The 144,179-nt window shown below is 41.0% G+C and overlaps 6 protein-coding genes across 10 annotated transcripts; 4 read left to right on the plus strand and 2 right to left on the minus strand.

Moving 5' to 3' along the window:
• The first annotated feature begins 7,943 nt into the window (after nt 1–7,943).
• On the plus strand, nt 7,944–33,016 carry mxd4 (MAX dimerization protein 4). The gene is made up of 6 exons (XM_086157225.1): nt 7,944–8,137; nt 8,783–8,882; nt 11,997–12,026; nt 25,033–25,147; nt 26,580–26,742; nt 28,087–33,016. Exons 1-6 carry the CDS (start codon nt 8,074–8,076, stop codon nt 28,245–28,247), a joined length of 633 nt encoding a protein of 210 aa, XP_086013351.1. The 5' UTR covers nt 7,944–8,073; the 3' UTR covers nt 28,248–33,016.
• A 497-nt stretch (nt 33,017–33,513) lies between these two features.
• On the minus strand, nt 33,514–42,018 carry LOC147228909 (PRELI domain-containing protein 1, mitochondrial-like). 4 transcript variants are annotated; one of them, XM_086157228.1, is made up of 7 exons: nt 41,820–42,018; nt 41,172–41,378; nt 39,904–40,129; nt 38,674–38,787; nt 38,053–38,131; nt 36,757–36,778; nt 34,741–34,846 (listed from the first exon to the last, which is right to left on the minus strand). In XM_086157228.1, the coding sequence occupies exons 2-6, from the start codon at nt 41,261–41,263 to the stop codon at nt 36,765–36,767; spliced, it is 525 nt and encodes a 174-aa protein (XP_086013354.1). In that variant the 5' UTR covers nt 41,264–41,378; nt 41,820–42,018; the 3' UTR covers nt 34,741–34,846; nt 36,757–36,764. The 4 variants fall into 4 exon arrangements, with proteins under 4 accessions (XP_086013352.1, XP_086013353.1, XP_086013355.1 ...); XM_086157226.1 differs by lacking the exon at nt 36,757–36,778 and having other exon boundaries at nt 33,514–34,846; XM_086157227.1 differs by lacking the exons at nt 36,757–36,778; nt 41,820–42,018 and adding an exon at nt 41,656–41,708 and having other exon boundaries at nt 33,514–34,846.
• A 1,717-nt stretch (nt 42,019–43,735) lies between these two features.
• ndufb6 (NADH:ubiquinone oxidoreductase subunit B) lies at nt 43,736–46,219 on the plus strand. The gene is made up of 4 exons (XM_086156206.1): nt 43,736–44,011; nt 45,342–45,434; nt 45,873–45,917; nt 46,092–46,219. The coding sequence occupies exons 1-4, from the start codon at nt 43,832–43,834 to the stop codon at nt 46,155–46,157; spliced, it is 384 nt and encodes a 127-aa protein (XP_086012332.1). The 5' UTR covers nt 43,736–43,831; the 3' UTR covers nt 46,158–46,219.
• Nucleotides 46,220–46,904: 685 nt separating this feature from the next.
• toporsa (topoisomerase I binding, arginine/serine-rich a) lies at nt 46,905–51,813 on the plus strand. The gene is made up of 2 exons (XM_086157231.1): nt 46,905–47,049; nt 48,356–51,813. The coding sequence occupies exon 2, from the start codon at nt 48,359–48,361 to the stop codon at nt 50,792–50,794; it is 2,436 nt and encodes an 811-aa protein (XP_086013357.1). The 5' UTR covers nt 46,905–47,049; nt 48,356–48,358; the 3' UTR covers nt 50,795–51,813.
• A 167-nt stretch (nt 51,814–51,980) lies between these two features.
• On the plus strand, nt 51,981–66,557 carry mtap (methylthioadenosine phosphorylase). Of its 2 annotated transcripts, none has more exons than XM_086157232.1 (8): nt 51,981–52,127; nt 53,287–53,373; nt 53,527–53,585; nt 53,769–53,936; nt 61,639–61,741; nt 62,622–62,861; nt 64,873–64,995; nt 65,882–66,557. In XM_086157232.1, the coding sequence occupies exons 1-8, from the start codon at nt 52,092–52,094 to the stop codon at nt 65,918–65,920; spliced, it is 855 nt and encodes a 284-aa protein (XP_086013358.1). In that variant the 5' UTR covers nt 51,981–52,091; the 3' UTR covers nt 65,921–66,557. The 2 variants fall into 2 exon arrangements, with proteins under 2 accessions (XP_086013358.1, XP_086013359.1); XM_086157233.1 differs by having other exon boundaries at nt 52,028–52,115.
• Nucleotides 66,514–69,487, minus strand: cdkn2a/b (cyclin-dependent kinase inhibitor 2A/B (p15, inhibits CDK4)). The gene is made up of 2 exons (XM_086157234.1): nt 69,159–69,487; nt 66,514–68,104 (listed from the first exon to the last, which is right to left on the minus strand). Exons 1-2 carry the CDS (start codon nt 69,279–69,281, stop codon nt 67,838–67,840), a joined length of 390 nt encoding a protein of 129 aa, XP_086013360.1. The 5' UTR covers nt 69,282–69,487; the 3' UTR covers nt 66,514–67,837.
• Nucleotides 69,488–144,179: the final 74,692 nt, after the last annotated feature.

Raw genomic sequence — 144,179 nt, forward strand, 5'->3', positions numbered from 1 at the left:
CTCCGCTCCATTAATGGGAAGTTATACGGAGAATCAGGCGAGGAAACCCGCTCTGATTTTTTTTACCTGCACTTCTAGAATTAGATACAAACCGATGTCATGAGTGTTGTTCATCCATGCGGTCCTCATGATCCATGCGTGCGGCTGCAGAAAAATGTCACATGTTTGTATTGTTGTTTGTTTTTTTTTCCCCTTGCTAACATACATTATCCGAATGTGCTTTTTAAAGTTCTTCACTGAGAACAGCGCTCAAGATTTCTTCGCCTTTCATTTCTTCGAGCCCTTGAAACAACGGGGAATATCTGCGGTTATGTCCATTGTTTTCAAGAGAAAACATTTCTCGGCTGCAGAACACGTTTCCCTCCCTCTGCTCCAGACAGTGACTGAAGCATAGCAGCGAGGAGCTTAAACCGACTCTCAGGTGGTCCCAAAGGTGACACCAATACTAACATGCATGGATTAGTCCTTCCTGCCCCTTCAGACCTGCCCTCATTGCCAGTGCTGCTTGTTATAAACATGTGTACACTGAGCACCTGGGGGCAATTACCTATCAGGACCCATGGGGATGCCACCTGTCAAGGTCTTGGGTGTGTGTATGGGGAGGGGTGTGTAAAACTTCAAATTCAGCGCAATGGAAAATACTGTACACACGTAGCCCCAGCCTGAAGCTTCCACACGGAAAACTTGAAGGGGAGCAGCAGGAAGAGACGGGCTGTGACACTCCAGACCCTTTAAAACCCCTCCCTCCACTGCCAGCTCAGCACCGGATATGAGCCAAACCCTGTATCCTGCAGCTGTGGGCCTAAAATGCCAGATGGGCAAAATAATGCACACAGACAAACACAGACACCCAAACATCCACATTTAGCACATTCACAATGAAAGTAGGTCTGTGAGCCAGAAAAGAGCGTGAACAAAGCTTCACACGCAGCGGACGACAAAAACACTCGGTACTGAATGATCGAGTATGTAAGATGGTAGTAATTACACAGTTATGATGCCTCTGACATTTGTTTCTGTCACACCCTTTGACCGCTTGTCAGCTAACCAGTGAGAGGCCAGACTATTCAGCGTACATACAAGTTGCTCACAACTTCAAAACAACAGCTTACAAACAGACATGTACCCCAGTCTCTAAAATGTAAGGAATGTTTTTCCACTTTGTTTGCACAAACTGTCTCAAATAGAAATGTTTCAAACTAAATTGCCAGCTTAATTAATAAGATAATAACAACAAACAGCGACAAACGCTACATTCTGTAAATTACAATAAACCTCCCTCCAAGAGACAGCAGGAAAAAATGCAAAAAAATGAGCCAGTCTGTCTGTTTGTTCAGGAGGACTGGAAAACAGTTTCATGAAGTGACTTCTTAGCCTCACACACACACACACACACACACACACATTTGCACACTGTATATACATATACAGGACTGTCTAAGAAAATTAGAATATTGTGATAAAGTTCTTTGTCTTCTGTTTAAAAAACCAAAAATTACTTTTTCATGATATTCTAATATTTTGAGATAGGATTTTTGAGTTTTCTTAAGATGTAAGCCATAATCAGCAATAAGAAAGTAATAAAAGGCTTGCAATATTTCAGTTGATTTGTGATGATATTTTGCATAAAATATATATACACGTTAGCGCTAATGTTCTTTTCCTTGTTTCCGGTTCAAGCCCATGAAGAGAATTAACTACTTCTGCTGTTTACGTTGCAATTTTGGCGAAAGAGTTTGGTCGACCTCGCCCTAGTGACTGAATCAAAAGTGAACACTGGTCTTATTCTTTATCAGAAACACCTTTTAAGCCAGCGGGATGGGGGCGGGAATCAAAAGACAGATTTCGGGTGGAGAATCACTTCCTCTGCTTTCATGGAAATGCACAGTAGGTCTCAAAGGTTAAAAGCAATAGAACACCAGGGTTTTTTTAATCCAAACATCCTGACAAGGTTTCTCAGTGGGATCTCCAGATTGAATATAAAAACAGAATGAAGGCTTCAGTTCTGCTTCTCATTTAATTCTGTCATTTCCTAATATTCACGCATTTCCAGAGGAGAATCGCATCCATTGCTGGGTGGTCTGTCACCATCCTTCTCCACTGCCCACCCACAAGAAAAGATAGGCCTGGTTTGCATATTTATGGGGAGGATGTTTGTTGTTAGAGACCCGCTGTTTGAGTGTATGAATTAGCTCAAGTTCACCAGTTGCCATGGTCACGGATATGGTTGTTTTATTTGAGCCCATTCAACCTCATATACACACATCCCTGCCCCCCTTGGCTTCCTTCAGTTTCTGTGGCTGTATGGCTTTTCATATGTTGTTTCAGTCTGCTGGGATTTTTCCTCACAAGTTAACTCACACCAACATAAATAAATACATGAAACCAGAGTGTTTTTTTTCCCGACAAATCTCTTTCAACATCCCAATAACATAGCTGAAAGGAACAGCCTTGTGTTGTTGTTTTTTTTCTTTTCTTTTTTTCAGAGTATTCCATGGCGGACATATGCTTCGGCAACATGTTTGCCATGTGGGTCTGAGCGCAGGTGGAACAGGATCAAGCAACTGTCGCTCCACCAGTGGCACCGAAGCCAAGAAGGAAGAAGACTGCGGGGACGCAAAGGGAGTCCAGGTCAACATTGCCAGTCCAGGTGCTACAACCAGAGAGGCAGAGAAAACGAGGGGAACTGCTACAGTGATATGCTTTAGCCTCTGACTGCGTGAACAGCCGTCGACTCTGTGGGCAGATCCACACCAATAGAGAAAACAAATCAGAAGAGGTGATACAGATGGGAAATCATACGGGTGGCCTAGGAGGACACAGCCTTTTGGACTGTTGATGCAAATGTAGTAGCCCACGAGAGGTCAAAAGATATTACATACACATGTCTCAACACATACATATAATCATGCACAAATGCATGCATGCATGCATGCAAACATACATGTACACATGCATACATGCAAACATACATGTATATAAACTTCTTAAAGGAAGAAAATAAAATTCTTCCTGGTACTGCCGTGAAAAATATATACGTATATACATTTTCATAAATGCTGCAACATATGGCAGAGTGCTATGTGATGTGGCTGAATAGACATATAGAGAGTTTTTAGGCTTAGCCTTTGATTTTGCACTTTTCCTGTTAAATGACCACACTGGGTGAGGAGATGATGTGTTTGGAAAATAATAGGTGTGCATTGATGGCTTTTGGTGTTGGCAAAACATCCTCGAGTTTTTATTGCTTCCTCTTAATGTATTTATTCTTTCACTGATAGCTTATGTCATGTCTTTCCTACATGGGTCACTGTGTCTGTTTGTGTGCTCTATGCTGTTTTTATCCGACAGCAAGACTAATTACTTAATGACCTAATGACTTCAAAACATATTGAATGGTTATCACGCAAGCATTTATAAAGCGCAGCTTGTTTTAGAACCCTACACACAGTCAGACACGACACCCAGGATGTTAAAGCTAATGCATAGCAACAGGTCTATTATAACATTTACTCCTAAAAGAAGACTGAAGACTGTTATTTTGCTGGAAACAAGTGTATTTTGGTGAAGGAGTCGTGAGTATCTTATACAAATAGATGTGTCTGTGTGTGCATGCATGGTCCGCCCTACACGTGTATGATATCTGAAATAATCTACGTAAGCAACGATTTGTTGTCGCTGAAACAGTGGAGTGACATTAACAAGCCTAATCCTGATTGAACGTGGAGCCAGAGTGGTGGAGAGCAGACTCCACTGGGTGACCTTTGGCCTAAAGGATGTAGTGAGGGGTAGGGAGTGAGGACAATTTTGCAAATGGGAGGAAGGTGGTCAACAGTGTCAACAAAATAAACAGCCCCTGACTTGCAAATCCCTAAACTCTCACTATCTCACAGGCACCACATAAGCAAACTGTTTCAGAGCTGCGATTTGACACAAACATGGGTCAAATGACAAAGATCAATTTAAAGGGAAAAGTACAAACCTCTGCAAGACAAGAAGTAGATGTTGTTTATCCTCAACCTGGCTGAAAACGAAATAGGGTCTTCATTAATTTTCTTATGAACTTTGGCCTGAGAAAAAAAACATGTTACCCAAAGATTTGAATCTGTTATCTATCTGTGGGTGGAGTGAGTGAATTCAGAGCACAAGTCCCCATGAGCAAGGCACCTAAGCCCCAACTGCTCCTTGGGGAAGTTATGTTCATACAAATGGTGATTGTGAGTACATTTGTACATTTCTTATGCTTCTGCACATTCACTGTGCATACTGGCATGGCCTCATTAGGATGGGACTAAAGAAGCCGAATATTTCTGTTAAAATACATGAAAGGCTTCCTCCTTCTCCTCGGTGGCAGAAGAAGAAACAATGGCAAAAAGAAGAAACAAGAAGTTAGATCTTTTTGAAGAGAATGAAACAAGGCAACTAAAGGTGTGTTGATACATTAAAAGATTAAAAAAAAATCTTGTTTATTGTGGATATTTTCTTCCCAGAGAATGTAATCAAACAGTGAAAACCTCTTCAAGTCGGAACATTGTTAACACATCCAGTGTTTGTTTATTCCAGATTTTCGTAGAATTCTTCTGAATGTTTGCAGACACTCTGCACTTGATGCATGGAGATCTAATGGGATGATCTAAATTCCTAAATGGGAAATATTAATCCTACTCACAGGGCATGCTTGGTCACAGATGATCTGGGTTAAAAAACAGGTTCTGGATGAGGGGGCCGGTTGAGGACTGGTTGGTTTGACTGGATAGAAATGTTTAGGTAAGATGGAATGATAGGAGGAAAACAAAGAAAATGTGGGAGAGAGTAGTCATTTGGCTGCCAGGCCCAAGGCAGTGAGCAATGAAAGGCCTGAGCCACTATGATCAGAGTGCATGTAGATGATAAGTCTATAAATAGCTATGTGCAGCAGGAGGGACAGAGGCTATTTCCTTTCAAATTATGCATAAGGTTGGTCAGAATTCTTGGTCCGTAATAAGCTTTGTAAAAACATGCCATGTTTTTAATTGTGTTCACACGTTTTGATTTAAACAACACATAATTTCTTTATCAGCAGTGGTTGCGCTAGAACAAAACAATATGAAAAAAAATGCATGCGTGCATGCTGCAAACGCCATATCATTAAAATAGCTATCAGGCAGTGATCAGATTTCCTGGGCTCATGAAACAACTTTTGATAATCAAAACGAATGTTCGCAACTTCCCAAATGATCCCCAGACGCTCTTTGACAGAATGCATTTTTTTAAAGCTATTGTATTTTGCAGAAATTCATGAAGATGTACATTGCATGTGCATTTGATAAAAAAACAGACACTATTGTGCAAGTTTTGCCCCTCTGATTGAACAGTAGGCTTGTTTTAGTCCTCCGTGTCTGCCTGGTCAGCCCTCATTAACCACATAAACCTCCTAAAAGTTGTTCTTGGCTGATTCCGTTGCCATAAACAAGATGATTGTCAAACCATGCCACACAATCATTTGAACCACTTGTCATGTCAAATACAGCTTCTAAAACTCTGCTGAGAAAGTAAACGTTTGAAAAAAATGCAGGGTGTTGACAAATGCTCAAGTGCATAAAATATTCAGGGAGGTCAAGGTCACATTTCTTATAGGTATTCACTCAATTACAGCGACTTCGGGTTAAACCCATGCTCTCGCAAAAAATAAAGAACCCTGTTAAGTCAAACACACTATGTGACTCCATAAACCCGTGGCCTCCTGCGATCTAAAATGAACTCCAGATGCACAGCGGCAGCGGTGAGCTGACACTGCTGCATATGTTAGTGGGGGATAAGAGGTCTGCAAGTTGCATAAGCTCTTTTTAATTACTCCTGGAATAGTCATGAGGTGGAGCCTGAACGCATCTTCAAGTTTGACCAGAGAAAATGCAACAGTTTCACATGCTCACATTATGACTGTGCATTGCTTCAAACAAGACTGTTCTGTTGCAAACTTGATCTCATGTTTTCTGTGTCTTAGACATGCAAGGCTGCATAATTATGTTGCCCAAGCTATCTTACCTTTCATATTAATTAATCATCATACTCCATTAAGCCGAAGGAGCGGCGCAAAAAGGCAAATATCTCTGCTATTTTTGGGTCTATTAAATAAACCTGTACTGCAGGCAAAGTAATTAATCATCTCGCAAGCATAACTAACTAACTCAAAACATAAACTATCCACATCATTGACGCACTGTATCATGGAAATATTAAATGTGCATCGCCACAGGATTCAAAGATGGCATTAGAATGAAGTCATGCAAAACGACACTGGAAAACACAGGAAAGCTTTTCGTGCTAAAGTAGATATTCTAAGGCTGACCCAGCATTACCTCGCCTGTTAAATGAGTATAAGACTTACTAAATGATTAATTTATAGGCTTTCAGTTTCATAAACCAAGAAAAAAAGAATGAGTCCAAACACACTGTTTTGTTTTTGTTAGGTTTTCAAATTAGCAATAAGGGGATATGACTGATGAGGACTGATATAGTCTAGTTTGAAGATAAGATGTCCAATCAACTCCAATGACAGTGTTAACAGATTGTGATTTCAAACCAAAAATAAACAAACCAACAAAATGAACCCAGAATATTTGTACTCAAGAGCTTGTCCTCCCTTAATGACACCAAAAGTCATCTATCATCATCTGGCAGCTTGAGAGTTAAAATGCCTGCCATAAAGAGTTGCATTTATCAAGGGCACACTTGTTGAGATATTCCTACTCCTCCACTGCTTTCGCAAATGTGGCACCTTACTTACTCCCACCATTCATCGGTATGCATATAATAAAGCCTAGGGTTTGTAATGAAACAGCAACATTGTCCTCTTAGGATAAATACCAGCGTTGATTTTCAGCCCAGTGGCTTCTACTGGAGTCACATGGGTGGACTTGCATTTGGAGCTGAGTCCATAACTTTTAATTTTCAAAAGCTTTTGCTTTGGCGCAAGTCATTTGAAGCACAACTGCAGAAAGTACACTTTTCAGTTAAATTGTGTTAAAATACAGCAAGAAAACACTTGCATTAATGTGAGTGATGATGAAATAAAAAACAAACAGCAACACTGAGCAATTGTAAACTGTTTGTTGAGAATTGGCCTGCATGGCTACCTGATAATTTTGCCGCAGGATGAGTGATGACTTAAACTGATTTTTAAAAATAACTTTGTATTTAGATAGTCTGCACACAGGGGTGTGAACAAAAACATAATTGCCTGGAAAGAATTACTATGAATAAAAACAATACTAATGCGAAATGACACCGATGTCTCAAGTGAATGCAACCCACCGGCAGCTGCTTTAAATGACACATTTCAAAAAGACATAATTCAGATCTTTAAATGCATGTCTTAAATCCGCCGGAATAAAATAGACTGCGTCTTTTTTTTGCAGCTCTCGATGCTCGCAGGGGTATTTCAGTTGCTTCATACAAAACTTTCAGAATGACTCAGGCAGGAAGTGAACAAAACACATAATTCCTGTTTGTGATTCCACTGTGGCGCACACTAGGAGGAATAATCGACTAGACTGATAAGACTTTGACGACTAAATGTCCTTAGACTGCATGTTGGAATTCGGGGTCCAAAATCAAACATACTTTTTGAGGAGTTATCAAAATTGGCATCCAAAACAACAGATCAAGTTCAACTGTGAAACGCCCAATATCGTCCATCCAATTAAACGCAGCTCCCCTCCGCGTGTGACCAATCAGATAAGGAGAGGGCGGGTCATCTGCGCTGTTGCTGGGGTATGTCCCAGAGGACCCGACCAACGTAAGGCCAATAGAAATGCGCGTCAAAACTTCCAGCCTGCTTAATGGTGGGACGAACGACGAAAGCCCGCCCAAAATCATTTCTCATTGGACGTCGAAGCGATCATTCACTCCAATTAGTTTTAGTTAGCTGCTGTTAGTAACGTTACTGTAGTTTTGGAGTCCGTAAGACTCAGAACTGAGCACGGCAGCCCATACAGAGAGCCCTCAACAGTTTTTAAAATTACCATTCCAACGTTTTATGACTTGTACATTAGTGTAAATAGACTATTTCTATTCCTTGAACCTGACAGCAAGATGGAACTTAATTCTCTTTTAATTCTGCTGGAGGCTGCAGAGTACTTGGAGAGAAGAGACAGAGGTATTGAAGCTCAGATGACAGGATGGCAAGAGTTTGGGTTTTACTTATGTATTTTCATCTATTTTTTTAATTTTTGATTTTTACAGTTAATCATTTTAATGTCAGTGGGGTTAGTCTATCATATGTGAAGTTTGTTCTGGCAATGCCATGGCGCAGGTATGATGTCACTTTATAGACAATAGGATAAGGACCAAACGATGCGCGCAAACTGCACCATTGCCTATCAGCTATAAAAGGAGAGCTGACATGTCATACGGAAAGAAATGTTATTTCGTCCAGTGATCCGTTTCTTTCGCCATATTTCAAACCCATGGCTATGTTTATATTCGCAGTGCTTTGTTGTTGTTGTTTTCAGTGACACCGTAAAAGGGAAAATGTATGTTTATGAATGATAAATGCTCCTGTGGCAGTGCCCCAGTCACCGCTCCCCCGCTCAACACTTTCTGTATTGATATATTGGAAACGATCACGCCGATGACCGGTCACGTTTTACCCCACTCGAGATAACATTCAGCCAGAGTGATGTTTGTTTTCTTTCGTTTTTTTGTCATTATCATCGCTTTACCAGTTTCTATTTGTCTCTCCGACCAGACACTAATTTAAAATGTTGTTGTTGCTGTTGTTGTTGTTGTTGTTTCTCAATAGAGGCAGAACACGGTTATGCGTCTGTATTACCGTACAGTAGCGACTTCTCCAGGAAGAAAACGAAAGCCTCGCCAATTTCCAGAAAAACTCAGAACAATAGGTAAACACGATCATTTGTTTTTGTTCTTATTTTTGTTGTTGTTTGTGTCAATGCTAGCCGAGCGCAGAGCCGATTCCACGCACACTGCCATCTTTCTGCTGCTCTGGGCTGGGCTCTCTCTGTTTTGGTCTTTCCAATAAACACTGCCACGCGTACACTGTCAACTCTGCTGCTCCCACTCTCTGGCTCTGTTACACGCACACACACACACACACACACACACACACACACACACACACACACACACACACACACACACACACACACACACACACACACACACCATGCTGGGAGAAAAACGCAAACCTACATGTATGTAACCCTCTTAGTGTCTGGGCCCAGACTCACTCCCTAAATAGCTTTGAGATGCCTTTTCATGTGGTTCCTGTGTTTTTGTGTGTGTGTTAAATTAGACCAAGTGTCCTTGAAAAGGGGGGTCCCGTGTGAGGAACCACAGTCCAACCGCTTGTCAGGCTCATCGCACAATACACTCACACACACACAAACACACTTGCATACACATGCACTCACAAACAGTTCTTGGGGTTGTGTAGGCTGAAATCAAGGCAGACATAAATCCGAATTTCAGCATTTGATCTTGTTCTCGTGCAGGTGGGGAGGATGCTGCAAGCTGGCTGTCTTTTTCCTTTTTAGAAGAGCCGTCATATGTACATTAAAACCGGTAATTGAAATGTATATACTTCAAATTAAAGGCTTGCTGACTTGACTGGCTCAAAAAAGATTAAATAAATCTTGGGTAGGCTGTTAACGCCCTGTAAATAATTAGTTATTTTTCAAAATGTTCCCTTAGCATTGATTTGGTTTTGTACAAAAAAATTGCATTATGAAAATTACAATAATCTTCAAGCAAATACTTGTGGAAGGCAGTTGTCACAGTTGCAATTTCACAAGTTATGTTATTGCGTGCATAGCACGTGTTTAAACAGCATCAGAAATATGATCACAATGTCGTTCCTCTTTTTAAGTGTTGTTTTATCAATTTGAAACTGATTCTTCGGTGTCCACTTGCTTCGTCACAAATGAAAATGTAGTCCCTACCACATTCCTCTGATACTGTCAGCACTACTATCTGTCTGTGTGTGTGCGTGTTTGTAGCTAAGGGGTGTGTATGGGGGCAGGTGGGTGTGGTGGCTGAAACAGACACCTACACACTGACACCGACATAAGCCCTTTCCGCTTCATGCTCTAGACCTTCTTTTTCCTTGTAAATTCACCACTTCTGTGAAGCAAGTTCAAATCCCCTGATTTCCTTTATCCTACCCTACCACACTGTGCTGACCCGACAAGACACTGGGGAGTAGTGAAGTAGAACATGTTTCATGTTTGACTATATTCTCTATCAACAAAAGCTGGTTGTTAGTTCTAAAGCACAGCACTTTGCTTTGTACCGTCACACAGTTGTGTGATCACATGCCCGATGGCTTGATCACATCTACACATAAAAAGGTACAATACTTTGAGCATGTGGAAAAAAAAGAGTTTTAAATCTATTCAAAGAGGAAACCCTGATGGAGTGCCCTTGTTTACTGGTAGGTTATTGCTAAATCATTCAGCTTCTAAAAAGCATTTCAAAATGCTATGGGTGAGAATTTCCCGCTCACCTTCGTTGCACATGTGATATAGAATTGACTGTAAATAACACATGACAAATCACGATCTGTTTCACTTTTGCTTGCTTCTTCAAATCTTGCGTGTCAAATTGGAAATATGACACCAGACTGTAGGTAAATTTGATATCAGATTAATTTAGCGGTCTTTGATTGTGTTAACTTTATGACATCAGGTGTCTGATTCTTTTGCATGTGCACCATTGTTGCAGATATGTTTAAAGGTCCATGTTTAGCTGCTCTTATCACAGTTACATAAGCTCTCTGTACCTCTACCATCAGATTTCCTCTAGCAGATTTCCTTGTCATATCATATGCTTTGGGTGGGATTTCCCTCATATTTGTGCAAGTTTGAACAACACAATTTCCTTTGTGATGAGTAAATTTCTTTTGAAATTGGAGTTGCCTGTTTGGAACAGCTCAGTAGCAGAAATGCAACATCCTGTACTGCTTCTGGGATGATTTGACATAGACGCCACGTAATCCAAGTTACACAGTCAACTGTAACCCCTTTGGTGCAGTATTGCCATTCAGATGCCCCTCGCCTTGGCAGTACAGCTGTGGGAACCGCTGCCTCGCAAGCACAAGGGCTCTTAAACAGCCGGAAAATCTGAAAAGGCTTGTTGTCAGTCTGGCCTTTTGTTGTTGCTGTTTTTGTTGTTATTGCCATGGTATCCATGACAGTCTCATGAACAGAGGGCCTGTTTGAGATGGACTGTTGTGCCCTCGCTGTTCCCAGCTGCACATCATATCGGGGGCTCTCCTCGGAATAGCCCACACGCTGAGGAATTCAGCAGCGTCTAGGCCTCCAGACGTCTGAGTGTGTTTTTATCCATGTCTACATTGCTGTTCGGCCAGCATGCAGCAACAGCAGCAGTGTGTTCCTGCTGTTTGTATGTGTGTGGGAGCAAGCGGAGAGTGGGGATGCTGTGCAGTGTCAGATATTGCTCTCTCTCACTCTCTCTCTCTCTCTCTCTCTCTCTCTCTCTCTCTCTCTCTCTCTCTCTCTCTCTCTCTCTCTTTCTCTCAGACACATGAAATGGATTAGAAAAGAGATTAATTTTTTGCACAGTTGTGCATACTTGCAATCTCAATGTCTGTGTAAATCACAATAAACAAATAAGTCCTGGCTTAGACATGGTAAACTATGGCAAGTCTTGTACACTTGATCTAATGTTAAAAAATGTAGAGTTGCAAGGCGGCAGAATAAATTGAGTGTATGTGTGTTGTGGGGGTGCTAGAAAAAAGAGACTAGGCCTGTTTTAGATCTCTCGGCACAGTCCTGGCCAGATGTCTTTCAGATCTGTTACTTTTCTCTTTGAGTTCACCTGTCTTGAATTTATACCCCAACAATCAATACTTGAAGCATGACACTACACCCAGACCTCACGTCATGTAATGTAAAGTTTGTGTAGTGTTATGAGTGTCGTAACTGCTTTGCGCCCCGAAGCTAATATACATGTTTTTTTTCTGTTCCCCCTCATAGATCATCACACAATGAGCTCGAGAAACACAGGTAAGGTGACATCTTCGGGTGTCTGAGCACCTTTACCCACCTGCCATGTACGCATGTCTTCACCCTTAGGTCTTAACACAATAAGTGAGGATATACAAGCTGCAAGGGAATTTCAGGTTCTGTCCTCTCTGTCCAAAGAAAAGTACTTGCAGATCACATCAGAGGTTAGTTACAAAGAGCTGTACATTCAATAAATTTTATTCCTGATTTCTGAAACAGATAAGTTGATTTCAAAGAGTACCCTCATGTTGATTAGATCTTTCTCCATTTCACGGTTGAAACGGTTGCCTTATATGGAAAGGGAATCCTGTCAGTAATGCGCTAATCTTGCCCAGACTGACGTTAGGAATGGAGGCGGGTCACTTTGGACCGAGACTGTCATTTCTAAGAGCTGAGGAGCCCCCAGATGGCACACGCGCACGCATGCGTGCATGCATGCACACGCATGCATGCATGCATTTGCACACATGCGCACACACACACACAAAGTCCATGGTTCATCTCTCCTCCTCGCATGTATCTCACTGTAGCATGAACTGTTTTTCTTTCTATTCCTTCCTTTAGGCTACAGCGCTCAGCTAGTGGTGATGTGATATGCCTGCTCATTAAAGGCAGAAAAGCCTGCTTTCTGTTTGGACTTGACAAACAGGGGGAGTGACTTTGGAGCTCTTTGGGGCTCTCCAGTTCAAAAACAAAACTCTCCTTTGATTAGCCAAAGAAAAATGCTTAGAGGAAGTAGTCAAACAGTTATAATTACTCCATTTGTATCTTTGAATCTGCACTTGAGCTGCCCTCAACAACTTTTTTTTTAAAGGCCTGACTGAGAGGATTTAGGAAACAGCTGATGTGACTATCAGCATGTGAGCAAAGGCAGAAATGCGTGCGCTGGGTTGTGTGTGCGTGACACAGTGTCATCCACACTGAGGCGTTTGGGTTCGCCAGTCACATGTCTGGGAGTGAGTAATATGCCTCTGTGTGTGTGTGTGCGTGTGTGTGTGTGTGTGTGTGTGTGAGTGAGTGTTTTTTCTGTGGGTCTGTGTGGTGCAATGAGAAACATGTACGGGCATATTCCTCTACGAAATGACAAACGGAGAAGGACGAGGCTGATTTCGCTGCAGGTGTTGAGACATGGTTACCTCATGTCCGATGACGGGTACAGTTCCTTAAGTTGCAATGAACTGATTTACAGTCACAGTGACAAAATTCAAGTGCCAGTAAGGGGTATCATTACCAGTAAACTCATTTCCTTTATCTCCATGAGGTTCTAAAAAGTCTAATTTTAGCATCCAGTATATGACTCTAACCATAAATACCTATCTTTTGCTTTCATAAATGAATTCAGGAAAATAATATTCACATTCATTTTCAATTTCTCTGGACTGGCAGTTTTAAAGAATATCAATATTACTAACATGAAAGTTGATGACAATCAAAATAATGTTGGAATTCTGCTTTGGAAGTGAAACTAACATTTATAATGGCAAAAGATATCACATCATGTTACTAGAAACAACCAAAAGTTTGGAAAATGCTTGATTTTGATAAGTTAATAAAACACGCATTAATAAAATAATAGAATAGACAAAATAATGTTTCGGGTACTCAAATTTAATGATTTGCACTCTACATTATTTCAAATATGGGTTTTCAATTCATGCTCTGTACAAAACATTTAACTTTTGGAAAGATTACATTTTCTCACATTTCACTGGAATTTTTTTATTCTTGTATCTATATCTTAATGTAGTATAATAAAAGTACTGGCTCAATATGGACGGGTGATTTTTGTCAGTTTTGCTTTGACTCACCAGTTCACAACTCTCCTGTTCAACCGGTTTAATAAGTGTTTGGCCAGTTGGGAAGGTCCATCTTGTGCTGAATCTACACTGTACACATCATCAATTCTAAAAAGTCCACATACCTTACTCCCTTCGACGTCACTTCATGGAGGTGCTGCTATTTGAGTCCTGACTCACTATCTTTGTTTGGTCATGTGCAACGTGTTTGGCTTAAACCGATACAAATAGAGGCATCCTTGTACCTAATATTCTCGTGGTAGGTACAGTGACCGACGGAGGCCTGTACTAAAGTAAGAGCTTGTGTTATGGAAATATATATAGACGAACCAGATAGACCACCTGCACTGGTGTTTGGGGTGTACTAGTGGGTTACAAGTGTTTATTTTAGCCAAGGGATACATTCTGAGCTCAGCTAGCTTGCAAAGACAACTTACCTATCAAATGATATCTTGTTGGGCTGGGGCTATTTTGAATTAGCATCAAGCAGCTATATATATATATAGCTGCTATATATATATATATATATATATATATATATATATATATATATATATATATATATAAGCAGCATCAAGCTTAAATGCTATATATAAATATATGTATAAAAAAGCACTAAAAAGACCAGACAATACAGTATCAAAGTGTCAAAGAAAGACTACTAATCCCCATGGACATTCATCAATGACGACTTCTGATCTTGGATGAACAATTTGATTTTTTTTTTCGTGAGAAAAGGCCACACCCCAAGGTACTTGCAAGTCTTTCCAATGCAACATGGTGCTAGTTTCTATGAGGACAGCTGTTTTTTTTTGTAGACAACAGTTCTGTTTGATCCAGTGACTAATGTAATGCATGCTAGCTATCTGCCATGAATTTGCCTCAGCCGTTGGTAAGGGAGCATTCTGCATGCATATGTGTGCTGTTATCAGAGTGAGATATCTGGGTCGGTGCCAGCAGCGTGACACATGGTTGTGTGTCCCGATGCAACCTGCTTATCTACTGCAGCATGGGTGAAACTGTGACAGCTCTGTGTAGTGTGTCTCCGGGATGACTCTGCTGGCTTTGCTTTTTAGCCCTGTCACTGCTCGGGAAATGACCAAAACCTACCATGTTGCTGCGTCGCCACTGCTTGCTTCACAATTTTGACCTCAACTGTTCTGTATTACAAAATATGACGACTTCTCTGCACCACAAGTTTCTTTTTTCTACTGACGTGAAGACACTGTGAAACTGCCAAAGTGTTGTTTCCCATACATCACCTGTTTACAGGAAACCTGAGTCCATTTTTGTGAGGCCAAGTCTCTGGTATGTGTGTGTTGCTTTCCTCAATTGAAAAAAGGATTTGCGACACTATTTTTATCTCTCCTGACACCGCCCACAGATGATGAAGTTCTCTCGGTTTCATTTCTGAACCGGCACGGATTGATTTCTAAAGTTGTTCAGTTGTTTGAGCAAACAGTATTCATATAGAGTATCAATCCCTTTTGTAACAACGGTGTAAAATTTGTTGAACTTAACTTTAAACTTAAAAACACTTCAACGAAACAGGAGCACACACTCGTTTTGTCAGTCTAATCTTCTCTCTAATTAAATTTACTCTCCCAGTGTCTTCCACTCCCAGCTGTGATGAATGACTTATTTGGCTACAGCAGCTCTTTCCTCTCAAGTGAAGCCGGCCAGTGTGTGTGTGTGTGTGTGTGTGTGTGTGTGTGTGTGTGTGTGTCTGTGTGTGTCTGTTTGTGTGTTGAGTTATGGCAGTGTTCCGTGGGAGTTAAAACATCCACTAACCTTCTCCTTCACCTCCTTGTCCTCTTTTCTTTTTTTTGTCTCCAGAGACCACATCTGTTTTTTCTGCTATCTGTTTTTTCATCTCCTAATTCTGGCTCTCCTTTTCACCCCCTAAAAGGGTCTTAGTCAGCAGAAACCTGAGTCTGTCAGGAGGAGAGCAGAGCTCCCCTCTCAAAGAGAGCCTTTATCACTCTTTCTGGTCTGTCTGCCAAATCTCATTTGTGCCAGGTTCTCCTCTTTTGAGGTATAAATCTTCTTTTGTGGTGTTGTGGAAGCAGGCAGGCGCTGGTCAGCCTGTTAATCCCGTTAATCTGTATTGCAATATTTTTAACTACAAAATCATCCTGCATTCAGCTAAGGTTAAAGTCAAAATGTCTTCATCCTGTCATGTGACAGCTCTGTAACATACAAAAGTAAATGTGACAAGTCTGGATTACCTCTGCAGTTTTCGCTGGCATTTGACACACTTTATACTTTATACTTTATACTTTATACTTTATACTTTATACCTCCTCAAATCAGATACATCAAATTACTGTGTGTGTTGTTGGCCGGATAAGAAAGCAGATTGACAAATGATTTATTTGCAAGTATACAACCTCATCTAGGCTACTTTCAAAACATAACACTATATCCTCAACATTCCTCTCCCAGTGTTACATTTGAGAAGCTCAGTAAAAAGGCCATTTATTTTAATGGATACATATATATTTAGAAAAAAAAAGCAACTGACACTGATCTTAATTACCTCCTTTTTTCGTCTTTGTATTTTCACATACTATTTATAAAATGCCATAAAGTGTGTACAATGGTTATCTTGGAATAATTCACCAATGAAATGGTTGCAAAAGATCATACAATGAAATACACCACTGTACACAGTAACTACAATATATTCCTGGTATTTACAATGAAGGTATTTTTCCAGAGACGTAATTACATTCATTGTCTGCATAAAGACTTGACCATGCACTTGTGCAGATTTGAAAGACAGGCTACAACAACACCTTTTTTTTTCTTTAGGCTGTTTCCTTTAGGGGTTGACGCAGCTATTCATCTGCCTCCATCTAACCCTATCCTCTGCATCCTCTTCTCTCACACCAACTAACTTCATGCCCTCTTTCACGGCATCCACAAATCTCTTGTTTTTCTTTAGGCCTCTAGGCAATAATAACTGACATTCAATCGTTTTACATCATTATTTTGACTATTACTTTGTAATTACATATTTAATGAATTGATTTGATGTGTTTTGAACAAAAAACATCAAACATTTTATGTACCCGAGGCCGCAGGGCTCACATAGTCAGAGCAGTCATATCATTTGATTGTTGAAGATGTGTTTTCCTGCGAGAGCCAACGACTGTGCTGCATGCTTGCCTGATGGATTTCTGGCTTTCGGGCACGCTGAAGGTTTTGCAGGTATCGCCTCAGGACAGTCCAGGTCGCGATAATGATGCTGAAAAAGCAGAGGTCTATTTATGTCAATGAAGAATAAGAAACAGGCTGCAGCTGGAGGTTAGCACAAGAGGTCACATGTGGAATTTCATCGCCCCAAGGTCACTGGGTGTTGAAATGCTCAAATGCCTGGCCACAGTCACACTGTGGCTACTAATGTGCAAACTGTGGAAAGTTTGAGTAAAAGTCGAAGCTGATACCTATTCTTTTTGCAGGCTCACTGAGATGTTTTGGTATGTCAACAGAGTCTCTATAGACCATCATTTAGGTGAGAGGGTTTCTGCTGCATGTTTCTGTGTCAATAAACTTGGTTCACTGCCGTAGAGCAGCTGATGCTCATAAAACAAATGTGTAGAATGCACTCTAACAAGGTGCAGGCATCGCTTTGGGGTTTTTAAAGAGCTAGTGGAGGAAAAAAAAAATTAAAGAAAGTAGCGAAATAGGGGTTAACAGGGCGGGAGGCTTGTTGACTGAACCATTTAGTTATTGGTCTTACTGTGCATCTAGGGAGGAGGAGTCGAAGGCATTCTTAAGCATTGCTGAAAGAAGGGACGGGCGGCAACGTCAGACATGGCCTGTGTGTTTGGAGCAGGCAGCCTGAAATTCAGGTCAGCACAGTGTGCAGACATACACTGGAATGCAGAATTAAGTAAGAGGGGCTGTTAAAGGGAGAGTTTGAGGATGGGTTCACAAAACTAGCAGGCCAAGAATTACTAGAATGCTCCGCGTCCACATTTGTTACCGCCTGTCTTTTTGAGTCGCGGCCAGTCATGACCAAATGTTTTTTGATTATGTACTCATGTGAAGGCATTCCAATATTTGGAATTTTTGTTGTTGCTTCTTCATGTGGTACAACAGTAAACATTAAACTATTTATGTCTTTGACCTACATAACTTGTCAGGGGGTGCTTGAGGTCACGGGTTGTAATACTGAAAAATACAGATTGTTATCTGAGTTTCTTTGGACTGTCATCAAGCACTTAAAAAGGAAAAAGGAGAGTTTTTTTTTAAAGGTGTAATTTGACGTAGTTAAAAAAAAACACTTTCTCTTTGTTATCTTTTGAGTCCCGAGATTTATCTTGTAGCTACAGCCCCCCAAGTTTGACCCCGTTCCACTGTTCTGTAACCCCTTCCACAGTCAACATGTCCTTTGTGTTAATCATTGACAGAGATTCATTATAAAACCAGAGCTCCCTGTGTCAGGGGAATGTGTTTATTGAGCTCACTGAACTTGTCTCTGCTAGTCCATCCAACATTTGCAGATGTACTTCTCAATGCACGCAGCGGAAGGCAATTATTGTCCAAGTCTGTCATTTGACATTGTGCTGAAATGATTCAGTAACACACGGGGAAACCTTTCTTTAGCCTACCCTCTTCGTGTGCTTGTACACAACCTCATCTTTAAATTGTATTTGACATCTGTTTTTCTGTTCACACTAGCATAAGCCGCTTGTGCTGAGGAAGGGATTTTGTAATGATCTGTTCTAACCCGGGATTGTTTCAGTATCCAAAAAAAAAAAAAAATCAAATGATTCTAATTAGAGGGCATTCCCAAGCATGCGCACTGGAAAATCCAGTTTCCTTTTTGTCATTTTGACATTGAGTGAACAAAAAAGTGCCTGTTTCCTGATTCTTAATCACCAGTGATATATGCAGAGGCTTTTCTCTAAGTTTAATTCTATTAGCATTGGTGTAATTAGGGCCGTCCCTTTGTTTGCACTGCTGTCATTGTGTATTCAGGGTCTTCTCGCTGCTTGCGTGTCACAGCGGAGTCATGTGAGTGAAAGCTTCATGTTCCTGCTGTCAGGAGAATGTGTTTACAGGGACTCATGTCCGTCTGTCTCGTCTTGCAGTTGTAACTGCACACAGTGGAATGGGTGTGGCATTCTCAGTGACAAAAAAGGCAAAACAGCTCATCAAAAAAAAAATTGATGACATTCTATATCAGCGTCTTTTTGTCTCATACGCGTGGGCAGTGTGGCAAACCACTCAGCCAGTTTCACATGAGCAGCTATAGCAAGTGCTGTCTCTTTATCTTTCAGAAATGGCGCATCAGATCTCAGTTAAACATAAACATATTCAGGAGAGGGCTGAGGGGGTGACAGTGAGACTGATGAAGGGCTGCTGAAAGACCCTGTGTCTGCATGTTTGTTTGTTGGCTAGCCCCGGTTTGGGTCCCTCGCCACCTCGAGCCTCCTCCCATCTGTCTTTTTGCTCCCCGAGAACCTGCCAGCCAGATGTGGAACCACTACACTGACAACCTCAAATTCCACCAGTGCACCATAGTGATCCTCACTCACGCAATGCAGGCCGAGCTTCTACTTCGCATGACATATGTGTAAACATGGGCCAGATGCGGAAAGTTTTTTTGTCCCGTTAAAAGAGTAATGCATACATGAAATAAAATTTGGGGGATTTTCTTTACCAGCAAAATGATTTGTTTAGTAAGTATAACGACATCAGATCAATGAAGAAACTCGTGTTAATTCTGATATAGTGCAACTTGGAGTGCACTTTCCTTTAAATTAATTGTGATTATATTGTACTCCAAATGGGATACAGATCTGCTGTAACTTTGCCACCGCAAAGTGACTTTGTACTGTCAATCGGACACGTTGTAAACAAGCCCAGCTAGATTATTTAAACACACTGAAGTGGCAGCAATAAGTCAGGAACAATGTGTGGGCATATTGTATCTTCCACCAAGTATGGCCATTGATGCCTCAATCAGTGTACCATTTTTAACCTTCAAAGAAGAGTTTTAATCTTGTGTCATCGTCTGGCAGTTTTCCCTGTCTGACTCCTTTTTTTAGAAACAACCTAATGAACATATATGCAACTTTGGCTTGTGATTAGTTTAAGATGTTTTTTTCTTTAACATTATAGAGTACTAAAGTACTATTATGATTATGAAGTATACAGGTTAAAGTTGTGAGAAATAAATTCCTACCGAGAAAACGATGTGTTAATATGTTAGAATATCATTATCATCTTTCGCTAGGTGACTCCAAATGACAATATGATGGCCATGCACCTTAAAGACTATGTAGCCTGATCTATAGTTATAATCCCTTACTCAGCAAGTTTATCCAATGTTAAGAGTGTTACTCAGCATATATAAATGATCCATACATAAAAATATAAAATATGTTAATACATAACACACATCCGGGCTCAAAGTGGTTGCCCTTGGAGCCAATAAACCAGCATTTGAACCTTACTTAATACACTGTCAGCAGTTTGCACCTTCTAACAACCCATCTAACATGGTTCACACATACAGTTTTACTGCCACTGTACCTCCACTGTGACCCAGGGTCGATACAGTAGATAAAGCCATCAACTCCTCACACATCTCGGCCTGCCATTTCAGAGTAAATAAAGCCAATCATACTTTAAGTACTGACATGTCACTTACAGCTGCTTTGACTTAACAGAGCACGAGATGTTTTGTTGGCAGAGCCATGGCATTGCATTTTCGCCCACCCAACCAAGACTAACTGAATCTGCTCTAGCAAAGAAAGGAAACATTGAAGTGGTGTTTCTGATGACCCTTGACCTTAGTTTAGTGCATTTGGCCCAGTGCCAGCCAAGCTACCCTGTGCTGTATGTATGGGTGGAGGAATTTTCTGGGCTGTAGCAAGCTCATTAAACACTGTAGTGAGTGAGGGGTGAAGGCCTGTTGTTCGCACTGACTCGCCTTCTCTGGCCGTGCAGCGCTTTGTGTGCAGATAGATCCCCGATCCCAAAGTGCTGGACAGTTCTGGGACATGCTGTTGTCTCCAAGAGAATGTTAGCTAGAACCATTGTGTGTGTGTGTGTGTGTGTGTTTCTGCGTGTGGACGCCGATGGTTGTGAATTTGTCTGTCACATCTCTTGTCCAAAAGTGCCTCATATACAGTATCCTTCGGTGTTCATCAGTTCGACATACACAGGCTACTGCAGATACACAACTTGCCCATGACTTGACCAGCAAAGCAAGATATGTCACGGTTGTTTTCCCTCCAAGGCCCATAGCGTGATCGGATCAGGAAAAAATGTCCTGGTCTATACCCTGTAACCTTGGAGCGCAAGTCAGAGTTTAAATAGCTTGTTCCAGTTATGGCAGCGTGCAGCTTTCTGAGCAAAACTCCCAACCTCCCCTGCTTCCCCTACCCCCCCGCCTTTGCTTTGTTATGGCACTGAGCCCCTGATGAAGAGAGAAGTGAAGAGGGGGTGAGGGTGGGGGGAGGGAAGGCCAGAGATCAGACACAAATCATCCCGTGGTGTTCTGCACGTGAGAGCAGTCAGGTGGTTGTCTCCCAGCAGACGTGACTCCACAGCAAATCTAATAGCAGATTTACAGACAAACGTGCAAAAACAGAGAGGTTACATGGCAGTTTTGTTTTTTTTGCAGTTGTTGCAGTATTCATTTTTACACAGTCACGGAAATGAATCCGTGTTGAAACACTCGATCAAATGTTAAGATATTCGCCGCGTTTGATCTCTTTGCCTTTAACTCACTTAAATGCTTGAACAGCCACTGAGTGCTTTGTATATCGGACAATGGAACCTTGACTTTTGCTTGAACTACTCGAAAACACATGCCAGAAGTCTGCCTTAATTACATGTCACGTGACACGCAGCTACAGGATGACACTTTTCAGGACAGGAATATCAAAGGGTTTCCTATTTTTGAACTCAGACAAGTTGGAAATTGTGATGTGATTCCAAACTGTGCAGACCAGGCAGTACAAACTGTCTGCTACTTCATGGACTGGTGCCACACTTTGCATGGCTGTTTGAGGCAATCTGATAAACATAGCGTGACCAGGGCTTGGCTTTTGGAATAACAAACGTGAGAGAGGGCGGGTCCAGTCCCTCTCCAAATCAGCCGTGCACTCTTGAAGAAAAATAGTGAGTGTGTCTCTCGGCAGGGAAACACGTGCTGTTGGGGAGGAAGCTGTCGGGGGCAACCTGCCAACTTTAACCAGGTCCCGGCCGAGTGATATGCATCAGACGGACGAAGCTTTTCTTCGACAGAGTCACAATAAGGACAGATTGAATAACAAATTTAGTGCTCAAGCAAGGATGAGACAGACTGTGCCTGGACCTGATAAACCTCAAAACACGCTGAAATTCAATATCAGCGTTATCAACATGGAGTAGAGTAGAGAAAAACAACTCGGATTCAAAGCTGCAGCTCATGTGTCGTGCGAGTAATGCATCACTAGATTGTTTTGATACTTTAAAGAAGAACTGCAATTTCAAGCTACGATAATGGTGCTTATTTGAAGGCTCCCTTATTTTTTTTGTCAAAATAGAATGTTCAGTCTTGAACACTTATCACATACACACTAACTGAGCTAATGGAATCTCTGAGCCAATGTGGATAAAAAGCCCTAATAGTGCTTCCAGGAAAACTTGGCAAACCTTTAGCATAGATCATATGATACGATCAAAGAGCTGATTTGTAAACAAAATATTATTCTTTTAGTCTGGCATATTTGTATCTTCCTGCCAGACATTTTCCACGTTCCTGATAAAGAACCCAGTTTTGTGCGCCATGTCAAAGATTTTGCTATTTTTTTGGTAAAGCAATTTGATGTGACCCATCTTATTGTTTTATTGACATGTGTAAGCGATCGAACACCTTAGTGTGACAAATTACGTATATCACATCATGTGATTTATGATAGCATCACAGACGCTTTCATGCTTCAGCACCTTAAAAGATGAGATTGATCCGTGTTACTTCACAGCCTCCTAACACAGTTATTCTTTGGCTTTCGCCTGCTCATGAAAAGAGTTGTTGTATCTGAAGGCACGAATACCAAACAGTGCTGACAGCAGTTTTCTTTTTGTGTTTTGTGTTCAAAGTGATGATGAACGTGCATCTGTGCACATTTCCACCCTTTGCGGACCAGATCAAATATGTGGTGAGCACACAGGTGGAGCCTGTGATGAATAAGTCCATAAAAATGCCAGAGTTTTCCTGTGGGGTAGGGGATGGGGGGTTAGCCAGGCAGAGTATTCGGGGAACGCCTTGTTTTTGTTTTTCATTGCAAGAGAGGGAGAGAGGGGGGGAGTGGGGTATGAGATGGTTGCCCCTTGGCTCAAGTTACCCTTTGGATGATGTGTATGGAGTGCTGCCTAGTGCAGCTGAGCACACTGCACTCACTGAGCTCTTTTTTCAAACCAAGAGAAAGTCATCCACTAGCTAAGACCCCAGTCCTTCCAAAAAAACACCCCCTCCTGCTGCAGACCCCTAGCTCTTTCCTGCCTGCTTCCCCTGGCCAGTGTCCAAGTGCTTCTTGTGGCTGTGACTGGGGCAGGTTGGAGGTGGACCCCCGCCCCTGTCCTCAGAAGACACTTGTTTTCTAGTGGGATGAGGGTGTGTTGGTGTTGGCAGTGTAGAGCAGAGAGGTGGAGGGGGTTCAGCGGGATGGGGGATTGGAAGTGCCCCTTGGGACAAGAGGAAATAAAAGAACCGGAGCACTTTCACACGCCCTTTTTTGGGAACGCCTTCATGCACCTGTAGAGAGGTGGAGATGGTTTGAAGGCCATTTTTGCTAATCTTTTTTAATTAGTATTTCAAAAGCCTTTTGCAAAATGAAAATCCACTCGTTATTTGAGAGTTAAGTCTCTGAGAGTCACTTGTTAACCTCTGACTGTCTCTGTCTAACCTCACAGTGAAACTGATTTGTCTACTTCGAGGGTCTTTACTTACGTGTAACTCATAGGCGACGCCCTTCCTGAAAAATAAATATGGAACGACTTTGTTTGCGTGTTCAAAGAGTGTGTATGTCTGTGCCGTTGTTGTGCGCCCACTCCACAGCAAGTGTCTAAGAAAGCTTAATTTCTCTGATTAGGTTTATTGTCGTTGTGGCAATGGCCATTGGAGACCTCCCATTGTTGTAGTTTGTTTACCGTTCAGAGTTAGCCAAAGGAATGAGGGAAAGGGGGGAAGGCTCACTCAGAACAAAGACATGGTTCATGGACTAGCTTGACTAATGGAGGATTGAAAGGCTCTTATGAACAAATTTGAATGGGCCAAGGACAGAGAGGGGAGGTAATCTGCTGATAAAAATGTTGTGAATAAATCGGTCCTTTGACATAATATACAATATCCATAAAACTCTGAATTAAATATCCGCATGCAGCATCTTGGGAGCTCTTTATTTGTCAATCCAGGGTTGTTGGCCTGTGGGGTTTTTGGCAGGGAGGCAGGGTTTTCTGGGTCCACAGTTTGTATCTCAAATTTATCCAAGAGAGGGACCAGAACAAATGAGAAGTTTCTTAGAGTTGTCTTTTTGGTAATTTTTTTTTCCTCCCCAGCGTTTGGTTTTAGGGACTTATCTTCAGCAGAGTTGTATGCATTAATCAGATTGAACAAACAGCCAAGAAAGACAGGGAAGTCAGCAGGTCATCTAATAGATCTGTAAATGCATTTATCAGCATATGTCGGAGAGTTTGTATCCTGCAAAAAATGGCAGCTGATAAACCAGAAAGGCCTGGAGAATTGTTAGCTTTAAAAAAAAAAAATCCAATTGCCTCTACACTGAAAGCATGTGTGCTGCTTTTAATGTGTCACATATATTCAGAATTGATGATCAAAAAGTTCAATTTGAACTGATTGTTTGGTTGAATATGTGGTAAGATGTCAGTGACTGATGCAGTTGTTCATTTCTAACTGCACAGGGGACGTGCATCCCCTCCCATACCCGGGGGTTCTCTGGAAAAACATGTTGCAAAGTCAAACGCAAAATTCCAACTGCAATCCGATGCTTAAGAAATCAGCTCTGATTGTGTTCTGATCGGTCACCGTTCTCTCCATTTAGCTTCCACTGTAGAATGGCTTCTGTTTGTTACTGCCCTTTAGGGTCATTTGGATAAAATCTTGACTGTCTGTTTGTAGATGCCGTCTCACTTTTCTGCTGGTGGAGGATTCGCTGACTCACCCCGTGCTTATGTGTTCGCAGACGTGCCAAACTGCGGCTGTACTTGGAGCAGTTGAAGGAGCTGGTGCCTTTGGGTCCAGACAGCACAAGACACACCACACTGAGCTTGCTGAAGAGGGCCAAAATGCACATCAAGGTACAAACAGATGAACCCTCACGAACAAAAGCCACATAATGAATTTACTGCATTTAATTTTTTCGGTTAGTTAGTCGATCAACATGGGCAAACAAAGTGAAATCGTCAAAAACTGAAGTTTTCTTAAATTGCCACCTGAAGTTTCCCAAAGTGGTGCATTTAAAATCCTATTTTGACATAAAGTTAATCGCAATTGAGGGTTTAACATGTAAGAGGCTGCTGGGGATGCCCTCACAGTTACCCCCTAACTTCCACCAGCATTTTCATGACCTCCGGTCTATTTCACTACTTCACTTTTTCTCCTTTCGCTCCTTTTTTCGCTGTTATGTTTCCGCGGCTGTCGATCACGGTGGCTCACAGTCAGAAATAGACTATGAAAATAGAAATAAAAATAGATTCTCCCAAGACTGAACGACCGAAACAAACACTGATTCAAAACAACAAAATACGAAACACATCTGGTCGCTTGCCTTGTGAAACAACATCACTTGATGTTAAGTTTGTATAACTCATCCTGTGTAGCTTTCACACACAAAGCGATACATGAGAAACTTTTCTGTCACGGGATCACTGACACTAATATGACTTTAAACAGTGTTAATAATGGTAGAATATCATTCAATATCATGAGACAATATCATTAGAGTCATAAACTTTCAGGGCAGAGGATGAACAGCATGCAATGTAATATAAGGACACGCTGTGCTGATCAAGCTGTTTATTAGAAGCAACAGCAGTGCAATGTGGTTGGTGGAAAATCCAGACATGGCAAGTTTTAACCCTTCATTTCCTGTTTATTGTGCTTGTCATCTTTGCTCAAATGATATGCATTTTTTTTCACAATGCTGCCCTGTGTCTTCCAGTTCCATGTCACTGACTATAATTCCTCATTGAAAATGTACTTGCACTCTCACATTAAGTCAAATGTTGACAGCAGTTTATGTTTTTCCTACTTAGAAACCTCACACTGTCATTTTACCACTGCCCTCTTGATTTTGACATTTTGTTGTTGTTGGTGGCAGCAGGAGATGACAAAAAACAAGAAGGTTAAGATTACGGTCCAGTTTTATCTAGCAACCGCTCACAGGGTGCAGATATTGTGTCAATCCAAGTTCAAACAAAGGTAACTCTGAAGAAACATATATGACATGTGGCATCTGTATGCCATAGATAAAATAGAGGTAACTTCCACATAAAGTATTCATTGTTTTTCAGCAACTTCCTTTTTATTTAAATGTGACTGGAACAAATACAAGTAGAACAGCTCCCCACTGTGAGGTCTAATGTCCATTAAATTTGCCTAGTTTCACAAAAATAAAATAAAAAAATGACAGAAAAAAGAAACAAAGAACAGTCTAACGACTTTCGGGAGGCATAACGAGGAAATGTTAAGCAAACATTAACTCTGAGGCCTTTCTCTGTGTGTCTGCAGAAGCTGGAGGAACAAGACAGGAAGGCCTTAAACATGAAGGAGCAGCTGCAGCGAGAGCACCGCTACCTCAAACGCCGCCTGGAGCAGCTCTCCGTGTCAGGACCCGTGGAGCGCATTCGCACTGATAGCATGGGCTCCACCATCTCCACTGACTCTGAGCAAGGTACAACGGCTTCACGCAGCAAACGTTAACACCGCGTTAATCGGTACATATGTCAACATACCTTTAGTAAAGTGTTTGTAATGCATGTTTTTGAAAAACTCCACTGCCGATCTCAGAAACCTGGACCGCACAGTGGAAAGCCACTTGATGGTTATCATGCACCCTGTTTGCAGATGATGCCTTATGAAAAAGGTTAAAAATACACTCTCCAGATCAAATTAATCTGGCCTACCAGTGAAGCTCCTGGCTGCAGTGTTGTTCTATGTGCTAGTGCGGGTTCTAAGACCTTCCTCATAATTCAGTGCTTTCAAAAATTAATTAGCGCTTAGTTTTCTTATCTCAAAGGTATCTGTGTTGCCGTGATCCCTCCTGTGCTTGACCGCTGCACGTCATGAGTTGACTTACATTTCTGACAGTACGGCAGAGAAAACTGAATAAGAAAAAGAAAATCTAGGTTAATGTTAACCCATAATGGATTATGAATTATGTCCACAAAAACAAAGTAAGGATCAGCACCGTCAGTGCTGCTGCAGGTGCTGTGTGTGTGCGCGCGTGTGTGTGTGTGTGTGTGTGTGTGTGTGTGTGTGTGTGTGTGTGTGTGGGACTGACTTGGAAAAGAGAATAACACATGTACAAGGTGGAAGGTCATCACTGTAACTTGTCCTACCAATACCACTTCATTATTGAAAAGGCAAAAGAGAGTCATTTAAGTGCTTTGTCAATGCTAGCCCTAATAAAAAAGGATAACAGAAGATCAGGTTATAACTTCTTCAACTTGCCTAGAAGCATATTTTGTCTCCAAATAACCCAAACATTTTCTTTTTACAATTCCAAATAAACCTTGCATATTGTTAAAAATGTCAAAGGCATAATGGGAAGTACCCTTTAAGACAGCCAAGGTTGCATTACAGTGGTTATAAAACAACGAGTAACACAATTATAGATTGAAAAAAGCAGCGTAGGGATTAGGGTGAGTATTCCAGTTTCAAGTTGTGGGTTTATGTGGGATTTGAAAGAGGTAATGGATTCGTGTAGCTGAAACCTCCTTTGCCAAATCATGCTGAGGCAGAAGGAGGAGAAGGTCAGGAGTCCAGGTGAGAGTGGGAGGTGGTCTTCCTGGAAGAAATGAGGTAGATCGGTGGTGGCCAGGTCCTAGAAGGCTTTGAATGTGAGCATTTTCTTTTCCTGAGCTGAACCAGAAGGCAGGTGTGGTGGAATGAGAATAGAGGTTTAACTCTAGAATTTGTGCAATTAAGTTGTGGTCCTATAAGAGGGAGTTTTCTAAATTTCCAAATATTGAACATAAATATAACTTTTTGTATTTCCTCGACTTTTTATGTGCAGAGGTGGACATTGAGGGTATGGAGTTCACCCCTGTCGAGGCAGACAGCGTGGACAGCATCAGCGACGGCGAGGAGGAGGACCACTACAGCCTCCAGAGCAGCTCCAGTGACACCAGCTACACGGCCACACATTCCCACAGACTGCAGCCGCATCACTGTTAGACCCTGGTGGCCATCAGCTGATCCTGCTTCTTGACCCCACCCTGCCCCACACCCCCACCCTATTTTCCCTGACTTCTTACAGTCTGCAATGGCACCCTCTACCTATATCAGACCGGTCCAGAAAAGGCGGTACCCTCTGAACCTGCTTCTTCTATCCTGGCTCTGGCTCTCCAGGAAGCACATGGGGCTGCAATGCCACTCATGGCTTCCTAGCAACCCTCCTCCTTCCACCCACCACTGACCCACCTGACCTCACTCTATCCTGCCTGAAACTGCCCCCCTCTGACATGCCCTGCCCTCCCACTGCCCCCTCCCCCTCCTCGAAACTCTGATCTAGTGTTGCCGCTGGCTCAGAGAGAGCAAAGTAGAGTTTGTTGTTTTTATCTGGGACTTCCGTGGTGAGATGGACAGCTTTGAATTGATAATCAGGATATGGGAATGTTGCTGTGTGTGTGTGTGTGTGTGTGTGTGTGTGTGTGTGTGTGTGTGTGTTTGTGTGTGTGTGTGTGTACATCGTGTGAGTGTCAGTGCTAGAGAGAGTGAGCAGCAAAAAAAAGAAGCTCCACGTGGCACTTGTACCCCCCCTTCCCCCGCCCTCCCAGCCACCTCCTAAAAAAGGCTCCTCAGTTTGTTCTACAATGAATTCAGGAAGCAGCGTGATGGTAGTTACATCACACTGTATGTTCCCTTCACGTCGGCTCACTTCGAAAACAAGCAACCCGGGTTTTTAAGTTCCTAATATCTGGCTGCTGAAAGCAATAGTGTGACTCTTCTTTCTGATTTACATGAAATGATTAAGATCAGTCACATATCAGTACAGTCAGCGCTTATCAGGAACCAGGAAATGTTTTACTGTGCATGGTCATAGGCTGGGAAAGAAAGATGACCTATTCCCTGACTCTGTTCAAAATTAGAAGACAATAAACTACAAGTAATATCATTGGTGAAGTCTGGACACAAACCAAAGTGCACAAATGATTGTTTAAGGGGAGTCTTACAGGTACCACTGGGATTTTTTTTCATGACCAGGAGCAATGACTAACACATTATCTCCCTCTGAAACCCTTGACTTGCAGACATCGCACTTTGGTTTTGGTTTTGGTCAGACTAAATCTGAAATCAGATTATCGATTCTAGTTTTGAGCAGAGCCCGGCTGTTGCCTGTTTACCCGAAGCCTAGCCGAATGTTCCAACAGTGAGGCGAACCACCGTCGCTCTATCCGTCGGTTAGAGCGAAGAAAGTTTGGACCCATTAACCTGCTGGCAAAGGACAGCAGATGCTGCTGCGGGGGCGGAATCCAAAATAGAAATCTTGTTTACCAAAATGCGGCCAACCCCTTTTTTTTCCTGGCCAAAGACAAACTGAAAGAGACACAGAGCTGTGTCGGAAAAAATCCCAATGTATATAGATGTACAGTTACTGTTGAAACCCTCGCGTCTCCCTCTGGTTGGGTTGCCTAACCACTACTCCACACTACTGACCACTACACTATACCACCCTATGGTGTGGATGGACTACTATGTCGAATAAAAAACAAAAAAAAAAAAAAAAGAGTTGCCGTTCAACTAAAAACTCTACTCCTTAAAGATTGCTCCAAGTCTTGTTTCTTTCTCAGTAGCGAATTGATGTAGCAATAAATACGAGGGGACTGTGCTTCCTCTGAGTGTTTATGATGATTCTGGTGGACCATGCGGTGTTACAGGAGACCTTCCTTTCTCAGATGGCGTGCTGGCGAATGCAAAGAGCAGACTGACAAAAAAGACTGTCGGTTTGAGTTCTGCGCTCTTGCCCGCATCGATCTGGGATTTGTATTTCTGTACAGCTCTGTTGCTTTTTACGTGTGTGTGTGTGTGTTTGTGTGTGTGTGTGTGTGTGTGTGTGTGTGTGTGTGGGCTTGTTTCGATTTCAACTGATTAACAAATCAAAGCTGTAAATGTGGAATATATATGTACCTGTGGGGCCAGCTCTAAGGATTCCTTCTCTTTAGAGGCATTCATTTTAAGGTAACTTTAGTGCGACTAATTTTGTTTTGTAACTAACAGTCTGATTTCTTCTTGCATTACTTCTTTCCTGAGCTTCTACACACCGCTGAAGATGAACTTGTCCGCGAGGCTATGTACAATAGACGGAGGAGACGCTTTTAACGCTCTCTGACCAATTAATAATCACGAGGCCTCACTTTCCTGGCAGTCTTTTAGAGCTTGGCATCCCAGCACTTCACAAAAAAAGTAGGGCCAGTTGCCACCAGTCTGACCAAATAAAAAAATCACCCAAAAAAAATTCAAACTAACAGAAAAAAAGGTTAACAAAAACTATAAAAGAACACAAAAACTTGCATACAAAAGAAGCTACCTGTCTCTAAAAAGTTATATTAGCCAGTGTAGTCTATATTTCTTGTACTAAATTTTGTATTTTATTTTCATAAATGTTCTCTGGTATTGAAAAGACAAAAAAGAGCAAGTATATCTATCTATCTATCTATATAAATCTATATAAGAGACAGACAGGAAGCCAGGCTTGTTGAAGGGAGAGTGGGGGCGGGGGAACTGATACACTGGCCCCTCTCCCTCGGGTGACACTCCTGCTGTCATTCTGTGCCTTGGTGAGCCTTCCTCTTTCTCCTCCTCCTCCTCTTCCTCTTCCTCCTCCTCACCCCCTCACCCTCCATCCCTACTCAGGTCGTCGTCCCTCCAACGTGCCCCCCCGATTCTTAATCCCACGCCCTCCCTCTCCTCCGGCCGGGCTGAGAGCTTTGTCGTCAAGCCTTACCATGCCAAAACAGTTGACACTTCCATGAGCAAGGGGCATGAGAAGACCTCATCACAGATGAATATATATTAAAAAAAAAGCCCTTTTGGTCTCTACTGAGAAGCCACTGTTGTCCACCCTGCCCAGGCAACCCCGCCCCCCCAAACCCCACCCCGGTGTCGACGCCCGCCTGTCTGCCAGTGAAGCTTCTGTCATGGAAAAATGAAAAAGAAAAAAAAAAAAAGTAAAAAAAAAAAAAAAAGAACCCACACACTGGTAAAACTCCCATGGCAGCTTCTAGTCGCCCCACACGGCCACCTATGGGGTTCAAAACCTTTGGGTTTGAAGCATGTTTATTTTTTTCTTTTAGTCATTTGACTATCATTGTATGTTGACTATGTGTTTTTTTCAGTGGGAATCACTGGGAGAGGAGCGATAAAAGAATAATCCAATCGATGGCAGCTTAAGGTGTTATCCTCTGGGCTCCCGGTGGTCAGTCCCAGCATAGTGTTACCCATTGATCTTGAGACACAGCAATATTACCATCTTGTGCTTTCTGAGGGAGGGGGGCGGGCAGGGTTTTTAGACAAACAGGTGGTTTTGCTTTTGACTCTGTGGTGCATTTATTGGTGACCAACTCTTTTATTGACTTTTTATTTTTATTTTTTTTACCTCCTATCTGCACTCTCTTCAAACACTGCAGGAGGGCAAAGAAAAACAAACAAAAAAAAGCTAGAGATAAAAAATGTTTTTTTAAGCTGTTTTTTTCTCGTTTATTTTGTCATTGACAGTTTACATTCATGGCAATGATTTGTACATGACTGTTGGTTGTGAAAATGTCCCTTTTCAGTCCGTTGGTCCGATGAACAATTGAGCGAACCATTTTTTTTTTTAATGGCATACGGTGATTCTCTTGCACAGAACCTTCCTGTGAGAAACGCGACAGGGTGAATGGGAACAGTCGAGGGCCAGATATGAGATTATCAGTTTCAGCTGCATCATTGAGAACAGAACATAAACACTCATAGAGAATAGTCGGATGTGGTAACATTTTCCCCGAATGTCAAAAGGATAGTGGTTATGGGAAATTTTGAATGGTGTGCCTTGGAAACTTTTTATTTTTAAGCATGGAATGTACCTATTATCAGAGACATATTCTTAAAATGGTTCCCCCAGAGGGGCAACGCCAAATGGGTTCTTCTGATACATAACTAGTAATATAATCGGTGATGCAAGAGTCATCTGAGACACAGGCTTAGTTTTTCCACCTCACAGACAAGGTGTGATATTCCCTTTTCTACGACTGTTGCTAAGAGATTTAACTACAGTGTGCTGGTTCCCTCAGAGCCCAAGTGCACCAAGATGATTCCAGGAGGAGGGAGTAACCAAGTTTAGAAAAAAACGAAATAATAATTTGCAGTCACAGATTCATTCAGAAATAGAAGGGCCCTTCCTGTCCAGGAGCTGCTGCGCTACGGTGCTTAAAAATACCAACTCAGTGACTTCCATAAATGTTATTCCTGCCAAACGAACAGTCACCTTTAAACCTTCCATTCTGAATAATTAGTGAGTACCTTTTTTTGTCTTAGCGACTTTCTGATAGCTTTAACTACATGCAGGACTTTAGGCCAACAGCCCCCTTTCTTCATGTCAACATCCCACACCCCTTTTCTTTCTCTAAAAGCGAAATTTACTCTAGAGTAAACGCGGCAAGACACTGCTCTCCGGCGTCGTATGTCGGCCGGAAGCAGGGGAGAGTTGAGAGGACGATGGCGAGGAGTTGTAAGGGCTGACAAACTGTGCAGAGGAGGGAGAGTTCTGTGCCAGAGACCTGTGAATATGTTCCTTTTAGCAGATGTGTAATATGCATTCAGAAGATGTTATATAAGTTCCTTTATTTGTTTTGTTTTGTGTGTGCGAGTGTGTGTACATGAGTACCTGGTGCTGGCTACGTTTTAGCAAACACTTGAAGGTATTGTGTATTCTCATTGTAATATAATTAAAATTTTTTATACATAAATTTGCAGCAGGCTCATTCACTGAAAGTCTTCCCATGATATTTGGGCTTGGAAATATTTTGCCATGTAAGAATAGACGTAGTGACTTCATTATGCTGCAAACATTTCTCTCAGGAAATTTATTTGATTTACATTTAATTGTGAGAAAATGCTACTTAAGTGAAAAAAGCTAAACAAATATGGCTTACAACCCACAAAAGTATCATAACAGGGATAAAATTGATAGTTAAATTGAATTAATGAATGAATTTATTTCAAGTATGGTAGGATTTAATCATTGCTTATCATGCGCCCCCTGCCCCCCAAACACACACACACACACACACACACACACACACACACACACACACACACACACACACACACACACACACACACACACACACCAAATCACCCTACCCTCACCAGTGTACACAGAAATCTCTTAATTGAATCACGACTCTCATATTTCGGTTTGAAGCTCTATTTCAGGGGAGAATATGAAAATCAATGCAGACAATTTTTAATCAACAACTTTTCAAATTTTATTAGAGATCAAAGTTCCAAAGAAAGAACCAAAAAAACAAACTAATAAAAGTTTACTTCTATGAGTAATCATCAATCTCAACTGTGCTTTCTACACAAATGACACAACCACTATTAATTGTATTCAAAATACATCACAAGCATTATTATATATATATATATATATATATATAAAAACATTTTTTTACTGTTCAAGTCTTATTGCAGACATCTTACAGAATTCAATCTTTAAAGCAATACAATCTTTGACACGGTTACAAGGTGCACTCACAGGCAGATTGCAAGGGAATATTCTTCCGTAAACACCCAAGTGCAATTTTTAAAAATAAAAAAAATTGAGTAGATAGGCTGAGCATGAGGGTTGGAATATTTTTCTCTTTTTTTTACCACCTCGCCGGTGGCATTTACCCGTACACATCATTTTTATGTGAAATATGACACCGGCTCCAGAGACACACTGTGTGCTGATGAGTCTGAAAGCTTATTCATTGACCCATCGAAGTTATTTAAAACGCTATAAATGTCCACACACCATCATGTTTTCTGCTCATCTGCATGATGATGCAGCTTTTATTTCTACCATCCATCACCATTTTTTTTTTTTGCTGTTACTTACTTGCACATACTCGTGCACACACACACTCACACACAGATAAACGCATGTAGGTTTAATTATCGATGAACCCAGCTCAAGTACAACTAAAAACGTGCTCAAAAAGGAAATCTAATAATTTCAATCACATTAAACCCTACTCCTTTTGGTTTTTAAATCAAAATCAAAAAGTCAAATGATGTATTTGGTCTTGTGATCACTTAAAAACTCAATCAACAACAAAGCAGAAGTGCGTCGGACAACCAAGTGAAATCCTGCATATCGGTTTCAATGACGAATGTTTCATTTAGCATAAAAATATGTTTCATTTTATTTGCACCAAAAAATAAAAGGTTTGCCTTCGGCCAGAGTCTAAAAGCTCACAGGAAACACAGAATGTTTCATTCAAAGGCCAAAGCCCTGAGATCTGAAGAGTGGGGTGGGAGGTAGAGGGTAAACTAATCTTTGGATTAGTTCGTGAGATGGAGAGTCGAGAGACTGTCAGGTTACAACAGAGGACGAAGCAGGTTCTCGGCAAAGCTTCGGCTGAGTCGACCAAGATATCCAGAAGGAATGGCTCGCATCGCCTGCCAGGGTCAGACGTACTGCTGGGGTTTCTGCGGGGCAGCAGCCGAGGCCAGGCTCTTGGCGGCTACCTTGGCCTTCTCTGATGCGTCTTTCACTGTGTCCCTTAGCGGCCTGTGGGGCGTCTCGCCTTCGGGGGTCCGCATTTAGAATCCGGAGAGAAACACAGATTTAAACATGGTGAGCGGAATTCTCTTTTTCGGGTTAAAAAAAAAAAAAAAGCTGGAGCCAACCTGAACGATTACACAGGACCGACTTTAACCATATTTGTAACTGAAAATAAAGATGTTACTTTGTAAACAATGAAATAACAATTCGTAAGAAATAGCCAAAATGAGCAAGAATTTGCCTCGCAGGTCGTAGAAATTAACATGTCCCCTAAAGAGCAGAAAGAAAATGCATAACGAGCTGTAAAAAAAAAAAGATATATCAGAAATACATGAATGATTTGTTTACTTCAACCAAGTGATATAGTGACGTGTGTTGTGACATTGGAAGTTTGAGAAAAACCTCAAGTTGAGATGAGATGATTCTGTATGTATTAGAGAGAAGGGAAAATTAAAGGATAAAATTGGAAAAAAAAAGCAACATCTGTATGGAGTTTAGGTGGTGCACAACCTTTAGGTAGTGCACGTGAAAACATTGATTACCATGTGAGTTGCCGAGCAGTTTCCTTGCCGTGTGAATGAGATCCGGTGTTAGGTTTTACTGGAATTCTGCTGACAATGGCTCTTGTCAGGGGGGCCTTGCTCATAGCGGCACAAAACTACACGCAGGTTTTAGGGAAATGACAATTCATGGGAAGTGACAATAGAACGCTACTGATTTACCGCTTATGTAGCTTATATCTGTCATCAATGAAAAGCAAATAGGATACCAGTGGAAGTGGACTGTAATGGGTCAAATATTCTGTCAAACCTGAATGTTTTATAAATTCTGAATTATGCACAGCAAGCTGTGTCTGTAGATTCTGATCACATTTTTTCTTATTTAAAAACAACAAATTACTCTGAATGTATCAAACTGAGTCCTATATATCATATCTATGGCGCAAACCTCTGATGTTACTGAATCAACAGAATTTGCTCGAAGTGTTATACGTTGCCATAGCGTCACTGTGCTGAGGGACATTCCATGATGCACTTCTCTAGTTTCTCCCACTCTTCCTGTCCTGTCTACACTCATGTCCCTTGGTTCTGCATAATGGCAACCTCACACCTTCTCCTGAGATCTGGGTTCTCTCATTTCGCCGGTCCCCAAGCAGTGTAGCTTAATCTACTACAGCAGTCTCGCCAGGTGTCCACCATTTTTATGTATTTCATGTCACCTAGAACCATGTAAGTCTTTTCCTCTACACTGTCGCCATGTGCTTGCTCATGGAAAAAATGGAGGGTTTCTGTAAATAATTTCAAAGATCCAGAGCAGTCGGGTCCTGAGCTGAAGAATTACAGAAAATGATGTGTCTAATCTATCTACTGCAATGCAAAATGCAGGTTAAATAAAAACAACAACACGTGATTTACAAAACATAAAATCCGAACTCGTGGCTGCAGTTCTGCTCAAGTTCAATGAGATACTCCGGCTTCCGCTAGTTTGGGACTAATACACAATTATTAGTCATGGGTGCGGTGGGTGGTAATAACAGTGGACTGTGTTGTGGTGAAATTTGCCTGGACTTGGCCAATTACTAAATACTAATAATTCTAATAACGGGGCCTGTTATTTTTCCCTTGAATTGAGAGGGAAATTAAATATAATGTAACAAAAGACACACATCGGGATGCACTACCAATACACAACGTTGTGCTTCTATGCCTACACGAGTGAAACGTTTAATTTTATAAATAAAGGGTTTCTCTATTTTCCTTTTCAACAAACATTCCTCCAAACACAACACACACACACACACACATACTCGGGGGAGAGAACGACTACCCCTGCTAGGCGCACTACTCTGCAAGGCCTCTACGCAGCATCATGTGACATTCCCTGGGCGAGGCCAGGGATGGCAGATGGATGCTCCGCTGCTGACATACTCACCACGGCGCTCAGATGCCAATTTCTGCGGCGCCATCGACAAAGAGGCAGCGGAACAGAATCACAACAATGACTTTAACTTCTGCTGGTTTTGTCAGACTACGATCTCCTTATGATTGAGTCACAAAGGTGTGAAGGAATCAGGTACAAATTGGCACCCCGACGGATTTATATTTTGCTTATTTATATGCAAACATTCATTACTTTAACCCTGTTTGATCCACTTTGCGCCATGATGTACAATACATTGAAAAAGGTTAATTCCTTAATACATAGTCCCGCAATACAGATATTGCATGGATTCCTAATGTCTGTTTCTACAAAATTATATTTTTGACACACTTACTACCCCAAATTGTTTCTGCACGCCGCCAAGTGGTCACCTTGATTTCATATCCCCTTTTGGCAATTTAAAATCGACCAGGTTTAAAGGTCGTTTTTTAAAATCAGGGGTTTTGTGAGATGCACATAAATCACCACTTCCAGAAAATGCTGAGATTATTTTACTTGCATGAATAAGCATTTCTGACAAAAATCCTGGAGCAAAACCACAGAGTGAACTTCCCTGTCCCTACTTCAGTTGATGTTACATTTCTATTGGGTATTGACGGCAGCCTAAGACCAAACACTGCTGCGGAGTTAACTGAGGGGGGGAGGCAGGGACCAACAGGCATAACAACCAAACAGTCACTGAACGCATCACGGAACGGTTATTGTGAGTAAGGGAATGCACGACATCCTGCTGTAAACAGACAACATGCTGCTACCATATGCTATCAGAAACCACCGGAAACACACTATCTTGGGTGAAATATGTAAATGTACGTTATTCAGAACGCAAAAACTGTCCTGGTTTCTCGATCAACATTGATCATGGCGGCCAATTTTGCTCTGAAAAAGCCAGGCGGGGCCCAAGCTTTTCCAAGGGCATGTTTAGAGGGAATCTCTGTAACAGAGATGGTCCATACACTGATATAAGGCGAGAAAATCCAGTCTAGCCATCTGACTGAAAAGTACTTTTGTGAGGACCAATAATAACAATTATAACAATCGAATAAAGAAAAATATGATGAGTGTTCTCATTCTGTGTCTTATCTGGGTATTTGGAAGGTAAATTATGTTGGGATGTCCCAAGACGAGCAGTTTCGATTTTTATTTACACTGGAGTCATTAAAATAATGATTCATGAGGAGGTATTGAGGATAAGAAAATATTTTTAAAATAATGTAATATCTGTGAATTTCAGCGAAGAATCAAATTTTATGCTTGTGTTTGTCTTGGCAGGAGAAGCGAACCTACCCTGTACGTTGGACAGAGCGTACTCCAGCCCTTTCAAGGCTTTCACCTGGTTGCTCTTGAAACGTGCCAATCCAAACTCCTGGGAAAAGACGGGACAGAAAATGGCTTCACGAGGATGAAAAGGTCTTTAAAAAAAAAAACGACCGAGCTGACAGTATTTCTCTCTCTCTCTGCGCCTTTCTGACAGGATATTAGAGCAAGCCTGGTATTTTCTGCTGTTAATAATAACATTTTTTGGCTGATATATTGTTGGCAGTGACTCTGCTTCTCCACTCGCAGCTTTCGACTTCTTTATTTTGGCATTTGCGTGCTGGCTACAATTTATCCGACCTACAAATAATACGAGGGATTTTAGTGGGGCTTTGCATTCCCTCCCAAACAAAAACAAATGTACTTGCTTGAACAACATGAACACATACTTCAATATTCTCACATTAGTACAAGAGTGTTATTTTTTTCCCCCAACTTTTGGTGTAAGCTGTTTGATGTTAAAACCAAGCCATTGAGCAGAATATAGCTAATAAAAGCGGTCTTTGCTTGTATTTACGCCTAACCTTTAATATTTATTACAATTTATTCAAGCACGATCGAGTTGTTACTGTTAATAGGAGGTTCAAGTACCTGAATGGGTCTAGAAAAACCAAAAATGCTGGATGAAATCCACGCCTCCCGTTTCAGTTGGGTTGTGGCCGGCTGCTCGGTGGAGTCTCGGAAAACGCAACGCTCTTCAACTGACTGACAGGAGAGAGCGAGAAGTGTCAATAGGTCGTGTGATAGTTAAAGATCATGGGGAAAAATAAGTTGTTCTTGTTCTGTTTTGACAAACATGCTGGTGGTCGAGCGCTGGTTCATAGACAAAATAATTGCTTGTTCAAGATTGCTATCCCAATTTTCAATACAAAGAATGTGGCAAAATCCAATGAATGGAATGAACTCTTTTATTTTGATTCTTCTATTTCAATTTTTACATTAATTGCCAGATTCAAATGAATTCCCTATTCAATGTTTTTTTTGTCTCAAAAATCAAATATTCTATCTCTGATTTTATTTTAGAAACACACTAAGAAACACTTTAGAAACACTTTATATATATATGTCCTTTATATATATTTCCCGAGAGTTTATTTTATTATTTAATTCTATTCTGTTTTACTTTATTCTTTGGTTCATTCTTTTTATGGTGAAAGAAATGACTTTACGAACAGTGTGTTCTCTAACATAATGCATAAGTTATTATTTATTGTGATAAAATCAATTATCTTATCGCTGCTAGTTAGTTAGTTAGCTTGGCTTCCATTCAGCAATAGGGTGAAACTAAATGTGACGTTAATCCATTGCGCCTGAGAGTGACTCACACGGCAGTTAAGGTGTGAAAATAACACACCTTGAAAATGGTTACTGGACAGGCCACGTCAGGACGTGTGTCATGTCAGAGATTATAAGCAGCTACACCTGCTAACCCACTTTCATATAATAAAGCGCTATATGAAGCATACTAAAGTGAGAAAAAAACAACAGGAGCAATTTATTTCCTGTTTATGAATTTTATGAATCAAGTCTCTTTAGACAATGAACCCTGTGCATGCACTGGCTCTGAGTAACAAAAAGAAATATACTGAGTCATTTTAAAAAAAGGTAACACTCAGAAAATGATGCAGTTGTGGTCAACACCCTGCATATTAGAAAGTTCAGGAAAGACAACATATCGTAATAAAACTGGTTCTGGTCATATTTTTTTAAAAAAAATTTAAATAACATTTAAAAAACATTACATCTGACCAATGAATCAGAATTGACTGATTTCCCACTGGGTTTATTACTGTAACTGTGGGAACCAGTCAGAAGCCTCACCATGAGAGTGGTGTGGTTGAGGTTCCAGGTGTACGTTGTCATGGTCCTGTTGACAGGATCAACAATGGAGTCTTCAACGATGTACACAGACCGAGACATGCCGGCAGGGAAGAACCTCTCCGCCCAGCGAGGTAGCCGGTTGGTCTTCATCAGGAGACGGCGGGAGAAAAGCCTGTTGTCCTCAGTCACCTCCCGATACACGACGTCTTCGGTGAGAACATGCGTGCTGCCCGGGACACAAATACACAGTGACAGGGTTGGTTTCTTATGCCACAAACAGTTGTTATTGATACTGATAACATAGTTTTTCTCACATAACATAGCAATAACATAGTTTTTATTCAATTTCATGTGATTCTGAATTAATCCATGATGATTGTTGTGAAAATGTTTAAAACATGTATTGATATTTATCATTTATCACTTAACCCTGGGGGGGTGGGGGGTATTGGGATCAAACCAGAAATTTCCTTGCCTTGAGGCAGAAGTGCTAAGCTGTGCAGCACCACCTTTTAAAAAAATACATACTCATCAAATTAAGGGTGTCAGCTGTATTTCGCCTGAACTGTATTTATACTTTTATTCATACAAACAGTTTTCCTTGTCGTGGCATTGGCAAACTGTACGCTCAGTTTCAGAATCCTTAATCAGAAAGTTTTTAAATTAACTTGAGAGCTTGATGTTGACCTCAGTTCAGTTTTGGGACTAGGGGCGTAAATTCTTTACATTAAGAATGTAAAGAATGTAAATGTTCTTTACATACATTAATTTGGACTGAACACTATATTTGCCAATATAGCAGAGATCACCCTATTTTAATTCACCTCAATGAGATTATAAATGCTCGTTTCACGCTGTCATTCACATCGAATCTGGTTAACAAAATTCTCCCGGCACATAACTTTCTCAAATGTGTCTGATTTCCCTCAGAAGATTTGACACTTTCCAGTGGATGTTAACCAAACACTACTGACTGGCTTGACCTACAACCAATCAGAATGAAGGAAAATCTGACGCGTCGACCAACCAGAGAATGGAATGCCTAACGTTCCACTCAGAAAATGTAAATAGATGACACGCTGCTCCAGAAAGTAGTCTGGTGTCCAGAGAAAAGGTTTCTTCACAGGAAAAGATTTAAGAATGTTGTTATTCATTATCTAAAGTAAATGCATTGAATGAGACCAGAAAAAAAGACGGTCAAGATTTGAGATTTTGACACAAACTGCTTTCTTCCATTCAAGAAAATAGAGGAGAAAATATTAGGATACCTGAATGGGTTTGGATACCTCTGCCAAAACGCATAGACAACATGGTCCCAAGTGCTGGTGATGTCCGTTTTATTACAAAAATACTTGACCATTCTTCACTTTCTGATACGCAGAATGCGCTGAATCTTGAAACATGTGCTCACTTGAAGCAACCTCAGGAGCCCATGAAAACCTGGATGTTGACTCCATCCAAAGTCTGGCACAGTCCTGGCAACATAAAGAGAATGCTTTCAGCTTGATCACTTTCTTTGTGGGAATTTTATTAACTTCACATTACGTTAAACATGTTATCAGCATAGAATTGCTCCCTGGGACATGACGAATTCGTTTTTTTTTTAAATCTTTTGATAAAACATGCGTTATAACTCAGCAAAGCCTGTGTAACAATCTCGATTTAGGTGCCTTTCATGGTTATGCGTACTTGCGATGTAATGACCACAGAAGGGGAGGCAGACCATCAGACTACCCTTCCTAATCTAATTACCTGGAGATTGACTGACATTGGTTAATTTAAACGTCAGATGGGGGGGAAAGGTGGTAATCTGATGTATAACCCCACTGATCGTTGCTGTAGATCCCGAAGCTGCACAAGTTAGCTAGTTTTAAAGCTACGTTTGCACTCTTAACCAGGAAGAAGCAGCTTCTTACCTAACGTATTCGTGAATAAAGTGCTCAATCGGCCAAAAAAAAAGATTTCAAATAAATCCACAGGCTCAGTCCCTGCTCGGTAATCTTGCAACGAGCATTTTAGAGCGAAAGATTCAGCTTCAACATCATTGTACACAACCTTTACATATTATCAGATAGGAGAGAGGACGCCATTGACGGGAGAACGAGTCTTCTTCGCTGTGTATTTGGTAAGAATTCTGTTTAAGCGCCACCTAGTGAGCTGGATGATAGTAAAACAGCAATTCTTAACTTGACTTGCTTTTAATACTTGTGCTTTACTGTGTTTAATGATGTTTATGTAAGGGTTTTAACGCCGTGACTCTATTTTCACAACTGTTATCAAACTGTATTAGATACAATGCTAAAGCAAAATTTGCCATCTTACTTTTCCTTTCAAATCAATCCTCATCTACATCCAATATGACCCCAATATGACCAAAAATATGGAAACTGCGCTGCAAAACCTGAGTAGAGCTTGTGACATGAAATGTGTTGGCAGATTCATCAAGTAAGATTTGACACTTGTAGAAGGCAAGTAGTGTAGATCACACATAATCGTATATTCTACTTTCTTTTTTTGATAGGTGGTCCAAAAACTTTATTTTTGAATCTATATTCAAAAAAATGTTTTCATACCTTCTCCCAATTTATTTGGTGTGGCCTGGCTCAGCGGGGTAGTGCGGTCGTCCTTGGAACCGAACATTTCTGGCTCGAGTCCTGTATTCCTCTAGTTCTGCCGGTCAAAGTGTTGTTGAGCAAGACACTGAACCCCTGGCGCTGATTCTTAGCTGCCTTCTGCTTACGGTTCATCCATGATGGGTTAAATACAGTGGTCAAATTTCACTGATGTGCTCTATGTATAACTGAATGTGACAATTAAGGTGTTTTTTTCTTCCTCTTACTTCAATGGGTTCTTTCTCGCTACACGTTAAAGTGCTCATGGCTGACAGGCATTGGATACATCCCTATTATGTCACTAGCTGACAAGCTATTTCCTCAATCTTTCTTAAAAAAAATGCAGCACTTATAATTCAGAGAAAACAGAGGAGATTTGTACTTAGGTTTTGGTGAGTGGTTGTCATGGGTAGGAAAAAAACACATCTTACGGGCAGAGAGGGCCCCCAGTCTTTTCCTAGATGGAGCCAAAGTTTCCAGCACAGGTCAAGCAAAGGACCAACCTTAACATATTCCTGTTAGTTGTTAAAAGGTCTCAACTTTTTTATTGTGTTTTTTTTTAAACCAATTTAAAAAGTAATTAGATTGTGTCATGAATGATGACACAGACTTTCAATCGTTTACATTCCTTCATGACAAAGACAGGCTCTTTTTTTGTGCAACGATATGTAGCAAATGATGGAATCACCGAAGTGTGTGTGAATTCATCATTTTTAACATCTTTCTAACAGATGGGAAACCAATAAACAATTACTCTAAATCATCTGTACCAAATTTTTGGCTTTTTTTTATTACAGATGCTTACCCTTTGGTGGTACCAGAAAACAAAACAAACAAAAAAAAACATCAGTGGTTCAGTCTTTAGGATCTCTTGTCTAGGAAAAGAATGGTATTCATAGACAGATTAGACTTTCATGGCTACATAGGATAACTATTTAATTCAAATATTCTCAGTGGCAGTTTGCAGCTTGCCACAAAGAAAACAAATATGTCTAATGGGTGTAATCAAGTGACTTTTATCCTTGTATTGCCATCTAGTGGATCAAATATTGCATCACAAGCATTTAGTTGATGCAGATTTATATGAGACCCATCTCTACAAAAGCGCAGTGACACATATAGATGCAAATATATTGCCGCAAAGACCTTAATGCCTCAATTATATTTTTTTAGATTGCAAACGATTCAGCACACGGTCATCCAGTCCAGCAGGTGTCACACTTCGGCTCATCCGACTCTGTTCCCCGGTGGGCTCGCAAGTGTCCTCCATGGTGTCATTGTAAGGGCTCTCTAGGTTGAACATTTAGTGATAAACAATGTCTGGTTACACTCCAGACGAGAAGCTCCGCTTTGAGCAGCTTTCCAAGCTACGAAGGCAGTGGCTGAAAGACCAAGAGCTCAGCCCGAGGGAACCCGTGCTACCCGCTAAAGCCCCCGGCGCTGTCGCCAAGTTCTGGGCAGGTTTTCTGGAGCCGAAGAGTCTGTGGAGGCTTTACGTGAGTGTGAATACAGCTAACGCTAGCAAGCTAGTAAGCTAGCTTGTAAAACAAGCAACGTTAACTTTCGTATTGTAAGATACACCTAATATATCTTTAAACAAGATATTCACCGTGTTACAAGTTTGTTTATTAATCTTCTAATTTCATTGATTTTAGGACACGGTAACGTTTTCAGTTTGGTAGATTCCGTTACGGCTACATAGCCAAATTTTGTCTGGATCACAGTCTGGTTTAACAGTTACATTACATTACAGTCATTGGGCAGACGCTTTTATCCAAAGCGACTTACAAGAAGGCCTACATCTGGACTCTGTTTTCATCATTGAAACGTTTGCAAAATGTTAATAGATATATATATTCTGCTTGCAATCTATTCCTAAATCAGTGAGTAATTCTTAAAAAGGGTTCGATCATTTAGTAAAAGAGAGTTCTCACACTGCCGAGTAGCCTGTAAATTAGCTTGTAGCTTGTAAAGCTTGTAAAGCCGCAGGGAATCTTCAATCTTTGTAGTTACTGCTAACAGCTAAGACAATTTATATTTCATCATATTTCTTATTCTTCCTCCTTTCCACTATTATGTATTACTGTTATGTTTTTACTTGAAACTCTGGCACAACAATTTCCTTCGGGATTAATAAAGTTGTTCTCATCTCATCATCTCTCAAACTAATACCCTGTCATTGCAATTGGGAGAGAAAGTTTTCTTCTCAGATCTTGTCCTGGAAAATGATCTCAAACAAGACTGATAAATTATATAAACTATCAAAAAAATTACAAACTTGTCAGGAACTAGACTTTTTTCTAATTAGTCATAAGAAAATTTTGACAATTTAATATTAAAGGAATTTACTTTTTTGCCTATTTCTTATATGTTTTGTTAAATTGCAACTCCTCTTAAGCAATATAGAGTTCTAGTTAATTTAGAGAATTATTTAGAGAATAATATCTTGTATACATATACTCAGCAAAAGAATTGGAAGAAAATAAATGACAACTTCAAAGTGACCATCCTTCATTTTATGTATTTTACAAATTAAAAATGTGTAAAACTTAGAAGCTGATTCTCTATGTGCTACATCTTTCTTTGTATCACAGTTGTTCTCAATTTAAATGTCGACTAAACACACAACATTGAAACTAGTTAAACTTTGCCTTGCGATGGGGGATAAGGAGGATTTTTGGAATGGAAAAAATCCTTCAATATTTTATTTTTAAAAGTTTTTTTTTTCTTCTCTAAGATTTCAGTCCATTATTATTTCAGAGCAGCCACCCACTTTGTGTTATTGCTTAGCAATATTCACCTGGCGTAATATGCTTCTCCTTGCAGACCTACAAAGCATACAGAGGCGGAGTTTTCACATTAACACGGCTGTTGATACCTGCATGGATTGTTCACTACTATGTGAAATACCATGTTGCTGTAAGTTTTTTAAATTTCTTTTCTACAATGTATATATTGTAATCATGTTGTTCAGGCCAGTTTATGTCTCTGTGACTCGGCCAGGTTGTTAAAAAAAAGATTTGTTTAAAAAAAGAAAAAAAAAGAAATACAGTTTATATAGTCGAAGTCATACATGGTCTTCCAGACAGGAACTGGATCTTAAGAATGAGACAGGCTGAATTTTCTTTGCTACTCTTTCCCCTAAAATGCAATAATCTGAACTCACAGTCCAAGGGTGATATTGAAATGTTTACTTATTTACTCTATACCAGTAAAATGTGTGAATATGGCACATATTCTTATGTGATGCCTACAGTTTACATATACATAGATCTCAGATCATGAGTATAAAAGTAGTTGTGTGATAATGTGTTAGTTAGAAGACTTACTGAGGCACTGTATAATTGTCATTTGCAGCAAAGGCCATATGGCATTGTGGAACTAAAACCCAGGCTGTTCCCTGTGAGTACAACTTGTTTTTTCCCATTTACTATATGCTATTGTTTTCCTCTGATTATAATCCCTTTTTGGCTCACTATATTGCTGCATATGAGCTTTATGCAAAGTTTTAGCTCTCTGGATCTTGGTGGCTGTTCTGAAAAATCCTTATGTTTTTACACTTGCTTTTGTGTGCAGGGTGACACAGTTCTGGAGACAGGCGATGTTGTTCCAGATCTCCCTGAGACCCATGGTCATCACTGAACTTTTAATAGTTGAGTTTCTGTTGTAAAATCTGTAAATGCCATTAAAATACTACAAATATATTCCTTGTTGTGAGTTTGATTTGACTCATGAAACTGCTGATGCTTTTAAATGGACTTCATGGAAATTCATGTGCTCTACTTCTCAAGTGAGATGCATATGGGGGTAATTCTTAAGAATTTTTAAATTTAGAGTTCCTGGTGAAATGCCATTTAAAGGGGAAAATCTGCAGAACTATGTATCATCCAGTGTCCTTCTATTAACTAAAGTAAAACCAGAGTATCAGTTTGTAAAATCTGTTGATCTTAATGCTTTTTTTTAAATAGTCACACTACTGCTCATCACCCTCCCTTTGTGTTTTGGGAGCAAGGTTATAGGTCACAGTGTGTCTGTTTAAATGCAGTATATTGGTCAGATCAAATCTTTTATTGTTGTAGTTCATAAGAAAAATATGTAACCATTTGCTCAGTTCATTAAACTTTTTGAGTCATGATACTGGGGTGCATTTGGTGGGAGCTTTTATGTTATTCTTGTTATTCTTGTCATTCAGTATCAGAATTTTAATGCTTTGTAGGCTTTTAAAACATCGAGTTACACTGAATGCAAATAAAACCGCGGGTAACACAGATCAAAATTGTCTTTAACAGTTTAAAATGAAGATTTTAGTTCTTCACAATGCGACGCCGATGCTTTTATTCTGAAAAGCGGAAGTCGTCCGTTGCTTTTTGAACTGTAAAACACGAAGAATGTGAGCTAAAGGAGTGATAGAAGCTACTCCAGTGGATTTATAAAGAGTGTCTCTGGAACCATGAGCATGTTTGAAATCTTGAGAATTTTACTGGAAGAAGAGGAAAAATAGCTCACCAACTACCCTCGGGACTAGAAATCAACGGTAAATATTTGATAACTTCACAAACGTAACCATCAGTTGAAATACTTGCCTATTAGCTTTACCGTTCTAGCCTTAGCTAGCTAACTTTAGCTGCCCAAGTTCATCTTCCCACAAACACGAAAACATCGAAGCAATAACTGCGATAAGTAGTACGCTTTTTTCCCCCTCCAAACTCCAGAATTATTCAAACATTGTCAGCTCTGAGATTCGGATGGTGTTTCATCGGATAACCAACGTTTAATCAAAATATTCAAGGCAGCATAACAAGCTGTGTGAGCTAAGTACTGTCTTCGCTTAACCTGCTAAGCTAACCAAGCGAATAGGACACCATATCTGTGGCGGAGAGAGGAATTCGAGGAGACTTTAATGATAATAATAGGGTCGTGATGGTGTGTATTTGTCTTTGTAAAGTATACAGTTAAAATTGTTAAAGAGACGACAGTCATTCTGCGGGCACTTGATGTGACGCCGCTATATGACTATGTTACGTTTCCGGTTATTTAGATAAAATGGATTAAACTACGATTTAGGCTATCATTATCACCGATGACTCTGGGCATCTATTCGCCATGAGTCCAGAATTTTAATTTGAAGAGTTTTTGAAAAAAATAAAATTCTTCGTTAATACATGTCAGTGTAACTCCTTTCTCCAGTTGTATATGGACACATACGGAGTAGCATAGTATACATTAAGTGTGTGAGTTTTAAGACACAGTCCCATGTCTATAAAGCATGTGTTGTAAACCAAGCTAAAATAACGATGCAATACGTTTTGAGAATGATAAATTTCTTCCTTATTAAAATCATGAAATGTCACCCCCCCATTAGATCATTGTTAGTACTGTTTTTAGGTATTTTTCTCAAAAGCTGAAATGCTGGAGATGTCTCTAATCATCACTCTGTTAGCTATAGGTTTTCATATTACACCTTCCCAAGGACAAAATCTATCCAAAAAATGTTTTCAAACCATTTTTGATGTCACACATACATGTAGACCTGTTATTTAAATCATCATGGCCATTAGCAAAACAATGTGTTGAGATTCAAATGCGTAATTGAGAAACAAATATATTTTTACTGGAAACAGACTACAATGGAGAATAAGGTTCTTCTCATTTGAGCAGGAAAATATCATAAACTAATATTTTATTGTGACATGTATTGTTATATCTTCTATACAAATAAAATATGGATCTTGTGTACATGTGGGTATGTTGAAAGTTCAAGACCCAGCATATTAAAGTAACATTGGTGTAACATTTGAAGTTGTCTTCATTATAATCTCATCTTTCTCTTGCTTCAACAGATCATGTCAGCAATCAAGATTGCCTTGCAGCAGAGCCAGAAGAGGGACAGGAGGAAAACATCTGAAGCAATGTCTGCAGAAGTCTCCCCAGACTCCAAGTGTCCAATATGTTTGGACATTTTCAACAACATTTCATACCTGGACCCCTGCCTGCACAAGTTCTGCTTTCGTTGTATTCATGAGTGGTCTAAGAACAAGCCTGAGTGCCCTCTCTGCAAACAGCCTTTTAACTCAATTTATCACAGTATAAAATCAGAGCATGACTTTAAGAAATATGACTTGCAGCCTGTGGACAATGGCTCATTTGGGACCTTTGGGGGTGTGCGATTTAGATATCGTACAACTCTTACTGGTGTTCATCGACAGATGCAAGGCGAACGTCGACAGATGCAGGGAAGGACGTCTCCACCTCCAGACAATGGTGTCATGTTTGAGGCCTCTAATTCTACCCAGCAACGGCAGGACCGTTACATCAGGCGTATGATGATGAGATTGGCAGCTAAAAGGAGAGCTGCAATTGAAGGGCGAGCAGTACAAAGTATCAGAGAGCAAGAAATGGTGAACTTTAGGAGGGAACTGTATCGACAAGGGGTTAGGGTCCGCACTGTTCGGGATGGTGGACGCTGCCGTGACACATCAGCTGAGTTTTATCGAAGAAATCCCGCCTGCCTCCATAGACTTGTCCCTTGGCTTAAAAGAGAACTTGTGGTTCTATATGGGGCCCATGGCTCTTTAGTCAACATTGTCCAACACATAATTATGTCACGTATAACACGTTACGATATGGAGGATGTAACTATGCAGGAGGAGCTTAGGCCATTCCTTCAGGGCCGCACAGAGCACTTCTTGCACGAGTTTATCAGCTTTGCAAAGGCCCCTTTCAATATGGATGGCTTCGATCAGAATGCTGTCTATGACTGCCCAGCTCCTTCCTCAAATGAAGACAGTAGCTCTAACTCATCTGTAATAGCTATCTCGGAAGATGAGGAAAACTTTGGGGCACTGGAACCCCCTAGAACCCCGGGATACACCACATCTACTCCAAGTCACTCTATGTGGGACGATGAGACACCGGGGCCATCATATTCCACAACAGCAGAGCAACCTCGGACAGAGAGGCTGTCAGTCCAAGACTCAGAGTCAGACAGTAGTTTGGAGGAGGACGGGCAAGAGTTTGGGGCTACTCCGCAACAATTAGGTCTTCATAACAACACAGACTTGACTCAGGGTGATCTACACAATGAGGATTGTTTGTCTTCAGAAACTGATGACTGTGTTATTGTTGGTTTTGTTAAACCAACAGCAGAGAGGACTCCAGAGCTAGTTCAGCTCTCTTCAGACTCTGACGAGTCTCTCAGCGATGATACTAAAGAAGTGCCTCTTCTACCTCAACATATTCGCTTCACCAGTTGCAGCCCTTCTGCTTCACAAAGTAGTGACCTGGGTGCCGCTGGACTCCCAGAAAACATGGAAATGACTGACTATAATCATTTTCATTCAAAAGAAAAATCCAGGCGGCACAAGACATCTGGGAAGTCAGAAAGTAAAGTGAAAGACCACTATAACTCACATAAAATACATGACAGTATTAGTAGAACAAGGGAGAGGCACAGGTCAAAGGACAGAAACCATAGAAGAAGGAGGAGATCCAGAAGTGGAGATCGCAGGTCCCATAGCAGGAGCCCAATGCCTCCTAACAGAGAAATAGGGGATTTTTACTTCAGCGGCTGGGAGATCACTTCCTCAAATTATACTAGTAAATCTAAACGAAAGGAAAGCGATTTTAGCTATGACACGTCACCACACAGCTACCAGTCCTATAACTATTACAGGCGAGAAAGAGACGATAGTGGGATGTATCACACTAAGAGACATTCCCACTATCACCGCAGCCAAAAGCGCTCGTGCTCTCCCACCAGGAGCCACAGTAGAGAATCGAGGCGAAGGGACAAAAGTCGATCGCCTTCAAACAGAAAATGTCACCAAGACAAACCTGGTGGGAAGAGGAAATACAAAACAAGACATTTAGAGGAATCCTCAGACATCCTACATCCCAGCGCGTTTCCCGAGGACAACCCATTGATGATCCAAGCGAAACATAAAAAGAGCAAAGAGAAGCATCGCAAAAAATCCAAGGAAAGGTCAAAGAAGCATTGCAGAAGCCTCAGTGTTGAGCTTGTCCACACGGAGGAAAGCTACTCTGACCGAGGCAGACATCGCCATAAGAAAAAGAAGAAGCACAAGAAGAAAAGCAAACGGCACAAGAGTATTGAAAGCACTGAGAGACGTTCACCCACTGTCATTACCATTGACAGTGACAGTGATCATTTTGCCAATGACACTGACACGCAGGCAAGCACCTCAAAGAGGGACCACTCTGTCAACAATGCAACAGATGCTTCAGTAGCTATTGCCCCCCCAAAGTCTGCAGTGTCTTGATCGGGTTGGTTCACTGCCACGGTGGGCCGAACTGATGGTGTGATCCTTAGTTTGCAGTACCTGCTGCAATACCAGTATTTGAAAATTTAAGTTCTGTTAGCCAGAGATTTTAAAGGATCTGATTGAAAACACAGATCCTTTACATCTTTAAATCACAAGTGTTCACCGAACGTTGGTTTACATGACAGTCAGACTTTCCTGTTGAACTGGACGTGGGTAATTGCTTTGATTCCTTGACTGGTTTTTAACATCGCTATGTTACTTGCAAGTGCCACTATGAACACATTTCAATGGAATAAACAGACAGTTATTAACTTCCTGTGTTTTGAAAAGTCATCTTGAAATGGTGTTTTGCTGCTTCCAAGGTGATCTCAGGGATAAAAGTGATTACAGTGATTTTTGTAATAGTAATTCATCTATAATCTTGACATGAAATTTTCAGAATTAAAGCATTTTTATCCAGATTTATTTAAAATCATGTTAATGAAAGTGTCTTATTTTTTTTTCCATGGTACTTCTGTGATTATTAAATGAATGGCCAGGCTGAGCTTTCTGGTTGTTCTGATGCCCACATTCACAGGTATTTCTGGAGTGATTATGGTTTTGCTTTTATTAAAAAAGAAGTGAGTAAAAAGTGTAATACACAACTTTTCCTTTGAAGCCTGCACAGGTGTTGAGATGCTGCCATATAAGCCAGAAACCAAATTGCGTCCAACCAATCTTTGTTAATATATAAGTTGAATTGGAATTTTGGGAGACTTGCCTCTTTTCCATACTCTGCAGTTAACTGTAAAGATGACCAAAGCACTCAGAAATTGTTACATGAAAGGAATATTTTTTTAACCATATTAAATGATTCTGTCACCTTTTCACCTTTTCCCACCAGCTTTTGATAATGCATGGTCAAATGTTTTGAAACTGCATGCAAACCTCTTTAAGATAAATAAAACATCAAAATAATACACAATTGAGTCTATTAACGGTAAAAGGCTGTGACCTGCAGTGTAGACAGATATGCATGTTGTGTATACAAGCACTACATTCATCACACAAGGTAACATGACATCCCCATTGCCTCATGTAATCTTTTTGAGGTCAGGACTTATGTTGTGCTTTTATTGTGAAGCTGAGTATTTGGCATGTCAGTGTGGTTGTCCAACAGATCCAGTAGGAGACAGCATTGCGCCATAACAGACGCCGAACGCTACTGAACCTCCGAGAAGAAGTAATGACGCGAGTAGTCTTCAAGTCCTTCCTCTTCCCCATTTGGCCTTCCTGATTTGGCACCCGACTCGCTATGGCTTCCGCCGCCCCCATTAAGGTGAAGTTTAAGGTATTCTGGCGACCAGTCAGTGTGTGTCCAAGTTAAATTTCGCGCGCTTAGCATTGTAATAAAGCGGGTTTTGATTAGTTGGTGACATTTCTGTCGTCTTTTCGCTTCGCCACGTGGTTTTCCACGTCCACAGCGGGTATTCGTTCCGCATAGCTAACAACCAACAAGCAATGTATGGAGGATTCAACGGCTTAAAGTTAAGCAAACGTAAACATTAGCAGAGAGGTTGTTTGCAAAGAGGGAGTATTATATCAAGTATCACACGCACTCCGGGTAGTCATTACATAAAAGAAATGGCCCTCTGCTGTGTCTTCGTGTTTACTGCAGCGTATGTTAGACATTTCTGGTTTCTCTATAAATTTCCAGATATGTAAATCTTTGAAGACCCTCCTAAAGCAGATTGTTCTTATAAGACCTGTTTGAGCAATGCCTGCTTCCTAGTAAGATTCACCTCGGGTCATTTTAATATATATTATATTATTTTTAAACGATTTCGATTTTAATTTATAGCATTATATACTGTTTCATTTTATCTTTCTTTAATTAATTATATTTTACTGTAAAATCTTATTCTTTTATAAATTTTATTTTATATCCCCCAAACCACCCACATGGACAGGTAGAGAATAAATGCTTGACCATAATATGGGTCAAATGTGCTCAATGCTAGCAGGCAGCGAGAAGAACAGAATAATATCCTCACTGATGGCAGCCAGGAACTTGGAACTGTTTTGAATTTTAGTTTTTCTGTCAATTTGTCAACTGACTGTGAACAAACTGCAGGCATGGATTGCAACATCTTCGATTTATCTTAGCCATTTTGGATCAGATACTAGGATCAATACAGTAAATAAATTGTATGAGTTATAACCTGAGAGTGTTGTATACTTTGAAATCCAACCCCCTACCCAAAAATGTTCATCAGTGACTCCTTACTACTGTTGTAATTAATTAAGAATGATAAAGTAATTTGAAAAAATTAAAATAAAAAAAATATATAGTGACGAACCTCATGAAAGACGTTCACTCTGTGGGAATACACAGCCCGATCTTTGATTTCATATGTGCTGTTTCCTTGTGTCAAATCTATATTGATAAAGTGAACTTTGTTGTTCTGGTATGGAATGTCTCACATTACTTTCTCACAACCTTTCTTTAGATTGCAATAATTGGTGGTTCAGGCCTGGATGATCCAGATATCTTGGAAGGGAGAACAGAGCGTTATGTTGAAACACCATTTGGAAAGGTTCGTAGCGTGTGTGTTTGTGTGTTTATGTGTGTGTCATTTTTTTAAGTGCCATTCAAGATTCTCATCACCAGTATCTTACATGTAAGGCATACTTGCCTGTTGACTTGTTTTTTCAAATATTTAAGAGTGTCATATTCTGTTTTCTAACAGCCATCAGATGCTCTGATTTTGGGAAAAATAAAAAATGTGGAATGTGTGCTCCTAGCAAGGTAAGGCAACACATTTCATTAGATTTAGTCCAAAACATTAGTATGAGCGCCATCTAGTGGAAGGAAAAATTCTGCACCTTTTCCAAACAACCAGGCAGCCTGTCGAGATTTTCACTACTCAACATGAGATGTTTGCTTAAATTTGTGTCAGGCATACAAAACTAACCTAATTCTTATATTTAGACATGGGAGACAGCACACCATAATGCCATCTAACGTGAACTACCAGGCCAACATCTGGGCACTGAGAGAAGAGGGATGCACACATGTGTTGGCTACCACAGCGTGCGGCTCACTCCGGGAGGAGATTCAGCCAGGGGACATCGTTATCATAGATCAGTTTATTGACAGGTGAGTGACCAAGTGCTGAGGCTCAGCTCCAGCTGTATGTTCATTCCATGCTCTTGTACTGTACAAGGACCTAGAGCACTAGAACTGAGAGGAGACAGATTTTAAAATGCATTGGGATTGACAGATTATTTTGTGTTTATGAAGGTAATTAAAGTGTGTGACGATCTGTGCACACTGAGCATCCTCACAGATTGAACATGTGTTATTTCTTTTGGGTTTTTTTGTGTGTTAATTTTGTCAATGACAGAGGAACATTGCAACAAAATTTTCTAGTTTCCATCTGCACTCCCTCAGCAGGTTAGTGTACAAGAAGTACAAAGTATTTACTCAAGTGATGAAAACATTGTAAACGGTGTTCAGTAAGCCATTAAAAAATGAGTGTTGAAAGACGCAGTGCAAATATGTAATTGATACATAATTTAAAAGGACAATCTTTTTATCCAAACTAATTTTTTTTGGAGATATGCAGGACCTTTCGCTGTCAGCCCTGTTTGTACAAAGGCAAGACAGTGTGGAGAAAAAATTTGATACACTGCTGATTTTTCACACTTACAAAGCATGTAGAGGCCTTTAATTTTTATCATGGGTACTCTTCAACTGCCAGTGATGGAATCAAAACAAAAATCCAGAAAATCACATTGTATGATTTTTAAATAATTAATATGCTTTTTATTGCCATGACAAGTATTTGATCACCTGCCAATCAGTAAGAATTTTGGCTCTCCCAGGCCTATTAGTTCTTCTTTAAGAAGTCCTCCTGTTCTCCACTCATTACCTGTATTAACTGCACCAGTTTGTAGGCCTTACCTGTATAAAAGACACCTGTCCACATACTCAAGTCAAACAAACTCGAACCTCTCCACAATGGCCAAGGACATCAGGGATAAAATTGTAGATGTGCACAAGGCTGGTATGGGCTACAGTACAATAGGCAAGCAGCTTGGTGAGTAGGCAACAATTGTTGGCACAATTATCAGAAAATTGAAGAAGTTCAAGATGATGGTCAGTCTCCCTTGGTCTGGGGCTCCATGCAAGATCTCACCTCGCGGGGCAACAATGATCACGAGGAAGGTGAGGGATCATCCCAGAACTACATGGCTGAAACTGGTAAATTACCTGAAGAGCACTGGGATCACTCAAAGAAAAACAATTACTCACAAAGAAGACAATTAATAACACTCCACCGTCATGGATTAAAATCCTGCAGCACACAGAAGCCCCCCCCCCACATGTCCAGGCCCGTCTGAAGTTTGCCAATGACCATCTGGATGATCCAGAGGAGGAATGGAAGAAGGTTGTGGTCTTATGAGACAAAAATAGAGCTTTTTGGTCTAAACACCACTCGCCCTGTTTAGAGGAAGAAGAAGGATGAGTACAACCCCAAGAACACCATCCCAACCGTGAAGTATGGAGGTGGAAACTTCATTCTTTGGGGATGCATTTCTGCAAAGGGGGCAGGATGACTGCACAGTATTAAGGGTAGGATGGATGGGGGCATGTATGTCAAGATCTTGGCCATCAACCTCCCTCCCTCAGTAAGAGCCTTGAAGATGAGTTGTGGCTGGGTCTTCCAGGATGACAACGACCCGAAACACACAGACTGGACAAACTAAGGAGTAACTGTCCGAAACATCTCAAGGTCCTGGAGTGGCTTAGCCAGTCTCGAGACCTGAGCCCAATAGAAAATCTTTCGAGTGAGCTGAGAGTCCATATTGCCCAGCGACTGCCCCGAAACCTGAAGGATCTAGAGAAGGTCTGTATGGATAAGTGAGCCAAAATCCCTGCTGCTGTGTATGCAATCCTGGTCAAAAACTACAGGAAATTTGTGAGGAAACAATGGTTTCCATACCAAATATTAAGTTCTGTTTTTCTGATGTGTTAAATACTTATGTCATGCAATAAAATGCAAATAAAGTATTTAAAAATCTTACAATGTGATTTTCTGGATTTTTGTTTTTGATTCTGTCACTCACAGTCGAAGAGTACCTCTGATAAAAATTACAGACCTCTACATGCTTTGTAAGTTGGTAAGGCTGAAAAATCAGCAATGTATCAAATAATTCTCCTCTGTTCATCCATGGAATAATACATTCATCCGTAGAATGTACTTGTGTGTACCACAGTTCAACAGAGCATAAATAGGTCCGGATCCTATCTCTCCAGACAGTTGGAAAGCAGTCACAGAGGCAAGGAAATAACCACAGTATCAGGCGTAGTATGTGAAGAGGCCGAGCCACAGCCCAGCATACAGCGGAAGTAGCACGCGTGGGTGGATTAAAGCAGTTTAAAGAAGGCGCGTTGAATAAAATTTTCCAGTAGATTTCATGGAAGGGATCAGCTGAGCCAATTGAATATGTGGAAGGAGGTGACTGCTGATGTGGTCCGACTTGGGTTGTAACAGGGTTATGACATCATGGTCTGCCCACATTTGTGCTCCTTTGAGACATTGCCTGCAATGAATTTATTTAGCCAGTGACAGAACTGCTGATTGTAGTGCAGAAAGAAATGAGTACAGCGATCCTGAGAAATGTGAGATCACTAGTAGGAAGGTTTTAAGTGTAATGAGGTTCAATTTCGCTAAGTGACGTACTGAGGAGGCTTTCAAATTATTTGTGGCTCTTTTTGCCGGTCGGTGTGAACGAAGTCTACTGTGATGCAAAAAATCTTCCCACACTTCTCACTAAAAGGATTCATGTGACATAAGCGTGCCCTTAGCTGAAAAATGAGGGTGGAGGAACCTGACCTGTCGTGTTTGGCACGTTTTTCAGTGTGCCAAACACATTCAAATGTTTATTTTTCAAGGGTTTACTCATTTTCTCTCCTGTTTCTTTGGACGACGTGCTTGATTTTTTTTTTTTTCCTTCCCCCCTACCCCCCTCCCCCCTCTTGCTCTGATGCATCAGCATTTGCTTGGGGCTTCAGTGAGAATTAAAAAATGCTCACAGTGTGACGTTCCACCTCCGGTGAAAGGTAACACTAGGATGATGATAAATGACTGGAATATGAACTTTACCACTGAGATGTATTTATAAACAGTACATGGCTCCTTCCTGTGTGTGCTTTGCTGTGCATCGCTTTCCCAGAGAACTCACTTCAGTCCTCGGTCATTTCTCCGACTGTCAACAGCCCCGTCAAACCTCCCATTCAGCTCTGTCTCTAAAGTCATCATTTATATTTTATATCGCTTAATGTGGATAGCAAGTTCATCTTGATTGTTGTTTACTTGGATGCAGTCATCATGTAATGGAAATCTGTCTTTTCTATAATATATTTTAGAAAGAGCCTTTGGGGTTGCATCATTAGTCACTGAAATGTGAATTGAAATTATAAACTTTTTGAAAAGTTAGAAAAAAAGAAACACAGAACAAAGTTGTGATTTGTCCGAAACACAAAAGGAAAGCACAGAAAACACGATAGACGTGGCTTCTTTTTAATTTCTCGAAAGAGGAAAAGAAAGCTGCTGCTCCTACAGTCTGACTCTGCTCATCGAGAGAGACAGAGAGGAAGCAGAAGTCCTTTCAAATTATATGCCGAAATGAAGATTAAAACCTGTTGTGCTTTTGAGCTTTCTGCTTTCATCCCTGCTTTTTTAATTAAGATTAATGTAGCCTTGAACACATCATTGTAAACAGATCGCACATTTTTTTATCAGCCCTCATCTGAGTTCATAAATAGCCTGTTTAAAGTTACAGTTTACAGTAATGGTAACAAAACAATTGTTGGTATATATTATAATTATTTTATAAATTAAATGTGGTTTATTTGAAAAGAACAATGTTCTCACTCGTGGCAATGTTCTCACTCATTTATTTAAAACAAAAGATCTAGCACAATATATGTCGTACATTTTTGCTGTGAAAATGAAAATGGAAACAGGCAGCTGTATGGGGACAACATAATGAGAAATGGGTTAGAAAAGGGCATCATATCATACCCTCAAATACAAGACGGAAAAATACAAAGTTCATTTTGAAAGTGGTGCAGAGCAATGTTTTTTTTTCACCCTAGATATAAGGGTTGTGTCTAATACCTCTGTGTCATACTACCTAAACACTACCGCTCCTTTTTAGTGCAGATATGAACGACCTCAGATTTGAGTTTTCCTTAACTGTGGGGACAAGCCTGTATCCTGCTAAGTGTAATTTTCTGTCAAGCTGATTGCACAAATTCTATTATGTAACTTAAATTATGCAGAATACGGCGGTGGTTAAATAGCATGTCTTATATAGCCGGACGAATTATGATAGGAAGTAAACATCCTCCCTACAGCCACTTCGGTGTAAAGCACAGAAAACTGCATCAAGTCGCCTGTGGCTTTACTTGTCGGTGAGAAGCTGAACTGCCACTATCAGGCACAAACAAGATCTCTTTATCAGAAATGAAGAAGCTGCTTGTTGGGACTTGTTCAGGCTTGTACCACAGCATGTGACAGCATGTTTCTGAAGGCCTCAATTTACTGATGCCACCATTGTTATGGCATTATCTGTGCTTGCCAGTGTTCCACGGCCCCTCCAAACCAAGCTTCTCTCCGTGGCAGTCAGTGTCTGGCTTTATGAGTCACTCAGCAGTCAATCACCAAAATGTGCATTTTATTTATTTTCTTTCAAGTTGTCTACATTTGATTTACTTTTTTGACATTTTACAAGATTTAACTTTTTTTCCAGTCAATATACACTGCTCAAAAAAAAAGGGAATGGTAAAATAACTCATCCTAGATCTGAACTTTACATAGTTCAATGTGCTGACTACAAAATCACACAAAAATGATCAATGGAAATCAAATTTATTAACCCATGAAGGTCTGGATTTGGAGTCACACTCAAAGTGGAAAAACACATTGTAGGCTGATCCAACTTTAATGTCCTTAACACAAATCAAAATGAATTAGTGTTGCTTCCCAAGTGGACAGTTTGATTTCACAGAATGTGATTGACTTGGCATTATATTGTGTTGCTTAAGTGTTCCCTTTATTATTTTGAGCAGCATATTTTATACACACCCTGTTGATTATTGGGCTGGTTCTTCTGGTTTTTTTTTTTTAAGAGAAGAGTGGTATGAAATCTTTTTTTTTTTTTCTTTTTTTTTCGTTTTCAGTTACAAATCTAATTACAGCACAGTTCAAAAGGCTGAGTAAATCCAAATATTGATCCGAAACAAATATACTTTTCTTCAACACAGAATACAGAAAATTGTTTGGTTCACAAACCAAAAAGAAACATCACTATAACATCACTATTCACTATATTCCTGCTCTGGCACCAGAGTGAAACAAAAGTTTCATATTCCCTATAATTAATGTAGGATTGCACGTGTTCCAAAATAGAAAATCATAGACATGATATAGAACAGCTTTCGGTTTTAACTCTTGACTTTTTAGGCTGATTTTGATTGCTGATATCTTATTACTGACTTTTATAAGTATGAAATTGGTATCGTGTGTGAGTGTGTGTGTGTGTGTGTGTGTGTGTGTGTGTGTGTGTGTGTGTGTGTGTGTGTGTGTGTGTGTGTGTGTGTGTGTGTGTGTGTGTTTCTCACATTACTTGCCTTCGCCTTCAAAAGCTCTCTGCCTAGAAAAATTCCCAGGCTCAATCCTTTTTTTTCCAGTTTGGCCAAATAAATTCTGGAGCGAGGGAGAGTCAGATTTTAGCTCTGTTCAGCACCATAAGAACACCCTTTCACAAAAAAAAAATGTAATATAAATTGCCTCAGCTCTCTCGATTGGGATTTAAGCATTAACCGACTTAGCCGGCCTTCCTGCCTGCCTACCTAACGTTGATTCAGTGCAAGAGAAACTGCGTTTTGACTTTCACTTTAGCTCGAGACGGTCAGAGCAAACAAGAGAGAGGGAGACACACAGGGTACTGCACTGAACTTGTGATAAAGGATCAAACAATATAATGCAAAGGAAAATAATAAAATGGTCTGAGTTGGTATAATGTTAAATGATCAACATGAATTGAATATTGACTATTAGGTGTGTTTATAAATTCTGATATGACATAATTTGACACAAACTGTATTGCAGACATTCAATTATACTCAATGAATAACTAGTAGACAAAATGATAACTATTAATTGACTTTGATTTACAGTAGTTGAATAAATTGGGTACTCTGTAGCCTATTTGATTATCATTGGTTATTAAAATGTAAAATATATTTAGGAAGTTAAGAAAAAACACAGAATACAGTGATGGATAAGTGAATGAAAGTAAAGCTGTATGAGATTAAACTGTATAAATGGCAACAGAAGTATTCAGATTACCCTAAATTTTATGTTCTCAATTACTATCTTGTTATTATTTAGAGACAGGCTGTGACTTATCTTGGAATTTGTGCAAGACCTTTTCCTTTTTCTTCCATAATGCATCCGCTTTTTGTATTTCAGTAATGATCTAAATATCTGATCCATATTGACAAGCCATTGTTTCCAGCAAAAGATGCTGAACGGGCGTTGAATGGCATGGTAGTTGTCAAGGTAACTGGATTTACACACTATAGACCTGGATTGTTCCCAGCTCTGAGCTTGTCCCAAACACTACTGGTATTGATTCCCAGCTCTCATACTTTTCCCAAGACCACAGTTCTGGAAAAAGAGGTGAAGCCAGGCATCGTTTGAGGAAAAAAGAAATTGCATAAGAAAAGTTTTTGCCTCTTTTCTGACAAAGACAACCTCTGCTCGAATCAGTCACACCAGAACATGGGGTTGTAAGTGTGTAAGTGTCCCAAGCTGGCTCCTTGCCTGATAACCCCCCCACACACACACACACAACATTTTTTCACACTCTGCTGCTTTTTTTTTTAATCCATGATATGTGTGTTTTTAGAGTTTATACTCAAGATTTTCTCCTGTCATTTTTCCAGGTGACCATCTGATATCAAAAATCTCTTAATTAAATAGAAAATTAAACACGTTCATTATTTTGAATTCAATGAAATGTCTTTGGTTGAAAGGGATTTTGGTGGTTTACAATGTTTGCTCCTGTTCTTTTATGTTGAAGGAAATAGTAGTATTGAATAAATAAAAAGACAAATAAAACTAGGACAAATGTATACAACATTTGGAAATAGTTATCATTTTTTCAAATCTAAACACCACAATGAGTCATTGGGGTATTGGAACCAATCAAGGCTAACTTTGGATGAGAGGCAGGACATGCCCCCACCTATCCCTGTCAGTCACAGGGCCACACATAGGCAAATACAGTAAAAGCATTGTCTTGTCATGATCATCTACAACCCTCTATATTCTGTGTGATACTGAACAGGTGGGAATATACTATCTATGTTGTGTGTTCTCGTGGTGGTCGGGAGGTTGATAAATGACATAATAGATCTTAATAAAGGATCAGTAATGGTGAAATTGCAATCAGTAATACACAGAAAATTTCTCATGTGACAACACAGCGGTATGTCCTTTATTCATGAATTCAAAACCAACCGCAAACTCTGTCTCGCTCTGCTCAACTCTTCACCCACGCGTGCTTACAGCTTCCTTAAAGGGGCCGTGTTTTCATAACCTTCTATTGCAGGATGCACCTCAAAACTGATTTCTGTAGTAACCATAACCAAGCTGTGTGAGTGAGCACATCACAACATCAGTAACGACACATGAAAAATTAATTATTTTTGAATGTAACACTGTTTTTTTTTTTTTAAACCTGACTCTCAAGTTCCTAATGTTTTTTTTAATTCTCATCAGAACTACCAAGAGAGCTCAGACACTGTATGATGGGCAGCCAACCAGTCCCCCTGGTGTGTGTCACATCCCCATGGCCGAGCCCTTCTGCAACCGAACCAGGGAGGTAAGAGTTTAAATACTGACACATCCCATTTCTCTTAACTCACTATTTGGACCCAATATTGTAACCAAAAATAGATACGCACTGATATTTACCCATTTGAAATTTGCCCATTGTGGGACGATTAAAGGTACATTCTATTCAATAAATATACTGTCATAAATTATGCATATAGTACATTCAAAAACCAATTAATGAGTCAGCATATGTGATACGCGTCCCAAGACGTGAGTGGGCGATACCAAAACAGGAGAGCCGTGTGAGGACAGGGGAGGGTTAAATCATCAAGCAGCATGTGAGTCGCAGACATTCACAGAGCCCGTGGACAACGAAAAAGTCAAATGGCTCATCACATGCACGCCTGCCGGCAGATTATTTTGCTCACATTAAAGGATTCCTCTTAAACAACCTTTTCAAACATCTGTTCAGTTGTTTTTTTTTTGTGTGTGTACATGCATGAAGAGTTGTGCCCATGCATGTTTGACAGCCTGCGTGTCATTTGACCTTGTGAGGAAGGACTCTGAGTCACGGCTCGTGAAGAAGATTTTTTGTCAATAATTTATGGAAATAAGATTAGAAGGAATGCCCAGCTGTTATTGCAGAATTCCAACACATGCAGATGCATGTGCCCTTTTTAAGTAGAGACTCACAAAATATTAGTTGACTCACAAAATATTAGTTGATAAGACTATGTTCAAATCATAATTAGCAGTTACTTTGAAAACATATACCAGTTTCTGATTTGGTTTGAATTGTGCCTGTCCTGTCTTAAGGACAGCAGGACTACACATCAATTGGAACTTGTGTATGCCTAAGATATATTTAAGCCCAACTTACTTGACCTCACTTGTTACCCGTTGAATCTCCTCCTCACTGGGCACAGGTTTTGGTGGAGGTGGCACGGAGCCTGGGCATCATGAGCCATACAAGGGGCACCATGCTGACCATCGAAGGGCCCCGCTTTTCGTCGCGGGCAGAGAGTCTGATGTTCCGTCAGTGGGGCGCGGACGTCATCAATATGACCACTGTGCCAGAGGTTGTCCTCGCTAAGGAGGCCGGTCTGTGCTATGCCAGCATTGCCATGGCGACAGACTACGACTGTTGGAAGGAGCACGAGGAGGCAGTAAGTGACAGGCTTAACTGTTGTCTCACAATAATATCACCTCTGTCCTCATGTTTGCCTAATGAGTCTGTTTGGCCGCGTGATGACATCGCTCCGCAAACCTGTGTGTGCGGCACAGTCGGCAACGCCAGCTAGACTCGCATTGCCACTCATCCATTTCTCTTAAGTGCTTATTTTATTCTTTTGGAGATTGAATAGATATGATGGGCAATAAGTGAAAAATGAACATAACAATGCTCGGAAGACAGTTTTTTGATCAGTATATTTCAAGCTAAAAGAATTGACATGTGGGTATACTGCCTCAGTATAGTAAGGGGTAGTTCAGTGCCACTTCTTTTTGCATACTTGTGAAATGCTTTCATAAAAAATACAAAACAGATAGAACAACTTAAAAAGAATCCACTGGAAGAGCCCGTGAGGCTGTATAAAAAAAATAACAACTGGCTCAGCAGAATCATTCATTCAAATATTGTTAATACATTATGTCATATTAAAATCGCAGCTGGTAGAGTTGTACACAAATGAGCTCTTGACAGCGGACACAAGGTCAAGGCTCCCAAAAGGCCAAGTGTGATATCTCAGTGTTCATCCGGTAGGCCTCTGACTGTGAATCAGCCCCTCTATTTGTGAAAGCCTGTTGTTGTAGATTTTGTAGATAACACTCTACTGGCAGTTAAAACAAAAATTGCAGAAAGTGTTGCAACATTTGCATAACAATACATTTTTTTTTCTCATCTTAATTCTCAGAATCTATGAGCTACATAAATATTTACAAATTTTCTGTATTTGCAATCAATAGTAATATAAATTCTGTATCACTACTTAAAAAATATTGTTCTCACTTCAAGGTATACCCACCTACTTTCATTATATTTTTAAAGTTTTTAAATATTTAAGGTTAATATAACATTTTTATTTCACAAAAGACAATTAGATTTAAAATATTTACTTTTATTGTTTTATTGGATTGTTGTGTGGTTTGTGCCATCTGTGCTCAGTATGCCGACCATTCACTGAGCTACCCTGCCTTTGGCTTCAGAACGACCTGCTATCTGTCACACACTCTGGATTATTCAGCTGATACACTGTATGTGTGTGAGTGCGTGTGTGGAGGTGGGGGGTGTGGGGTGTGGGGGCCAGATTTGGCCTTTTTGTCACCGATCCAGCCAAACTCACAACTCCGCTTCAGAGTTCCTGCAGCTGACCTCTTCCCCCTCCTGTTGCAAAATGCTCGCCACATCCTTCCGCCCTCCCTCCCAGCCTCATAGTACCTCCTGCCCACCCCGCCACCCGCCCCGGCCTCCCCCCGCCCCCTCCACCCCAGGCTGCTAGCCTCCGGTCGAGGCTCTGCCAGAGGAGGTTGACTCAGAGTGAGTCATCGGTTTCTCTGTCTTCATCCTGGCAAACACCATAAAATCATGACCCAAGTCACTGTGAGATGAAAACAAACCACCCTGGGGTTAATGAAAGCTGCAGGAAGTAAACAGACACAATTTGGAAACGGTAGTGTTAGTTCCATCGTCCAATACACTTTAGCTACATGTTATTAATATATCAAATTTATGATTCCATTCTCTTGCATCTGTCAATTTTCAACAACCATCCCATTATCCACGATGATTCACTCGTGCAAAATGCCCAGCTGGTATAAGAGTTGCTGTAAGAAACAACTGAGGTGAATATGAATGAGCTTAGACTTTCACAGCAGACTTAATCTACTGCCCAATAAAGAACTGTGCATATGTGCCCTTGACATTGCAACCTTAAAGGAAGTGTGAAGTGCCATCCCAAGAAATGTCTTAAAATTATTAATCAATATTTATTTATTTATTTTTACATTTTCTTTTCTTTTCTTTTTCCTTTTTTTTTTTTTTTTTTTTACAATACATGATTTTGTTTTTTTTCACAGTCCTTCATAGAGAGCTCCTCATCAGAAAATTGATAAAGTGAAACTCCATTTGCTGCTATTGATTCTAATTATACGCTGGCTGTTGATTTCCCTGCGTCCCAGGTCTGTGTCGATAACGTACTGAAGACCATGAAGGAGAATGCTAACAAAGCTAGCAGTATCCTGCTAACAGCAATTCCTCAGATCAGTCAGATGGACTGGGCACAGACAGTGAAGACTTTGAAGGTATGTTGGGTTATCGTTTTCAAAAAAAAAAAAATCTGGACTGTTTCCATTTACTAATGCCTTTTTTTTCTTTTTTAAGAGTTCCATTAAAGGAAATGATTTGTGTGCATATAAGCTACAATGTCTTTGAAACTGGGTCACGCAATATGAAATGCAGTTTGCAGAGATAGAGAACTGACTGTCTCAGTTTGAGCCAAATATCAGGAGAGAATGAGTGTTTTGTGTCATAACACTCACCAGGTGTTTAAAACAAAAAATTGCAAACATGTCCTTTACCAACCTCCATGTCACAGGCATCAAATTCAGTGAAGCTTTTTTATTTTTTGTTCAACGAGTCCAAGTCAACTTTATTGTCAATCCTGTCATATATTTCACACGTGCAGAGGATTGAAATTGTCTTTCTTTATGACCCACGGTGCAGAATTTAAAAAAAAAAGATAAATATCAAGGACAACAAGAGGACCCAGTCACATTTCATAAGAAACAGGAAGTAAACCATGCACAGCGTTTGATTTAATACAGGGCGAGAAGACTTTGCAAATCATAGCGCTATATTGTTTACATTTTTCAGTGTTGTAGCAGTTTTTGAAATCCAGTTTGTATAACTTATTTCAAAGATACTCTGCAAGAATTTGCAATGATAATTAACAGATATTCTCGGCTGATGTTTATATATTTATATAGAATATTTGGTCAAAGTGACAGCTTAGTTTAGTATTTCAACAGAGAGTTGTTCAAATGAATGTGTCTGTTTTTTTTTCCTGTCCTAGTGAAGGGGTTAACAGTTGATCCATCAAAATGGAGAAAATCTAATTCAAATCCATCCATTATTGTTCTCATCAGGGTAAAAAAAAAACCCTAAGAAACATTGTTTTCTTTGTTACAGTCAACGGCACATTCGTCTGTCATGTTACCGAAACATTGAAGGTGCGGGAGACAAAGACGGGGCCAATGCGGTAGATGGACACATGCGCCAGCAAGATGCCCCGCCAATTTCTCACCGGTGATTCACAGCGATCAAGTGCCTCAGCTAACACGATGCATGATCTAATGGCTGAAACGTAAAATTCCCCTCTCATTCTTTTCTCTCCTTCGATCTGCGATAAAAGTCAGAGGTCGACCGGGGGGAACATTCCTCAGTCCCACCCTGTCTCCACTTCAACCACATGTTGAGGACCAACTATCTGCCACCTTGTCACAGATTTCAGATTTGTACTTGTTCCCTCTTTCAATTTCCATCATAACAAATAACATTTTGCAAGTTTAGCACATTGATATTTTTTTACTAGTGTTTTCTCAGTGTTTTTGTCCAAAAATTATTTGCTGGCTGATGACATTTTCAAACGTCTCCATTCACATCTGCAAAGTATAAGAGCACCAAGACCATCTGTCTTTGCTGATCGAAGTGTTTTTAGAATACTTACTTTCTCATGACAAATAAAGATTCTTTTTTTCATTTACCTGATATGAGGAACTGTGTTAACGGCTGAGAGACCAGTCTTGCTCTGTATGAGTTCATTACATCCAACATAGTTCACTCAATAAAGCCTGTCTCTCAACGACTCTGCAGAACCGGATGTCTTTGAAAAGTTCATGTAATGCTTGGAAAAAAATCAAAAGTTGAAAATTACAAATAAAAATGTATCTTAAAGCTTCTCTAGCTGGTTGTGGAGCAACATTGTTTTTCTTTGTACTCCAGTTGAATCCAGGGTGGCTTCTTGGCCAACAAAGGTTTATCCATGAAAATCTTAGTCATTTTTAATACATACAGCCTGGCTAAAAAAGGAAACTTGCTTTGGGGGAACGTTTGAAATGACTGCTGCTCTTTATGAATAAAAATTAAAAGTTCCTGAAAGTGAAATGAGTGCTATTTACACGCCCTTTCAAACTGTTAATTGCTTTTCACTATGAACTTCTAATTTAGTTTTTCAGGAATACAACTTACTCCGCACCATTGAGTTCAGCCATAAACGTGAATTTTAACTTGCTACCGTCGTTTAAGAGTAAGGATTTCATTTAGTTTGCTTTTTTTTTCCTTTTTGAAAAAACTTTATGGAATCGTAAAATGTCTACAAAATATATGGAGGAGCAAACGCGCGATTCTCTTGGGTAAATCAATATCGAAAGAAACCAGTAGACCAGATAGGTTGAACTAAATAAAAACTATATTGAGAGGAAAAAAGATAACAAAAGTGTGTTTGTTTGTGTGTGTGTCTGTAAGATGTTATGCATGTTATTGCCAGTATACTTTTTTATGGCTCATCATGCAAGCTGAATCTCTTCTCTAATGTTGCATCATTAAATGAGTGCGTAAAGGAAAATTTAATATAAAATATCTAAATTGAAAAAAAAAAACGATTCACATTGATGGCCTATGGAGTGAAACTAAAGATCCCCAAGTAGTGCAATTACTTAAAAATCTAATAATGCTAAAAATGTTTTTTTTTTTTTTAAGAAAACAAGCTGGGGAAATATTTCGAACAGTAATATAGGGAAACTGAGCGATCAATGAAAATCACACCACACAACATATGACGTCGGCCTTGTCTTAATATTACAATAATTAAGTTAGAAGTTGCAATAAATAATAATTTAAAGAGACAAAAAACCTGAATGAAAATAAATGAATAAAAGACATCGAGGCACAGTGAGAACCTGGATCCGATGCAAATAATCTCCCAGAAAAATGTCTTCTTTTTTCACAGCAGAGCGGGAAAACAGAAGGCCTCAGGGCCCCGTGGGCCCCACTCGTGCCTCTCATGGTATTAAAAAATAAAAATGCAGCCGAGTTATGTGTGTAAGTGAGTGTGTGTGTGCCGAAGTGTGTGTGATATTCAACAGTTCACATTCCAGGATTTGGGAGAGACTCCAGAAAGTCCACGACGCTGTCGTGACCGTGGGTTCGGGCCAAGTCGACGGGCCGACACTGGTGCGCGTCCCTGGCCCACGGATCCGCTCCGAACTCCACCAGCAGCCGCACTGTGTCCACGAAACCCGTCAGGGCCGCGTCGTGCAGCGGGGTTGCGCCGGTGAGTCTGTCCGCTACATTGGGATTCGCTCCGTTCCTCAGCAGCGCCAGAGCCACCGGTGAGCTGCCCATCATCATCACCTTGGCGGAAATGTCACCGTCAGTTAGTAAGGGGATCCACGCGTGACCACCTGGCCTTCATTTTTTTTTTCACTTTTATTTTCAAACGTTATTATATTCAAATTTGATTTCACGGAGTAACAACGAGAGCGTTACACTCCACGCATCACCGGCCACGCAGCAGGCCTCACACCCACGCGGAAAAAGCGGAGGGAGCACACGAAGCGAGGAACTGCTGGAGTTTTCTCATCATTTTCATTTCAATTTGCATTATTTTGGAATTTGAATTTTCGATACGGATTTAATGACAAGATAATAATTGTAGGTGATTTTTTTTAAATCAAAATGATACCTTTCAGTAGGCTACAACAGCTATTCTTGCTGACATGCTACGTTTTCACCTTACTATAATAATAATAAGGAAAATAGTAATACATTTATATTATAATACAGTAAAATAATAATAATAGTGTAATTACTACATGTACCTGACATTTTAATTTACATTGGATTTATTTTAAAATTACAAATAAGTATATTTGGGATGAGTCAGCATTTTTTTCTAAAACAAAAACAACCTATTAACAATAAGACAAATATCCTTTATCTTTTCTGGTTCGACCGGTTGCCATTGAAATATGTTATTTATTCTGTGCTCTGTCTCTTCAGAGCCAAAGAAGAGAATCAGCTGCTCATTAGGTAAGAAAATATTTTGCGACTTCTTACTTAAATTTTGAAAAAGAAATTAGTTAAAAAAAGAAAAGAAAGCGATGGCAGTATAAATCGACTCCAAAACCGGCTCCTTACATGCTTTATTGATTACTTATAATTAACTTGTAATTAATCTACAGTGTCAGTACGCAGAGGCGCCGGGGCTTTGAATAAAACCACGGCTTGGTGATGTGAATGAAGGCGCGCGTCTTTGCCGCCTTGTATATTTTTAAAATTTGAAAATATTAAACAATTCCGGTGACAAAACAAATGCGATATTTCAAGTTGATCACATTTGTGTTGTATATGTGTGTGTGTGTGTGGGGGGGTGAGTGTGTGTAAGTTTCACGCAGCTGACACTGACCTGCAGCGCGGTTCGTCCGAAGCGGTTAACCCCGTTCACGTTGGCCCCTGCCCGCAGAAGCTCCTCCACGGCGGCCGTGAGTCCTCTGGCCGCCGCCGCCGTCAGATCATCCTCCAGATTCATCCCGTCCGAACAAACGCAGTGACAGGTTGCCTGAAGATGCTTGATATTTGACGCCGGCTCCAAAAACAAAACAAAAAAAACGGAGAGGAAAAAAAAAAACGAAAGAGCAACGAGCGAATAATTTACAGTTTCATTTAAGAGTTTAGAGCTTATCGGTGATAAACGGACGGTCCGCTCACGGAGGCTCCGGTCACCGGGCGTCCGTAACCAGCCATCGCACGTCCAGCTGTTGCTCAGGCTCTGTCCAAGCTTGCCTTTCATTCTGTTCCTTATGACGTACTCTGGGGCGCATGCGCAGAAGCCGCCGAGAGGGTTTTGCCCAGCAAATTGAGCAGCAGGGGGGCGGATGCTGTGGGCCGGGTCGCTCTCCGGTGGAGCCGTCATTTTTCCTTTTGCCCGGAGTGAGGGCCGAAGTTACGGTATTGGAATTACCAAATGTCACATTCTCACTGATGTTAGACGACGTGTCAAAGAATCCAGAAGTGCATAGCGAGGAAGCTGAGTGATGGCCATTCATGACATGTGCCACAATATATTTACAGTACCCACATATATATGTATATGTATATATATATATATATATATATATATATATATATATATATATATATATATATATATATATTATTGAGACTTTTAAAACTGACGAAAGATAAGGAAGACTTCTACAAGCAAGTTATCGATGCTTTTTTTCAGAAGGAGCGGCGGATGGACTTCATTTATGAGTGAAGTTAAGAGATGATAACGCTTTTTTTATGTGCTTTTTTCTATGCTACACTTTTTATATGTGAAGAATCCTGATATGATATTTTAAACTAAACACGTTAACCGCTGCGAATAAAATGGTGAATAAGCTACTCTGTAGGGTTCATATGTTCGTAAATCTGACTGTGATGACGTCAGTGCCTCACTAGCCACGAACCTCACCGCACTTCACTGAATATATGTATATACTTATGCATATGAAGGTAAAGAAATGGGTTTAAGCAGGTTGGACTGGGTGGAAAAAAGTATAAGGGATACTATGCAATAGAAGACTATCAGCCAGAGTGAAGTGGTGAGACCTGGGATGCTGTATGGTTTAGAAAAACATTGACGCATTGAAAAAGAGACAGAATTGCATTAACAAATAGACAGCAGGCAGAGCTGGAGGACGCAGAGATGAAGATAATGAGAGTTACTTTTGTAGCGATGATGATGGATAGGATCAGGAATGAGTCTATCAGAGGAACAGCACATGTTAGATGTTTTGGAGAGAAAGGTCAGAGAAGCCAGACTGAGATGGTTCGGTCATGTACAGAGGAGGGGTAGTGAATATATTGTTTGACGAATGCTGGATTTGGAGCTGCAAGGAACCGATAAGATTTATGGAGTGAGAGAGGATATGAAGGTAGTTGGAGTGAGAGAGGTGGATCAAAGAATGGTGTTGGATGGAGAGTGGTGATTCGCTGTGGTGACCCCTGAAGGGAAAAACTAGGAGGAAAAGAAGATACTTGTGCATATGAATACACACACATATTTCTATGTATGCGTGTGTATATGTCTATATAGATGTATACATGTACATATGTTTGCGTGTGTGTATAGGTATATTTACACAGAGGTACATATAAAAAAATTTAGATGTCATGAAAAAGTTCAGTATTTTTTGTCAGTCATTTCAGAAAGTGAAACACATATATTATATAGATGTATTACATACCTGTATACAGTGTACTATTTCAAGCCTTTATTTCTCAAATTTTGATGATTCCAGCTCACAGACGATGAAATGCAAAATTCAGTGTCTCCAAAAATTGAGAAATGGCAAAAAAGTTCAATATTAGAAAGTTGTGTAACAATCTAAACTGCCAATTCACTCAAATCACCTGCAAAGGTTTCTTTGGAGTCTCTCAGTCGGGGTCAGTAGGCTCACACAGTCTAGGGGAAGTCTGCCGACTTGCCACATGTCCAGAAGACAGTCATTGACACCCTCCACAGGGAGGTTTAGCTACAAAAGGTCATTGCTAAAGAAGCTGGTCATTCACAAAATGCTGCTTCCAAGGGTATTCATGGAAAGTTGAATGGAAGGAAAAAGTGGTTCAATAACCACTGTGTTACTGCTTGATTGGTGAACAAAACCGCCTGATGTGAATCCCGTAGAGAAACTATGGTCGATCATCAGGTGGAAGATGAGAGATACAAACAATGCAGAAGGCCGCTATCAAAGTAACCTGAGCTTCCATTCTACTCGAGCATTGCCACGCGCTGATCGCCTCTGTGCGATGCCACATTGATTTATGCAAAAGGAGGCCGAACCAAATATTGAGTGCATAGAAATGAACGGACTTTTAAGAAGCCTGACATTTCAGTTTAAAATAACCTACTTATTGATCTTGTGTAATGTTCTAATTTTCTGAGGCACTGAATTTTATTTTTCATATCTGTAAGCCATAATCATCAACATTCCAAGAAATAAGGGCTTGAAATATTTCGCTCTATATATGATATATAACTTTTTCATGATATTTAATTTTTTAGATACACCTATGCTCGAACACATTAAGTCAGAGAATGTTTTATGTAAATACTGGGTGTTTTGGTGTTTTTAGTGTCAGACAATTGCACACACACGAGTGCACATGCATGCACACACACATACACATTAATAGTTATGGGCTGTGTTATATTCATCGAGATGGCTCTGCGGGCGTCATAAAAATATTAAATTCTAAGTGAATATGCAGAATTTCAAATTGAAAGTTGACTTGCTTGTTTTTTTATATGGTTGTAATGCAGGATACCGGTATATATGTTTCTTTTAATGACACTGGCCCGTGCCCCGTGACAGTACTGCGTCACATCACATCAAACAGTGTTTGAAGGTATTGCACGTTCGCATTTTAACGTTTAAGCAGCTTTAAATAGTGTTAAGGTATTTAGTACTAAACTTGTAACTTTACTTAAATAGTAAGTAAGGCCATAATATTAACACATATTGGGGTACAAACTACATTTCCATCTTACATAAATTTGATTGGATATATATAACATGATACCAAGTGGAATTTCTTAAGTACAAGGACCTGAAAGTTTTGCTCACAGTTCCAGAATAAGGGTATTTGCTTTTGAATTTGTAATTGCTTTGCATCAATGGTTGAGTGATGGAAACATAAAATAGAAAGTGTGTCTTGTGGTTCATAACCAAACTACAATTTATGAAACGTATGCAAAATAGAAAACACAATGAGATCCTTTGTAATAAACCAGCACCCATATGACTCACAATTTGGGGCCGTTTTTTTTTGCTGAGCAAACTCAGAAAGATTTTTGAATGGGCAGAATTGACCTCTTTTTTTTTTCAATTGCAGTATTTTTTTCATAGGATCGTGGGGCTTGCACCTCTTTTCAATGGCAACATATCACACAAAGCGGTTCTGTTGTGTAAAAAAAAACTTCAAATAAGAATATAAATAGACAATAAACACACATGGAATACAGTAATTCAGCACTTGAAAACCAAGAGCTGTGAATGATCCTCCACTCTGTAACTTTTTTTTTCCGCTCATATAATTTGCTGTTGTCATCTCCATGTGATGCCAAGATGAGAGCGTTAAACAAACACATTCTGTAAGTAACTTTATCTATAAATATTGACTTTAAACTGATTATTTTGTATTGACTACAAAAAATATTGATTCTATAAGGTCAGCCATTGTTGTGCCTGCGCTACTACAAGACTCCAGGTCAGCATATTTTTCACACGACGTGTAAACTACACATGTCCCCAATGCTGACTTGTCGTCATGTTTGCAGCTGATTTCTCTCTAGTCTTTGGATGTCGTTTTACGTTTAGGGTGATTCATAAAGGAACGGGAGGGATTTCTACAGGGAATAGAAGGAGTCATAAAAGACCCACTGAGTTACTTTCAAATTTCCCCCTTGAAAGCAAGGTAGGAACAAAATACATTTCAGTACTCCCCATTGTCAATCTGAATGGGCTTTTCGATGTAAAGTTATGCAATAATATCTGAGAAGTTCTGTATATTCTGTATGATTAATCTGAGTAATTTGTGTTGTTTTTTTTTAAATAACATCATTTTGCTACTTATACATTTGACACATTCATGTTTGAAGTTACTATCTAAGGAGAGTGACAGAAAGTTGATATAAAATACCTTATAAATAACCTTTGTGTCCTTTAAATGTGACTTATTGACATGAAGAATTGCAAAAGTATTTTTATTCCTTTTTTTATGATTGCAAAGTGCCGTCAAATAAAACTATTCGGGTGATAACATTACTTCCCCGGTCATCACTGTCACATAACCATTCATTCAACCTTTGCTTGTATCATAAAGTTATTTACAGAGGTAATTCATTCTTAATTTCTCACTGGTAAGTGATGAAATAACATTGCTAGTATCATTGATGATGGGTAGTTGAGTGGCAGCATCAGTTAGAAGCGTAAAGCGTGGATGGATGTCTGAGTCAATTGTAATTTGTCTGCATAAATGTGAACAGACCTGTGTGGAATGCATGCTTGTCTCAAAGTTTCTTCAGCATTGGGGGTTGAGCATGGGTGGAGGTGGGTTGGAAGTCCCCTGTGTGCACGCGCATGCGTACCCGTGTGTGTGTGTGTGTGTGTGTGTGTGTGTGTGTGTGTGTTTGTTTGGTGTGAGGAAAGAAAGCCACTGTGAATAATTACTCATGTTTCGGTGAGTACCTCTTATGTGCCATTTGAGTTCGCATAAGTGAAAAGTTTCCAAATTTTTCACACATGCATTTTAAAAGCTTTAAAATTAAAGCTTTTAAGAACAACCAAGGCCATCATCAAACATGTCATGTCTGAGTCGGCGGTTTTTCTTCATAGGGCTTGACTTGATGACATAACTGTATTTGGAATGCTCTTCTGGTCAGAAAGGCTTCTGGGAGAGAGTTCTCCTTTTCACTGCTAAATTTGGTGGCTCACTTTGGAGAAAAGCGGTCAATAGTGAGCGGCCTGTATTGTAATCTGCCAGTGAACCTCTGCCGAGCCACATACCTCTGTTTTTGGATGCCCCGGATTGATGTTAAAGTATCCGCTCTTTGAATAATAAATGAAACGCTTTGCCTTGTTTTCGAACTCAAAGCTTTTGATCTATTATTTACTTTTCTTTGTTCGTATTTTTAACCGTTCACATCTCATGCTGTGCCAAATCGTGACCATACTGCTACAATCAAAACCACGTTCCTCGACAGTCTCGGCAGGGGAATACCTTTCCCTTTAATGACACTGGAGTCATTGCCCCTCCGAAATCCCCCTATTCGACTGATCTGAGATGGTTTTATTTTCTCTCCTTAATAGCTGAGATGTCATGCACTAATAAACGTGTTACTGTACATGTATGGATTTGTTTGTTTCAATTACGGTTGCTGTTGCTCTGCTTATTTGTTTGTTGAAGATCTTTTTCCGTGTCCTTGGCAGTATACAGTCTTCTTTGCCTCGGATGTGTTTATTTTCTTGCTTGCTCTGCTCCTTTAGTGCCATTCACAATCAATGAGTTGACCACATCTGGCCGTAGCTCGGAATATTCTTATATTTGTTCGGCAAATTCTAATGAATGAAAAAAATAAACCTATCCTTCTTTGCCTCAGACTCAGACGCCTGTTTCCAAGTTTCCTGTTTTGCTCAGGTCTTGGTTGCTAAGTGGTTGCTTAGCAGCTTGGCAGGATGAACTGCAACTTCTGCCCTCTCAGTCTTGGATCTTTCAATACAGGAATACATTCTGGGATGGAACTGTAAGATGATAAGGGTTTGATTCTGTGTATTGATTTTCATGCAGGAAGTTATTTTGACAATTTTTCTGTCATTTACCAACTATCTGCACTGCGGTATCTGCCATGGTTTTATCCTCAGTTTGATACTAGTATTGCATTTGCTTTATCTTGGTCAAAGTTGAGTTCATTTTAGATACATATTTTACATTAGCAAATTGCATAATACTTTCTATACTGCCAATTCTGAGGTGTTTCCATGTAAGCATTTAGAGTTTACCACAACATTCTGGTGATTAGGTTTAGAGCCTCGGATGGAAGGAACCAGATGAAATGAACTATTTCCTTAATACCGGGAAGATTTTTTTTTTCTTGAAACGTCTCATTGTTGATGTTGATTTTGTCATATTTGTACAGTCGGCACAGTGGTGCAGTGGTTAGCACTCTCCGTGAGAGGGTCCTTGGTTCGATTTTTGACAGGGGGCCTTTTTGTATGGAATTTGCATATTCTTGTGTCTGGGTGGTTTCCCTCTGGGTTCTCCAATTTCTTTCCACAGTCCAAAAACATAAAGTAGGTTCTTTGGAGACTGTAAATGACTGAGTGAATGGTCTTTATATGTGGCCCTGTGCGACGACCGGTCCAGGGTGAGCCCCTGTCTCTCGCCCAATGACAGCCTCAGATAGGCTCCAGCCGTCGACCCAGAATAAGCGGTGTAAATGATGAGTAAAAGACTGCTAATCATTTGAGTAAATGCTATGGCTCACCTGCCAAATGAAAAAAAAAACAAACAAACAAAAGAAAGGGAAAACAATATGGAGTGGCGGAAGCTAGTGGCAGTCTGCACTGTAAGAAATATAAAACAAATTAAAAAAATAAAAATAAAAAATTGCCAGATGCAGCAATTACATCTGGCAATCTAGCCGGCAGCAGCAGAGGTGTGAAACTAGCCGCAGCAGCAGAGGTGTGAATTCTGATTGTTGTAAACATGTTTATAAAAAGGATTATAATGCAGTGTTAGTACTGTGCTCGCTCAAAAACCAATAAATAACCACAAACAAAGGGGGACCGTGGAGCTAATGCAATCTTATCTGTACATTAAGAGCAGAAACCGGAAGTTCACTGTTGAGGCTTTGTTAGTTGCGCCTCACTTCCGTCTCAACACTAAAAATTGCTCTTTTGAGGTTTCAGAGGTGTATTTTTCACAGATTTGAGATTGATGGAAACTGTTTGAAAGAAAGGTCAAGAGCCACTTGTGTAGATTGGTTTGATTCAATATCTTGTGTTTAATTGTTTCTTCTATCATTGCTGCGGTTACAATCCTCCTCTCTGGATACACTTTTGTTGCCCTTGTTTGTTTTATGCAATTTTTGGGTAAGGGCTGAAGTTTTCTCTAAAAATGTGATTTACAACTATTGATAATTTTTTTAAATCATTTTTTCTCCTCCCTCATCCATCTATTTTACAGTAAACAGTTTGCTTGTGGACAAAAATGTTAGTATCCTTTGTTTTGCCTAGATTGGTTTCGGAAGCGGCGAGACATCACAAGCACGCACACACACACACACACACACACACACACACACACACACACACACACACACACGAACATACACACACACATATTTCCATTGCTGACCTTATTATTACACTGAGTGGGACTCTGCTCCCTTAACACCCCGCGTTCGTTTTTTTGGCCTTATTCTTCTTTGACAATTTCCAGAGAGTAAAATTCAAATAGCATTATGCTGCAGTGTAGTTCCCTGTTATGGTTCAGGTTGACTCATAGGCACACACACACACACACCCACACCCACACACACACACCCACACACACACACACACACACACACACACACACACACAAGTCCAGCCCCTCCACCGCTCTTTATGTGTGGGCTATTTGCAGACAATATATTACATCAAAGCTCATAAACATATCTGACTCGGGTTAAACATGTATGATTCAGTGCTGTGACGCTGATAAAACTGTTTTCCTTTTGGTTCCCAGGCCGGAGGGAGAATGGGCAGACAGACGGATGAAAGGAGGAAGGCTCATCTTTGTTCTTCTTTTTAATCCATGCATAACTGACCCATGAATTCAGTTTCCCGTACTCATCTTGCTCTCTGAAGTGAGTGCGAGTTCATCACGTTTGCTGAAAGGGAAAGTGATTTTGTTGATCCAAAAGCTATATTTTATCGAAGAAGTGGTATCGTAGGTAGATCTGCGACTCCTTCCACTTTTTCTCAAGGCTGGTCAGACCTTAGCGCGTAGCTTTTTCACAGAGTATCTATTGTTTGCTTTGTTTGCGTATGGCAAAATGAGGAGTCTCAACAGGAACAGCTCAGTTAGTTTCCTCATTTTAAAAATTATTTATTAAAAAGCATTTCATTAGAGGAGTTAGCTACCTGAGGTTAAATAATTTTATTATTTTAAAATGAAATATGAATAAGTTACTCACCACACTGGTCTGACTTCTCAAAATATAAATCTGGTGATGTATTTTGCATTGTACTAATTTGTGTTTGTGTCACGTCGCATTACAATTTACGACTTGATGAGCTTCTTTTTTCATTTTGAATGTCTAAACGAGTGATGAACTTGAAAATTTACACAAGCTACAAGTTTGTGATTAAAAATGTGCCAAAATTGCACTATGTACCACTGTGCGTTAAGTGCAATGGTAAGGTGATCATACTCATCATAACCAGAATGGTTTAATGTCATTTCCAGCGCTCTCACACTCTCGTAAGTTTGTGTGAAAGGGTAGTATAACAATGGCTGGGTGGAAGTGCAGCTTGAGTATTAACCCAAAGGAGTCTGCTATTACTGCCATTGCAAAGACAGACAGTAGCATTTAGTAGTACTTTTAAAATGTCTGACGGGATTAAAAATCTTATCCAATCAAAATGTTGGAGTTCTTATGCTTAAATCATGCTGTTGTTTTCCAGCTAAGTGAGCAGAGTGAGTTGGTCTCTTGGTAAGCAAGATATTTCAAATAGCAGGTGTTCACTGTAGGGTGCATCACCCGTTTCCTCACACCTACACAGATGATAAAATTTGTGTTTGTCAAAAGGCATTAAAGGTCATGCGTACGCACGAGGTTGGCTAAGGACAAAGATCTGAGAGGGGGAAGGGAGACGAAAAATTCGGGCTCCGCTCAGGTCATTTATTTATTTTTTTTGTCAGAAACGCAAGCACAGCAGGGAACCATCGGCCGTGACTGTCATTAGTCACCAGGGCCCCGTTTTGTACCCATGCTGACATAGATAACAAAAATAAACCGAAAGAAAAAAAAGTTATTTCTCAGAAATCTGTTGTTTTCATAGTTTGAATATTATCTATTTTGAGTTTGAGATGCAGCTTTAAATAATCAACAGAAACATGAGACTCAAGTGTCTCCCCAGGGTCGAAGTGAGGGCACGCGTCATGACACTTGCAGAAATTTACAACGTATCCAGCGAACAGCTGTTTCCAGTATGACAGAATGAAAAAAACTTCCCTCGGTGGCAATAAAACCTCCTTGTCAGATAACAATTACCGAGCAGGGTGATCTTGCCTCCATATTATGACAGTCATTACTGATAACGCCACAAGATAAGCCCAAGCATGCGAAACCTCTGGATTCAAAGTTACTCTAAATAGAGCTTTTAATATTTTTTTCCCATGTGTATGTAATACTACGGATATTTTAGTTGTTTTATGAGCCTGGATAAAGCAGGGTTGCTGTGGTATGATGTGGTATGTGGATGATCACCCATCTTTGGCACAGATACTAAAGTACTGCCCAGGGTGTGTCCAATAAACAGAACTGGTGGAAGGGAAAGGACATGTCGATATTTTCTCACTTTGACGTAGCCTTATAAATACCGTATGTGTTGTTTGTATCGGGTGAATCATTTCTCCTTGGTTTAGCGTTTTACGTAAACCACAAAACCAAGATAAAAAAAACACCAACCTCTCGCTTTGTCTTCAGTTATCCAGATTCGTCACCGAAGGAATTTGCAATAATTGGAATTTTCTCTGGCATTCTCGAGGATGTCCAGTGGATCTGTTTTTAGTATGATGTTGCGTCAGATCATTTTAGTTTCCTCAACAAAATTCTAGGTCAAAGCTAATTGTATCCGCTCCCAGAGATGTGTGGTAGATTAAATACGCCCCGTTGAAAAACAATCGGTATTAAAGACACCAAAAGAAACATCCCTGGAATGTTAAGCATTTACATAAAGCCCAGGTCATGTGTGAGAAAGAACGCCATTCTGAATTGTGAGTTTTTTTTTTATTTTAACAAACAAGTAATTTCCATTGGTATTCACAAAAAAGAATTTTAACAGGTACCCTGCTGTTTCAATAAAAACAAATTCCTATTCCTGGCTGAGGGTGTGGCCAAGCTGCTATTCTTCTTGTCAGCACCGGAAACTTGTTCTCATGACATGTTCTTTGACTGCGGAGTCAGAGAAATTAAATTTTCATTTTTTTCCCCTCAGTTATTTCTATCCTCTTTTATCCAAAGAGATCCTTATGAGAGGCTCGTCTGCGCAAGTTGAACAATAAGTTGTTGCTGCCCTGCCTTTTACCAAGTAGATTTCATACAAACAAATCTCCAAATCATACCCAGCCACTCTGAATTTTTGGTTTTGAATTAACAATAACAAAAATAGATCCAAATGCATAAGTCATCTGTATACTCTGTTTCTGAAAAAGGTTGCATTCTTAGTTGTCCAGGTTATTTTGTTCTTTCTAGTTATCAGTACTGCTTTACGAACAGAAAGAGAAACCTAAAACCAGTATAATAATCAAGATAGTCATGTGACATGAAGTGATTGCCCATAATGGGGCGAAGACGCTGTGTCTTCGAAAAGACCTTTGCTTTTTTGATAAGGAAACTTTTCGATATAGACTGCCCTATCTGCCCTTAGGATATTTTATCGGGCAATTATCATCATAAACGCCTCTGCCCTACTTTCGGTGGAATTTATCCACCAGGGGGCAGAATTTGCCCTGAATTAAAAGAATGGGATTTGATTCATGTGATGTGACATATAGGTTATTTATATCCGTTTCTGCCCCATATGAAATATGATTTTTTTGTGTGTTCGTGTGCGGGTTTTAACCGGGCATAAACTGTACGTCCATTTGAAACTACCGTTATATGGTTTTCCATTTAATGTTGCCTCGTCCATAATGACATTTCTGCTCATCAGCGAGCGAAAAGATTGATTCCGCCGAATGGAATAAATCTAAGATTATTGGGACCAAATGGGGGATGTCGAAGTCAGCAGGGAGGAGATGGAGGCGGCGGCCTTGCGGTATGAGCTGCTCCCAGACAGATAATATGTGTAGTCACCCACCTCCTCCCCCTTCCAACCTCTGCCTCCCACATCAACGCCATCCCTTCAGGCAATATGAGACGTCTGGGAGAGCAGAGGGGTGAAACTGGAGAGATGGTGCAGCCACTGGCCCATGTAATAGAACGATAGACGAGTGCACAGGCACGAACGCATGCGTGCGCACATGCACGGACACAGGCACACACACACACACACACACACACATACAGACACACACGTTGCCTGGTTTGGACACCGGAATTATCCGCTCTAAATTTTGGGAGTAGGTAATGTGTTTGTTTTTTTTTTTTAGAGGGGGGTGTATTTAAAAAAAAAGGTTATTCAAATCGGCAATTACAGCTCACAGAAAAGACACAGAAATAACCTCCTATTATTTGACAGGTGGTAATATTGTGATTACTTAGAAAAGGAAAATGTTACGATAACCGTTATCGGAGACTGAGAAAAAAAGAAAAAAAAACTTCTCCCAACCAGTAGAGAGCAGTCTTGTACCAGGGGGGTTCAGGTTTCTCAGCTAGGAAATGTGAGCTTTCCCCGAGACGGACACCACGGCTGAACCGTTGATTTATTATCCGGGCCTCAAATGTGACCTCAAAACCGAATCTACTTTTTCCACATTGAGGACACAGCCAAACCACCGTCCCGGTGTTTCCAGAGTTCTCGCCAGAGATCACTGGCCCCGGAACTCTTGGCCAAAAGTCTTTTCAATTTTGATTTTTGATTTCAATGATTAAAACTGAATCCTGTAATAACAGCCATGGGAGTTAGATATATTATACCAAGTTGAGATTTATATCGCGGTCATTTGTATTCTGTCAGCCCGCTGTTGTTCACAATTTGACGTCACAGTTGGGGGCATCCAGTAGTAAATTGAGCAATTAACTGGAAATGTATGGCTGTCAGCAGGTGACGGATGTGTATCCTGTTTCCTTTGCAAAGCTCACACAGCCGATCACCTGCGCACAGGAGCTGCAGGTGAAAGTGGTGAATTTAAACAAACACGCAAACGAACAAAGACTTCTTTGTGCATCAGCGCCTCAGCGCAGTGGCACCTCTTGTGGAATGAATCAGCATTACAATACAAGAGTCATTTCTCTGGCTCAGGTGCTTTTCGGGTTTTTCTTTTAACTTTATTTTCCATCATTGATTTAACGCAATTGTTTCTCCACCAGTGGAAGATTGATCGCTGAAATGTGAATCAATTTCGCATTTATTTTTATCAAGCGCCAAATAAAAACATATTGTCTCATGATACTTGCCATGTAGAGCAAGTCTTGACCACACGCAAAATGATTTACAGAAACCCAACATTACCTTTTGAGCAATAACTTGGTAATAGCGGCGAGAGCAACTGCCTTTTACCAGGCAGAAGCCTTGGACAGATCAGTGCGGGCAGCCTTCTGTCTCGACCGATTGGGATCGAAAGAGAGAGTGTGGTTGGAGGGTTGGGAGGGACAGGTACAAATGATCTCATACAAACTGATAATAACAATAGAGCTACCAATTACATGATACAATAATGGCTCTAATAGTCATAAAATAATTGATGGCAAATACCTTGCAGGACCGCCGCAGTAGATCAAGCCACGGCCCCTGGGAACCTGCAAAAAACAGAGAGCCCAGGGACTCGGGAGAAGATATGAGGTTACTTTTCATGCATCGATGAAGGGACACGAGTGCAGACAGGATAGGAAAAGTGGGAGGAATGAGAGAAGTCCATCATGGGATGTCCCACAGCAGAGTAAGCATGGCAGCATAACTAGGGGCTAGACTAGCCTTTACTGTAGGCTTTCTCAAAAAGACAGATTTTAAGCCTATTCTTAAACAAAGTGAGAATGTCCGCCCCTCGGACACCCTCACTTTGAGAGAAGTAGGATTGCTGTTCCGCTGCGTCTCTATCATGGTGTGTCGAGTGACACACCATGCAGATAAATTATTTTTTTTCCTAAAAGTTTATTCATAGCTTATTTTACATGAAATGTTTCTATTTAAGTTTCTGCTGGTAACAATGAAAGATCAACAGTTTGGACAAAAACATAGACATAGAGAACATGTAAAGCCTCCATATTAGCCAGCCAAGGCTGATATAACCAGCTTTCATGTAGCAGCTGACAAAAGAGCAGCATGACTTTATTATGGCAATAAAGCCATACTTTCATTTTGTAGATATATAACATAGTTAGATCATTTCAGCGGCGGTGCATGAAAATTTGCCTTAATCGGACATATTCTTACAGGACCTATATTCAAACATTCAGGATTACCTATAGACTATAGATTCTGGTTTCCGTGCAGACCCAGTGCACGAAGATGTCCGGATACACTCTGCAAGCTTTGCCGAGACAAGACGGGAGTTTTTCCTCAACCCCGGGTTCGTCACTTCTGTGCTTCCGAACGACCCGGGTGCAACTTCCAGTAATGTGATCTGACTTTCCTCCAAGAGGTCTGAACGAAACACCTTTCATCAGGAGATAGAAGAGGCCCTGTTCATTCATTAAAAAAAACTGTGGAATTATATTGCAAACATGTAAACCACAAGCTGGAATGCAAGCTGACGCACTTATATTCAGACCGTCTAGTCATCCATCTGTCCCCCACTCGAAACATTTCCAAATACAGCTTGAAGTAGGTGTCATTTTTTTCCCAATGTCAGTTTGAAAATCCATTTACATGGGTTTGCCAGCGGCGCAGCATCCACGTAACAAAAGCGAACAAATGCCCGACTGTCTGGCAGCGCATATGACAGCTCAACCGCACACGGTCGATCGGAGAAAAGCGGCACATGCGGAATTCCTCCCACGGACGTAGGGGAATATGTCATAAATCATCGTTAACTCCTAATTTGATCTCTCCTCTTTCCCTCAACTGCCCACCTGAGGATAAAGCCTGCCGTGTCACTCTTGAGCACTAGATGGCAATGTGCTGACAGCAATGGCTTTCTCTCAACACACTGACCTTATTCCCTATCTATCTAATTACACATTAGACCTGTAATATGCCATTCCACATCCATGGGTCTCAGATGAATGGCTTCCCCCTCCGTTCCTCTTCTCATCTCTCTTTTCCAATCCTTCCTTTTTTTTTCCTCCCCCATTTTCACACTGTTCCGGCCAGCTTCCCTCAATTACTGTCACAGGCGGGCCGCAACATCGGGGAGGGGGGAGGGGGGTAAAAGGGGTGGGGGGTTTTCGCGCGTGGAGGGGTGGATGGGGGGGTGGGTGTATATGAAAGTGATGAGAGGAGGAGACAGATGCTGACATACCGTAGGATGATAAATATTTACAGGTGGGTTTGTATGTGTGAGGTGCCCATGGGGCAATTGGTAACACCTCGCTTATGGCGTTGGTGGCGTGACAAAAGGAACAGGGAATTTTACGAATAAAAATCAAGCTATTACGCTGTTATATGCGAAAAGGAGCTAATGTTCGGATCTAGAAGGACAGAAATGTTGGTCAGGTGTTTGGTAAACACCCCAGACGCCATAATCAGCTGATCTGAATCAGCTGGGAGGCTCCAGCTGCAGCCACAGGTTGCCATGGCGATGGTAATTGCTTAGGTGATACTGAACAAAAACAAGAGCCCAATCCAAAAGTACCCGCTGACCCCACGTCCTTTCCGCTTCCACGGCCAAGTCAGGGGGCTCGCCCCGTTAAAGGATTTGGAGTTTTTTTTTAAAACGGAGATGTTTAAGTCCGAGTCTGCGTTGCCTCACTGACCTGCTGCAACACCTGAATGTCTCCTCATCGGGAGACGTCCCCTGAGGACACCTCTAAAAACATTAAGTGCTCCAGAGATTGGGTAAATTGTCTCCACTTACATAGCATTTTCCACCAAATTACATTCACGAAAACTGACGGCGGCAAGGCAGCTAACAATCACCCGGAGTTCAGGGATAAGGGAGTCAGGAACTGGAAGGATAATGGCGATGTGGCGTGCGTGGGTGTGTGTGTGTGTATGTGTGTGTGTGTGGATGGGGTTGGGGGGGCAGGGACTGAGAGGACGTCGACAATGTTGCACAAGAAGTCAGAATTTTCTTGCCTAAAGTAGGTCAAAGGCGTAGTGTAGGCAGCTTCCTGTATGGGACCTCAGGAGACAAACGCTCTGCTGGTATGTGCTGACCACAATCTGGCCCCAAGCACTGGGAAGCAGGGGGGGTTAAAAACACCAGGCCTGTTGAGGAGAGATAGGAAACAGGTGTGCAGCGCCACACCTGCGTAAACTCAAGACCCTGCAAGGGGAGAAGAACGTGAAACATGGCAGCCTATGACAGTATCCCCTCCCAAAGGGGCACCTCCGGACGACATGGCAGGTTTACTAGGAAAAAACAGCGATAGAAGTCTTTAAGGTCAGGTAGATCATTTCATTTGTTTACTCCAACTACGTGCGCTTTTCAGTTTTCACTATGACCAGTTTTAACCTCTTCAACAAGCAGTTAAGAATTTTCTTCAGCAGTTGTCTTCACGCCATACAACCTGCTCTATTTGTCCACTACCTTCAGCATCATCATCTGTCTTCTCAGGGTATTCGTCACTGCTTCAGGTCTCCTCCCACTCACCTCTTCTTGGGCTCAGCTTTAACCTCGCAATTTTCATTTCCACTTTGTCTGGCTGTGAGACCTTAGGCATGGCATGCCTGTCTTCTGTATAAAAAGATCAGGTTGGAAGATAGGACCAGAGATACATTCTTTTCTGGACAGCTCTTCTGAGGTTTACTAGTTCTTAAATGTTTTCAAATCTTGTCGTGGCAACCGGACTTAGTTTGTCACCCCTCAGCCAAGAAGCTTCTCCAGTCCGATTAGACCATGGGGAATTCTGGTCTATAACTGCTGCCGTTGGGTGTTAGTTCAAGTGTGGAGGGTTCATTGTGTTAAGAGTTGTTTTGCAGCAACTACTCCTTAGTTGCTTGGTCACTAATCTCCACAATCCCCTTTAGGGCAATTTCATGCGGTCCCACCTGTGGTCTCTGAGAAACCAACACATGGTAGAGGGGATCCATGTCTGTGGGGCCCCACACTTGCTTTGGCCAGTTTGTCCAGTAATGGTTATTCATAGCATTCAAGATACAGATCAGCTGGATTACAGGGAGAGGTACGGGAGAGAAAGGACTTGGAAGGACATTGGCGACCAGCCCGGGGTGGTCAGGGAACAGACAGGATCTTTAAAGGTCCTCCAGGATCTTCCTGTATAGGGAGGACATCGACAACGTAGCTCAAGGAGTCGGGATCTTCTTGCAGAAACTAGGTCAAGCGTCAAAAGCATAGCACAGGTTGTTGGAATCTTCCTATTTTGGGACTGAGGAGACAGACAGAGAATACGCTGACCATTTGGCCCCGAGCACTAGGAAACAGAGGGGTTCGAATACGCCAGGATGCTTGACAAGAGATAGGAAACAGTTGTGCAGCCGTACACTAATGCATACTATTCAACCTGCAAGGGGAGGAGAACACAGAGAAGGGACACCATAGCCTGGGCTGTGTCACAGCCATTGCAATTGTTGCAAACACATATTGTAAACATTTATGATAGGATTTAAAAACGTGTTTTATTTTACTTTATTTTCCAAAAAGTGCAAAGCAGGCCATTGTTACCCCAAAGGGAACTTCATCTCAGATTATTTTACTTTAGATCATGCAGATCAAACCACCCCCTTTGGTGGTTTGATCCCCGGCTCCTCGTGTCTGCATGCCAAAGTGACCCAAGGCAAGACACCAATTGCTCCCGATGGTCTGGTTTGCACCTTGCATGGCAACGCTCCTGTAACCCGTGTGTGTGACTGGCTGAATGCTATCGCTACTGTAAAGCACTTTGAAACCGTAAGATGTGAAGGCGCTATATAAGTTGAGACCATTTAGCGACAATCTTTAGGAACCGTTAGCGTGACTTGATTTGGAGTGAAATTTAGTGGTGGATAGTGGGTGGGGTGCAGTTCGGGAGTGGGCCCAGGATTCAGCTCTCTGACACCTTTTTAAAACAAGTTCCACAAATGCCTCACAAGAGTTTAACTCCTCCGTCTCTAGATCTGGCATCCTTTGAACCTCTCTTGAAATGTTAAAGAAAGTGAAAAATAATTCATGTAGAATCTCAGTGGCTTATTTCTTTGCCAATTTCCGCCCCTCCACCAATCTCAAGTGTACTATACAGTACTTGTAAAGAAACAGAGACCGTAATCCAAAGGCATATTGTGGGGTAGCATACTCTCAATGTGTTTATTTATTTTGATCTATAATATCATTATCGTTGGCTTTATTATAGTGTGTGATCTGACCTGTAGGCATACTTAGAAAAATATTCACATCAGCACTAATGGCACCAGGTAGACTGTTATTGTCTTCTCTCTTTCAGATGTTGACTTTTCTAAAACTTCATAAATAAATACCATATGTATATAGAATCACAAGACTAGCTAGTGAAATGAGTAAAATGACAAACTGGGGGTTTGAGAATGTGAGTTTTTTTTTTTTTAGGTCAGAACTGACTCCCTTTTTGAAGTAAATTTTAACATCTGCAATACAATTGACCCCAGAATTAATAATACTTGCAATTTAAATAAAAAAAGGATCTATTATATGATTTAATTTTCTTATAACACTCTTAGATTTAGGATCCAAGGCTAGTTCCACGTAAACTTGAGCTTACTCCCAAAGCCTAGTTTTTTTTTTTTTTTTTTTTTGTCATATTCTAGTTCTGTAAAGTTTTGATGTAAATTTGGACTATGGTATTTGCAGACGAGCCAGTGAGAGTGTCGGACAGGTGGAGAAAAACCTAGAAAGGTGGAGATATGCCCTGGAAGAGGAAGTAGAGTAATGAAGGCTGGCCGCAGCAAGACAGAATACATGCGTGTGAATGAAACGGTTAGTCAGTTGGCTGGTTTAGAGACCGTGGCATTGAGGAAAAGACAGGAGGCATAGCTGGAGTTACCACTGATGAGGATATTGAGGTTTTCTTTGGGAGCAACAAGGATGGATAGGATCAGGAATGAGTCCATCAGAGGGATGGCGTTTGTTAGATGTTTTGGTGATAAGGTCAGACTAAGACGGTTTGGACATGTACAGAGGAGGAATGGTGAAGATTTGGGTCGAGGGATGTGGGGGTTGGAACTGCCAGGCAGGAGGTCCGAAGAAATGCCCAAGAGGAGATTTACAGATGGAGTGAAAGAGGACATGCAGTTAGTTGATGTGAGAAAAGAGGATACAGAGAATAGGGTTAGATGGAGGCAGAGGATTTGCTGCAGGGCCCCCTGAAGGGGGCAGCCAAAGGGAAAAGAAGAAGAAGACTGTTACTTGATCATTGTCAATATATACCTGAACACTTTTGGGTAAGGTAGCAACCGCGCTTTATATGTAGTGATTAGAGTGTCTCCAAGCAAAGACCAGTGTAGTGTAAAGGCCAACCAGCAGGGAACATGGAATGTGGAGAAAGAGTCCAGTGTATCTGAAAAGATTTTGATATAAAAGGTGAATATCACAACAAACTTGAGCATCGTTCCCCTACATCTGTCAAAATGTTTTGGAAAAATAAAGTCCGAAATGTTACTAAAAACAGCAACAAACAGGCAGGTAACAGGGAAATTAGTATTTACTGTGAACCAAAAGCAAAACCAACCAGAAAGTTGTGTGCTGAACTAAAATAAAAGATGAATGGAACAAAACAGATAAATGAATAGAGGATTTTGTGAATGACGAACAAACAATAGCTGAAATACAAACTGAACTAATTACTTAACAAAAGAGAGAGGTGCATAAATCGAGGGCAGGGAGGGAGCTGACTAAGAATAAACAGCAGGGACAGGCAGTACTGATGAGAACCCATTCACTGGCAGGGAACAAAATATGAAGCTATGGCGAAGCTGGTCCAGGGTAAAGATGAAATAAGCATATCAAGACAGAAACTCATCCAAAACATCACCCACTGGAGATGAAGCTATCAAAATGATACTTGACATGACTAAGATGGGGATACAACACAGGGGTAGCAAACACCACACAACCACAGCTTGGCACATTTGAGAAAAAAATAATTAACAGGAAAATTGGATATAACAAAATCCAGGAGTTCGAGTGGTGAAGCTAAAGTCCATTATATGAAACCGAGGCTGTGTTTTCAGGCAGGAAGTCTGAGCTCTTTGTCACTTTTCACTCAACTCTAAAAAAGTGAAAATATGACTTTGAATTTGGCAGAGGCTAAACTGGTGTTCGTTTGAAATATTTGACTTGACACGCTACTTGAACCTAAAATGTTGTCAAGACTATTATACAAAAGCAAACTGTCTCAATTTTTGGGATTACATGTCCACTTTGAACAGAAGAAGACTTTCACAGATTGTGCGAATGGGGAATGTCTTATGACTTTTTTACTCACCATTTCAGAGTTTTGAATTGCTGTAGCCCTGACTCGTAACATGACTTGCCATCTCAGATTGGTCTTTTGGTGCTGATGTGTTAAACACAGTTCAACATATTATTCCAATCAAGTTGTGCAGCAAAGCTGGTTATTAAGGAAAAAAAAAAATCCCAATATTTAGAGGCGCCCATGTTTTGAAAATGCCCACAGATGAATTTCACAAATGTTAAGGTGTTTCTCTTTTACAGTCGGCAGCTGAGTCCTGGGATTTGACTCCGATCTTAACAGCAGTCAAGGAAATCCGCAGAGTGAATAGGCTAAGCCTGGGATGTCCAAAGTCTGGCCCACGGGCCAAATGCGGCCTGTGTTCATATTTACACCGGCCCGCAGCCAATCAATAATATGCGGTAGCCAGCACTGTTGACCACAATATAAGACACAATGCACAAAAAGCTATTTTTTATTTCACCAGAGGAGTAATACAAGGAATTCATACCGTACTCAAAGTTTTGGACATCTGAAAGATATCACTGTTAGTGTTATTTGTTTTGAGTTTAGAAGTAGTGAGCATTTAATAGGGAATAATATGTAATGTTTCAAATGAACCTAGATATGTTTAATCTTTCTGAAAGTTATTTTTTTCCTGACAGACTTTTTCCTCATTTTATGTGGTATTTAATGGTACTTATAATGTGGTTTTAATGTGGTATTAATATGACAGGCAGAGTGATTTTGGTAAAAACTTTAGATTTGTATTCTGTGTTAAGAAATGAAAAGTATGCCTTTTGTAAAACAAAATAAAAAATAAAAAATCATCAAATCATTAATGTCAATAGTTCAAAGAATGTCAGGCTGAATGGTCAGCCCTCACATATTTTTACCTCATCAAATTTGACCCTCTTTTTCAAAAAGTTTGGACACCCCTGGGCCAAGCATTTTGAAAATATGGGAAGACTTGCCAAAAAATACCTTAACATTTATTAAAATTGCATATATAATTTTTTTGAATTAAAAGAATAGATTATATGGTATCAAGGTTTTACAGGACGGCTGTCTCGGGCACTAAGCTCGGTCATTTCGGAAACAAACAGTCCCGGACGGCTCAGTTCCCGAGCTCCTCCTCGCTTGTTGTATTGTTGTTGAGTGATACACCGATACTCCCTTGACGCTGCTTAGCGTCTGCCTGTTGCTCAGGGTTCATCCATGATGGGTTCAATGCAGCTGTCTAGTATCTCTGATGTTGTATTGTATGTATAACTGAATGCAGGGTTTTTCTCCTCTCCCTCGTGGAGAGCAAAAGTGCAATTGAAGAGCAAGTCACCGTATCTTGGATGACTTTTTTTCCTGTCTTACATGGTATGACATAGATGTGTTAGTTATCCACGCTCATGTGGGAGCATGGCATCAAAACGGGTTCCGGTCTCTCTCCTTACACTGCAGACGGAAGAGGTGGCTTTGGCCTTGGAGGAGTCGATCGGCCACGGACCTGTGGTTCTGTTTGTGGAGAACATGGAGCAGGCTCACTGGCTGATGGGTATGGGCTATCGGAGAACGGGACATTCTTCCTGACATTCTTTGCCGGCTGCAAAGATCACCCTGTCCAATGGGTTTCTGCTCATCGGCGATGAGTTCTTGTGCAGAGAGCTGTCCAGACATGAGAAGGTGGTGTTAGAGAGGTCCCTTCTGGATTTAAGTTTCAGCTTCTAAAACCCATTGTTTCCCACTGCAAACAGCTGTTTATAATTCTAAATTGACTGTGAAGAGTTTAAGTCAAAAAGGACGGGGCAGCGATGATGGAGCATAAGGCTTCAGCCGCTACGCTGCCAAAGCAAATAAGAAGCAAGCAAAACTAGTGCTAACCGCTACAAGGGCAACAGAAACACACTGTGCCGGACAGCAGCGACAGCGCTGCTGAAGAACTACCTTCGGCAAACCCGGTGCATGAAAAGTATTAAATTACAGCGCTATTTCCCAGACCTTACAATGTTCTATCTTTCAGCTTGGCCACAAATCAAATACAAAGTGGAATCTGTTTTTACTGACCAAGAAATGTATAGACGAAAAAAGTAATGTCAAAAGTCACAAAATAGGTGTATTGATGCTTTGTAGGAGAAAACCCCCTCAGCATTTTGTCTGTTTTGCATTGGCTGTTTTTTTTTAAACCTCTGACCTGACATGGCTGCTTTTACCATTGGAACTTTAAACCTGAACAGTGCCAGAGAGGCAAAGAAAAGAACTTTCGTGAATAAATAAAACGGACGGTCTGAACCATATCAATGTCTTATATGCAAGAAACCAGCAGTGATGAAGGCGTGAGGTGGACTAGGAATGGGGCTGGAGAGGAAGGGTCATTATGAGCCGTGGCACTTCACCTAGTGTGGGAGTGGACTTGCTTTTCTCAGAAACTTTGGCACAAACTCCATCAAAATAGAGCACATGGTTCAGGGAAGGTGCCTTTTAGTCAAAGCAGCCATTGATTGTTTTTCTATTGTTTTAACCCATATTTAAGCTCCAAACAAAGGCGCGGAGTGACAATTCTTTTTTGACAGATTATAAGACTGCAGGTCTGGCCAGTACCTTTTCTTAGTTGGTGACTTTAATTGTACCTTGAATGAACTTTTAAATTGTAAACATACAGAGCCTCTTCCAGTCTCTCTGAGGCAAATGGTCTCTTCCCATGGCCTTGTGGATGTATCGAGAAGGACGCAACACTGGCTGCAGACAATTCATATGGTGCCCTGTACAGGATACCAAACACTTTAGTCCACCTTGACTGTTTCTTTGTTTTTTAGCATCATTTTAACATCGTATAAGCTTGTAAGATTTTACTGATCATCTATTGCTTTTAGGTAGTGCCTACTGGAATTAGCACTCGCGACCTAAGGCTCAAAGACAAGCTTAACCATTTCTAGACTGGTTTTAAGCAAAAGAAAGACAATTTTACCTGTTTAAGGCAATGGTGAAATCATGAGACTATTATGTACACATCACACTCGAAATATTACGTATTATCACCAAATATATTGAGGACCTTAAGACTGTAGGGAGTCTACAGAAAATCTAGGACATGTTGAGACTCTCATAAGTAAAAGAATGGCTTTGGCCAACCTGCCAAATACCTGGTGCATTAGTCAGGTCCCAGATCCAGAATATCACAGAGATAGATGCTCCCTCTAGGTTCTTTTCATGGTTGGAGAGGAAACACAGACAGAGGAAGCTAATCCACTCTCAGCTGTCAGACACAGGAAAGACACTGAGTGAACCGGGACAGATTAGAAAGAGGTTAGTTGAGTTTTACTCCTCCGTTACACAAGTGAATCTATGAAGTTGTTTGAGGATATCTGTGGAGAACTACCTCAGGTATTTGCAGAAATCAACTTCAAGTTAGGGTCCCCAATGAGTGCAAAGTATGCAGAGCTGCAAGACCCCTGGTATCAATGGTCTGACAGCTCAGTATTGGGGCATTTTAACTTTTTAGATGTTTTTAACAACAGTCTTACTGCGGGTTTAATGTCACAGTCATGCAGGATGGCCTTCATTGCCCTCTTGCCCCAACAAAGCAACGTTTAAGACATAAAAAACTGGTACCCTGTATCTTTCCTGTTTATTGATTACAAGATCCCCTCTGAGTCCTTAGCCATCCGGCTGAAAGAAGCTATGGAGCAGCTCATCCTTCGAGACCAGACCTACCGCGTGCCCGGCAAATTGATGGTAGATAATATCTACCTAATTTGGGCCGTTTTGGAGGTCTCCCATTCATTGGGGGTAAACCTTGCCTTGATCTCATTACATCAAGAAAAGGTGTTTGAACACATTGACCACTGCCTCCTTTAGAAGACTTTGGACAGTCTTGCGCTCAGTGCTGGTCTTGTTGCTAAGATCCTGGTGTTGCACAGTGGCATTCAGAGTGAGCTGAAGATAAATGGTTGTTTGTGTGCTCCTTTTAGGGTGCATAGAAGTGTGTGATAGAGTTGTGCACTGTGTTGAATACTATTTGAACTCTCTCTGGAACCCTTCCTTCAGGAAAATATGCACTAGTATTCATGCTTACTTTTGCCAGGTTGTAATAGCAACACAATTTTATCATTGGCCTATGCTGACGATGCTGTTATTTTAATCAAGGATCAGGAAAACATTAACACTGAAGCAAAATTGACAGAAAATTATCCTTTGATCAAGTAAATTGGGAAAAAAGTGAAGCCCTTGCTGTTGGAGGGTCGTGCGGAGGCCTTCCTGTTCTTCCCAAGGACCTACCCTGGAAGTAAAATTGAAAATAGGTCAGTCTGTTTTGGGGGGATGATAATGTTATGGGGAAGAATTGGGAATGGGCCCTGCACAGAAAATCTGAAAAGTTGGCAAAGTGGAACTGACTGCACTCCCAAATGTCATAAAGAGGCAGAGTGTTGGTTTTAAATGACCTGGTAGCCTTCCTACAGTGGCACCACCGTCTGGACCCTCCATCAGGTTAGTTGGCCCAAGTACAGACCAAAATGGTGAACTACTTTTGGAACGGTTTGCATTGGGTTTGTTTTTACCAAGAGAAGAGAGAGGTCAGAAAAGCCACAGTACGTGTGCAAGTTTTTCAGAGGTACCTTGCAGGACCTCCTGATTTAGTTTGGAGGGAAGTGGCCGGCTGCATTTTTCAGGCACATTAATAACCTGGTGCTGGATGCTGCTCTGTTTTTAACTGATTTTAAATTATTAAGGTAAAATGGGTTACATAGTTTTTACTGGGGTGTTTTTAGGTCCTGTGCCCTGTTAGAATGGCACAGACCTTAAAGAACAGTCTCTCTTCACTGGCTGCTGATGGAGCCATTAGTTTGCGGTGCCAGGCTAGATGTGAGCTGCAGCTCCATACCAGAACTGATTGGAGCCCTGTGCAGCCTGAACTGTAGTTTTCCCAAAACAGTTATTGAAGGCAGCAGGTCCAGCACTCGCTAATGCCTGGATAGGCTTGACCCGACCCAACAGATGCTTTCTCCAAATGCAACCTGAGTCCTGGACTCAAAGACCAATGCAGACCCCTCCCGACGAACAACATCGAATTAACACTTCACAACATAGAAATATAGACTCTCTGCATAAACTTCTTGAAATCCATCAACAAGGGCAACCTCAGAGCTGTGTGTGTGAACAGATAGACTCCCCCAAATGGAGACGCTGTACAAATCATCTTTCCAGAAACAGACTGGTGACCTGCAGTGGAGGATCTTGCACAGCTTTTTGCAGTGTTTATAACATGTTATTGTCCATGTCGAATCCCTCTATTTCAAACAAGTGTCCTTCCTACGATCTGTCTGAAAATGTGTTGTAGGAGACCCGCTTTTCTTTTTGGCATCACTTTCTCTTGCCCTGTTTTTATTTCCAGGGTTGAATACCAAAAAAAACAACAAAAAAAAAAACCAACCATGAATCTAAATTGGCAACTTTTAAAGTATTTAATTCAATTAGGAAAGCAAAAAAAAGCTGTCTATCTAACTCGGTGGGACAGATTGCATTCTTGACCTAAACTGGACACCGTGACCATGTTGAAGTGCACCATGAAGGCAAGGTTGAAATTGGAATTCTCCTTCTACGGGGAATGTGAATGTTTTTGAAGCTATGGTGACTGCAGGGAATCCTATGAAGTGTCTCCAACAAGGACAGCTAAAGTTCAGAACAATTCTTGGTTGATCCTTCAGTGATCTGATATACCATGTGTACTGTTACAGTACTTTTCTCTCTAGTGAGAGCGCGCATTGATAAACCCTGTTGAAGTTTTTACCAAAGGTAATACTCCAAAAATTCCAGGATGACACCATTAAAGTTGTCAACAACATTTCTCTCTCTGTGTTTAGTAATCGCTACCTTTTGCTTGTTTAGGTCCTTTGCAGAGGCAGGTAACCGAGCTCTAACATCAAGCTGTAAACTCTTGCAGTGTATTTGTTTGTTTTTTTTCTTTTTAACAAAAAAGGAAGGAAAATTATATCATAAAGTCAGGCCTTGACATGTGTGTGTGTGTGTGTGAACTGTATGTATGCTCTGTATTTGTGTGCACGTTCCTACTGTATGGGGGATGCGTATGCTTGTACTGTATGTTCTCATGCGATCGACTTTGTACGTGCAGGCACGAGTACGTGCGCATTTGTATGTGTGCGCCTGGCCCCGGGTGTGCGTGCATGTGTGTCTTTGTAAATGACTTTCAAGGGTCTTCAGGTCGGGTCGCGGTGATTCTCCCATTCATCAGATATCTTCATTATGAACTCAGGCTGGCTTGCTTCATTAAGAAAGCTGTTCACGCCTCCAAGCCCCGCAAAATACTTCATACATAAAATCCCTAATTTCCTGTCTGGGTGAGTGTAAGTAATTGAATCATTTGACATACAAGTATCACTCAGCTGGAGGTGTCCTTGCAGGCTCTGGAAGGCTGTGGCCAAAGATTTTAGAGCACACCTAATATGTGGGTTGTGATTTTTTTAAATGCTTTTATTTAGATAGCTCATGTTTGTTGGGGGCATCAGGCCTGTGGACTGTCTGACACTGGATTTATATTGTGATGCCAGGATGTGCAAATACGTCTTCTGGGCATGTATGATTAAATTGTCCTAAAATCCTCCCTGATGCATATGGATTTAAAACAACGTGGAAATGCTTTTCCCTATTTTTAAAATTCATCAATGTAAAAGGTCAGATCGGTGATGACGTGTCCAATTGGTTCTATATGGATATTTGCATTTAAACAGGTGTTACAAAATCTTGCTTTGTGACTGCAGTGGAGGGGCACTATACGTCTGATTATTATTATCAATTATCATTATTATTTGTGGTAGAATTAGTAGTGATTGCAGTGTTAATAGTTTTTTAGCTTTTTATTGGGGCAGTGGAAACTTGCATTGTGCTCTCTGCCCTCTTCTCCGTTCTCCTTGTTTGATCGTAATCGTGGCTCTATAAATAAAACTACATCAATAAATTATCACATTATATAAGATTTATAGGAGTGTAATATATAAGTAAAAGTTTCTAGCATTTTCCATGCTGGTGTTCCTTTTTTCAGAGTCCATGCTACGTACACAACCTGGTATCCGGCGACAGCAGGTGGCTTCTTCCCTCCACAAAAGCTCTTATAAATCTACCTGTGTGCTGCTCACAGCTCCAAAGACAGACAAGGTGATTAGTTATTAAATATGTGGGGAATTTTGTGAGTGAATAGACAAATATTGCATTTCCTCTCGGAGTTGCCTGGGAGCCTCGCGGAGGGAATCTTTCTCTGATTTTTCACTGGGTCAACAACCTAAATACAAATATTTCCACGGGGGGTAAATAGGCAACTATTTGCCTGTGGATTGTCTTTGTTTTGACAGTCTATATCAATGTTGTTTTCACCTTGGTGCTTTGCCCGAGAGAGACCGAAAGCATTTACTGCGACATTAAGATTATAATGATACGTGCCTCTGAAAGCAATTTTTAATTACAGTATGGCAGACATTGACTGTTTCTTTATCTGGGAGCAGAGCCTACCTCTGTTGTCCTTTGCAAGGTCTCTACTTTTTATTTCTCCCTAATTAGTTCTCACATAGATGTACTGACGCTCACACGAATCAAGTGTCAAAGGATAGACAGTTGTGTGTAATTTCCACATGGCGAATTCCCTCGGGGTGAACTTGTCCTGTTAAGATTTATAAATAAAATCCTTTTTCTTGAGCGCGATGAGTTGAAGAAATGGGGTTTGATAAGTCAGTTTATTTTTTTTCCTTTACTGTGAATTCCTGTTCACTGTGAGGCTGTTTTGTTTTTCTGGGAATTTACACATTCAAAGCGTGGGGACACTTCCTCTGACATATGCCGTGGTAAAACTTTATAATATTGCAAAAGGTATATTTATCCTGATAATTTTCGAGCTGGACAGAATGAGACAGTACGAGCTGCCAAGTGCGGCCACAGTCTGTCTGCCGCTGAGCTGTTCCATCAGAGCAGCTGGGGGTTAAGTGGCTTGCTGGGAGGCAAAATGATGATGGCACCGTAGAAAGTCACTTTCTCATTCTCATCACTGTACCCAGATTTTTCCAACCTGTCCAGGTACTTAAACTGGTGACATTATGGATAGAAGCCCATTTGTCTTTAAGCTTCTGCGCAACCAGCATATCAGGGATTCAGCTGCCCTTATGCAAATACAGTATGACTGCATTCATCAAGCCTCTTCATTGTCATGCTACAGTATGGGCAATGGAAAAATTCATTATATTCCTGTAGTTCAGGTAGAGATCCACAGCGGTCAGATTAATATAACGTTTTTTTTTTTCCCAACATATTTTCAATCAATTGCGAAAAAAAGAAAAAAAAAAAGAATTAGAACCCCGTGCGGGATTTTTCTGGGTGAATGGGCACCTGCTTTGGAAACGCGAATTATCTGAAAATTGCCTGCATATAATCAACACTATCCTTTGTGCCTTGCAAACTCTAGCCGTTGCCGCAGAAAGGTTGGAAAGAGCTTTTAGGGCTATAGGGTGGGGGTGAAAGGGTGAGGAGTGGGGTGAATTGTGCGAGCACATTAATTGAATGGGCTCGGGTCCTGAATCCCTAATTAGGGACAATGGCTGTGACATGGGCATCGTGGAAGTAAAGAGCTACTTCTGAGACACAAGTGGCGAGGCGAAGGACAATTGCCACAAAGCACCTCACATTCCTCTTATATGACATCCCCTGAAAGCTGGGAAAGACTATTGCGGGCACACACAGATAGACAAATGTAAGCGAGGTGGGCTGGAGTTAGGGGTAGAAGTGAGATGGCGCTCCCGTCGTCGCTTCCTTCTCACAGCTCATTGACTGATGTCACGGAATACTAAGATGGGGGAGCTGCACCGCAGGGGGAAATAAAAGGAGTGACGTGAGCGTGCAACCCACGGCGAGGAAAGAAAAAAATAGATACCTTGCTAAGCTGCAGCAGCGTGCTCGTGTGTGTATGGTTGCAATTTCATAAACACACCAGGAAATCACGTGAATGCTGCCAAATTAATGTGTTTTTCTGTTGCATCTTAACAGGTTCATGTGCCAATGATAGGCCAATGATATATATGTATATATTTATACATACTGATTCCCTATCATTGGCACATGAACCTGTTTTATATATATGTATGCATATATCGATACATGATATTAAATCAAAAACATATATATATATATATGTCTGGAATGTAGGTTTTTATTTTTGCTGACAAAAACAATTAACCCGTCAGACGTTCATTTCAGCTAAATCAATTTTTTTAATTAAATTGATCCGTGTAAAATTGAATAATATTTTTGTTTAAAGGTGATTTGGATTTTTCGACTGGATCTCATCTGGCTTCAAGCCACGCATTGGATCTCATTTCACACTGATGCCTTCAAACGGTTGTGTGAACGTAGTTACAACCGAATCTCGTGTCACTGTCTACCCGTTTGAAGACAAGTTTTTAAGGCAGCGCGGAGCTGCAGGGCTGCAGACTGTATCAGGTTTAGGCTTGAATATCATTCTAAAAATAAATTCCGACTGGCCTCGAAGCAGCCAAATATTCATCACTTAAAATTATGTTGGCTGTAATGAAGCACTACATCTAGCATATATCAAAATTTAATTTCTCTTATTTAAGACCACAAAACACTTTTAGGATTTGGTTTCTGGCCCGGCCATTTTTTTTTTTCACTTAAATGCATGCCATTGTGTTTTAAAGCCATTTTGTCACATGATTAATACCAGGGTGAAACATTGAAATATTGCCCATCAAACCCGCGGCGATGATTTCATTCCAAACCTTCTTCAATTACATTTTTTCAGGTGACTTTTGGTCCAAGTTGTGATCTCAACCCTTTCTAGCTAAGAAAGTTCATTTTCTTGGCCGATTGGTTTTTCTCTGTGACGTAAACAAAGGGCGGAGTCTCTGAACTAAGTTCAGAGCGGCACGATCATTTTTATGACAACTGTCGATCAATGCCAGATTTTTACCACCTTATAACTGGTAGATACTAGTGTTTGTAAGATTCTGACATCATATTTGTAAATAGATAAATGAGGTTTTACTGTGCCCAGGTGCTTTTATTCGTTATTAAGCAAACCCAATGCACAGGAAAAATGGGCAGATTATCATACTCCTGCTGCTTGACATCCTTCAGTTTTAGGCTGAGGCACAGGGGTTTAATCCTCGTAGCGCATTCACGAACATTAATACAGCGATCATGCTCCATTATGAGCGCTGGATGCTGGAAAAGCCTGGTAGAGCAGCATATCTGGAATTACAAACATTCTCCTGCATAAATATATGTCTGGAATTTGAAATTAACTCTCTATAAATTATTAAGTTAATTTGAATAAATCTGAATTATTAATGGGGTCTAATACTAACAAAAAAAGTGTTAAATACCCAGTGCACTAAACATGTAGAATTGTCTAATGATCAACTGATCTCTTACTTGGAAAGATTGATATTTTTGTTTTTTGTGTATTCTTTTTGGCTTTCTTTGTATATTCAATCTTTCTTCATATTCGCCAAAACGGTGGAACCGCAAAGATGTTATGATTTTTTTTCTAGTTAATTCTCATCTTGGATTCTTGTCTTTGTTTTTGATTTTATATATATACATATGTATATATAAACAAAAAGATTTCATTTGATTTATATGTTTTCTTTTTTGCAATGTTATATTGATGTCCATTTTGGACCTGGACCTTAAACATATCAGAAGAATGAAATGAAAGAGGAGGGTTCTTGGGCGGCTATTATTCAGTTGGTAGAGCGGGCGGTCCTTTCAATCAGAAGGTTGACGGTACGATTCCCAGTTCCTTCTGTCTATGTGTGTGTGAATGGGTGAATGTAACCCTGCATAATGTGTTTTTAAATTGCAAAGTGGTGAAAGCACTATAGAAGAGGAGACCATTTATCATAAGGCTAAGAACAGAATAGCCGATTGAAACAAATCGGCTATTGCTGTAGTTCTGTTTGCTTTTGCCAGCTGAGCCAAAGTGACCCTGATTTTTTGCATCCCAGAAAACACAAAGAAGTTGTGGCATTTTGACATTTGTTCCCCTATCCTGCCAGCTGAGAATTGATCGACTTGCATCATGTAATTGCAAATTTCTTGCGGTCCTGGCAACACGGTCTGTGGCTCGATTCTGATGTGGGGGCTTTTCTGTGCGGAGCGTTGCGAGTCCTCCTTGAGTCTGCTTGGGGTTCCTTCGGGTTCTCACGCAGTCCAAAAACATGCAGTGGATTCACTAGAGACCCTTATGAGAGAGTGAATTGTTGAATATCTGCATACAGTATGTGATTGACAGGCAACCTGGCCTATTGCCCAATGACGGCTGTGATAGGCTGAAGCCCCAATCCCACCCTGATTGCAGGTCAGTGACGTGCGGCGAGGTTCGTGGATGGTGAGGCACTGACTTCATCACAATCAGATTTACAAACATGTGAACCCTACAGAGTAGCTTATTCACTTTTTGATTGGCAGCCGTTAATGGCCATGAGCGCCCCTACCATGAGGAGGAACAACTGGGTGCCTTACTTAGTGGCTCTTCGCTCAGCACAAGAAACTAGTAACACATACAGTAGTTGACAAAAAAATACTGTACATTGGAAATATAGTTCATATAGCAAAAGTGTTTAGACATTTTAATAGCGACATACAGAGAGACAGCAATACAGTTCTAGTGCATAGCATACCAGCAGTCAGCTGTCACTGCATCTACGTTGAGGCTCAACAGTCAGCAGCCTCACCGCATGCCTCTTCTCAGTATTTGTGCAGTAGATGTGAAAATGTTTTGAATAAAAAAATATCTAAAACTGGTGACGTTAAATGAAAAATAACTTTACAGTGCAAACTATACTATACTATACTATAACTATAATCATTTAATTATTTTTTCATTTTACATTTTTTGCTTTCCAAGATTAGCAAGTGAGGCACAGCCTCTACTGCCTCCCCTGACTGCACATCACTGCTGCAGGTAGAGATGATGAATGAATGAATGTATGAATGAATGAATGAATGAATGAATGAATGAATGAATGAACAATTTTCTTTTTTGCTCCACTGCTTGAATGTTCAACAAAGTCATTGCTTTGCCAAAACCTGTGGAAGTCCTGAAACTTGTTCAATTCAACTATGTTCAATTCCCAGGTAAATTTCCATGTCAGTTTGTGTAGGAGCACAGTAGTTTGGGAGATATTTATTATTTTTCAGTCTAAAATAAAGGGACAGCTATCTTGGCCCACCATTCAAATAACAATATCATGATCCTTCGGGCATTCATTCATTCTTATTTTCATTTATTATCATTTTGTCCTATTCTGCAGTCAGGGTCACAGGGAGGATGGAACTTATCCCAGCTGCTATTGGTAAATGGTCTCAACCTATATGGCACATTCATCACCTTGCGGTTTCAAAGCACTTTCCACTTGATTGCATCCACCTATTCACACACGCACACACATACACACACACACACTCATGCACAGATGGCAGCAGAGCTGCCATGCAAGGCGCTAACCAGACCATGGGGAGCAACTCGGGGTTCAATGTCGTGCCCACACTTGAGCACGCAGAGATGAGGAGCTGGGAATTGAACCACGGATGCCAGCTATACCAACTGAACCACAGCCATCCCTCTGGGCAAGACCGCAGGGCCACATAGCGAGACATACAACCATTCACCCCATAAATTTATTGCAGAAACAGGATGTCCTGGTTCAAATACAACTGCAAGGCAGGAATGCAGAATCCGTCCCTACGCCACCTCAGGTACAGTTTTAATGCAGGTCTAAAGATGGATACTTGGGAATAAGAGCACTAAAAAAGTGAAGGAATAGCAAAAAACAGCTTGTATTTCCCTTGAAGTGTGTGGAAACCGACCCAATATTCGGACCATGCGCTCCATTTAAGTTACTTGTGTCTCAAAATCTCACAATTATGTCAAATACTACAAGTTCTTTCAGGAATGGCTAACCGACAATTCATATATATATATATATTTTTTTTTTTACCTCTGGCTTGTGTGATTTTTGAGCACACATGAGTGCATGTGTGTGTGAGTGTGTATGTGAAGAAGCAAAACAAAACTGTGTTTAAATGGACCGGTCGGACAATAACCTCCTCTGTGGCTTGTAATGGACAAATGTGAGACATAGCAGGAACAGCAAATCACTGGGGAAAATCAGACAACGACTAAAAACCGTTCCCAGCGGCTAGTTAATGTGTGTTTAGCCCGGTCAATCAATACCGTCTTGGATTGTGTCTGCTGTCCACCAGGTGTGTAACGAGGGGTTGAACAACAGCGGCGGCGGCGAAGATCTCGCCGCGCGCGTGTGAGTTTGTGTCCTACAGAGAGACACAGCTGGATCCTCCGTGCCGACCATCCAAGCCTGTTCGTCTTCCCTCATTGTCGCCCCCTCCTCCCCCTTCCCACCACTCTCTCCCTCCCTCCCTCCTTTCCGCCGCCCCTACCTCCTACGGGCCTCATTATGAGCGGGAGAAAGCACGAAGATCCCCCCCGCACACACCCTCCCCCCCCCCCCCAGCTCCCACCGCACCGTGGCCATGGAGAGAGAGAGTCAGGTGCTAAATGTGAATGTGGATTAGTTTCTATGCCAACGGAGGGAGGACGCACTCACGCAGCCAGCCAGGGTCCCTGCAAGACACTTGTTTTTGTCCCTCTTGTTTTCTCTCCTCGCCTGCCCTCCCCTCCCCTCTGCTGTCCTCTGTGCTCTCTCTATCAGTAGGGGAGATAAGGCTGGGGCCTTGTGCCTGGTATTAAACCTTATCTCTCCAGCTGGGGCTAAGGCCTGCTGGATTTGACTACACAGCCGCTCCAGTTAAACTCAAACATGCCTTGTTTTAATGGCCACCCATTAGTGTCGCTTGTCACCGGGAGGCTCCGAGCGGCTGCAGATTGCCTATCTGTTGAGGTTTTTTTTTTTTTTTTTTTTTTTAATTTCCATCCAGGAGCAGGCGGAGGGTAGTTACCCAGTCTTAAAATGCCTCTCTGAACTCATGCAAATTTTTTTTTTTTTTTTCCCTTTCCAATCTTTTTTTTTTTTTTTTTTTTTTAGGTGGGGGTGGGTGGGGGGGGGGGGGTGATTTCATGACTTATATGTCTTTCCCCATTCTGTTCACAATGCCTCACCGCTGGAGCTACAACCAGCATTTTTTCCTCCTTTGTGTGATATTTCCTCCCGATGCCGTCCCTGCTCTGTATGGCTAGAGAGAGGAGGGTGGGAGGGATGGTTGGGGAGGAGGAGGGGGGACGGCAGACGTGAAAGGGTAGATGGAGAGAATAGAGAGAGAGAGAGAGGAGGAGGAGGAGGAAGGGGCCATGAAAGCAAGGGGAGAAAGCGGGAGATGGAGGAGGGAGAATGGAGGAGGGGGGCGCGCACACGCACAGTCAGGCAGGAAGGGGTTAAGGTGAAAACAATAACAAGAGGAGCGGGGAGCGTGCGTCTGTGCGCGGCTCCCTGGAAGTGTCAGGCTCTCTGTTCATTGACAGTGTCGTGCACCCGCCGCCCCGAGAGCGCCGGCAGCCTCACAAAGACAGACAGCTCGAATTAATCCCACGGGGGGAGTGCGTGACAGTTTGGCAGAGCGGAGAATTGAAAGGGAGGAGGATGCCGAGAACGGCGAAGGCGCAAGCATTTGTCAAATCATAATTAAATGATGAATCACTATTCCGTTATTAACGACATGCCCACCCGAACCTCCCTTGATGCAAAAAAAAAAAAAGAAAAAAAAAAGTTGGAAATGGAGACATGAACGACCACCGGCATTGTGGCCGATGAAAACAGAGGATTTATCGCCTCCCTCCCTCTTTCTGTCTCTCTCTTATCCAGGGCTGTGGCTGTAGACAAGGATTAGTCAACTGGTTCTTTTTTTTTTTTTTTTTTTAATTATTTATTTTTATTTTGTTTTTAAAAATGTTGTTTAGCGCTCCAGACTCACGACAATCAAGTCCCTGGTGCGATTGCAACGGTGGGCCTTTCTCTGTGGAGTCTCCATGTTCTCCTAGCATCTGCCTGGGTTCTGCATTTTCATCCTTCAGTCCAAAAACAGTAGGTTCTGGTTGGGGAACCTTAATTGCCCAGATGTATTAATAAAAGAGCAAATGGGGATTTGTCTCTATATGTCGTATAAATTGTCGTATGTCACTTGTGGATGATGGAGTGAATGTATGTATCACGTCTGAATGAGAGAATGAATTGTTATGTGTTTTCATGATGCATGAATAAAGGAGTGAACGGCTGTATTTCTCTGTATGATGCAGAATTGAATGAGGGAGCGAATGTTTGTATTCATCTACCGGTATATGACTTATGAATGAGAGAGTGAATGGTTCTATGTCTCTAGATGATGCATGTATGAGGGAGTGAATTGTTATATTTCTCTATATGACGTCAAGCAGAATGAACGGTTGTATGTCTCTCTATAATGCATGAATGAACGAGTGACAGTTTGTTTCTGCACGACTTGTGAATGAGAGAGTGAATGGTTTTATGTCTCTGATTCATGAATGAAGGAATTAATTTTTTGTCTCCATATGACATGTTATTTAGAGGGTACATGCTTTTATTTTTCTATATGATCTGAATGAGAGCATGGTAGGTTGTATGTCTCTATATGACTCGTCAATGAGAGAGTGAATGGTTGTATCTTCTCATAATGTGAATGAAAAAGTGAGAGAGCGAATTGAGGTTTGTCTTTAAATGATGTGCGTATTCGAGTGAATGGCTGTATGTCTTTGTATGTGGCCTTGTGATCGACCCAGTCCTGGGGGTTTCCTGCCTTTCACCGTATGACGGCTGGATAGAACAGCACTCCTGAGTACAGAATAAGTGGTATCCGTAATGAATGAATGAATGAATCTTGCATTGTCTGTAAAAACGATTTATATGAAAATATAAATTTTTTTTTCAAGACAATCCATGTTTTCAAATGCACAAGGACGCGGTCCCTCTATCTCTACTTCATTAGTCTTTGACTTAAACAATTTCAAAAAGTGACAGGAAGCCTGATCTATAACTTGGGAATAGACTTTCAAAAAGAATGCTTGAACTAGAAGTTTTATCTTTATTTCTCTGCCCCTCCCGGTCTTTTTTGTACCATTATGTAGTTCTGTACAGAATTCTTCTAGTCTTTCAACACCTGCGTGGCCACATTGGTTCGAAGTCACATCTATGACTTGTTTGGAATGTAATATTACACTGATGTAAGTCACCAGTTCAACCTCTTAAGTTTTAAAAAGGATTGGTTGTGAAATAAAATTTGTAACATAACGTTGCATCTTGCTGATGCTGAATAATTCTTGTTAGGCGGTCAGATAAAGATGAAAATGTATATATTCTCAGATTGCTACATTTTCTGGTCCATATCATTATTTTTTTTTTAGGTTTGGAGTCAAGTAATCTCTCTATCTATTATTTTTATCACTCATTATTTTACCAGTTAAAGGTTATCTTTACCGAATGCGGGGGACATTTCTTCATTTAAATCACCACTTAAACATTCAAGCTGAAAAAAATATCCAGTATTCAACTAGGCATTTATATGTTACTGCATTCAGATTGTTCTGAAGGCATATAAGCGTCAAATTTGTGGTTTTCAGTATTATTTGGGGGTATTTTGTGATCCGAATTTCTATAATTTGAAAATTAAATAGTCATAATTTATTGATCTCAGATTTTTCGCCAAATGCAAAGGTCAGATCAAAAATCTTGCAGCGCATCTGCAGCCGAGCGGTTTGAAGGGCAAAGGGAGTGTGTTCAATTGTGCTGCGGGCTCTGCTGACAAGGGATCATTTGAAGGACTGCTTTTCAAAATTACAATCTATCCTGTCCTCCCCCATTTGGCAAAATAAATCAATAAGGCTGTGACTTAAACACATTCGGTAATTAATTGCAGAAAAGAGAACATTTTAGGAAAGTTCATGCATTTTACTCGCACTTTAATTTGCACCGTGGAACACTTCTCAGTGCGCTAGTTCCAGGGGGACAAATTACACTGACACACGGAGTTGTAGCTTAATGAACAAAGCAGATGCGATGGTGCTGGTTGAAGGGGAACTTAACCAGAAGAAACCTCCTGATATAACGATAAAAAGTTTTTCTTTGCACTAAATGCAGGTAGGACATCCACCGTTCATTTCAATCAAACAAACCCATTGGCGCTAGCATGCAAGTCAGTGATGCTAACTTTGTACCTGCATGCAGATTGGTAATCATAGCTTTGTATGAGTGGGCAAGTCAGTTATTTTAACTTTGCTGCAAAAGAAAACAGCATTGCTAAAAATACAAGCAAGCAGAGTCTGTGCTTGACCAAATGCTGGGCCTCAAGTTCAGAACCAAAAAATCAAAGGTGATGTCAAATGAACTGAACGGTACACAGGTGAGATGGATCATTGTGGACCGTAGACTGTTCTCCTCTCCGTTGTAGAAGATCGAAGTCCAAAAAGGTGCTGCAGATTGATCAGTAATGAGAATTACTAGCTGAGATCCAGAAAGACAATGCCAAAACAGATCAGGACAGAAGAGAAGTAACATGCTGAAGAAAGACACGAGTTAGTATTCTGCAGTCATCTATTGATCTGTGCCGTAGACTGATTAGAAAATAAACAAGAATTTGAAGTTTAAGCTCATGCAGATTGATTCTTTCATCAAACTTCTCATGTCAAATATTAAAATGTGATTAAATGTGATTAATTTTAACTCATCAATTCCAAAGCCTCTAATTAGATTAAGCAAGCCCACCCCTGGAAATTAAGAAATGTTTGTCTCTATAACTAGAATACTTCAGGCAGGAAATGACATCACATATGCATCATGATGTCTGTAAATTAAAGTAAATCCAACCTCTGCCTGTCCTGTGTGACTGCTCCACAGCGGAAACATATTAGTCGGGAGAGAAATTGTTGGGTTAATTCACAGGCACAAAGAGTTGTACCGATATCCAGTTCAACTCGGAAAGACAGGCAGGAACATTACCAAGTAATATCGGACCTAAATGAAAATGAAGGACAGACATGTCATTAGCAATATTACATTCTACGTTTACTTCTGATAACCTGTGCAAATATCCCTGAAACCCCACTTCCTGAAAGTCCTCCCAATTCAACTCTGAATTAAATAAATTGTCTTGTTTTTTGCACGGCTGGTGGAGAAGAAGTTCAGCTTGTGCCATCAAGTGGCAGCTTGGAAGTATTCAGATATTGAAGGAATTAACCTTGAATGCATGTGACCAGAAGCTATTATTTTTTTCCTCCTTTGACAGCAAACATCTCTTTGAAATCAATTGACAAAGGAAAAAATGACAATGTCTGTAGTCAGACATTTTAAAATCAACATTTCCTAGCCAAGGGTTTTCATCATGAGGGATTGATTGCCTGATAATTAGACATATTTCATCAAATTCTTTGAATTCTTAAACTCTTTGAGTTTAAGCCAAAATTGCTTGTACTTCAGCCCAGGTCAGAGCTGGCCCCGGCAACAAGCACTGCACAAACCAACCTCCATTAAATTCACTGGTTCAACCTGCCAATGCAGTTATGAAGGTAAATATGGTCCGATGACCTTCCGAAGCTTCAATCAGGAACCATAATAGGGAAGAAAGGAGATTTTAATTACTTTAAGTGAGGTTTGGTTGTTGGCGTCGATATGCTGGTCTGAGTGTTTTCAGAAACTGCTGGTCTCGGAGGATTTTCATGCACAGCCATCTCTAGGGGTACGTGGCTGTACTGAAAAAAAATATCCAGTGAACCGCAGTTCTTAGAGCGAAAACGATAGGCCGAGGCCTGTGGTCAGAGGGAAATAGCCAGACTGGATTGAGATGATAGAAGAACGAGAGAAAGTAAAAAAAAAAAAATGTTGTGACCAAGTTACGGAGAAGACTGTCTCTGAACCCAAAACGATATCGAACTCTGAAGTGGATGGAGCTACAGTTGCGGGGGATCACACCGGATACCTTTCTATCAGCTTAGAACAGGAGACCGGGCCGTGATTCGCACAGAAGTTGGGAAATAGAAAATTGGAAAAATTTGACTTACTCTTAACAGTTTCGATTTTTGCAATGGATTCCAGGTGGTTTTCAGGTCAGAACAGTGTAAACAACGTGAAAGCATGGATCCACCCTTCAGGCCGGATTTGGTGGGGCAACGGTCTGGATGATGCTGTCATGTCAGCATGGACAAAAATGGTTTTCTGAACCATTTAAGGCATCTCTGAAGAACTGTGGCAATGCTGAAGACTTAAGAGAATCTGATCTGGATCCAGCAAAGGATATCTAATAAATTGGCTGATGCGTGTAGAGCTTCAATCTCTTTGATTTAGTTTATACTTTTGGCCACTGGCTACATCACTCCTTTACTGTTGTGCTCTTTTTTTTTTTCCTCTCTCTCTATTACACTCCAGTGTCTCTGCTTATTCCTTACACAGGGTCATGGGAGGAGGCTGGCGGGTACAGGAGTCAATCTGAGCTGTCATTGGGCGAGAGGCGGGGTACGGCCCGGGCCGGATCGCCTGCCAATCACAGGCTGACATACAAAGACATACGAGCATTCACTCTCTCATCACACGTAAGAGCAATTACTGTCTTCAAATAACCCGCGACGTGTTTTCGGGCTGCAGGAGTTGTTCAGCTCAGAGGTTGTAGGTTGTGGATAAAAGGTGAATCATTTGCAGATGAAATTGAACAATGTAAATAATGTGAATGCACTTTTGAAATGAATCCTGTCAAAATTATTGCTAATATTACCAGTGACTAGGGATTTCTATTTCCTGTCCACAGCTGGTCTGGGAACAGAATAAATATCAAATCAGCCCTCATGAGGGTGATCAGTAATATGGATCTCATAAAGCTAATATATGAATATGTTAAGAATCACATCTACTACGCGTTGTGATGCTCGTGATCTAATTTTTTTGTCATTCATCCATTAATTTATAATTTATTCATTCATTCATTCATCATCTGTACCACTTGCACTCTGGGTCACGGGTGGCTGGACCCTTCCTCGGCTGTCATTGGGTGAGAGATGGGGTTTAGCGTGGACTGGCCGCCGGTCAGCAAGGCATACTGCATGGCAGTTACCAGAGCCACGTTCACGCTCCCTTCACGTCTTATCGAGACATAGAAAAATTCACTCTCGTTCACACGTCATAGATACAAAACCATTCACTCTCTCGTTCACACGTCTCCAATTAACATACTGCATGTTTTTGGTCTGTGGGAAGAAAGCAGACCCGGGTAAAACATGGAGAGTCTGTACACAAATTCCTGTCAGAATTGTAACAGGGACCTTCTTGCTGTGAAGCAGAAGTGCTAACCATTGTGCCACCTACGGCGTTTTTGAATAAATGCTGTATTGTAGCTTTACACGTTACATATGTTGTTTTTGCATTCTTGTTCTTTTATTTTGATGTCCCCTTCCATTGAATTATTTTGTTTGCTTCCTCCAAATACAAAATCAGATGCACCTTTAACTAAGCGGTTACCAGAGAAGCAAAATGAAACACTTTAAGTGTCACTCGAGGATGGATCAGTGATCAAATTGTTTGCGAAATTGTCCAGATAAAAATCCTTTAGTCTTCATGATCATTCAGTGTAGCACCTGAGTCAGTTTTTTATTTTCCCATTAATCTTATTTTCACCCTGTGGCAAGCAAGGATTTGATATGTGATACGGTGGATATTTAATTATCATCTGTTTAATACATTGGAGATGACTTAGCCCAGTGCTCATCAGAGAGCCTCATCAGATAGAAAATGTGAGGTTGTGGGTCCGGCATGAAAATGTGTAATTTTTGTCATGCATCAGAAGTCCCTTTTTTTCATCGCCCGTAAAACTATAAACTGGTGGAATCACACACGGATGTGAGTTTTGTGGCGAAAAATGGTTGGTCCTGTGGGATGTGAGTTGGTGTCAGGGCGGTTGACAGGATATGAAAACATCAGCGGCATCGAATGGATTGGTTGAATCATCGCAGTCCGTTTTCATACACCACACACACACACACACATACACCATACACACACACACACACACCATACACACACACACACATATTTGTAATATGGACTGTATAATTGTATGGTAATTTTAAACATGTCTGCCTGGGTTTTTTTTCCTAAAACCCCATTTTAGGTCTTTCTCTCCCTCTGTGCTCTGACCAGCCCACAGCAGGTATCGGTATTTGGGACTGAAAATGTTTTGGGCTGTTTTTCTCCTTTGGGATTGTTGGGATGGCACTGAAGTGAAAGTCGAATCCTTGTGTCACAGTCTTGTCTCAATGTTTCAAAATCTACCACTTGAGAAACAATACAGGATGTAACACACTTTGGTCCCTAATATTAGTATTGTAATTTCACTCGCCTTAATGTTGACTGAGCTCATCTACCTCAGACATTTTTAAGTTTTGTCATGTGATGTTCATTAACCCTTGAACAGTAACGTTACAATAACATCATCCCGAACGCATGGTACCGTAATTTCCGGACTATTGAGCCCAATATAAGCCGCAAGTGGCCAAAAAATAAATAAGAAAATATTTGTATACATGCATAGGCTGCACTTGTTTATGAGTCGCAGGTTTCCACATTGAAATTAGATATTTACACAGAAAGATGTTACACAGTCTTTTTTTTTAACTTTTAGTTAAATACATACTGGTAACGTCCACAAATACGAACTGGAAATGCTTTTTTCGAACAGTACCTTTAACACGGCTGATGAAAAAGATTAATAATAAATAACACAAGGAAAAGTCCATCCATTTTTTATCCCAGCTTTGTCCTACAGCTGATCGCTGTCTTTGTCTTCCTCCTGCGCACTAAAACCATTAAAGTCATCTTCTTCAGTGTCGGAATTGAACGGCCTCAGAATTTCATTGGTCCATATGAGGAGGCTAAGTTTTTTGGTGGCATGAAGCTCGCTAGCCAAAAAAAAAAAAAACATAAATTAGCCGTATCATTTTTTAAGCCCCCGTGTTCAAAGTGTGTGAAAAAAGTAGCGGCTTATAGTCCGGAAATTACGGTAAGTTTTTTACCCAATTTGATATACCTGATAAAAGATACTTCTTATCAAAATATATTGGAATAACACAGTACATGGCAGATTGATGTACTACTTCTTTAATTATCTCAAAACGAAAACAATTGTGTAATGGAGGGACTTTATAGAATTGTTCTAAAAGTGGTGAAAAATTAGGCCGTCATTACAAAAACTTCCACCCCAGCTTCAGCCCACCTGTTCCTGGGCCATCCCCTTGTCTGGTGAAGGCACAGAATCAATGCATAACTAACAGCCATAGGTGAAAATATACTTTCCATTACCAACGGCCACTGAGAATAACCCGAAAAAATCAGGGATGGGAGCAGGGAAGCATGCACACCTTCAATGACATCAGTGCAGAGGCTGAAGCTATTCGTGGAGCCACGCAACTCAGACAGCAGCAACACAAAGACAGTCATGTGATCTCAGTTGCACAGGTGAAAATCACGCAATAATGGTGCTCTAGGGTGAACTACTCATGCAAGGGTTAATTGTGTGCATGTGTGTTTTTGTATATGCTCATCTTCAGTTGTTGCACACCTGCATTGTTTATAATGCTCTCAGACCTCCCTTGAAAAAGACATTGGAATCTTGATGAGTCTTCGATTAAATCATGATGCAATGACAAAAGAAAACTTGCGATCACAAGCTAAATATAAATAAGCACAGATTTGAAAAATTATTCTTTACCTCTTATATTGCAATCAGGGTCCTCATGGGCTGAAGCCTATCCCAGGTATCGTTGGTCGGGATCGACCGGTCGCCACATATAGAGACACATGACCGTTGTCTCTCATTCATACATTTATACATACAAACAATCACTCTCTTATTCAGTCGCTCGGTCACATAGGATGCCAAAGAGCTCAGAAAAAAAACACTGAAACAGGAGGAGAACTTGCAAACTCCAAATTCCGTCGAATTTAACCTGCGATTACTTGCTGTGAGTCGAAAGCGCTAACAGCTTCTGCATTTTCAAAGTTCCAAGAAATGACACACAAACAAAGAACACCCGTTATATTACGGCCAAGGATATCGGAACCTGTTGAAATTTCAGATTTCAGAATTTTCAGATTTTCTTTTCAGAAATCTTGAAAAGAAAATATGTCTGATAACCTTTTTGTTTCTGTCGCCACGGTATTTTCTCTTGACAGGATTCATATTCAAACAATCATTTCCCCTAAAGACACATTTAAAGGCAACACGCTCAAAGATATAAAAAGATTCAACATAACTCCCTGTGTGCCTTGGCTTACAAGAGCACAATCAGTCTACTACTATAAATTGTAGACAATATAAACCACGTGAAGCAATTCATTCCACATATATCACCTGAATGGCATTACTTATCATACATGTTTTTTGCTTGATTTTGGCATGTTTATTTACACAGGTGCATCTTTATATTTGTCTAATTCATACACGCAAATTAACCTGGTCTTGAGTCTCCCTGCAGGTGCACAACTTCCATCGAAGCAAATGACCAGTCCAGAACATGGGGCTGCAGACTTGCATGAATCTTTACCGCACATATACACGATATAGATGCTGGAGCTAAATGTTAGTATGGTAAATATATAAAAATGTACGAAACGCTATAACTGTGTGAGTTAATACATCCGCCGGTGAGTGATGTCATGTTTTTTGATCTGATTTTTCAATCTTAACCTGCTCTGTTGCCATGGCAACACGTTCAGGTGAAAAGTGAACCTTTTCCGTGAGGGGAAAGCAGGGGGAAACCTGAAATTACCTTCCAAATTCAATATGATACAGGTCCTATAAGGGTCCTAGTTTTTTTTTTCCCTCCTAACTCCACCATCACCTCTGAGATCGCACAGGTCGGCAGCTACTTTTTGTTAGTTTGGAATTTTATAAGTTGAACTTTCAGTGCCCCTTGAGCTCAGTGTTTTCCGGTAAGGAAAGACAAGGCCAGAGCCTCAGTGATATCCATTTGACTAGTTATCATCCATGTGACTTAATGGAAAAAATTTAGTCAAGATTATGAATGATTCACTGACTTCTACAACGAGTCACTAATTTATCTGCCTGATAGAATCAGATACAAAACTTCACATACGTATTGCATTTTCTTAATTCTTCAGGATTTTGTCTTTTGTTGTAAAGCTTCTCTGTGTGAATAGCTGATAGCACCGGTTAATGTTTGTATGGTTTATTTTGCTGTTTGACTCCCCTTGACGGATGCTGGTGGTAGTTTTGAGCCTGTACACTGGTGATAGATGACCACCACGCCTTGCTATGTCGCTCCCTGGTCTTTTCTTTATATGAAGGATACGGACCCCCAGATAAGATAAACTCTTGGTGAAAACACAACAAAGGGGTGTGCACCACATTGCCCCTTTTAACACACACAGTGCTCTGTTGGTTTGAGACTCAAGGCACATGCAGTCAGTGTGCCAGTGCCTCTGTATGTGCATGCAAAAAAAATAGTTTGGTTCTCCTGTTGTTGCTAGCATGTAAACTTTTATTTTGATTAAAAAAAAAAAAAAAAAAAAAAAATATATATATATATATATATATATATATATATTTTTTTTTTTAATCAAAATAAAAGTATATATATATATATATATATATATATATATATATATATATATATATGGAATGGTTCCTGCTGTGAGCGTCATGTAAAGCTGCCAATGTTTTCTATGATTCATAAGCTGTAAAGCAATATGTTGATAAATTTAAAATACACAGACCTCTTACTGAGTGACTATAAACCATAATAAGGATGTATTCATACCCAGCCACCTATGAAGTGCATTCACATGTAATTATTTCAGTATTATGAGAACTCATATTTATTCTCTACGGTGAAAAAGAGGTAGATGCGTATCCAAGGCTTACAGCGGACGTCAAAGCAATTCCAGAACCATCAGCGGGTCTTCTCTCAAAAAGCTATCAATCAAGAAGAAGATGTAGTCCTCACAATTGCAAGCGCGATGCAGTTCAAGAAGAAATAAATGATGAAAAATAAATGGAAAGGACGTATCAATAGCCCTCCTTTTGACCTCCTTTGGACATATTCATGATATATGCATTTTTCTCATATATATTTTAAAGCAACATGCAATATTCAAATGAAATTTTAAACGTGTGACATACTTGCGTTAGGACAAACTTTTCCAAACAAAATTTTCCAACCATATTATCAAAAAAAAAAGGGATCAAACCCACCCATCAATCATTCTATGTTTGCAAATGTTCCTCTAATAAAATCAGACTTTGGTTGAAACCTTATTTTTACGTTTCCAAAACAATATGGTGGTGGTCTTTACTCCTTCAACTTTCTATTTTCATATTTAACAACAGGCGTGTGTGTGTGTGTGTGTGTGTGTGTGTGTGTGTGTGTGTGTGTGTGTGTGTGTGTGTGTGTGTGTGTGTGTGTGTGTGTGTGTGTGTGTGTGTGTTTGTGTGTGTGCGCAAAGCCACCAATACTCAGAATCTCTTGTTTTCCTTGAAGCTCTGTATCCTGTGATATTTCTCACCCAGCCCACTTTCGGCTTCCTAATCAAAAGATTTGAATTTGGTTTATCTTGTAACTGTACATTACGGAAAACTTCCACTTTCACCAAATGGAAAAATAGATTTTAATTTAGGAGTCAAAGGTTGAGATCATATTGTTGCCTGAGAAACACAGAAGTGGTCATATCCTCACAAATGACTGGAAATGCTTATTTAATTAGCTGCAGCCAGACCACATCTTTCACCTCTATTTTTGATGTTTTTATATTTATCTTTGGAAAAAATATCCAGACAGTCAGGTGTTTTGTTTCCACCGTCTCACTTTCTTTTGCTCACACAGTAGAATCCGCTCAGCGCTGGTTTTGCCATTGTATTCCCACAGAGCCGCGGAGCCCGAGCAGGCAGATTGGTAAGCCTTAATGTTTTGATGTGGTGCACAGCGAAAAATTACAATACTCAAGCAATCAGTGTTGAAATTATTTCGACTCTGACCTTACCTACTTTCCGTATTTCATAGCACAACCAATGACTTGAGACCAGTAGATAATGGTAAGTGTAAAAAGACAAATTCATGATAATGATTGTTTTAGTGGTTTCTGAAGCGTTCCATCAAGATATGGGCAGGGAAAATAAAATGGGGCCAAAATGTTTACATTCAGATAGCTAAACAGGCTTTTCTTAAATGTTTGTGAAGAAATTCAACGCTGAAGGATAGCCTCTTCCGTAGCCACCTTGCACACCTTTGGATAAAGAATCTCTCTGCAATGGCTTTGTGCTGCTCTGCGGTTTCTTATGAAGTCAACACACAGTGGCAATTCTTTTGAAAATAAGTTCATATCAACTATCAATGAAATAACCAAATAGTTTTTTTTTTTTTTTTGCATAGTTCATAATGCAAATTAAACAACTAACTAATTCAGAAAAGTGATGTCAATACTACGTGTCTTTTTTCATCATTTAAGCAATATTCTAATGCAATACAACTCAGGTAAAAACAAGAATTATACAAAATCATAACACTTTATTTTGTCTTGGTAGCTGGAAATTCTGTAGGTGTTTATTTGCATAAAAAGTGGTCAAATGAGATGTGGTCACTTGAGGTGCACCTGGCGCTATATCACAATGCCAGATGTAACATGGGATAAACAGTTTTTTGACCATTATTCAAAGCAATAACTCAAGTGGGAATAAAAGGGCTTTAAAAAGACCACATTTTAAATTTGGCCGGATGAGGTTTCCTTGGTTCCACTTGACTGGTTCACAGAGGTACATACCCAGGACACACAATTCAGTGTCTGGCTGTTTATAAATTGTATGTTTCAAGACTGCTGGATGATGTGTGTTTGCGAGTTGCTGCTAAACGTCCATCATCGCATTACTGCACAATGTGGGACTTCCCCATAAAATTAGCTATAATGGTAATGGTGGTAAAAACTCCACAGGGTATCTTTAACGTCTTTAATGCAGCAGGACTATTTGTGCATGCAGTGATGGCACTGTGCCGTATATTGTCAGAATGTCTACAGCATCCAAATAAATAAATAAATAAATAAATAAAGAAGAGGAACAATGAATTAAATCTCTGCTGATTTCGGTCCTCTCGTTTGGTGCGAAGTCAATACAAACACGTAAAATATCACCATCTCCATCCTTCACCTCTGCAACAAATGCTAAAGGAGCGAAGAACATGCACATTTTCAATGAAGACGGATACAGAATATGAATACGGATATTATCGATTGCATTACTCAGCCATATTGTATAAATACTGTCAAAAATATGGCAGCTGCACATTAATTAGGAATATTGATGAAACATCAACGGCTCTGCTGGTTCAGCAGGCCACACATTATTAGGGAAAGGTTAAGTGCCTACCCGACATTTAATTTCCTTCTACCACCCCTCCATCTGTTTAGCTCTCTCCCTTTATTTCCTCCCTTAAACTTATTTCCCCTTTCCACTTCCTTTTCTTTCACTCTTTTCGTCCTCGTCTTCCTTCATAAACACTCGAATCATAATTCCTTATGTGAGATTTTTATAGGGAGCTAAGCTGAGCTGCGAAAAAAAGTTGGTTTCTCATTGGTTCCTGCAGTCATTTCATGCATGTGTATACACACGCACACGCTCTCACACGCACACACTCACACTCACACACACACATACGCGCGCGCTCTCGCTGTCATTTAGCAGCATCCTCCTCAGCAACACGCTTGCAAGATGGATGCCCTCTCACACGCATTTATCCGCCAGCGCCGCGGTGCTTTATTATCTAATTTTGACAGCATGGGCCTGCCCATCGTGCTGCTGTATGGCTGCCGACGTTTCCCCCAGGGACAGTCTGGGCGAGGCCTCTGCTGAACTCAATCGCAAAGTGCTAAACGCACGGCGCAGCTCGAATGCTAATTTACTGTAACCAAGACATTGAAAAGACCTCCTGTCATTGCATCCCCCATCCACACATACACAACACACACACACACCGTCCTCCCATCACTATCACTGCACCCACCAAAAATTGAAAACACAAACACACACAAACACGTTATCCTCCCAAGACACACACACACACACACACACACACACACAAAGATGAACAGACTGCCCTTGTTCACTCAGCTGAACTGGTTCTTAATTTTCAAAAATTCATAAAAAAACCTTCCAAAGTGATTCAGGGTCTGAGTTTCAGGGTTTCATACTAATGCTGATAAAAAATGATGATTTTGAGAGAGAGAGAGAGCGAGAGAGAGAGAGAGAGAGAGAGAGAGAGCGTCTGTGCCTGAGGGGGAGATGACAAGGCGAGATAGAAATGTGCGTGAACTCCCAGTTGGTTGTGATGAGGAGATGAGGGATGTCTGTCTGCTCTCTCTAAGGTCTTAGAGGATGAAACATTAAGCCACCTTAGGATGGCTGATGGTGGATTGATGAATGGTCATTGTTAGCATCAATACCATTCATCACTCCACAGAAATGTTTGTAATTCATCAGGCCCACTAGTTTGCATTCGCATTAGCTTGTTTATCACCATGCAAGAACCTGGAGGCTTGTCATCGAAGTGTGATGGCTGAACTCATCAGGCTGCCTTGATAAGCGCCCATATATAAGTTACATGATGCGCTTTTAGACGCCACCCTGGGTTTAAAAGGGTCAAATTAAAAAGCAAAAACAAAGCACAAATGTACATGATTGAAAGCAATACGTTTGTGATCCTTATGGTTATCCACAGAGGTAAAGATGGAGATGGGGATAATGCGGTTTTCGTCACTCTGCTTATGCTATTTAAATGTGATATGTCTAAAGCTTGTTAGTCGCTCTATAGTGTGGATAGAAATGCGTTCTTTTGGGCGATATCACTTAGTGAATGCCTCCTCTGGTCTGTCACACATAAATGGGACGGAATTCCTTAATGGCACTTCAGGATGACATCACTTTACGGTATAACATGATTATTCGCATGCCTGAACTGTGCACGTTAATCAGTCCCTCAGATTTCAGCCGTTTTAACATCAAATGTGATTGTCCTATTTCATTTGAATCATACAAATTCACCTCTGGTAACATATAAGTGTTGACTGTGTTTTATTTCTGTCCGCAAAATGGGAAAAGTCATTACTTTCTTCCCTTTGTATAAAAACTTCACCGTGACTGGAATATGAATAGGAAGCATAAAAAAAAACAAACGTTATTTGCTTTTAAATATTTGTTTTTCCCGAATCAGAAAAACAACGTTTAAAAGCCCTCGACTCTCCGTAACACTGGCTGCTCTGTCTAAAATCAGGTAATCCCCTATTTTACGTTCATGATGGTTCATTCCTGTGGAATGATGCCTCGGCCATTGAATTGGTAATTTAATTCGAGCCCCCCCGCCCCCCGTACCAACCCCCCGCCTGAGGCTTTACCTGCAGTCCTAACAGCCCCTTCCTCCCTTTTCCCATCCTCACATGACGGCCCCACATTTGGTCAAATTGCCTAAACCTGAGTGATTGTAATTTTCTGAGGGAGCTGCAGAGTGGTGCTTTGAAGAGGAGAGGAAGGAGGAGGCGAAAGCAATACGGAAAGGGAAAAAAAAAAAAAAACAGAGGCAATGATGCCAATGCCATTGAACATGCAGGAGCAGGAAGCAAGGTGAGAGAAAGAGGGAGTTTGGAGGATAGATGGATGGGGGAGGGAGGAGTTGAGCCCTCCCTCTTGCTGGTTGCAGCCTCGCTCTCAGTGGTTTGATCCCCTTTGGAGCAATTACCCTTTCGCCTGGACAAGCTCATCACAGAATCGCTCCGGTCACCCCCTCCTCACCCTCGCCTGCTGCTTTCACTTGAACAACGGATGACGCCAGCCAACTTTGCGACAAGCCAAAGGAAAAAGGGTGCAAATCCAGACCCATAAATATTAAAAATGCTCAACGATAGTCTCAATTTTAAATCAACAGCGACTCTGCCAGTGGTAACCCTTTCACAACTTCAGCCTTTCCTCTGTTTGTCCTCTCTGTTGAGAAAATACCAGCAATTAATCATTTATATTTCAGACGAAGCCCCAAAAAATCAAATCACTCAAAATTTGTCTTTTTTTATCTTTTTTTTCTTTTATCAATGGTCCTTAAAATAATGTCCTTCAACAACACATTGACATTTTGAAAAGGGTTAAAAAATGGTAATAAGGAGAATGAATACGACAATATAGCAGCACCACTTTGATTAATTTGGACAGCAGAAACAATCTACAATGTTTAAAGTTTAAAAATATACATTTTGAATGGTGGCACAAAGCCAAATTGTCTTTTGTGAACAAATCATTTATTGTCATAGGTTTTTCACGGCATATCGAGGCTGTACCCGAGTGGACGAAGCTTTGTCAACTGTCTATCAGGATTCAAATCCTAGCACACGTGGTGTTGCATTGAGTATCTCTCATTGAAGCTGACATTGTTCGCACAACGTGGATCAATGGCTTTCCTTCCACACTGTTTAATCCAAACATCCCTGCGCTGACAATCTGATTAGGATTCTCGTTGTACAGAGGTGGTTCTTTTGGATACTGGTGAATTAACAAATCAACCGTTATCTTACCATTTCCTGGTCAAAGCCTATAAACTGCATTGGGGTTGCAATCCTTCTTGCAACCGGCTTGAACGTACTCACTGGGGAAAACCCCCCTAAAATTAGGTGTGTAAACTGCTCAACGATGCAACCAAAGGGGCTTACCAGCAGGTCACCAAACCGTGCCAAATATCTAATATGTAATGTATCTTAAGCTCATTGGAGAAAAACCATAGCCATGACAGCCAATCAGAATGCCTGTAAACCAAGGAAAACCAAGCGGCAGTGACGAGATTGGTCATTAAACCCATGTTCAAGACAAACCATTGCTGCTACTGGATTAAGTGAATGCAAATAAGACACAAGAAGAGGTTGGAACCCAAACCGAACCTGGTTCTGCTGTCACAATATGATTTGAGAGAAGATTAACACACTGGAGGTTCTTCCTTGTTCACGTGTTCGAGCTCCAAGATTTCAGAGCCAGAAAACTGCAAGCATGTTTTGTAACGCCATCACTGATTTGAGGATGGTGCAAGTTATGTTGTCAGAGCTCTTCCTCCCCCCCCATGCGTGGTTGGGGGGTGTCCTCTCCTTTTCGTTGCAAACTACACGTGCTTCCCATCTGCAATTAAGATCACCTGCTTGCCATTACTCCTGAGCCTGTCAGTGAGAAAAATTTGTGTCACTCCATTTTCTGGACCTGGGTGGAAAATGCCATGAGGTCAGGGGAGACAAATTCATCACAATGAAGGAGAAGACTGTCATAGATGCAGGAGAATACAGCATACACAAGCCCGGACAATTACATTACCATTAGATGTTAGGTATGTGGTTTCATTCTGGGGATTGGCAATGAAATTAAAAAAGGTATGTAGCAGCAACCCGGAAAATACATAATACATAAAGATTTGTGGCAAACAACAAATCTCTGTTAATGTTTCTTACACAATCTTAACAAATACTCTCCACATCAAGAGCTTCCTATGGTGCTAAGTGTTTTCATACTCCAGATCTATAGAGGCTCAAACTATACTAGGTATGAACTGCCATAAAATAATGAAGAAAATTCAAGCTATAGGAAGGCATGGCGGCACAATGGTCAGCGCTTTCGCCTCAAAGCAAGAGGTCCCTGGTTCAATTTCAACAGAGGGCATCTTTGCGTGGACGTTTCCACTGGGTTCTCTGGTTTCCTCCCGTGGTCCAAAAGCGTGTAAAAAGGTCATCAGAGACCCTAAATTGCCCAGACGTGTGAATGAGAGAGTGAATGGTTGTATGTCTCTGTATGTGGCCCAGTGATTGACTGGCGACTGGTCCCGGGAGAACCATGCCTCTTGTCCAATGACAGCTGGGATAGGCTACATCCCCCCAGCGACCCTGACTGCAGGATTAGCGGTTTATATGGTGAATGAACGAATCAATTAATTCAACCAATACACAAAGAGAAGGCTTATAAACCACCAATAACCCAGGTTATTTTGGCATTCAGATGTGCTGGGTGACAAATTTGTCCTACTGCGCTACTGCACTCGGTAATTATATTATTTTACTGAATTCAAATACGTAAATTATTTTGCAAACTCTGTCAACAAAGCGAGTATTTATTCAATTCCCCCCCCCAAAAATGGAGGAAGACTTTATGTTCCCTTTAAACCCTCACCATGATCACTTACACATTTTTCATCCTTTGTCATAAGTTCTGAATTTGACTAAATATTTCTTTCCCAAAAACTAGTGTGGGACATCATTGTTAGATTCTTTGGGAAACCATAATCCAACATACTCAAATCACTGCAGCGCCTCTCCTACACACAGCTCTGGTCTTCATCTCCAGTGTCTATTTTGTATTTGTACACTGGTTTCAAATATGGAGTAACCATCTACTCCCTGCAGGAATGTTTAGTATTATTTTTGGCAATTCCTGGTGTTTTTAAGAACTCCATACCTCCTCCTCTCATGTGTTCTCCCTAGCTCTCCCTGGATCTTCTGTATTGCCTGGCTACTGTATGCGTCAGTGCTTGTGTGTGCCTGTGCAATCAGCCAATCCCTGGCTTGCGCAATTCATCTTGGATCTACAGTAGATACAACACCTGCACTCCAACTCTAAACTGCATTTCTAGCATCAACTCGGTTCAAATGATTCTCTTTTCATCTATGACTGACTAGTCTGTGTTACAATGGGGCAGCGGTGACAAAAGGGACCCAGCACAACTGCGCTCAGAGCCTAATCAGACAGTTACCTGAGACAAAGCCCATGTATGGACGATGTCTGGGAAATGCTTTCCGTTTAAGATCATTCAGTTGCAGAAAAACACACAATAAAACATTTCTTTTGTTTCTTTAAAATGCAATTTTTTTCATGATTGATATGTAGATGAAACACAAATTGGAAGCAGGAACATTTTTTAAGCTGCTGGTCAGATATATTTATTCAGTACCATGTTTTACATCATGACTTTATTCATTCATTCACTTACATACCACTTGTACCCCGAACTCAGGGTTGCGGGGCGAGGGGAGGGTGTCCCTGCTTTCATCAGGCAAGGGCGGGGTCACATATAGAGACAAGATCACATATAGAGACAAACATCTGGGCAATTTTGTGTTTCCAACGTACCTATATGTTTTTGGAGTGTGGGAAGAAACCTGAAAACCTAGAGAAAAACCCACAAACAAAGGTTCCCTGTCAGAATTGGACCAGGAACCTTTTGCTGTGAAGCAGGATTGCTAACCACTGCACCACCATGCTGCCCATCATGAGTTCATGTTCCATATAAATGAAAATTTCCAATGAAAGAGCAATCTGTTTGCTTTTGTTTGTTTTCATTTACTTCTATTGAGAATGCTGTGCTGCAGATAGCTGCCACAACTGCACCAGATGTGCCACCAGGGGTCTTGCTAGCACTGGATGATTTGAGATACTCAGATTTGGGGACTAAAACTAATATAGTAGTATTTACATAAAATAATGTAATATAGTATATAATAATAATATAATTAGGTTGATACTGCTGTGGTCTTGAAGGTTCAGTTAAAGTTGATTTACAAACTGACCAGGAACTAGTCCGTTTCTTACATTCTCTTACATACACCTCTTTGTATGGAACAACGTCAGTATTTTGTACCAAGTTTGAGTGTTTTTGAAAGACTCTCGTTATTTCTCGTGCTGTCTGAACAAATGCTAGGTTTTTATGCCTGATGTCATGGCCTTGGCAGGTTAATTGCATATGTCCTTGCAGCCATGTGGCCTGGAATACTGTGATATTCTGATTACCATGCCAAAGAAGTATTATATGTGTGTGTATACATACACACACAAATACACAAACATGCACATACACATTCACATACATTTAATATAAATACATATAATGTTTGTATGTGTATTTACATATGTACATATATATACACACACGCAAATGTAGATTTGTGTGTATATGTATATCCACAAATACACAAACGTATATGTATATGTATATGTATATGTATATGTATATGTATATGTATATGTATATGTATATGTGTCAGCTATAAATTATGTTAGAATACACAAATAAAGGTGCTTTTCAAAAACCCTCACTATTAGCAGAGGGGTATTCAGATGCATTTGCTCTACCTGGAGTTCTGCCCCTTAACAGTCCTACTCCATGCATTTATGTGGATGCATTCGTAAACAGGCTTACCAGCATTTCTCGGCAGTGAGAAGCAGGAGATCATTCTGAACGCTATTGATGGATTACAACTCAAATAGACAAAAAGTTGCCCCGTAAGATGGAAGGCAAAAAATAATTCAACTGTGGCTGCTTGATACTAAGCCTGTGTTGTTCCTTGATATTTTTTCTGTCGAGTGAGGGAAGGGAAACACCTTTAAAAAGCAATGCTGCCCTAGTTTGCCCTGTTCCAACATCACGGACACAAAAGATTTCCACCTGGATTGTACCGGTATATACTAAATATGTGTGCATGTAGTATATATAAATATATGTGTCCGTGTGTGTGTGTTTATGTGTGTGTGGCTGCATGCGTAAGTGTGTGCCGTGCCTGTCTGTCTACAATTTGGGCTCACACATCGTCCTGTCAGGGGTCTGTGCAGCTAATCTTTATGCACTCTGTGACCTCCTCACTGCAAACCCTGCTAAATATATTATTCCCCTGGGCCTTTCATTGCTGCTTGGTGTCAGAAATCAATATGTATGAGGCGCGTAGATGGGAATTTCTAATAGATCTCTGCGGCCCTGCGCTGCTCTTCAATATCTGCCTTGGACTATTAGTGCCGGCTCAGTGGCGGTGAAATAACCGAGATAATCTTTTAAGGTACCTTTCTTAAGGTGGAACGGCAACTCGCCGCTCTGCACCCTTCGCAATATATCTGAATGCAAAGATGGATTTATTGTTTGTTTAATTTTAATCCCGGGGGGTATGCACGATCTGTGTATTTTACACCGCTTCTCGCTCTGTGTTTAAACAGTGTGTAGATTTTTTTTTTTCTTTTGGAGACAAGCGACATGTGAATAAATAATATAAAAAAAAATACAACCGGTTTAATTTAAACACTAAAGGGCCCTCAAATAATCTTAAAACAAACCAAACTCGAGTAGCGGCTCCTCAGCATATAGGTGACAGAGAAGGTATTTCAGATCTTGGTACACGTGTGTTGATGTAATATGTTCAGCAGTGCATGCATGCTCGTGCATGTGTGTGCAAGTGTGTAGTCATGAGTTTGTCGGCGGAGATCTGCCATAGTGCTAATTGCCCATATTCCTAATGTGTGGATGATTTGCTGCAGCACTTAGCAGCAGCAGCAGCAGCGGCAGCAGCGGCAGCAGCACAGGAACCTGACTGTAGTTTCTGCCCCCCTCCTCCCCCTCCCGCTTCCCACCTCTTTCCTGCTACGCTGAGAAGGAGAAGGAGAAGAAGAGACATCCGGCATCGGCAGGCAGTTAGGGGATGGGTGGGAGAGGTGGAGGGAGGGAGGGAGCGGGTGAGGGAAAGTAGGAAAAGGAGGAGGCAAGGGGTGGGGGGTGTCGAAGAGTGTGTGTGTATGTGTGTGTGTGTGTGTGTGTGTGTGTGTGAGCGCAGGTTGGCTCAGACAGCGTGTGGTCTCCAGGGAGAGAGAGAGGCTGAAATTATTCTACGGTCACAAGCTTTTTTCCTCCTCTCCATCTCCCTGCGAGGACCTCGTGTATAATCTCCGGCGCTCGCCTGGCTCGTATATCTGCTGTCCCTGAGACAAAGGTTATATCTCTCTCCTTCAGGACTAGTGGCCGCTGCCCCTGGACCACAAACCTGCCCTATTTTATCACGACATCGTCAGCCCCCCGTGGTGAAGAATTAATCACAACCATGACCTTAATTTTTCCTTTTTTTAAAGATGAATCATTTATATTTATGCAATCTGGAGGAAACGATAGTATGATGATAGATTATATTAAAGGCCTACCTGGAAAGAGCTAATATGCTCATCCACACAATTTGGGATTTGACGTGTTTCCCCCAGGTATCCCTGCTTGCCTCCTTTGTTGACATCTTGGCCTGGAAAATGCTTATAATTCCACTCTTCCTCAAATAATTCTCATCTCTGCCCTCCCCATTAATGGCGCATTACAGCTCTATCGCTTTGACTCTGAGCCCCCATAAGATGAGAGTCATTACAACCCTCTATTTCTTATTCTCTGCGCACTATTTTCAGGTATTATCTTGATAGTACTTGATCTTAATCACGACAATTGAGATTATTAAGAGATGTTGACTCAATGGAACTTTGTTGCCCGCTTTCTGGTGATGATCGTGGGTTTCGCCGGGTGAGTCATGTATTGAAATCCGGATGCCCTGCGGCTGGAAGTGTGAGGGCATCACTCAGCAACACAGGAAAAAACAAAAATAAAGGGATGACTGACAGAACTTGTGAAGGAGCGAGGCACAGAGAAGTGAAAGGAGTGAAGAATACATGAAAAGGTGGTATTACTGGAGAAACTGGAAGAAAGGTGGAAACAAAAAAATGTAAGCATGTATTTCCTCCTTCTTGGGGTTGACAGACCCTGATCGGTCACTGCATAATTTTAGGAATCTATTAACAATGCATTGCTGCGATTCCTTGCTCTTGCACAAACACACACACACACACACACACACACACACACACACACACACTCATGCTCACATACCAGACCCTCCTCCCTCATGCTGCTCATCTCGATAATTACCTCCCCCAGGTACAAGTACACAGGGATAACCACGCACGTGCTGCCACCAGGGGCACTGCGCCAAAGAGAGCAGACGGCAGCCATTGAGGGGGCACCGAAGAGAAAAAGAGGTGGACGAGCAATGACAATGTGTGTCTGTGTGTGGGCAGGGGGGTGGTTTTGTGGTGAAAACATCAGGGGGAACCGGCTTCTGAAAGGCAGGCGTCATGGCAGGCGTACGGTCTCCTAATTACACAAGGTCTCCCACAGCCATTAAGAGCTGTCAGTAACATGAGGGGACGCAACCAACCGCCAAGGAACAGAGTCCGCAGTCCGCCAGGCTGCGTGCAAGCTGTGAACACCATTTTATGTGGATTTGACCTGAACAGACTTGTTTTCTTTAATTTGGTGTTTACAGCCACAGGTAAAAATGTGCTCAGTGTTTAGAGCTACAGTGAAAGCAATAAAATTATGCACGAAAGATCTAGCGGCGCTTAGGACACGATCACATCGGTAGGTTTGTATCTGCAAGTTTTTTTCAGGAAAGTTTGCGACCAGTTTTTTGCAGATTTATATATTCAATTTTATCGGTTGTGCTTTTGGCAAGCCAAAAGATTATTCTTTAATCCTCCGTAAGACTGGATTTAAGACCTGTTTGTTTTATGTTTGTTTTTGTATTTTCATTTGTTGATATCAAAACGGAAAATGAACGGTCATCCCCAACAGGGCTCTACAGGTGCTGTTACTTCCCCCGTTTCCTGTTCATTTTCAGCGCCATTGTCCAGGACACAATTCAGGTAACGCCACAGGGTGCGTTTTTTTAGACAACCAGCATTGCATTGAAGGTTCATTTGCATAAAGCTGACCTCGCACGCTTAATGCAAAGACGGGTCATGTGACAAATCAACAAATGGACCGAGAAAATATCGCTGGTGTAAAATGCAGGTAGGCATCGTGGCTGTGTGGCTTTTTCTAACCTCAAAATGCATTAAAATGCAGCACGTGTGAATATTTGACATCCGCTCCCAGACAAAACAGCAAGCACGAGAACATGCAGCACCCGCGTGACTAGATGCCTCAAATCATGGAAAGTGCTAGGATCCCTTCAATTAAAAAAAAATGCACCACAGGACACACACCATTTCGTTTTTCCTCAAGTTGATTACAGAGTTCCTTGGACTTTTCTGTTCGTACTCTGCACTTGAGCACTGTTTTTTTTTTTTTTTGTTAACCACACATTAAGTCATTTGAGAAGCTATTTTACAAAACCCAAATTGCATCTGTCTCATCATTTTGTTGATAGAATCCTTTTTGTTTTTTGTCCTTGTGACTCAATTGTAGGATTGGTGAGACTAACTCTTAAAAATAAACGCAAATAACCAATTTCAGTCCATTTAGCCCCCATCTTAATAGCCTTCATAGTAATCCCATTAGAAGTGATACATTAATCCGGCACTGCTGAAAGTAATACATTGCCTAAATTAGTTACTAACATTGATCAGTAATGCCAGTCCAGAGGGAGACCTGCTCATTAATTTACGTATTACTATGAAGAAAGGCTATCTTTTCTATATGTCCTCCTTACTATAGAAAGTTGTTTTTATGGTTGTCATGTCATATTGTGTCTTTTACACGCATAATATTATTTTTGCGAGGTATAGGAAGAAAGCACATGACATAAAGATTGTGGCGAGAAAGCGATTAGCGTAAACCCTCGGACGTTCCGGCGTAGCCAGCAGGTCAGAGTCCACGTCGTGCCCGTCTGGATAAGGTTCCCATTGTGTTTGGCCTTTAGCTGACTCATTGCAAGCTGCTGGATTTGCCACCTCTGAAGCTCTGTCACAACTGGGATGCGGCGAGCTCTACTGACTGACCTGGCAACATGTCAAGATTCACTGTTTTTTTTTTTTTGTTTGCGCTGCCTTCGGCTGCACCTTTCACAAATACACCTTTTAGAAGAGGCGGCACACATGACATTAAAAAAAAAATTTAAAAAAATAAAAATAAGAAAACAACAACCTGACAGTGAATTACTGTGGAAAGAAAGAATGTCAACTTCTGGAATACTGCGAATGTACCCTTTTGTTAAAAAATAAACTTCGATGACTGGACTCATCGAGATGAGAGAACTGGTGGTGCTCACAGTCTGTTTGGGGCATCTCGGAAACGGTCAGAAGTTGAAAAATAACGTTTAGTCAGACCGCTCAAGGTATTCCAACAGAATAAGTGTATATTTCATTAATTCGTTAATCAATTTATTCATTGCCGGGAGACTGAGTACGCCAACCAAATCATCCCCAGTGACACATTCAACCTCTTCCTGGGGACACTAAAGTATTTTTTAGCCAGGGGAGATATAACATCCCTGCAGCGTGCTCTGGGAACAGCATCAGGTCTCCTATCAGCTGAACGTGCCCTTGAACGCCTCGAACCGTATGTTCCCAGGAGACACTCTTGTTTTCTAGGTGACGAAGCTTGCCCTCCCGATCCCCACCTGCTCCGGCTCTGCCGTTGCCAGAGAGGTCGTTGCATCGCACGTGCCAAGAACTGGTGCGCCGCACCGGGGGGATGGCAAGCTCAGCTCTCCGCCACTGTCTGCCACCCAAAATATATATTGCGCGGTGACTCCTCCAGCTGGATGAGGTGATTATTCAGGAGACATTTATATTTTCAAAACACAATTCATTTGCTTTCTTTCAAGTGTGTGATTTTATATGATGAGGAAATATTTTGTCTTTTAATTTATTTGCATGCATTCATATCTCATATCCCAGGTGTTTTGAAGAACCATCTGTCTGTACTTACAAATGTGTCATTATTCAGTCCAAAGCGTTATAGCCAGAATGTGTAGGGGGAGAAAGTGTGTATCTGACAATTATGTCCAGAAAAAAACATTAACAAACAGAGATGGGTAGACCGTCAGATGTCTCCGAAGTGTTGGCCATTCAATGAAACTACAAAGAAAACCAAGTTGTCAGAGTGGACGGCGTCTTCCACAATCAAAGGGCGCGTGGGAATCTGTGGAGGAACTTCTCAAAGTACAAGTCAGCGAGTATTAGTTCAACCACGGCTACCTGGGAATGAGCAAGAATACAAAGGGTACATTAACGTAATCGTCTCCTGTATATAAAATATCAATACAAATAAAATCTAGACCAGAGGAAGATTTGTTGAGAATTGTTGCCATTTGTTGTGACCAATCATCTGACCGAGATACCACTCCAGACCTTTTTCGGCCATTATTTGACATTTGTGCATTGATGGCTTTGAGACATAGTGTTTCTTAACTGAGAATTATTTTGTTGACATTCTCTGCCGTTTGTGTTTTTTTTTTTTTTTCCTTTTCCCTCTTTGGTGTCCTCTGTACCTTTTGGCTGCTCATCAGATTTATTGTACTCATCCTCTGTGATTTCGAATGGCACATTACTCATCGACTTGTACCTCCTACAGCGAGTGAACTTGATTGAAGACACACCCCCTCGTGATTGAACACGCCTCTGTTTGATCCGTAAATAATCTTTGCGGGGCTGCTATGTCTTTCGTACTTTTTCTTTTCTTTCTCATTAGTGTTCGCTTGCTTGGCCAGCCCAGTTCACATCGAATGCAGCGGGGGGCATTCTCCTTAATGAATTAGCGCAGGCTTGTGTTTCTCATCTATGCTTTGTGTAGAAATATATCATAATTCCTGGAATAATGAACAAAAAAAGCACATCGGTGAAGTCATACAGCCCCTGAGAGCTGCTGCTGTTCTAGGAAACTTCATAGAATGTGAAAAGTGATAAGAAAACACAATTATGAAGAAATTGGACACCCAATGTTTGTCTGCGAATACTTCGCAATGTCTGGAAGTATAACCTCTTTACAGTGTTATGAAAATTTATGAAACAGATGCTGTAGCATCACGAGCAACTGGGGATCAATAGTTTGATAAAGGACGTACCAACGCCGTTTCAGCATGACCCAGGAATTGAACCATTATGGCAGCTGTCCCATTATAAAACAGACAGGGAGGTGGTTCCCTTGCAAACCACAAAAAATGTAACTTATCTCCTTTCAACATGGTCTTTGCTGAGTCAGGCACTGTTGTGAGACTTTGTCGTTCTGGACAGTGGAGAAAAAATTGAATTCTCAATTAGAATAGACACAGATGAGGTCGTCCTTGTGAGGAAATAAAGAGGTAAAACAGTTTCAGAGATGCACCGTGCACCACTGAACGATGGAGCGCAACAGTGAAAAAGAGCACGTGGGTGAAATAGAATGAAACAAGCAAGAGAAAAAAAAAAAGCACAGAGATAAATCTGTAATGAGAAGAGTCAAATATTCGAATCCCTGCTGTGCTTTTTCGCCTTTATTTTACCGCTTTAATTCCTATTTCTTTGAAAAAAAACAAAACCAAAAAAAAAAACCCCAGATCGGCACAAACACCGTGGCTCTCAAGAGGGATGTGGCAGGTATGACACATCCATCTAGTCAAACTGTGGCATCTCCCGGACCAGAGCTGCTGAGCAGCTGGTGCACACACATGCACACAAACACACGCGTTCTCAGAGACACACACACACACACACACACACACACGCACACACACTTGCACACATGCACACATGCACACAGACGCAATCTCTCTCCTTCTCTGTCCCTTGTGCCTTCCGTTTTAAAGAGACACGCTGGTGGCTGCGCTCCACTTGACATGTGGGCCCATACTCTCACCTTAGAGACTGAGGATGGGCATGGTTGCACGCTTTGATGGCTTAATTATCACTGTGGAAACAGGAGTGGTTAGAGGTGGGGGGGGGGTTATGGGCAAGTGTCAGCAGCACTGATAAGCTTGTGGATCGTTAGCGTAAGGCTAAAATGACAGGTCCCATAAGATATCATAAACGTATGTGCTTTGGGTGAAGGGAATAGGGGTTTGAACTGGGTTATTGCATAAAGATGTAGTTTGCATGGCTAGAGATATTTCCACTGTGAAATGCTGAGAATGCCATTTCCTATCATTTCAAAACTTGTGTTGTCTTGCTTGATATATAGAACTTTTTTTTTTCTTAAAAAAAAATAAAGAAATAGATATTTCAAGATGATGAAATATTGTAATTGATGTTGATGTTTTGGTGGGAGAGGCCTTGTAGAGGAAAGTTGGAAGTCAGAATCATTAAATATATCTGATGAATTTAGGGTGCGTTGAATCACCAGCTACAAAAAAAAGAGACAAACAATTTAATCCCGCAACCGAATATCTTTCAGAAACCCAGACCATGATCTTTCTCTAACCAAGTGTCAAAGGGAGCGGCGCTAGGACCTGTGAGAATAGCATATAAAACATACTCACATTCCCTCCATAGATGGAGCCACGTGTGCAAATCTAATCACAGCTTTTGCCTGCATTCTCAGAATTTGTGTGTTCCTTTTACGATTATTTCTAAATAGAAGTGGGCCAGTTTGCTTTGGAACACTGCACCTTGGCCTTTTTAGACAATCCCAGTGCATCAAATTTTATATGTTTAATGTTTCATAAACCAGTGGTAAGGTTTTAGCGTGATAAAAAAACAGCCTATCCTGTTAATAAGTCTGTGTAAGAATGCTCAGAACAGCATGGGGAAAAGCTCCCACTGCTGTAAACTGTGACAGGGCTATCATCAATCGCTCAATCCACTACGTGATACTCAGATCATGTTACTTTGGGTCATACAAGCGTGTATGTGCAGCATTTAAAGCTTCTGAGGAAAGTTCAGCGAATCACTGGCAACACTAATGGAACCTTATGGATGAAACCCAGTTTTGATATGGTTCCCAACTGAGTTTATATTAAGAAAGAGGTGATAGATGAAACACAAAACGGGGCGTGTGGTCCTCTGTGAGGTTCGGCGGCTTCATGCCATCGCTCCAAAACTGAGGGGCTAGTCAGTGCCGCTGAAGAATCTTTTTTGTAAAGTGTCATTTGGAAAAGAGTGATCAGCACAATGTTGCTGGACAATGGGATGGGAAGCCATGGACAAGTGGTGTCATTTACCCTCATGAGTCAGTGTGTCGGCACAAGTTCATCCTGGGATCACTGGATGACCAGTGGCTCTGACAACATCAACAAAGTAACTTTTCTAACACACTTAAACTGTTCTATTTAATAACTGCTCTTGAACGAATACTAAAAAGGACTGGTGACTGAGGTGAAAAACGTCATTTGTCGCATCGACGATGTGCCCGTGAGTAGCAGGACGAGGGGGGGCACGATGCTCATCTGCATGCCACAAGATACAGACGGTGGGCATCACCCTGAATGTTGACGATTGCCGCCTGTCAAAACAAGGGGTGACCTTTTAAGGCCGTGTGTTCTCACCAACGGCATTAATAAGCCAGAGTACGAAGGGTGGACAAGGCAACAAATGTAAATGACCTAGGGGGCTTTTTGCAACATGGTAAATGAACCAGGTAGGTTATCCTGCAGGTGGAGAAAGACGCAACCTCCTTTGAGACCTACTGTCAAACGGACGGGCGAAATAAGAGTGGTTCATTTTCAACTGCAATCAGTTCTGCTCTCCAATTAAGGTGAAGGGAAAGGAACGGCGTGCAACGTTTCATTCTGCATCTTTATATGCAATGTCTTGACAGGTTCATGGGAAATTTGGGTTTGGGTAGCATGGGTGAGCAGCCACACTAATCCATGTTAATATATTGTGGATGGAACCCATTGGTCTGTCAGGCAGAAGCAGCCATCATGTCAGCGCCGCGAAGCCTTTCGCACTGCTGAGTGACACTGGTGTAACAAAGTGGCGACCGTGTTTGGTTTCAGGGCAGGGTTCAGCACGACCACTGAACCCAAAAGTTCCATGACAAGCGCCGGAGAGTTCTGCGATTCACATCGGGACGGGGCTAACAAGGTTGAACGTTGAAATGACTTGTGACCGAGACAGAAACAGCGTTGTCTTATCACACGTGGGGACTGTCAAACTGCGTTTCAACGTTTACGTGACGATATGGTAACGCTATTTTACAATTTGCATGCAGCGCGGTATGGGAGAAAAAGGAGCAAAGTCCAAAGCCTATTGATTTGTGTAGGTTCAGATTGGAAAAGACCTCCCAGCTGTTGTGCAGCACTAATCCTCCAAGGCTTGTTGAATCCATGCCAGCATGTCCACAATGTCGAAGAGGGAAGATACTGAGCTTTTTTTGTCTTTTGTGTGGGGTGATAGAAAATAGAGGTATATGTAAAATGATCAATAAGCGGTCAGTTGGTGAGGAAGCATTTAATATGTTTTTTAGACTCACACTACCACGAGATTTTTTTTTCTCTTTTAGTGGTGTTAGGACAAATAAGATAAAAAAAAATTCTTGCTTCATTTTCTTCGATTTCATCCCCATGTTACGAGTTTATAGAGCTTTACATGCAAACCTAAAGTTAAGATAATTTTCTATTGAAATTAATCCTGTCAAGACTTATTGTCCCTTTGTCAGTGCGCTATCATCTTCATCCATAATATAGAATATTTTTTTTCCAAAATGTGATGTGAATATAAATATAGTCTATGTCTTAGATTATAATAATTTTCGGCAGTGCTCTCGCAACACAAAAGTTAAGGTAATAAATGTGCCAGTGTGAAAAAAAAAGAAGAGATAATGGTATGCGCATGCCATGAAGCATGTCAGCACCCAGCCTGTGTGTGGCAGGGGAGTGCGCCATTCATCTTAGGGAAGAGGAGCTGCGTGCTCCAGGGCCCATCTGTCTCAGGATGGGGGTAGGGGGCTGTGGGGTCGAGCTTGGTTTAATTGAAGATTATCTGCTTAATTACTCAAGCACAGCCAGCGTTAAACAGCCATGGATTAAAAAAGCGTCAGCAAGGCAGACCTTGGGGTCCAGTGCAGCGCTCAATTAGCAGCAGGGCCCAGATACGGCTCTTTCCTCCTCACCCACTGCTGCACTGGCACTGAGATTGCTAAGAGACAGGCCACACAGATAAAAACAGACAAATGAAAAACAATAAATATATATACAGAGCTGAAGCTTGGACTAGCTTCTATTGCATAAATCCCTGAACCCTGATGCAGTTTCAGGGTAATGGGTATTTATCTGTTACTTTAAAGTCCCCCCTCCAGTTAAATAGTGTTTTTATTCTTGTTCATACAGTTCAGTGTTTGAGCTTCGGCGGAATGATGTATTTGCAAAGACCAGAAGGCTCTTTTTCTTACATTTCACATTTCAGAAAGTGTACATTTGTGCTAGAAGCTGGTCGCGGGGCTAGACGGATAATTCGCGATGCGAAAAATACACGCTGCAGTCCTGGATAATCATGACTGACTGATTGATTGACATATTCCCTTATTCAAATGCCATGATTCTTGTAATGTTGCATTGTTCAAGTCATGAAGACGCTTCAGGATATCCCCAGCGATGATAGAAAACACAACTAATAGAAAAACTATAATCACCAAACGGTCGCAGAGGAAAAAAACTGATAATTAATGAAAAACGTACAATATTGGACACAAGAGAATTAACCATGTCAGTAATGGACAGAGGAATTAGATAACTATGCCAGATGTGGGCTATCATCTGACCAAAATAACTTTCTGCAAGAACGAGCAATCACTAATGAACATTTGTATGACATAACGATAAATTCAATTTACTTTTAATAGAAGTAATAAAGTTGTAAGGTAGAATTTAAACTTTTACATTGGCAGAGGCTTGACTTGAATTTGTCGTATTTGTATCACCCTGCATTAAAATTTATAACGGATTTTTCAGATTCACACCTCAACTCGTGCCCATCTGGAATGAGGAGGAATTCTGTCAAGATTGACAAGACACCTTTAAGGTCAAACAGCCCTTATATTTCAGATCTGTGCTTCTGCTTTGGACCTGTTTGCTGGAAACAGTGCTGGGCGAGTCGGTCCCCTGCCATGACAGAAAAGCACACACACAGCAAAATTAGAGGTGGATGTGAACGTGAGGCAGAGAACGTGTCCGCCAGGACCAGCTCCCCGACAACACCTGGCTTCGCGTTAAGCTGTTCCCAAATAAGTCACCTTCCCAAACTCAAAGTAACTTAATGGCTGAGTGTTGTTTTTTAAGGAATGTTTGAAAAGGAGACAGGTCTGTGGCAGTGGTGGAGGCAGAGAGTAAGATGTATGCTCCTGGGAGAGGAGTTGGAGGCGGTGACATAGCCTAAAGCAGGCTCTAGGTGTTACCGAGAAAGAGCGTATTCATCGACCCTGAATTCAGAGGCAGTCGGAGACCCGGACTTGATGTGAGTTGGGGTACCAAAACTGCTTGAATGTAGGGTGGGTTTTTATAGTTGGTCCCGATGACGACGGCTCCTTCTGGCCAGTACCTCTGTTATTCCAGAGGCGGTATCAGGACTTACTGCACATTTTCTTTTGTAATCAGGTGATATCCAAAGAATCCATGACTGGGATGAACTGGCCTGAAGAGTGATGTTGGACAAGGATGGGGTAGAGGTGAACTGCTGTTTCAAGAACCTCAGACGATCACTCCGCTTGAGGGAACCAGATGAAACTCAGTGAATAAGAGGCTGGACAGGTGGAGGGAATCGCTCGTTGGATGCTATTTTTAATGAAGCTATGATACAAATTATCAAAGCGAGGCATATCTGTAGGTGTTTCTTTGAAATCTCCGTCAGTCCACGCTGAGTGAAACCGACACGGGGGGGCATGAAAGTCTTAGTCCTCGGCCTTTTATTGTTATTTTTGAGATCATTAAGGTAAACACGTACAATATGATTTAAGAAGTCATTCAACATGTGATTTACAAAAACATCAAGTGGGGCGAAGGGTATCACTTAGTATTTGAAATGTCCACAAGGGACATTCCAAATTGCTTTCCATTCATCTACCTTTTTCACGTGTACCAGATAATATGTGTGTTATTGCTCTGGTTTTGGTGAATATAGTGACTCTCTGCAGAAAGCTATTTGATATAGATTTACGATATTTTTAGAACAGCGATGAAGTGGTTAGCACTTCCGCCTCACAACAAGAACTTTCAATTCCGAACCACGAATCCATTCTGTTTGCATTTGGGTTGCCTCCAAGTGCTTCAGCTTCCTGTCACAGTCCAAAAGCATGCAGTAGGTTAATTGGAGACCCCAAATTGCCCGAACGTGGGAGCGAGAGAGTGACTGGTTTTATGTCTTTTGCCCGGCGACCGATCCAGGATGAACCCTGCCTCCGCTCAATGAGAGCTGGGATTGGCTCCAGCCTCGCCGTGACTCTGATTAGCAGGGTTAACGGTATAGATGATGAATGAATGAATGACCTTTTAGATGACTCAGAGGATTAGGTGTAGAGGATACAGCTTTAGAAAATCAGGATCAGGCTCAGTTTGGTGCCTGGTATTGGTCGAGCATTTCCCAGGTTGTTAGAGCACTGACAGGGGCTTCAGCAGAGGAATTATGTTTATTTGTCCTTCCAAAAATTGGTTTTCATCAAGAAAATTGTCTTAGGCGTTGGGATTGATCCGATCTGTATGCTTATTGTCCAAGGTGGTTTGGAAGGTAAGACTGTTGGGAAGGGAATCCAGAAAAAACGGCGGTAAGATTGCTCACCGCCATCCCTGCAGACGCTGGTGAGCCAAGGCCAACATGCTGGGAGGAAATCATTTAGTTGGCTGCCTTGTCACCTTGTCACGGCCACTGTGATTCTTATGAGGTGGTCCTGGGAGGATAAGTTAGCTTGACCGAGCTGCATGGCCGAGGTGTGAGATCCCACTGAGTCAGTGCGGAATACGATGGGCCTGCAGTATCAGAACAGAATGGGAGCGTACGCTATGCCACGTGACTGCTGGAGTGCCAGATATGGAGTTCTTTTCCTTGTGAGGTTCCAGGATACAATTTTCCAGAGATTTAGTGGAATCACGGGCTGCAAGTTCCCCTTTTTAAATGTTAATAATCACCATACTTCTTATTGCCTCACTATTTCATGTAATCTCAGCTCAGCCTTTCAATAAACCAGTATCTTACCAAATATAAGGTTCCCGAGCTGGGGTTGAGGTAAAAAGCGACCGGTCTATCAGACACCTAGGAACATCTAAGCAGGAAGTCAAGTGAAATTGGATTTTGTTTACATGGTGCAAAATCATAACACAGTTGTCTCATGACACTTTACACCAGGGGTCTTGAACTCACAGCCTGCGGGACAGTTGCAGCCCAGGGGACGATAGTTTGTTTCCCCCGCCTTTACGGCAATTTACACTGTACAGTAGCATACATATCAAACTCATGGACCGTGCTAATGTTAAACTTTTCATATTAAGGCGGGGGCGACAAACTATCGTCGTGCGAGACGCAACTGACCCGCGGTCCGCGAGTTTGAGACCTCTGCTTTTACATGTAGAGCGGGTCTGAACCACACTCTTTGAAATGACAGGAATCCAGCAATTGTCCAAAAGTAAGCACTTGGCAACAGTGGTGAGCTAAAACTGCCTTTTTTCCTTGCATGGGCGGCCTTCTGTCTCGACCAGTTGGGGTAGAAAGTTGGAGCAAGAGATCGAAAAAAAACAATTAAAGTCAAAAAGGGGGTCGGGAGGAACAGGTACAAATGACATTTTACAAATAATAACTATAGTGCTAACTGTTCTATAGAAACAGCTGAAATGACATATTAATAGCTTTAATATTCATAAACAAATTAGTTGTATTTGCCGAAAGTTCCAAAATAAGGTTCTGGTCAAGGTGTTTATGAGAAGGCAGAAAGGAGGAAATCACATAGTTGATCACAAAACACAGAGCGACTATTCGTGTTCAGCATTCTGTGTAGGGATTTGAGACCGATCAATGTCGTCTCTCATCGGAAGGTTTGCAGTTTAATTCCCAATTACAGCCGTTTGCATGTAGAATTGTCTTTCTGAAGGACACCGATTTCCTAGTTGCTGCAGAAGACCTGTTCGGCGCATTGCATGGCAGCTCTGCCCCCATCTGTAGATGTATTCCACTGTGAATCGCTTTGTAACCATAAGGTGATGAAAGCGCTATATAAGTGTGGACTGTTTGCCATTAAACATTTTTAAAAAGATAATTTTTCATAACTACACAATAGTGTCATTATGAATTGGAAAGTCCGGGAGGGTGGGTCAGCACAAAGATGACGCTTGGAAAATGAGCGGGCAGGCCAGTGGGGTAATTTCCAAGCTGCTAGCAAACAGGAACAATGTCACAGTGGAGGGGGAAAAAATAACAGGTGAGTCATTGGAAGAGCACAAGGAGCAGAAGAGAGCAAAAACCTCATTTGGGTCCAAAGCTGAGCGGCCGCTGAATGCAGGTGTGATGATTTGATGAGGAGCAGGTGCGCCAGCAGCCGGAGGGGGAATAGGGCGCCATGCCCACCGGAGGAGGATCCAGACACACATGCATACATACACACACCACACACACACACACACTACGGAGAGGCTAGCACAGGAAGGGAAAGAAACAGAAATACGACTGGATCCCATCCAGTTGCAATCAGGTTTCAACAATATCTGTATCATTAATATCTTTTTTTTGAAATTAGATTTCATTGTTAATGAAATGGTTATTTCATTATTCATTTTATTTAATTGTTCCGGTTTTTAGTTTGTGAGCTATTGGAGATACAGATTGTTTAAAATAAAATCTGAGTTATACATTGGAAAATTTTCTGCCTGGGATTTTGAAATAATTTCAATTCTGGATTTTGTCAATTAATTTCAGTGAAGAACATCTTATCAATACATTTTCCAATTACAGATATTTATCTTATATGATTTTCATTCATATTCCCTTTGTTTGGAGAGCTAAACGTCATAGTTTGAAAAATAGTCTTGCAATCAATGCATTCGTAGCAGCCTATTTTCAAGGCGCTGTATTAATATAGGCAGTAAACTTAAGATGTGAATATTGTCAAGAAAGTGAGGGAGACAGAACAGTTTAATCATAAGCTGTATATATCTGCATCTCTCATTTTAGTGAATATTTGAATCTTTTTTTAAAAATGAAGAGAGGTCACAGTATAGTCCTGGAAAGCAACAATTGGTTCAGTAAGGACCGCCTAAAGTCAGGGAGGAAAGAATAAGCACGACTTGTAATATTTTATTTTAACAGCCTGGTTCTGTTCTTGGGGTGAAGACCGGCGGCGAGATCCCCCACAAAGCCAAGAGCAGACTGGTGACTAAAGAAATGACGTTGATACCGGCAGACACAGTATGAGAAGGAGGAGCTGGGGTGGAGGCGTGCTGAGACGGAGCCCAAACGGGTCATGTAGGTGGACTAAAGCTGTTTAAATATATAAATGACATTTGGAGCACAAGATTATTAGATATTTCAAAGATGAGTGAGCCTCATCTGATAGAGCCAATCTTTGATCTTCTGATTATAACAACATTTGACCGCATCGCTTGCCTCCACTCCATGTTCTTGTTGCGGGACTGATATTTTCACATCTTTGCAAATAATTTCATTCCACTTAGACTTTAGAAAGATGTTTATGTTGGAGATCAACCTCAGCCCTGTACACTTGCTTTGTTGTGTACACATATGAATAAGTGAGCATTTCTCCTTCACCCCCTTCTCCACTCCTGACCAGATACGCTTCTCAGATGTGTTATTTATACCAGGCGCCTTGATGTTTGATGGTTAAGCTTGACCTAAAACCCATCTGGTGACATCCATCTGCCACTTGGCTACACCCTGTAAAGTGTTACTTTTTTATTTTTCCTCTTCATCATCGCTTAAACACCCTCATCATACTTTTCAAACCTCCCCATCCTCTTTTTTTAAATCCTTTCGGAGCTGCTTGTGAGGCATTCAGGCACCAGGACAGTTCACGGCGGAGTTGCCGCTGGTGGCAAGGGTCCATCGCTATTCGAAAAGGCACCATCCCATAATTTTTCAAATCATCGCTGAATGAGTCTTGCTGCTTTGCATGAACGTCTCTGCAAAAATAGTTCCATCAACAGCGGTAGGTCATTTGAGAGTCATGGTGTTTACATTTAGAAATAAAGGCTTTACTGCATTGATTCTAAACGCCTGACAGGTAAACAAAGATCGATCTCGGTGACGGTTGCATGGAGAAAAGTGAAAGAGAATGTTCGAATGACGTCGGATTCATGTTTGGCTTCCTAGGAAATTCAGACATTTTACAAATTAGGATTATAAATCATGCTTATTTTTTTGTCAGTTTTGAGCATTTGAGTTATATTATATTAGCCAAAATATAAATTATATTTATGATTGTAAGCCAATGTTTGAATCTTCTAGAATTTAGGACAGACAAAATGACAAAGACACACACACACACACACACACACACACACACACACACACACACACACACACACACACACACACACCCACACACACAATTTTTGCAATCACCCTGACCCTCAACATTTGTTGGCCATCTATTAGCTGCTATTAGCCCCTATTAGCCTAGTGTTATCCCTTACATTCGCTGACATGCATTAGACCGATTGTGTGTGCGCGCACACAGACACACACACACACACACACACACACATATAATACCCATGCACCCACGCCATCAGGATTTTCAGGGCTTGAAAATTACACAGCTACATCTTGCAATCAGGTTTTTAGTGCACAGAAAACAGACTGGGGGACCTGATCGTTTGATCTCTGCACCAGGAGTGGATATAGAATAATCTTTATATATCTCTTTGTAAAGGAAATTACTGAAATTACTAAACAGCTTTTAAAAAGAATTATCCCACTACTTACTTCTGGCGCATTCAGGCTAGCGTTGTGATGTCATCTTTGAAAAAATCTGCAACCTAACTTTAATGGTAAACTACTTGATTCATTTGAAACAAGCACTATATGAAAAAACAAATTAAAAGGAGTAACATACATTGCACGATAATCTCAGCTCACAATTGACTGATTATTACATAAAGATCAGGAAAGGCAAAAAAAAAAAGACTTCCTGTCTCTCTTCCTGATCAGTTGCATTCTTTTGTTTAGCAGTGAAAAAGCTGAAATAACCTTCATTAACATAGAAGTTGTTAGTGTTTTGCAGCAAGAAGGTCCCATGTTCAATTCTGACTGGTGGCCTCTCTGTGTGGAGTGTGCATATTCTCCCCCTTGTCTGCGTGGGTTTTCTCCAGGTTCTCCTGTGTCCTCCCGCGGCCAAAAAATCGGTAGGTTGGAGACTCAGAAATTGCCCTGAGGCTTGAATGACTGAGTGAATGGTTGTATATCTCAATATGTGGTCCCGTGATTGGCTGCAGACCAGTCCAGGGTGATTCCTTCCCAATATCAGCCGGGATAGTCTCCAGCCCCCCCCTGTGACAATGAGAGCAGGATATGTTGTATTGATCAAAAATGAATGGATGAATGAAAATAAAAAGTCATAGAGTGGCCAAAGCCGGCCCAAGGAGGAGGTAAGGTGACCTCACTCTTTGACAGTCCTGGCCGACGGCAATGAAAATTGTTGTGATGATAAAAGTCTCTTCTTCTTCACCACCACAAGTCAAACCCATAATCATCCACCAAATCGAAAATAAATGTGCTAATTTTACCTTTTCTGCGATTCTCTCGAGTGATCTTTCCATAAATTTCCCTGTTTTTTTGTGCACAAACCTCAGCTGACCTTAACTACATTTGTGTTAGCTTTGTAACAGGAAAAGTGTTGAGGAGAGAAAAATTACTTCCAAAATGTTTTGGGTTGGAAGATTTATTCACGCTCACGTCATTTCCAAGACGGCGTCCATAGTGACCGTCACAAAGCAGGAAGATACTGACATTTAAAAGGTGGATCGCAAATGAGTCATCCACTACGCAGCTTAATTAACATCCTCACCTACACAACACCCTGTTCCCGCTTCCCGCTCTTGCACAAATTACAGCTCGACGGCAAAAATCTGTGATAAAAAAATAAATTAAAAATATCCTATCATTTATGAAACCATAAGAGACAATCAGACTTGACCTATCAAGATCATCAGTTTAATATCGGAGGCATAACAAATAATGTTCTTGATAATATGCTGCTATAATATAATTTGACCTCATAAAACTCCCCTTAATTTGTGATCCTTGATAATCTTGCATTTTACTCAATTTTTCAATTTCTCCTCCGCCATTTTGGAGGTACAGGGTATTTTTCTAACAGATAGCTCTCCTGCTTAAACGTATTTCTAACTTTGTGAGATGAAATTAAATAAAGGTTGCTCTTTGCAGATCAATTGTATTGAAGAAAGCGTAACTAATATTAAGTCATAGTATGTTTTGGTTTCTTTACATATATATATAAATATATATATATACATACGAGTATTATCACTGTGTCAGTACAAAACATTCAGAGTGTGTATGACCCTGAGAAGGAAATGTTTTTGGGATATTTTTATGCAATCTGATTAAGTATGTCTGTCCAAATCCATATTTTCTGATTATGTGCTCAAGGTGCCGAGAGGGTGTGGCAATTTTTTTTTAATCTCACTCCTGGCCCTGGGTGCTGCTGCATCAAAAGTGGGTGGAGGGGAATTTAATGGATTGACTAACCCCTTCTCCACCCACTGCGCTGTTTTAAAAAGCGTCTTGAGATAAATCAGGGCTGTGTTTCAACAATCAAAACATATGGCCCATTAATAAAAAAAAATCCAAAATGGAAACAAATTCACTTATGATGTTTTGAAGATGAAAAAAATATGTAAATAAAAAAAAACACACCAATGCGCCAGACGGGTTGTTCAAAGGGTTCCCCGCTCATTAATTCATAGGATTGGGCAAAACACTGATAAACCATGAACCAATCGTAAAGTTAACTCTCATTCCTTTTAACAGCTGGGTGTACCTGCAACACGGGCCCGGGGGGCTCAACGCTAACATGACGGCACTTTGACCCAAGGTGAGCAACAAGGAGTTTATGTCACGACAAAACTGAAAACGCTGCTTGACTCGACCAAGGTGTTGCCCAGAGAATTTTAAATACAGATCAAAAACACCAATAAATTAATAAAAAATATGGAAAAAAAAGAAAGGCATTTCAGTTATTGCACGTGGATCTAAAGCGCTGGAAAAAGAAGCAAAGAAACACAAGGCTTTAATTTCCATAAAAAAAAAATAGAGATGGATGGGAACCATCACGTAATCATGGGGGCAGGAAGCGGAGGAGTATGTGAAATCTGATGTTGGCCCTGAAATGGCCTTGGACCTAAGCAAGGAAGACAGGCGCATTTCCAAAGAGCTCAAATTACGCGAATTACAAACCCTTAGAGCACAGTTTCTAAGCAGTTTATCTTGAGCAGCGGCGGTGCCCGCAGGCACCTGGTCGCCCGCAGGTAGCCTTTGAGACGCCTGCAGAGCACTAAAAATAGCATCCATCTCCGACACAGCTGTCCAAGCCGAATGTGGTCGTTCTACTATGTCGTACGCCTGTGAAAGAGGTGCGCTGCAGCAGCATCCCGGAAGCCTGTCTCCACATGAAATATGTGGAGGGTCTATTTTTGACAGAAGCCACGCCATTCTGCTCAGAGCAGATCCACTGAAGCAGGAAGCTGGATAGAAAAAAAAACATTTGAGGATTTAAACATTTTTTTTTTTTTTTTGTGGCATATACCTATCACCTGACACTCGATTGAATATCTCACCACTTCATCAGTGTAATAACAGCTTGCGAGGAATCAATCAATCAAAGAATAGTCATCATGAATGCCCAGAAATACTTAAAACATGAAATACATAATTTAGGATTCTTTGGTGCAGCATGATTGAGTGGGAGCGAGCATTAATAAGCAGAATTCCACGAAAGGACATTTTCTTACTTTCAAAATACAATGATTTTTAATGGAAATGTAAAAAAGTCATCCGCTTCTTGAACATTTCCCGCAGGGGTCTAAAGCAGCGTCTGAGATGGAGCAAATATGAGGCATGAACACCTGAAGGCACAAAAGACCTTCTCCTTGACCTTTGGAATGGACGAGTTAAACTTTGATGGGATTGTGACGAAAACCATATTTGTCAAAATAAGAATATATCGTGGTATGACTGTAAGATTGACTGCCGGACTAAAATGTATATCTATATATCTTTATATCTGTATGTTTATTTATATATTCATTCATTCATTCATTCATTAATAATATTTAAATTGTATCCGACTCTTCTTCTCTGAAGTTATTTTCAGCAGTGAGCGGCAGAGCCCCAGCAGACACAATGCTATAGGGAATAGGTGAAAGGCAGAGTGGGAATGGGGGGGGGGGAAACAAAGGGGGGCTGGGGGTTGGGGTGGCTGGCGGGGGCCAGGGCGGGGGTGGTACACAGGGGAGGGAAAGAGGAAGGTGGGAGTTTGGTAGGAGTCAAGAAGGTGACGATTTGGTTCAGCCTGAGTGCACCGCTCATGCAGCAGAAAGGCTGAGGAGGTCAGTCGGCAGCCGCCCCCCCTCTGCGTTCCTTTCATCCCTCCCGATGATTCACCTTCCCCCTCCTCCTCTCCTCTCCTCTCCTCTCCTCTCCTCTCCTCTCCTCTCCTCTCCTCTCCTCTCCTCTCCTCTCCTCTCCTCTCCTCCACCTTATCTGTGCCAGCACTTCCTCTCCTCTCGAGTCACGTGCCATTTTGACAAACAGATTTATTGGTTACGTCATATTTCTTCCCTGTTTTAATCAAATGCCGGGGCGGCAGGGCTGACTCGTGCTCAGATTAATATCACCATTGATCAGATTGGATGGAGGTGTCCTCGCACCCGCTCCGCACACGCTCCCTTCATCACACGCTCCCTCACTCTTTCATTGCTGGGAAAACGGCTTGGCGCC

This window comes from Fistularia commersonii, chromosome 12 (assembly GCF_037954325.1).
Source record: "Fistularia commersonii isolate RoL2024-O1a breed Wild chromosome 12, RoL_Fcom_v1.0, whole genome shotgun sequence".
NCBI classification, from domain to species: Eukaryota; Metazoa; Chordata; class Actinopteri; order Syngnathiformes; family Fistulariidae; genus Fistularia; species Fistularia commersonii.

What these genes read in the sequence shown, in the direction of transcription:
- mxd4 (XM_086157225.1), top strand. Translation starts at nt 8,074, where the DNA reads ATGGAACTTAATTCTCTTTTAATTCTGCTGGAGGCTGCAGAGTACTTG. An exon ending in CTTGGAGAGAAGAGACAGAG is followed by an intron (nt 8,138 to 8,782) that starts GTATTGAAGCTC and finishes GTTTCTCAATAG; the next exon opens with AGGCAGAACACGGTTATGCG. An exon ending in AATGAGCTCGAGAAACACAG is followed by an intron (nt 12,027 to 25,032) that starts GTAAGGTGACAT and finishes ATGTGTTCGCAG; the next exon opens with ACGTGCCAAACTGCGGCTGT.
- LOC147228909 (XM_086157226.1), bottom strand. Translation starts at nt 41,263, where the DNA reads ATGGTCAAGTATTTTTGTAATAAAACGGACATCACCAGCACTTGGGAC. An exon ending in AGGTATCCAAACCCATTCAG is followed by an intron (nt 40,130 to 41,171) that starts GTATCCTAATAT and finishes TGTCCCGGGCAG; the next exon opens with CACGCATGTTCTCACCGAAG. An exon ending in CGCTCTGTCCAACGTACAGG is followed by an intron (nt 34,847 to 38,052) that starts GTAGGTTCGCTT and finishes GGACCCCCGAAG; the next exon opens with GCGAGACGCCCCACAGGCCG.
- ndufb6 (XM_086156206.1), top strand. Translation starts at nt 43,832, where the DNA reads ATGTCTGGTTACACTCCAGACGAGAAGCTCCGCTTTGAGCAGCTTTCC. An exon ending in AGAGTCTGTGGAGGCTTTAC is followed by an intron (nt 44,012 to 45,341) that starts GTGAGTGTGAAT and finishes TTCTCCTTGCAG; the next exon opens with ACCTACAAAGCATACAGAGG. An exon ending in TAAAACCCAGGCTGTTCCCT is followed by an intron (nt 45,918 to 46,091) that starts GTGAGTACAACT and finishes TTTTGTGTGCAG; the next exon opens with GGTGACACAGTTCTGGAGAC.
- toporsa (XM_086157231.1), top strand. Translation starts at nt 48,359, where the DNA reads ATGTCAGCAATCAAGATTGCCTTGCAGCAGAGCCAGAAGAGGGACAGG.
- mtap (XM_086157232.1), top strand. Translation starts at nt 52,092, where the DNA reads ATGGCTTCCGCCGCCCCCATTAAGGTGAAGTTTAAG. An exon ending in CCATTAAGGTGAAGTTTAAG is followed by an intron (nt 52,128 to 53,286) that starts GTATTCTGGCGA and finishes ACCTTTCTTTAG; the next exon opens with ATTGCAATAATTGGTGGTTC. An exon ending in GAATGTGTGCTCCTAGCAAG is followed by an intron (nt 53,586 to 53,768) that starts GTAAGGCAACAC and finishes TCTTATATTTAG; the next exon opens with ACATGGGAGACAGCACACCA.
- cdkn2a/b (XM_086157234.1), bottom strand. Translation starts at nt 69,281, where the DNA reads ATGAATCTGGAGGATGATCTGACGGCGGCGGCGGCCAGAGGACTCACG. An exon ending in TCGGACGAACCGCGCTGCAG is followed by an intron (nt 68,105 to 69,158) that starts GTCAGTGTCAGC and finishes ATTTCCGCCAAG; the next exon opens with GTGATGATGATGGGCAGCTC.